At 36.0% G+C, this 144179-nt stretch overlaps 2 protein-coding genes, 2 non-coding genes and 1 pseudogene across 7 annotated transcripts; 3 read left to right on the top strand and 2 right to left on the bottom strand.

Annotated features, from left to right (window-relative positions):
• Positions 1 to 3137: 3137 nt before the first annotated feature.
• LOC148550886 (small nucleolar RNA R71) lies at positions 3138 to 3245 on the top strand. The gene has a single exon (XR_015892704.1). It is a non-coding gene; the product is annotated as a small nucleolar RNA R71 (small nucleolar RNA).
• Positions 3246 to 71708: 68463 nt separating this feature from the next.
• LOC148550885 (zinc finger BED domain-containing protein RICESLEEPER 2-like) lies at positions 71709 to 74090 on the top strand. The gene is made up of 6 exons (XM_088494655.1): positions 71709 to 72161; positions 72246 to 72451; positions 72588 to 72703; positions 72809 to 73122; positions 73207 to 73941; positions 74046 to 74090. The coding sequence occupies exons 1-6, from the start codon at positions 71709 to 71711 to the stop codon at positions 74088 to 74090; spliced, it is 1869 nt and encodes a 622-aa protein (XP_088350781.1).
• Positions 74091 to 92755: 18665 nt separating this feature from the next.
• Positions 92756 to 115025, bottom strand: LOC107608107 (uncharacterized). 4 transcript variants are annotated; one of them, XR_015892396.1, is made up of 16 exons: positions 114768 to 114955; positions 114546 to 114667; positions 114229 to 114288; positions 113912 to 114031; positions 113700 to 113819; positions 113494 to 113635; positions 111625 to 111807; positions 110940 to 111095; positions 108208 to 108314; positions 108027 to 108117; positions 107354 to 107495; positions 106956 to 107112; positions 105259 to 105375; positions 105045 to 105171; positions 94329 to 94447; positions 93126 to 93183 (listed from the first exon to the last, which is right to left on the bottom strand). XR_015892396.1 is itself a non-coding variant. In XM_016309997.3 (15 exons), the coding sequence occupies exons 1-15, from the start codon at positions 114810 to 114812 to the stop codon at positions 92923 to 92925; spliced, it is 1950 nt and encodes a 649-aa protein (XP_016165483.1). In that variant the 5' UTR covers positions 114813 to 115025; the 3' UTR covers positions 92756 to 92922. The 4 variants fall into 4 exon arrangements, 3 of the variants coding, with proteins under 3 accessions (XP_016165483.1, XP_088350441.1, XP_088350442.1); XM_016309997.3 differs by lacking the exon at positions 94329 to 94447 and having other exon boundaries at positions 92756 to 93183; positions 114768 to 115025; XM_088494316.1 differs by lacking the exon at positions 94329 to 94447 and having other exon boundaries at positions 93097 to 93178.
• Positions 115026 to 123295: 8270 nt separating this feature from the next.
• On the bottom strand, positions 123296 to 132890 carry LOC148550884 (uncharacterized; annotated as a pseudogene).
• A 7922-nt stretch (positions 132891 to 140812) lies between these two features.
• On the top strand, positions 140813 to 140920 carry LOC148550883 (small nucleolar RNA R71). Its single transcript, XR_015892937.1, has one exon. It is a non-coding gene; the product is annotated as a small nucleolar RNA R71 (small nucleolar RNA).
• The last annotated feature ends 3259 nt before the right edge of the window (positions 140921 to 144179 follow it).

Raw genomic sequence — 144179 nt, 5'->3', positions numbered from 1 at the left:
TGATAGGTGGAATAAAGCTTGGAAGAAGGTTGAAGAAAAGAGGATAGCAAGGGGCAAGGAAAAAGGACTCACGTTTGAGCTAAAGTTTGCCTCAAACTTGAACTCAAACGTGAGGAAGATTGCATTTTCATCCTGGAGGCACACCAAGTTTGCGCCAACGTTTGCCTCAAACTTGAGGTCAAACGTTGGCGCCACAAGAATAAGGATGAACACCCCTGGAGCTTGGCAACGTTTGCGCCAACATTTGCCTCAAACTTGAGGTCAAACGTTGGCGCCATAAAAGCAAAGAAGAGCACCTCTGTTTGATGCATTGAGTGAGCCACGTTTGCGCCAACGTTTGCCTCAAACGTTAGGCCAAACGTTGGCCAAAGGAGTAGCATGGGAGAAGCCACATTTGAGCTCACGTTTGACCTCAAACGTTGGCTCAAACGTGGATGACAGCAAGTGGCCGATCTGCATAATGGGTTTCATAAAGACGTTTGAGTCAACGTTTGCCTCAAACGTTAACTCAAACGTGAATGGTTCATGGTCCGGTTCACAAGTGGATTTCTTCCCAACACCAAGAGCAATCAACAGAGGCTACTACCAACCCAATTCCATCAAGGCCAAGGCCCAATTCAAGGCTTGAAGATCATTAGAAGAAAGTGTATAAATAGAAGTTAGTTTGATTTAGAAAAGGAAATGAACTTTTACTTTTGAATTTACACCTCTTGGAGGATTTTACTTACTGTAACTTGGATCTGGGAGGAGAATTGAATTCTCTTCCTCTTTGATTTTCTTGTTTTCTTTACCGCAAATCTTACTTGAGTCTTAGGTGTTGAGAATTGAGGAAATTCTGTCTCAATCTCACCTTGAGATCTCTTTTTGTTTCTTTCACTGCACTATTGGAGAATTGAGATTTGAATTTGAGTTTTCTTACTATTTTGATCTTTAATTTGTTGCAATTGATTTCTGAATTGGATCAAGGAAGGTAGTGAGATCTAGACTTGGTTTTCTAGTCTCTTGACCCCTGAGATCTAAAACTTCCTTTTAATTCTTCTGTTGAACATTTCTTCAAGCCAATTTACATTTTCTGTTTGAGATCTACTGCAATTAAATTCATCTTTGACTTCCCTGCTTGTTGCAATTTACTTTTTCTTGTTTAATTTCTGCAAATCCAATTCCCAATTCCCTTTATAATTCAAGCAATCTACATTTCTTGCACTTTAAGTTTCAGTCATTTACATTTCTTGCAATCTAAGTTTCTGCAATTTATATTACTTGCACTTTAAGATTCAGCTCTTTTAATTTTTCTGCACTTTAAATTCTTGTCAATTACCTCTCTCCCTTTAAAATTCATGTAATTTAGCTTCTGTCAATTACAAATCACTCAAATCAACTCTTGTTCACTTGACTAAATCACCCACTAAACTAAAATTGCTCAATCCTTCAATCCCTGTGGGATCAACCTCACTCACATGAGTTATTATTACTTGATGCGACCCGGTACACTTGCCGGTGAGTTTTGTGTTGGATCGTTTTCCACACATCAGCTGAGGCCTCCCAACACCAAACTTAGAGTTTGACTGTGGGGGCTTTAGTTGACTCTGTACTGAGAGAAGCTTACTGTGCCTCATTTCCATGTTTACAGAAGGATTACTTTGAGTTTTAAACACAAGGAAGTCCTTATTCAATTGAAGGACTAGTTCACCTTTGTCTACATCAATCACAGCTCTTGCTGTGGCTAGGAAGGATCTTCCAAGAATGATGGATTCATCCTCATCCTTCCCAGTATCCAGGATTATGAAATCAGCAGGGATGTAAAGGCCTTCAACCTTTACTAACACGTCCTCTACTTGTCCATAAGCCTCTTTTCTTGAGTTGTCTGCCATCTCTAATGAGATTCTGGCAGCTTGCACCTCAAAGATTCCCAGTTTCTCCATTACAGAGAGTCGCATGAGGTTTATTCCTGACCTAAGGTCACATAGAGCCCTCTCAAAGGTTATGGTGCCTATGGTACAAGGTATTAAGAACTTTCCAGGATCCTGTTTCTTCTGAGGCAATCTCAGTTGATCCAATGCATTTAGTTCATTGGTGAACAGGGGAGGTTCATCTCCCCAAGTATCTTTACCAAATAAATTGGCATTCAGCTTCATGATTGCACCAAGGAACTTGGCAACTTGCTCTTCAGTAACATCTTCATTCTCTTCAGAAGAAGAGTACTCTTCAGAGCTCATGAATGGCATAAGGAGGTTCAATGGAATTTCTATGGTCTCTAGATGAGTCTCAGATTCTTTTGGTTCCTCAGAGGGAAACTCTTTATTGATCACTGGACGTCCCAGGAGGTCTTTCTCCTTGGGATTCACGTCCTCCCCTTCCTCCTTGGGTTCGGCTATGATGGTTATATCAATGGCCTTGTACTCTCCTTTTGGATTTTCTTTTGTATTGCTTGGGAGAGCACTAGGAGGAGTTTCAGTGATCTTCTTACTCAGCTGGCCCACTTGTGCCTCCAAATTTTTAATGGAGGACCTTGTTTCATTCATGAAACTCAGAGTGGCCTTAGATAGATCAGAGACTAAGTTTGCTAAATTAGAGGTATTTTGTTCAGAGTTCTCTGTCTGTTGCTGAGTGGATGATGGAAAAGGCTTGCTATTGCTAAACCTATTTCTTCCACCATTATTAAAGCCTTGTTGAGCCTTTTGTTGATCCTTCCATGAGAGATTTGGGTGATTTCTCCATGAGGGATTATAAGTGTTTCCATAGGGTTCACCCATGTAATTCACCTCTGCTATTGCAGGATTCTCAGGATCATAAGCTTCTTCTTCAGAAGATGCCTCTTGAGTACTATTGGATGCAGCTTGCATTCCATTCAGACTCTGAGAAATTATATTGACTTGCTGAGTCAATATTTTATTCTGAGCCAATATGGCATTCAGAGTATCAATTTCAAGAACTCCCTTCTTCTGAGGCGTCCCATCACTCACAGGATTCCTCTCAGAAGTGTACATGAACTGGTTATTAGCAACCATGTCAATGAGTTCTTGAGCTTCTGCAGGCGTTTTCTTTAGGTGAATGGATCCACCTGAAGAAGTATCTAGTGACATCTTAGCTAATTCAGACAGACCATCATAGAATATATCCAGGATGGTCCATTCTGAAAGCATGTCAAAAGGACACTTTTTGGTTAGTTCCTTGTATCTCTCCCAAGCTTCTTAGAGGGATTCACCTTCTTTCTGTCTGAAGGTTTGAACATCCACTCTAAGCTTACTAAGCTTTTGAGGAGGAAAGAACTTGGCTAAGAAAGCCTTGACCAGCTTATCCCAAGAGTTCATGCTATCCTTAGGTTGAGAGTCCAACCATATTCTAGCTCTGTCTCTCACAGCAAAAGGGAAAAGCATGAGCCTGTAGACTTCAGGATCTACTCCATTAGTCTTAACAGTATCACAGATCTGCAAGAATTCAGTTAAGAACTGAAAGGGATCTTCAGATGGAAGTCCATGAAACTTGCAGTTTTGTTGCATCAGAGAAACTAATTGAGATTTAAGCTCAAAATTGTTTGCTCCAATGGTAGGGATGGAGATGCTTCTTCCATGTAAATTGGAATTAGGTGCAGTAAAGTCACCAAGCATCCTCCTTGCATTATTATTATTTTTGGCTGCCATCTCCTCTTCCTGTTCGAAAATTCCTGTAAGGTTGTCTCTGGATTGTTGTATTTTAGCTTCTCTTAGTTTCCTTTTCAGAGTCCTTTCAGGTTCAGGATCTGCTTCAACAAGAATGTTCTTGTCCTTGCTCCTGCTCATATAAAAAAGAAGAAAATAGAAAATAATAATAGGGATCCTTTTTACCACAATATAGAGGTTCCCTTGTTGTTAGTAGAAGAAGAAAGGGAATAAGAGTGAAGAAGAATGGATAATCCAAACATAAGGGTGAGGATAAGAGCAGTGATTTGAGATGAAGAGAAGTGTTAGTAAATGAATAAATAAATAGAAGGAGATGGGAGAGAGAGAATTTTGAAAAATAAATTTTGAAAAAGAGTTAATGATTTTCGAAAATTAAGATAAAATTAAAATTAAAATTAAAAATTGAAACAATTAATTAATTAAAAAGAATTTTTGAAAAAGAGGGAGGTATTTTCGAAAATTAGAGAGGGATAGTTAGTTATGTAGTTTTGAAAGAGATAAGAATTAAACAAAAAGTTAATTAGTTAGTTGAAACAAATTTTGAAAATCAAATTTTAAAAGATAAGAAGATAAGAAGTTAGAAAAGATATTTGAAAAAGATAAGATAAAAAGATATTTTTGAAAAGATATGATTGAAATTAATTTTGAAAAAGATTTGATTTTTTAAAATCACAATTAATGACTTGGTTCACAAGAAATCACAAGATATAATTCTAGAACTTAAAGTTTGAATCTTTCTTAACAAGTAAGTAACAAACTTGAAATTTTTGAATCAAAACATTAATTGTTGATGATATTTTCAAAAATTATGAGATAAAATTAAGAAAAAGATTTTTTTTTTGAAAAATATTTTTAAAATTTTCGAAAAATAAGAAAAATGAAAAAGATTTGATTTTTGAAAATGATTTTGAAAAAGATAAGATTTTCAAATTGAAAATTTAATTTGACTCATAAGAAACAACTAAATTTTAAAAAGTTTTGAAAAAGTCAACTCAAATTTTCGAAAATTTATGAGTGAGAAAGGGAAAGATATTTTTCTGATTTTTGAATTTTTAATGAAGAAAGAGAAAAACACAAAATTGACTCAATGCATGAGAATTTTTAGATCAAAACAATAAATGCATGCAAGAACACTATGAATGTCAAGATGAACACCAAGAACACTTTGAATGTCAAGATGAACATCAAGAACATATTTTTGAAAAATTTTCAAGAAAAGAAAACATGCAAGACACCAAACTTAGATATTTTTCATGTATAGACATTATGAATGCAAGAATGTATATAAAAAACAAGAAAAGACACAAAACAAGAAAATATGAAGATCAAACAAGAAGACCGGCCAAGAACAACTTGAAGATCATGAAGAACACTATGAATGCATAAATTTTCAAAAAATGCATAAATTTTTTAGAAAAAATGCAATTGACACCAAACTTAAAAATTGACTCAAGACTCAAACAAAAAACACAAAATATTTTTTATTTTTATGATTTTATAATTTTTTTATTTTTTCGAAAATTAATGTGAAAAAGAAAAATAAAGATTCCAAAATTTTTAATATGAATTCCAGGAATCTTGCACTCTTAGTCTAAAGCTCCAATCTGAGGGTTAGACATGGCTTAATAGCCAGCTAAGCTTTAGTATGCTATTACATGCATTGAAGTGATTAGTTGAATCCTCAGTCCAAAGGAATTTAGACATGGCTTTACAGCCAGCCAGGATTCAACAAATCATCATAAAACACTAGAATTCATTCTTAAAAATTCTGAAGAAAAATATATTTTATTTTTTGAAAATATTTTATTTTTTTCTTTTTTTTTCGAATATTAAATGGGAAAAACGAAAAAGAAGGAAATATTTTTGAAAAATTTTTTTGAAAACTTTTTGAAAATAAAATAAGAAGAAAATTACCTAATCTGAGCAACAGGATGAACCGTCAGTTGTCCAAACTTGAACAATCCCCGGCAACGGCGCCAAAAACTTGGTGCACGAAATTGTGATCCTTGGTAATGGCTACAAAAACTTGGTGCTCTAATCTTAATTTATAATTTGTCACAACTTCGATACAACTAACCAGCAAGTGCACTGGGTCGTCCAAGTAATAAAACCTTACGTGAGTAAGGGTCGATCCCACGGAGATTGTCGGCTTGAAGCAAGCTATGGTCACTTTGTAAATCTTAGTCAGGCAGATATCAAATGATTATGGAGTTTTCGAATAATAATAATAAATAAACAGAAAATAAAGATAGAAATACTTATGTAAATCATTGGTGAGAATTTCAGATAAGCGTATAGAGATGCTTTTGTTCCTCTGATCCTCTGCTTTCCTGCTGTCTTCATCCAACCAGTCCTACTCCTTTCCATGGCAAGCTTTATATAGGGCATCACCGTTGTCAATGGCTACATCCCATCCTCTCTGTGAAAAAGTTCCAAATGTTCTGTCACGGCACGGCTAATCATCTGGAGGTTCTCGATCATACTGAATAGGCTTCACCCTCCTTTTACGTCTGTCACTACGCCCAGCATTCGCGAGTTTGAAGTTCGTCACAGCCATCCCTTCCCAGATCCTACTCGGAATACCACAGACAAGGTTTAGACTTTCCGGATCTCAGGAATGGCCATCCATGGGTTCTAACTTATACCACGAAGATTCTAATATCTCGGACTCGGTCCCCTGTATTAGATATCTAAGAGATACTCATTCTAGCTTGTTTGCATGTAGAACGGAAGTGTTTGTCAGGCACGCGTTCATAAGTGAGAATGATGATGAGCGTCACATAATCATCACATTCATCATGTTCTTGGGTGCGAATGGATATCTTAGAAGCAAATAAGTTGAATTGAATATAAAACAGTAGTACTTTACATTAAATCATGAGGAACAGCAGAGCTTCACACCTTAATCTATGGAGTGCAAAAACTCTACCGTTGAAAATACATAAGTGATTAAGGTCCAGGCATGGCCGAATGGCCAGCCCCCAAACGTGATCAATAGATGAAACTAAAGATCATCCGATCATCAGATCATAAGATGTAAATACAATAGTAAAAAGTCCTATTTATACTAAACTAGCTATTAGGGTTTACAAAAGTAAGTAATTGATGCATAAATCCACTTCTGGGGCCCACTTGAAGTGTGCTTGGGCTGAGCTTGAAGTTTACACGTGCAGAGGCTTCTTCTGGAGTTGAACGCCAAGTTGTAACGTGTTTTTGGCGTTCAACTCTGGTTCGTGACGTGTTTCTGGCGTTTAACTCCAGACTACAGCGTAAAACTGGCGTTCAACGCCCTTTTGCGTCATCGAAACTCGGTCAAAGTATAGAGTATTATATATTGCTGGAAAGCCCTGGATGTCTACTTTTCAACGTAATTGGAAGCGCGCCATTTTGAGTTTTGTAGCTCCAGAAAATCCACTTTGAGTGCAGGAAGGTCAGAATCCAACAGCATCAGCAGTCCTTCTTCAACCTCTGAATCTGATTTTTGCTCAAGTCCCTCAATTTCAGCCAGAAAATACCTGAAATCACAGAAAAACACACAAACTCATAGTAAAGTCTAGAAATGTGAATTTAACATAAAAACTAATAAAAATATCCCTAAAAGTAACTAGATCCTACTAAAAACATACTAAAAATAATGCCAAAAAGCGTATAAATTATCCGCTCATCACTAAGCTTAGTCAGCTTCTTTGGTGGGAAGAATTTAGTGAGAAACTCTGTAACTACCTTTTCCCACGTATTCAGACTCTCCTTTGGTTGGGAATCTAGCCATAGCTTTGCTTTATCCCTCAGAGCAAATGGGAAAAGCATGAGTTTGTACACCTCTGGGTTCACTCCATTTGTCTTCACAGTATCGTATATCTACAAAAAATCAGATATGAACTGATTTGAATCTTCATGAGGAAGTCCATGATACTGGCAGTTTTGCTGCACCAGGGTGACCAGTTGTGGCTTCAACTCAAAGTTGTTTGCAGTTATAGGAGGCACCACAATACTTTTTCCATAAAGATCCGCAGTAGGGGCAGAATAAGAGCCAAGCACTCTCCTCTGTTGATCATCCCCATTCGGATTTACCACATTGGCATTAGCATTATTATTTGCCATAGTGGATTCTGCAGCCTTGCAAAGTCTTGCTTGTTGTAAACATCGCCTGAAAGTTCTTTCAGGTTCAGGATCAAAGTCTAAGAGATGTTCTTTGTCTCTGTTCCTGCGCATAAACAACCAGAAGACAAGAAAAGATGGGACTCTCTACGTCAGAGTGTAGAGAAGTCTCTGTGAGATAACCTGTGTAAAATAAAAAAATAAAAATACTAAAAAAATTTTCAAAAATAATAACTGAAATAAAAAAATTCAAAAATTAAAAAAAAAATAAACAGAAAAATTAAAATAAAATCAACTGGGTAACACCAAACTTAATTTCAAAAAATAAAAAAAATATTATTGCTATTTGTTTATTAAATATATTTTTTTAATTAAATTAAAGACAAAAATAAAACAAAACTAATAGAATATATTAAAAAAATTTATGGAAGAAAAAAAATGAAAAAAAAATGAAAATAAAATAAAAATGCAATAAAATAAAAATAAAAAATAACAACGGACTAAAAAAACAAACAAAATAGGAGGGGGGAAAACGAAAGAAAACAGGGAAAACTTTTTTTTTTAAATAATAAAAAAAAAGAGAAAGAAAACGAAAACAGGGGAGAAGGAAGCTAACGAAAGAACAAAGAAAGGAAAAAAAATTTTTTTTTACGGGAATTAAACAGAAATAAAAAATAAAAATTAATAATAACAAAATAAAACTAATTAAAATCAAAACGCTTAATCTAAGCAATCAAACAACTAATAGTTGTTAATTACAGTCAATCCCCGGCAACGGCGCCAAAAACTTGGTGCGGAATTTCTAACCACAAATTAACCGGCAAGTGCACAGGGTCGTACCAAGTAATACCTTACGTAAGTAAGGGTCGATCCCACGAGGATTGATGGATTAAGCAACAATAGCGTTTGATAGGATTAGTTAGACGAACAGAAAAGAGTGTTGAATATTTAAAGAGCATTAAATAGAAGACAGGGAAATGATTAATTTGGGAATAAAATATGGAGAAACAGTTAAGGCTTCAGAGTTATCTATTTTCTGGATTGACTTTTCTTATTAACTATTTTAATCATGCAAGATTTAATTCATGGCAAACTATTTGTGACTAGACCCTAATTCCTTAGACCTTCCTAGTCTCCTCTAAAATTCATCAACTGCCAATTCCTTAGTCACTTAATTCCAATTAGAGGATGATGATCAAAATCCAGTTTATATGCCACAAGAATCCTAATTATCCAAAAATAAGGGGATTATATGTCACGTATCCCGTTAAATACAAACAATTAGAAATTCAGGATAATATGTTTTCAAGCTATTGTTCAAGTAAAGAGCTTTTCCAAGTTATACAAGAACTCAATTAGAACATGGGTCATATTTCCGTTCCACCCAAATTCATAAAATAAAGAACGAAAACAATTATTGAAAAATAAATCAAAACATAAATTAAAATAGAAAAATAATAGTATCAATCCATACAATAGACAGAGCTCCTAACCTTAACAGTGGAGGATTAGTTGCTCATGGAATATGGAATGTAAATTGTATGGAATAATGTTGTGGAATGTTGTCTTGGAACCACCCTATTGGGATCCCTTTTATAACTAATCCTAATAAATTTAAAATCTAATTTCTAAATTTAAAATTAAAATAATATCTTTTCCTAGAATTAAAATTTGAATTTAAATTTGAATTAATTAACAAGTCTTTAACTGATGGGTGGGGACCACTTGATTTGTCCATTCTGCAGATCGCTCATGTGACGCGTCCGCGTCGTCAACGCGTTCGCGTCATTTGTGCAGATTCCAGTCCACGCATTCGCGTCAGGCACGCGATCGCATCATTGCGATTCCCTCCATTCCGCGCGGTCGCGTGAGCCATGCGTCCGCGTCGGTATTCGCTGGTCATCTCCATGGTTTCTTCTCTTTCTCTGCAGAAACTTCATCAAATCCATCCGAATGCTACCTAAAATAAATAAAATTGCACAAAAACTCAAAATAGCATCCATAGTGGCTAAAATATAATTAATTCTTAATTAAACTCAACAAATTACATGCAAATTCACTAGGAAAAGATAGAAAAGATGCTCACGCATCACATATCCATCGAAGACAGCCAAACAATAGATAAGACTTATATAATCACTAAAGGTACATTTCTCACATCAATATTCATATATAACAATTCTAAATCATAAAGTTTAGTTTTCTGAAAAGTCCCTACCTCGACAAACTGAAACTCAAAAACCAAATGCATCAAGAAAACCTTTTCTCTCAGGCCAAAGTCAACGGTAGCCGAAATCTCAGCTCCGGTTGCTTTCTCAATAGCAGAAACAGCCTTAATCGCAACATGCAAACTCGGTTTCTGATTCCTAAAGGCATTAATATCGTGTAAATCTTAAAACACATAACGGAAAACTAATGGTGAGGATTCCGAGATAAAGACACTTACTGGAAAAAAAGAATTACGCAGTAGCCACTCCGAACTTATTCGACAGCAGCTCTGACAGTGGCCAGAAGCTCCAGTGGATCAGCAACAACCTCAATTTCGACATGCAAACCCATAAAATTAATCTTACAACACCCATACATCAAATTCTTAATCACATATAACCAGAATGATTACAATAAGAGCTTCAGAGCGCGAGCAACTTACAGTGAAAAAAAGAATGAAGAAAGTGGAGCAGCAGCTCCAACGGCAACCGCCGGTAGCGGCGACGGAGACAACTTTACAGACGGCGACGCGGTTCGGCGATGGGTCAGGCGCGCGTCTCCTCACTTGCGGCTGAGCTCCTATGCGATTCTGTCTCCTCACGTGCGTCCTTCTCTCTTGACAGAACAGTGACAGCGAGGGATTTCACGGCAAGGGCGACGATGGCGACATGAACCTCGCGAAGACGACGATAGAAGCGATGGCAGTGGTGGCTTCGCGGTGAACTAACGCAGTCTCCCTCACTCCTCGCGGTTCTACTTCGACGGTAGCTCCAAGGTGGACCGGCGGCGACAGTGATAAACCACTATTTTATGGTTTATCTTATGCTTAATTGAGTGGATTTTATCAACTCTTTACCCACTTATTCATACTATTTGCATGGTTTTACGTTTTCCTTCCTGATTTTGTGCTATGATTGAAAACATGCTTCTTTGATATTATATTTGCTTATTATTAATCCTCTCTTATTACCATTAGATGCCTTGATATGTGTGTTAAGTGCTTTCAGAGATTATAGGGCAGGAATGGCTTGGAGGATGGAAAAGAAGCATGCAAAAGTGGAAGGAATACAAGAAGTTGGAGAAACTGCTAAGCTGTCCAGCCTGACCTCTTCGCACTCAAATGGCTATAACTTTAGCTATAGAAGTCCAAACGACGCGGTTCTAGTTGCGTTGGAAAGATAACGTCCGGGGCTTCGATTTGATATATAATATGCCATAGTTGCCCTGACGCTAGGTGACGCGACTGCGTGCTCCATGAGGCCGCGTCGCAGTGACGAAAATCAGCGTGTTTGAATTCGCAACCAGCGAATTCTGGGCTGTTTCTGACCTAGTTTGCGGCCCAGAAAACACATATTAGAGGCTATAAAGTGGGGGAATGCATCCATTCAAAAAAAGAAGCTTTCACATTCACAATTTTAGGAGTAGATGTAGTTTTTAGAGAGAGAGGTTCTCTCCTCTCTCTTAGGATTAGGATTATGATTTCTCTTAGTTTTAGGAGTGACTCTCGATCCCAGGTTCAATGTTCTTTTTATTTATTTTCTCAATTTAATTTATGAACATCTATGCCATATTTAATTTCTTTTGTTAATGCAATTCGAGGTATTTTCAGATTTAATTTTGCTTTGCTTTATTTACATGAATGCTTTTAATTTAATCTAGATATTTTTCTCCCTTTTGGCTTTGGTCAAGTGATTGGTAGTACTTGAGTTATAAAACTCAGCAAGTGATTGAAATTGGCAGATTCTGCTTGAGTTAGGATTGCTCTAACACTAGTCTTTCCACAGGAGTTGACTAGGACTTGAGAATCAAGCAAATCAGTCCACTTAACCTTCTTTTGTTTAATAAAGGCTGACCAAGTGAGATTAAAACCCAATTCTCTTCACACCTGATAAGGATAACTAGGATAGAAATTCCAATTCTTATACCTTACCAAGAGATTTTATTATTATTATTTTATTTTACTTGTCATATAACATATTCCCCCCTTACTTCTAAAACTCCTAATATACAAGACTCATAACCAATAATAAGAACATACCTCCCTGCAATTCTTTGAGAAGACGACCCGAGGTTTAAATCGTAGTTGTCAGAACCGAACCGATCAAGTCACTGGGTCACTGGGTCATTGGTTCAACCGGTGGGTCACTGGTTGAACCGGTTGACTCGATACTATGCAAATAAAAAATAAAAATAGTCAAAAACCTAAAATTAAATTTTGAAAAAAATATATTTTTACTAACATTTTAAAAACAATTAAGTCGAATTCTATAAATAACTAATACAAAAATAGATATATAATTAGTTCATACTACTATATAGTATCTTAATTAGACACAATAAGAATAACAATCTATGAATTATATTCGAAGAATAATTTTAAGGTCTAAATATTTTTGTATAATTAAATAATTATATAAATTAATTTTTTTCTCAGAATAAATAATTTTTATTTTATTTTTATATTCATTATTACTTTTTATTTTAAAATTAATTAATTTGTACTTCAATTAAAAAATAATTAATTTAAAAAATATTGAGTTAAGTATTTCCATGTATATGTATATATATGTATTAGTTATAAAGAATTAAAATATATATTATAAAAAGCATTAGTAATACTAAAGAAATGGGATATTGCAGGGGTTGCCAACTTGGTCTGTAATTCAGGAGTTCCAAGTTCGACTCTTACTCCCTGCAATGCATTTTTCCAAATTTCAAACCCGCATGCTGACGTCATCGGTACGCAGGTTGATCGGTTCGGTTCTGGTCCGTGTCGGTTTTGACCGGTTTTAGCCGGTTTGAGCGGTTCGTACCGGTTCATTTCCTTAAGCGGTCAATATACCGAACCGGACCGGTACAAGGTCCGGTTCACCGGTTTTCCAGTCGAATCGGCCGGTCCGGTCTGGTTTTTACAACTATGGTTTAAATACTCGGTTATCAATTTAAAAAGGGGTTTGTTACTTGTGACAACCAAAACGTTTGTACGAAGGGATTTTTTTTGGTTTAGAGACTATATCTACAACGCGACTGTTTTTATAAAATTCTTTACTGGCAAAAATCCTCTCGTCAAAATGGCGCCGTTGCCGGGGAATTACAAACGTGTGTCTTATTATTGGTTATTGTAAATATTTACTTTTTGATCTGTTTTTATTTTTATTTTTATTTTTTTACTTTTTTGTAAATTAAGAGGTTATTGATTTTTATTTTAAAATTTTTATCTTATCTTATCTTATTTCAAAAATTAAATTTCAAAATTCAAATTTAAATTATTTTCAAAATTCAAATTTAAAAATTTTCAAATTTCAAAATTTAAAATTCAAATTTCAAAATTTAATTTTCAAATTCAAAATTTAAATAACCTTTTAATTTCAATTTGTTTTTATTTTTGTTTTTAATTTTTATTTGCTACTATGAACTCTCACCCCTTTGGCTATGAGTCTGGTTACAATAATGTTGCAGAAAGAAGAAATTACAATGAGAACAGGCATCAAGGTTGGAACAATCAAAGATGGGAGGAGCCACAAGGATTTGATCAACCCTCATGGCAACAACCACCTCCAATGGTCTATCAACAACCACCACCATATGCCTATAAACCCTCTCCTTAACACAGCTTTGAACCACCATACTCACAAGCCACCTACAACCATTCACCTCCATATGACCCTAACCCGTATCCACCATACCAACCACCCTATGAACTAAATGAACTCTCCTATCCACCCCAAACCTCCATGGAGAAAGCACTTGCCGATCTAAACTCTACTATACAAGCTCTCTTCGCCCAAATTGGACCACCAAATACCTTCAACAATTAACCCTCAAGCTCTAGTGCACTTCCTTGTCAACCACAGAATGATCTCTCCATCCCATCACCACCATCCATGGAAGAGCACCCACATCCATCAATCCAAGAGCAACATGATCTCAATGATGCTATTGACATGGAACAAGACAGAAGGGATCATCTTCGTGAATCTATACTTCATAAGGAGCTAGAGGAGGCCCTAAAGGTGAAGGTAGTAAAAACCCTTGAAGTCGAAGGAGTGGTTGAAGAATTAGTGAAGGAAGAATCAAGGGATCATCTCAAGGAAGCAGCGGATCGATTTCATGCAACTCTATATCAACTAAATCAAGCGATAAGTCAATTAGGTTCCCGACGCTCGGACACTCAAAATGCTCCCATGGCTTCATGTGGGCAATCTAATGAAGAACGTAGCATGAAGGAGATATTAGAAACTCCAGTGGACAGTACGGAGCATGACTTTGTACTAGAACAAGTGGAGGAAGCTGTAATTATTGAAGAGGAAGAAGTGGTTGAAGACTTAGGAGATGCAGAACCTCCATGGGAAAGTCCATTCATAGAACCCCCTTTCAAGATGTTTGAAATTGATGCTGAGGAGGGTGTACAACCTCCAAGGCATATCACAGTTGAAGACTTGGAAGAGGTTGATCAAGAGATGGAGATTCAAGAAGAAGAAGCACAACCTCCCATGCCTTTGGAAAGCAATGAAGAGGAGATTAAATTGGAAGAAAGCTACCAAGAGGAAGAGGGTGAAATTGAAGAAGCTTGCAAAGAGGTGGTAATTATCAGAGAAGAGCACAAGGGAGTGGAGCTTGCAATTTCATTAAAAATGCCTCCCCCTAAGTTGCCATCATCCTTCACAACATTCAAGTGGGTAAAATTCATATCCCTTAGCTTTCTAATCCCACTTGAATATGGGTTACTGGAGACGGATGGTCAACTTAGAGCTCTTTGTGGTATTAAGAGTAAGAGGAAGATGGTCAGTGGTAAGAACTGTCCTGCAAGGTTCATTATGGTTGGAAGCTTTAAGTTTAAACGCAAAGGTTGGTGTAAAGCTCAACTGAATGGGTCTAGGAAGTTGGTTGGCCGCTTTAGTGAGAATTCTGATTGCTTGCTACCCGGACGGAATCATGATGATCAACAAGAAGACGGGTGTAAAAGCAAGATTTGGGATCCAAGAATCTGCTCTGACAGTTGTCACCCCGGGAGCCTAAGAATCTGTTTGAAGCTTCTTAAGGGCTTTACATGCCTAGTTTGGGACCCCGGAGGTTACTGGAAGTACAAACACTGGTGGAGATTTTTGGATGAATTCAAGCACAAGCCACCATAACAGGAAGATCACCAAATGTCCAACTTAAGGACTTTAACTAAAAGTGCTAGGTGGGAGACAACCCACCATGGTATGATCATTCCTTTTTCATTTTTAGTTAGTTTTATTTGTTTTCGTGTTTTATTTTATTTTATTATATTGAACCTGGAGTTTTGCATCACATTCATATTAACACTGCATTTTTCATGCATAAAAAAAAAAGAGAAGCACGCACGTGACGTGGCAGCGTTGCTGACGCGTCCGCGTCATGTGGGAAAAATGGCTCCCACGCGACCGCGTCACTCACGCGGCCGCGTGACCTGGAAATCGACGTACAAAGGGTGCACGACCGAAAGTTGTGCGAGAGTGGTGCTGGACTAGTGCTGATCGCACATGCCTTACCACGCGGACGCATGGCTCACGCGTCCGCGTCATATCCCCATGATGGCCACTCACGCGATCGCGTCGACCACGCGACCGTGTCACCCTGGATTTTGGCAATACCAAGTTTCGAATAGAGAGTTGTGCGACCGCGAGGCTGCACTCGCGCCACTAGCACAAATCAAGTCACGCGATCGCGTGCCCCACGCGTCCGCGTTGCCTGACCTTATTGCGCACCACGCGACCGCGTCACCCACGCAACCGCGTCGCCAGCGTCACACAACCTATCCAGATTAGTGCCAATTTTCTTATCTTTTCTTCTCTAATCCTAATTTCTTCTATCTTTTCTTCTTTCTTCTTTCTTTCTTACTTTATTTCTTTCCCTTCTCATTCTTCTTATCTTTTATTTTATTTTATTTATTTGCATACTTTCATTCATTACATATTTTTATTTTTCTAAATTTATTATTTACCATTGGTGTTCAAATGTTCTTATTCAACTGTTACATCTTTTCTGGTATTTTCTTGGTGCTTAATGACTTGTTTAATTCTGATTGAGTAATATTATTTAAATCAATGCCAATCTTTTATATCTGTATTACTTTTGCATTGACATGAATTTATATTATCTCTCCTTCCCCACTCTCTTCCCCATTGTTGTACATTTTGTACCACTGGCATGCCATGGCTTCTATTGTTTTCTCACTTGCATGTTGTAGCTACCATGTAATTGAGACCCTTATTATTTGGCATTAATCCACACATACTGTATTTATTTTCCTATCTTTATTTCTGGGTTACTCTTCTTCCCTTTTTCTTTTAGGATGGCCACCCGGAAGAGAACCGGAAGACGTTTACATGGGGAGACAGGCAAGTCAATCTGCACAATCTATAGAAAAAAGCATCAGTTGAAGCCACCCACTTGCACATCTTAGCATGCACCGAGGACGGTGCAATCTTTAAGTGTGGGGAGGTCGATACCGATCTCTATGGGTTAGTACCTTTTTGTTTCAACACCAATGTTTAAATTTTCTTTGTTAAATTAGTTATTGCATTTGCATATTTGTTTAATTTTATGCATTTAGTTACTACTTGGTTAAAGTAATAAAATTCTTTTAAGACCCTATCTTTGAAAATTTTCACTAATTTAAATTGAACAAATTTTTTGTTAAACTTGTTTGAAGTTGTATGTGGAACATGGTTTTTGAGCCAAAGAACACACAACCTGTGAGATTTTGAGCTTATTTATATGGTTACATTATTTAACCATAAATATTTTATTCTTGTGTGTTTTCTTCTCTATAATTGCAATCTTTGCTTTGTTCCATTCTATATGTCCATTATTTAGTATATTTATATGCTTGCACATGATTGAGGCCATTGTTTGATTTTAGCTCACTTATCCCAAATAAGCCTACCCTTTAAATCACCCTTGTCAGCCACTTTGAGCCTTTTTAATCCCCATTTGTTCTATATTTTACCACATCACTAGCCTTAAGCAGAAAACAAATTAATTATCCCAATTGAATCTTTGGTTAGCTTAAGATAGAGATTGTGTATCAAATAAGTGTGGGAAAATTGTGGGAACATGGGTTGATAAGGGAATGTATCATGTTTTTAATTTATTTGAATATGAAAAATTTGGGAACCTACTCATGAAAAACCAAAATAGAAAAATAATGAAAAATCCATGTGCATTGATAAGTTATGTTTGCTTTTATGATTCAAAAAAAAAGAGAAAAGAAAAGAAAACAAGAAAAAGAAAAAAAATATATAATATAAATAAATAAATAAGGGGACAAAATTACCCCAATGTTGAGTTAATGAAAAAATCAATGCACATGTGATAAATTAAAAAGAAAAAGTTGATACATGAGTATGTGATGTAAAAGTGGGAATCTTGGGTAGCTAGGCATGAATTAGAATTATATAGAGTATATGTATGTTAGGTGAAAGTTTAGGTTAATTAAAGATTCATATTATAGCTCACTTGGCCATACATATATCCTTACCTTTACCTTAGCCCCATTACAACCTTGAAAAGACCTCATGATGTTTGCATTGGTACATTAAATAATGTTGATTGGTTAGATGAAGAACAAAGTTTAGAAAGCATAATTAGAGAAGAGTAGAGTGATTGACCCTAGACACTTGAGAGTTAGAGTGATATACACTACTAGTAAGGGTTCAGTGCTAAATTCTATGTTCCCTGCTTTCATGAGCTATCTTCTTACAAGTTTACTTATACCTTATTTTGTATGATTTGAATTAGTGGAATCTGATTTATATTTGTCTTGGAAAATTTATTTATTTTTAACCAAGTAGGTAGAAACATTTTGTATGTAGTTGCATTCATATAGATAGGTTGCATTTCATACATTCTACCATTCCTCTTCATCTTTTTAGCTTCTCTTGAGCTTAGCATGAGGACATGCTAGTGTTTAAGTGTGGGAAGGTTGATAAACCACTATTTTATGGTTTATCTTGTGCTTAATTGAGTGGATTTTATCAACTCTTTACCCACTTATTCATACTATTTGCATGGTTTTACGTTTTCCTTCCTGATTTTATGCTATGATTGAAAACATGCTTCTTTGATCTTATATTTGCTTATTATTAATCCTCTCTTATTACCATTAGATGCCTTGATATGTGTGTTAAGTGTTTTCAGAGATTATAGGGCAGGAATGGCTTGGAGGATGGAAAAGAAGCATGCAAAAGTGGAAGGAATACAAGAAGTTGGAGAAACTGCTAAGCTGTCCAGCCTGACCTCTTCGCACTCAAACGGCTATAACTTTAGCTACAGAGGTCCAAACGATGCGGTTCTAGTTGCATTGGAAAGCTAACGTCCGGGGCTTCAATTTGATATTTAATATGCCATAGTTGCTCTGACGCTAGGTGACGCGACTGCGTGCTTCATTTGGCCGCGTCGCAGTGACAAAAATCAGCGTGTTTGAATTCGCAACCAGCGAATTCTAGGCTGTTTCTGACCCAGTTTGCGGCCCAGAAAACACAGATTAGAGGCTATAAAGTGGGAGAATACATCCATTCAAAAAAAGAAGCTTTCACATTCACAATTTTAGGAGTAGATGTAGTTTTTAGAGAGAGAGGTTCTCTCCTCTCTCTTAGGATTAGGATTAGGATTTCTCTTAGTTTTAGGAGTGACTCTCGATCCCAGGTTCAATGTTCTTTTTATTTATTTTCTCAATTTAATTTATGAACATCTATGCCAGATTTAATTTCTTTTGTTAATGCAATTTGAGGTATTTTCAGATTTAATTTTGCTTTGCTTTATTTACATGAATGCTTTTAATTTAATCTAGATATTTTTCTCCCTTTTGGCTTTGGTCAAGTGATTGGTAGTACTTGAGTTATCAAACTTAGCAAGTGATTGAAATTGACAGATTCTGCTTGATCTAGGATTGCTCTAACACTAGTCTCTCCACAGGAGTTGACTAGGATTTGAGAATCAAGCAAATCAGTCCACTTAACCTTCCTTTGTTTATTAAAGGCTGACCAAGTGAGATTAAAACCCAATTCTCTTCACACCTGATAAGGATAACTAGGATAGGAATTCCAATTCTTATACCTTGCCAAGAGATTTTATTATTATTATTTTATTTTACTTGTCATATAACATATTCCCCCTTACTTCTAAAACCCCTAATTTACAAGACTCATAACCAATAATAAGAACATACCTCCCTGCAATTCCTTGAGAAGACGACCCGAGGTTTAAATACTTGGTTATCAATTTAAAAAGCGATTTGTTACTTGTGACAACCAAAACGTTTGTACGAAGGGATTTTTGTTGGTTTAGAGACTATATCTACAGCGCAACTGTTTTTATAAAATTCTTTACTGGCAAAAATCCTCTCGTCAGACAGCAAACTGGGTGGTGACGTAGTCAGCTCCCTCTCCCCTCCTCTCCTTCTTCTCCGCAGCCCCCTCCCCTTTTCCCTTCCTTCTTTCTTCTTTTTAAGCTGCTGTTGTGTTAGGTTTGTATGTTTAGTGGGTGTGTGCGTGTGTGACCATGAGTGAGGGGGGGTGAGAGAGTGAGTGTAAGTGTGTTAGGGTTTTGGGGTGGTGTGGGTTAGTTTAGGTATTTTTATTAAAAATAGGGGTAGTAGTGTAATTTTATAAAATAATTAAAAAATAGAATAATAATTAAAAACCAAATTAAATATAAAATATCAATCTTTAAAATACTGATGAGCGGATATTTTATACCCTTTTTAGTATCATTTTCTTAGTGTTTTCAGTTACATTTTATTAAGTTTTAGTAGGTTTTAATGCAAAATTTACCTTTTGGATGCTACTTTGAATTTTTGTGTTTTTATTATGATTTTAGGTGATTTTTGGGTGAAAATGGAAAATTTTGGCAAAGCCTTGTTTAGAGACGAAGAAAGCATAGCAGATGCTGCCAAATCCTGACCTCTGTGCATTCCAATGAGCATATCTTGAGTTAAAGAGGTCCAATTGATGCACTCTCAATGACGTTGAAAAGCTAACTTCTAGAGCTTTCCAGCAATATATAATAGTCTATGCTCTATACTTCTCTTCCAGGAACACGGCCCAAAACGGGCATTGAACACCCAACTTACTCCCTCTATGGAGTTCAACGCCCAAGAAGCACTGGCCTACCAAGTTGAATGCCCAAACTGGCGTTCAACGCCAGCCAGGGAGCAGGGACCAAAGTTGAACGCCCAAAACCTGAGTTAAACACCAGACATCAGCCCAAACACTCACCAAGTGGGCCCCAAAGTGAATTTTAGCACTTCTTAGCTTATTTTATTTTCTTTTTGTAATTTTTAATTAAGAACTATAAATAAGGGACTTCCTTTCTCTTGAGGATCATGCCTCCTAGGAGGGGAGAAGCACAGACATATTACTTTGCACCTTCTTTATAAAGCATGAGCAGCTAAACCTCTTGTGTTAAGGATAGGAGCTCTACTCATTCCTATGAATTAATATTATTACTTCTTCTGCTTTAATACATGTTTGATTCCATTCTATGTTGTATTTTCGTTCTTCATCTTTATGAATCTGGGGTGGAACAAGAGTATGACCCCTTATTCTACATGAGCTCTTGCGAAGCCTTAGCCGGATAGTATTGAGCTATAGCTTGAGAGTACATCACAGGTCCAAGAGAGTATCTGGCTAATTGGGATACGTGCCATGAAATCTCGTTAGTCATGGGTAATTGAGATTTCTGTGGCGTTAAGGCTAGAATACAGAGCATCATTCTCCGATCCGGAAGATCTGACCTTGTTTGTGGTGTTTTGAGTAGGATCACCAGAGATTGAATTGCGCAAGCTTCACCCTCGTTCAGATTAGATGACCATTAGTACCGGCGTGTGATCTGGATCAGAGAAGATTAATGACCACTAGCCCTGGCTTTAATCACTTAACTGATTCTCCATCATTGTTTCTACACCAATTCAATATTGTTTTCTTTATTGTTTTATTTTATGTGGCTACAACAACAATTACCTTTTCTATTTGCCTGACTAAGATTTGCAAGATAATCACAGCTTGCTCAATCCAATAATCCTCGTGGGATCGACCCTCACTCACCTGAGGTATTACTTAGACGACCTGGTACACTTGCCAATTCAGTTGTGCGAGTTCTAATTTCGCGCACCAAATACCTTTTAATTACCAATCTGTAAATTATTTTCAGTTAAATACTAATTTGATAAAAATTAGAGATAAATAAATTAATTCTCCTTTATTTATAAAATAAGGTTAAAAATCTAAATAATTATAAGAATTCTAAATAATAAATAAGAATTTACTCAACTTATATATAAAAATCTCTAAAAATATAATCTTAAATAAATATAATAGATTATAAATAATTTATTAATAACTTTTCAAAATTTAGGGTCTTACCTCCTATCCCACTTATAAAAATTTTTCCCTCAATAATTCAAGTAATATATAAGATAATACATAGTCTTAGTACTCTACTTTTAAATACTTTTTAGAAAAGTAAGAAATCTTAGCATATATATACAAATGTTCAAATACTAGATAACCATAAGATTTAAATATAAGGGTAAAGTATGGTGTAAGACAGAAGATACAAGAATGCTTGATGCAAAAAGGTTATATGGTTTCAAGACTTTACAAAAATTGGAAAACACAACAGGGTGCAAGTTTTGCAAGATAGGCGTTCACAAAGCAAAGTGGTAGTTAATGTGGCAAAAAGGCTACAAAGCGGCTGGTATTAAGACAACGGATATAACGTTCGATCACAGATATCGTACCAACTTTAGAACTTCAACTTTCGAACACTATCAATCACTTACAACCCCATAACCGGTCACAAGCCTAACACCCGCAAACTCTTTTGCAAGGAACAAAAATTCCACAACTTCTCCTAAGGTTGCACACTTACCGTTTCACCTTTCATATCCACAAACCACATCTTAAAGAACCCACGCATCGCATTACTATACCTAAAGGTCGCACGTGACACTAAAACATTCTTAAGTTTACTCAGAAGGGTACTAAACCTTTGAAAAGGACAAGCGACAAAGACAATATCCGCAAGAACTGGAAAGAAAATCACTTTGGCAGCCTCAAAAATGACCCCGAATCAAAGAAGTCCGATAGGAACGATAAAAGGAAAAGCAGTGCAGTAGTTTGAACAAAATTAAGCCGAGTCAAAGAAGAGCAAGGTTTACAGAAGAAGAATGTCTAAAACTGAAGACAAAGCTTACAAGACTCAACAACAGGACTAAGAATACATTCGAATACACTGCCCATAAAGAATGAAAAACTTTTTCAAAAAACTATTTCCCATTTTCAAAGAAAAGGTGCGCAATAAAAATTTTGTAAAAGAATAACAAAATTTTAAATGTGGCATTACTTTAATACAATTTCATGTTGAAATAGATTATGTAGAGTTTTAAAACAAAATGAACACTAATTTGGCTAAAAGCAAATTATTTTCTCAAATATTTAGAAAGATAGTTAGGTGCACAACTTAACTAAAAGTAGGCATATAACTCGAAAAGAAATCAAAGGTTTGTTAAAAAATTCTCAAAAGTTCATATTTTAAATAAACATGTATAAAAGTTATAGCAAGGATAGAAGAAGTTAAACTTTATTTAAAAAAGAAAATTCGAGATAAAAATTTTGTAAACACACTTTCAGCAAAATAGGATTCCACGTACGCGAACACCCTTCCGTGTATGCATGGGCGTTAAAATACCCATCTCACGTACGCATGCCACCTACGCGTACACGAGTATACGAATGAGAAAGTCTGGTCCGCATCGAGTGCCAACTACCGCGTACGCGAGTGCCTAAAAAATTTCATCTTCGCATACGCGCGCCAGAGCTGCGTATGCATGATAAGATTTTTAGAGCTTCATATAAAGAAGTGCATGAAAAATTTAAAACAACTTTATTGAAATCTAAGGAATGGTTTCAATTACAATCAAGCAACAGAAAAATTTAATTTGAAATTTCTTCAAAGAGGATTCAAAACTTTTTCAAAGTGGTTCAAAAGAAAACTCCGAAAGTATACTTGGAAGTTACCACCTCACAAGAATATTCAAGGGATTAAGATGCACTTAAAAGGAAATCAACCCATATGAGAAAGGATCTTTAAATCAAGGGAATTCAAACAAAAATTCAATAGGTATGGAATATCAAACAAGTTTTCAATTGACCCAAAGGAATACAAAACGTGCAAGGAAAGACAACTCAATCACTAGAAAAATTCTCAAGAAAGAACCTTTGACTAAAGAAAAAAAATAAGAGGACAAACTGTGCATTACATGGAAGTAAATTCACTCTGACTCGGATGAGTATGAGATTCACAAGAGAAGGAAAACTAAGACTAATAATGACGTTCACAAAAGTAAGAGTAATTAAAAATAGAATCAAATATGACATTCATAGAAATGAAAAATTTAAGAAGGGAATTGTTCCGTTCATAAGAAGAAAGATATGAGTCCAACGTCTTCAAAAGAAAAACAAATGCATAAATAATGTATTATGCTAACCCAAATTCAATAAAAAAAAAAGTTTAGGTGAAGTTTGTCAAACGGAGATCAACAGGAATAAAAGCGAAAATCCTTTCTTTTAATAATTTTTGAAAAATAACTAAGTACATAGTCAAGTAAAGATATGCAAAAGAACTGTAGTAAGATTATTAGAAAATCAAGTTGTATTTTTAAAATAAGTATATTTTCATAAACCAGTAAAAGAACTGGCGAGGTATTGGGAGTAGATAATTTTTAAACTGTATAAGGAATTTTCAAAGTTTTATATAGAAAAGTGTATATCGAATCAAAAGCGATTCTATAAAAAATTGAAAGATGGTTGTAAATGCAGTTACATAAAAGAAGAACTGAATCACAATTTTTTAAAAAGGTACTCGGAAAAAGAACTTCAAAAGACACACTGCATCATAACAAGTTCAAAGTTATATTGAAAAATACGTGAATCAAGAAGAACAGTTTAAACAAAAGAAAACAGATAAACCAAGGATTTTAGGCAGACATATGCAATTAGAATCAAACGAGAATGCATATGTACAGAGGAACAGGGTTGAAACAATCAAACTACTTTTCAAAAGAAAATAGCAATTAAGGACTCCAAAGTAAACTATGAGAGAACAAATCACATGATATCAGCAGAAAATCAAGACACCTAATTGAGTAACTTCGAGAAATAGTTTCTAATGTTCCCAAAACCCGCAATTTATGTTATCTATAACTCGCATATCGTCTATGATAACCCATTAGTACTTCCATATACATAATCCACTAGTTTTAAGTCGGCCAAACTTAATACCAGGATTTATGCAATGCAAGATTAATGGCATTAATCAATAGACCATCATGTTCATAAAGCTCTAATTCTTGTTATCCGAACAAGACCTACTACATGAAAAACGCTCAGAGTATGCAATTGAAGCATAGGCGGTCCATTCCTCAGGCTCTACAAAAAAAACTGCTCTGATACCATAATGTAACACCCTAACTATCAAAATATCACGCTTTCGGCTGCGCCACTCTGATAGCTCGGGTATTACGACGACTCTTAAAATACCTTATACTAAAATATGAGCCTGTTTAAACTCTGAGACCATATTTTTCAAAGACCATTTTCTTGAAAACATAAATCCATTCTTACAATACAAATTACAATACTTACAAAGAATATATATATATATATATATATATATATATATATATATATATATATACTTTACAAGCATTTCGTATCAAAATCATATCCCTCTTATAGAACTTGCAAAGTTAAAGGCGAGAAAAACATAAATAATAAAACAATACAAAAATATTGTGTAAACAGAAAAGTAATAAGCTCTTCCGAACTTTGTCGTCCACATCCTGAAAAAGGAAAGACCTGTAGGGGAGTGAGAACATCGTCCTCGCAGGTTCTCACTATAGGGTTAGAGAATTGCTATAATAAGATACGTAAAAGTAAAACTGTTTTTAAAGTACAGTGATTAATAGCCGTCTTATATATCTTTTCAAAACTAAGGATTTATATTAAAAAATCTGAAATCCATTTTAAAAGAGAAATCCGTTAATTTTTCAAAAATCCAAAACCTTTTCCTTTGTATCAATTATTAAAAGTTTTTTCTAGATAATATGAATGACCAAGCTGTTCCAAGCATAGGTTCATTGTCTATGCTGAACCAATTTGATTTTTCATACTTTACTAAACCAAAAACATAAAACCACTCACGGCCCTCGGCCCATCATATAATCAATCACAGCCCTAGGCCCAAACAAATCAATCAACAGCCAAATCACCACAATCCAACCATTTTCAGTCACAAACACAAGTAAGAAGGTTCAAACACAAACAAGCAGTTACATCAAGTAGAGTAATTAGCAGTTAAACATAATTATTCACATAGACAAACCAATTACAATATGCACACCCAAAAATGTCACATAGATGCATATGATGAATGCTTACCCTATGACTAATGAGTCTCATCTGTCGGTTATCAAGCCAACCTGATAAGTCCGGCTGCTAAACCCTGAACTGTCCCCTGTCACGCATCCCTAAGAGTCTATGCATAGCTTTTTCTTATATATAAAATTTGCTCAATGGGTTTATCCTTTCCGGAAATTTATACGTGCTCGGTCACCCTTACGATGTAGGGTCAACAGAGTATCAAGTCTCAACCTGGAACACGTGGTGACAAGTCCCGGTACTTTACCCAAAACTCGTATCTCAGATAAAAGAAGTGCAAAAGCCTCATTGTCATTCATATTCATTCATAATCATCATTTTCGCACTTCCTTAACAATCCATATCAAGTCAAATCATCATTCATACCATATATCACTTTTTCTCAAATCACTTTACTTTGAAACCAAAATCAAATTCATCTCTGTCTAAATTTTAAAATCTTCATTTCTCAAATTATTTCAAACTCATAAGCCACTTTTCTCAAAAGTAAATTTCCTTTTCAAAACCAAGCCACTTTCCACAACATCCTTTCAAAACTCCCAAACTACTCAGAAACTATTGCAAATTAAAAACCTCTTCTGAAAGATTCAAAAATCATTCATCCTAGAACATGATTTGGTAATAAAATTCCTCAGCAGAGTCTCAAGACTTTAGGGGAGAATAATCTAACTCATTTCCTCAGATTCATTGAAAATCTCTAAAACCTTAACTTCTTGATTTGAATAAATAAAAATAGAATTTAAGTCAAACCAAGTCGTGTAATCAATTACTCCGAACAAATTTTCAAAAACCATCTCTTTTACTTAAACCAAAACTAACTCCAATTACATGATTAAATCTGAAGCGTTTCCAACTGCTCAGAAATTGTTTTAGTTTTGCAAATTCATAATTTAAAGAATACCTTAAACTTTTTCTGAAACGTAAAATGAAACTTGTCAATCAAAGTTCAAGTTCTTTCAAAGTCACTGAAACTCCTTCAATTGAAATTCTTAAGTCAAATTCAAAAACATAAACCCTTTTTCACATTTAAAACATCCTTAAAACATAAGTTTCTTTGAAATGACTTGCTCCCAAAAGAGATATAATATTTTTCTTAAGAAATAGGGCTAAATCATAATTCTCATTTCAATAACTCATTTTAAAACATAGTTCATCACTTTCTTAAATAATTCAAGTAAAATAGTAAAAGTCTTAAACTCATAATTTTCCAAATAACATTTTAATAAAATCTCGAATTTTATAGGAATTTCGGCAGCATCTCCCTTAAAACTTAGACTTTGCCACCCTTCCTGGTCCCAACCAAACCATTCCGCAACCCTCTCCAACGGGTTCAAAACCAAATTAGTTCAAAATCAAGCTGATTTCAAAAGTGCATATTATTTTTGTATTTCAAGAAAACCAATTCAAACTCATTTTCAAAACTTTAAAGAAACACTTCAAGAATCGTCTGTTTAACAAAACCAAACAATAATCCAGTCAAACAAACATTCATATCCATCCAAGACAACCATACAATACATAAGACTTATATAATCACTAAAGGTACATTTCTCACATCAATATCCATATATAACAATTCTAAATTATAAAGTTTAGTTTTCTAAAAAGCCCCTACCTCGATAACGCGAAACCCAAAAACCAAACGAGTCAAGGAAACCTTTTCTCTCAGCCTGAAGTCAACGACAACTGAAACCTCAGCTCCACTTGTTTTCTCAATAGCAGAAACAACCTTAATCGCGACATGCAAACTCGGTTTCTAATTCCTAAAAACATTAATATCACAGAAACATTAAAACACATAACGGAAAACTAATGGCGAGGATTCCGAGTTAGAGACACTTACTGGAATAAAAGAACGACACAGTAGCCACTCCGAACTTATCCGGCAGCAACTCTGACAGTTGTCAGAAGCTCCGGTGGTTTAGCAACAACCTCAATTTTGACATGCAAACCTATAAAATTAATCCTACAACTTCCATATATCAAAATCCTTAATCATAGATAACCAGAACGATTACAGTAAGAGCTTCAGAGCGTAAGCAACTTACTGTGAAAAAAAGAATGACGGAAGTGGAGCAGCAGCTCCGACGGCAACCTCCGGCAGCGGCAACGGAGACAGCTTCACGGATGGCGACGCAGTTCGGCGAAGGATCAGGTGCGCATCTCCTCACTCGCGGCTGAGCTTCTACGCAGTTCTGTCTCCTCTCACGCGCGTCCTTCTCTCTTGACAGAACAGCGGCGGCGACGGCTTCACGGTGAGGGTGACGACGGCGACATAAACCTCGCGAAGACGACGACAGATGCGAGGGCAGTGGCGGCTTCGCGGTGAATTGACGCAGTCTCCCTCTGTAACACCCTAACTACCAAAGCTCACACTTCCGGCTGCGCGACTCTGATAGTTCGGATATTACGACGACTTTTATATTATTTAATACTAAAATATGAGCCTGTTTAAAACTTTAAATCGCAATACCGCTCCCAAAAATACTTTCGTTCGATAACGTACATCCATAAATACCATACAACTTACAACAACTCATAAAGAGTACATCCATATATATACATAAATATATATAATTAACTTTACAAGCATTAACCAATACAATTCTTATCCCTCTTACAGATTATATCAAGATAAAGGCGAGGGTACAATAAACCATAACTAAAACAATACAGAGCATCACAACAACAATTAAATAAGCTCTTCGTAACTTCTGCGCCCATATCCTGAAAGGGGAAAAATGTAGGGGGGGTGAGAACATCATCCTCGAAAGGGTTCTCAGTAGAGGGTTTTTGGGAATTACTGTAATAGGATACATGAAGATAACCGCACCAGTGATTAATAACTGTCTTATGCCTCTTTTCAAAAACAACAGTTTTCAATAAGGTAAAGTCGGAAATCTTTTCTGAAAGAGGAACCGTTCAATTCTCAAAAACACCAAAAGCCTTTCAAAAAGGTTTATCTATGCTAAACCAAAATAGCCTTTCATATTTTTTTCCAAATCAGAAACACAAAACTGAAACCAACCATCGGTCCATCTCAATCCAACCACGGCCCTAGGCCCAAACAATCCAACCATCAACCAAATCACCACAATCCAACAGAGTCCCAATTGCAAACACAGACAGGAAGTTCAAGCACAAACAAACAGTTACAGCAAGTAGAACAATTAGCAGTTAATCACAAAGGCAAACCAAGTACAATATGCACACCCAAACAATGTCACATAGATGCATATGATGCATGCCTGTCCCTAGTGGCTGATGATATCATCTGTCGGTTATATAGCCAACCCGACACGTCCTGGTAGCTAACCATGGACAGAAACACCCCTCGCGGAGCAAGTAGGTTTGAGCTACAACCCCATTGCTACTACCCGCTCAACCCAGAGCCAGTGGAACAACCACTACTGCGGCTACTACCCAGGCGGGTGTTTAACAGCTCAACCTGGAGCGAGTGGAATCACCACTACTACCGCTACTACCCAGGCGTCACAATCTCTGACCTGGAGCAAGTGGGACAAACCACAACCCTTGCTACTGCCCAGGCATTTCAAGCATATATTCATTCAGTCCCAACCATGGATCAACATCCATCTCAGCCATCCGGCTTAAATTCATAATTCATAGTCAGCCATACGGCCCATAACTCATTCGGCAATCAGCCATAAATCAATATCATACACAGCCATTCCGGCTCACGGTTCAATCCAAAACCAGCCAATATTCATAATCATACATAGCCATTCCGGCCCATAACAAAACAGCACTTCCACACTCAACATCATCAAATTCATAAAACAGGCATTTAAGCCATAAATCACTTTTCTCAAGTCATTTCACTTTGAAATCAAATTTCAACTCTTTTCAGCCTTGGCTTTAAAGATCTCATTTCTCAAATCATCTCAGGCTCACAAGCCACTTTTACTCAAAGTGAGTTCCCTCTTTAAAACAAAGCCACTCTCGGCATTCTCTTTCCGAAACTTCCAAAACCATGGCAAGTTAAGGATTTATTTCAAAGTATCCAAAATCACCCACCCAGCGGTGGAATTTCATAACAAAAGTTTTTCGGCAGAGTCCCAAGTCTTTAGGGGAAGGTCAACTTACATCAATTCCTTAAAATTCATTGAAACTCTTAAAATCATAGATTCTCGGTTCAAGTAAATAAAATTGAATTTATTATGAAACCGAACCATACAAAATCACAAGTTCCAACCCGGTCCAAAAATCAACTCATTTGAAATGGAACCGGTTCATTTAAATCAAACCGCTTTCAGATTTCTTTTTGGAACCCATTTTTCCAACTCTTCCAAAATGTCTCAAACTTGATTACTCAATCAAAAGTCTAGGTTCCTTTAAAAATAACTAAAAGCTCCTTTTTATATTGAAATCAATATTAGAGCATCATTATTTTCTTCAGTGATTCAAACGGTAAAAATAGTTCAGTTCTAAATAAGTCGAACTCAACGTATAAGGTTCATCAAATAAATTAAGCTGGAAAGCATAAATATCCTCTTAATAAATCAAATAATACAATTTCTCAAATCCAAACCTTTTAAATAACCTTTCAAACAAGACTAAGATTTTATAAAAATTTCGGCAGCACCTCCCCTAAAACTTGGACTTTTGCCACCCGGTTCGGGTCCCAACTAAACCGTTCCTCATTCCTTTTCAACAACACAAAATCAGAAATCAATTCAAATCAAGCTAAATCCAACAATCGCCTCAGTGGCGTATCTCAAGGATACTATTTCAAAATCAACTCAATATCAATCGATTTAACTCATTTCCAAAGCTTTAAAGAATCGATTCAGCAATAAATCATTTGTCCGAAACCAAGTCAATTAAAGTAAACCAGGCTGAATTCAAAAGTGTTCTATCTTTCACATCATCCAAATAATTGACTCAATTCAAACCAATCCTCAACGGATTAAACTCATTTCAAATCTTTAAAGAATCAACTTCCAAGGATTACATTTCACAAAGCCGCACAACAATTCAGCCAAACAAACATTCATAATCATTCGATATAATCAAATTATACATAAGGCCGATACAATCACCAAATACACATTTTCTCACAACAGTATCCATATGTAATAATTCCAACACATAAAGCATAGTTTTTGGAAAGCGCCCCTACCTCAAAACGCAATTCCATAATCCAAACGCCTCATCAAGTCCATTTCCGCCTCAACCCGAACTGACGGCAACCAAAACCTCAGCTCCCAGCCACTTTCGCAATAACCATCGCAACACTATTCACAACATATAATAATCAGGACTCAACCCCACGTTGTCAAAACTCATATTCCTTAACCGAACACCACAGAATACTAACGCGTGGCTTTCCGAAACATAAATACTTACCGAAACTAAGAAAGGACGGCTGAACCGAAACAGCGGCGTTCCCCGGGCCGGCTCGGCAACAGCCCGGCAGCCACCTCAAGCGGCAGCGGCGACAAATTCTGATCACGACATCTGAAACCAACACGTAGCGACTATAGTATTCCCGGAATTAAAAAAGGACAGAAACCACAATTAAAACCCTTACCGACAACCTTTTCTGGCGACAGCAGCAGGGTCTCAAGCGACAGAGGCTCAGTCCGGAGCTCCGGCAGAGATCCCGGAAGTCACATGACCATCCCCAGCAGTCAGAATCACAGAGATGCAGCTCCCTTATCCGGCAGCGACACCGGCGGCGACCTGAGCCCTTTTCTGATGGCGGCAGCGACAACCGGCGTCCTCAGTGACGATGGAGGCACAGCGGCGGCGCTCCTCCTCCGACACGGCTTGACGGCGACCCTGTGACAGCTGACCGCGGCGGGTCTGGCAGCACAGGCGGAGATTGGGCAGAGCGACTTCCCACCTTCGCAGTCCTCTCTTTCTCACCTCAGTCCTGATTCGCAGCAGAGGTGGCCTCTCGGACAGCGGCGGCGGTCTTCCCAGCGACAGTGGCGGTGCGAAAGTCCCGAGCAACGCGGCGGCAGCAAGCTTTGATCACGGCAAGGGACGACGCCGTTCTCCTTCTCCATTTTCGCCCAGCTCACTTCCTCAAGGCTCGCCTCGATCTCTCTCTCTCCTCCCTCTGTCCTTCGCGCGATTCTGGAGGCAGCGTCACGGGTCGGCGGCGACGAGGACTGGACGCGATCTGAGCACGGCGCCGAGATGACCGACGACCGCGCGGCTCATCCCCTCCCTGGATCGCAACTCTGCTCCATCTCTCCCTTTCTGCTTCTATTGCTTTCCATTCATGGAAAGAGAGATAGAAAACTGTGTTGTGGCTAGGATAGGGCTGCGCAGCTGCTGGGTTGTGGGGGAAGCTGTGTGTGTGTGTGTCTGCTTGGGAAAGAGAGGTTGCAGCTGCTGAGGGGAAAAAGAAAGGTGGCGGCTGCTGGGTATAGGATTAGGGTTTCATTTTTGAAACTTAGGGTTAGGGTTACTTTTGTAATTTCAAATAAAAGTAGGGGTAATATAGTAATTAGGAACAAATTTTAACCCAACAAAATTAGTGTATAAAAATACTATTTGCTCATCAATTTTATAAATTATTTTCCATAAAATGCCCAAATCAAAATAATTAGAAATAATATAATTAAACCCTTTATTTTCCAAAGTAACAGTATTAATATTTAAAATATTAATTATTTAATCCGAATCATATAAAAATCCTTATTATTTCACAACTACCAACTTTATAATATAATTATAGAAAATAATCCAATAATTATCAAATTGGATAATAAATCATAACCTGTCTCAAGTTCAATAAATCAAAACTTGCCTTAATTATCCTTAATAAAATAATCTCTGAAATTAAGGTTATAAATAACTATATGATTTGAGACTTGATCATAATAAGACTTTTCAAAGTTCTGGGTCTTACACCCTCACTCCTTGCGGTTCTGCTTCAACGGTGGCTCCAAGGTGGACCAGCGGCAATAGCAAGCTGGGCGGTGGTGTGGTCAACTCCCCCTCTCCTCCTCTCCTTCTTCTTCGCGGCCCCCTCCCTTTTTCCCATTTCTTCTTACTTTTCTTCCTTCTTTCTTCTTTCTAAGCTACTGTTGTGTTAGGTTTGTGTGTTTAGTGGGTGTGTGCGTGTGTGACCGTGAGTGAGGAGAGTGAGAGAGTGAGTGTAAGTGTGTTAGGATTTTGGAGTGGTGTGGGTTAGTTTATGTATTTTTATTAAAAATAGGAGTATTAGTGTAATTTTATAAAAAATTAAAAAAAGTAGAATAATAATTAAAAATTAAATTAAATATAAAAGATCTATCTTTAAAATATTTTTTAATTTAAATTATTTTCAGTTAAATATCAATTTAATAAAAATTAGATATAAGTAAATTAATTCTCTTTTATTTATAAGATAAAGTTAAAAATTTAAATATTTAAAATTAAGACATATAAAATATTCACTATTTTTTAATGATAAGAATTTTAAATAATAAATAAAAATTTACTCAACTTATATATAAAAATTTCTAAAAATATAATTTTAAATAAATATAATAGATCATAAATAATTTATTATTAATTTTTTAAAATTTAGAGTCTTACACCAAACCTTCAATTTAATTTTTGAAAATTTTTCAATTTAATTTTATTCTATACATATACTCACTTATATTTGTATAAGTCTAACATACTTCAAATACAATCAGCAAAAATCATAACTATCTATAATTCTATCTACAATTATAAGAGTTATACATATATGGAATATGGATTAAATATATTTACAATAATAAATACAATTTCAAACAACTAACATATATTTTATTAATAGAATAAAAAAAATAAAACCACAACAAAAGACCGAATATGAATATTTAACAAACAATCCTTGATTTTCTCCATTTAACTTGACTCCAAGAGTAGTAATCATATAGTTCTATACCTATTGCCAAAGATGTAACTCATACCACTCAGTATCACCGACAACTGTAACACCTGCCTTTGCTACGCCTCTCTCATTGCCAAAGGAAAAAAATTGAAGTGCCCTTGAATGTGAATTATGAGTTTGTGACGGCTATTCAATATTCATCTATGTACAAAGTAAAACTTGAAGTCTCATTTAAAACAAAGACAGAACATCATTGTTATCTAAGATAAAAATTGTCCATTCTTTTATATGCCCTCAAGATCAGAACATCATTACTTGAGCATTTGAAGCATGCACAACTTGATAAAATTACTCTAATACGATAACATAATAAATAAAGTAAAAATTTAATATTCTCGAAAGATATTCAATTATTCAAGATTCAACATTATGCTTATACATAAGAAAAAGAACCACCAATTTTACATTTAAACATGCATTCATAATTTAGAGTTAATAAAATGTAGCAACCGAATTATATATTAAATATATTAAACATTGAAAAACACATGATGCTAAAATTTAACTTAAAAGTAATACAAAATATTAATGTAATACATATAGATCTGACTCCTTTAAAGTTATATTGTCACTTTAAAAAAAAAGTACATCATTAATTACTCTTAAATTAAGATAATAGGACTCACAAATAATAAATCTTACAAATTTAAAGGTGATTAAAACATTACTTTACTACTTTACTAGTATTGTTACTTTAAAAGATATTTTTCCAATACATATTCATGGCTTTCTATGAATCAAGAGAGCAGACTTCCACAAAATTCCAATTTTTTAAGTATATTATCATATTTTTTCGCTAAAAATATTTTTAAATACAATTCCATCAGATAACTAACATGTATTTTAATAATAGACAAAGCATTATTCCATCAAAACTTTGACAACTTGAAATCAACATGCATTTGGATAATATGTATACTTTTGTTATATTACAATTGTTTTACTAGTTTTCTTTATCTTCTTTTCTTTGGCTTTTATGAATGTAAATTTCATCACTTTTTTTTATAATAACTAAAATAAAATTAAATATCACAAATTTTATAAGCACTATTAGATAAAATGTAGACCCTAATTTAACTTAACACTTAGAGGAATTATTCTAATTATTAGGGTTAGGGTTTACCAAATATTAACAATGTCCAAAAAGAAAAATAGAAAAAGAAAGGGAAGAAGACATACCTAAATGAAAGAGGAAGGGTAGCATCGTAGCTAACAGAGACAAGTAGTGACGGCGGTGACAGATGACGAAGGCAGAAACTCATAGAGAAAAAACAAGATCCTCCATGGCAGAAACAAGCTCTAGGTGGACGCTCCTCGATGGCGACGACAGTTGGAGTCATGGGAAGCAGTCAATGGCGAAACGATAGTGAATGGTGGCGATGTGGAGGCTGGGGGGAAAAAAATTGAGAAAGGAGAGAAAAGCAATGTTGTAGAAATTAAGGGGAAGAGTTCGCAAATTCGAATTTAGGATCAATTTTACCGGCGGATTTACCGATAGAAACATTCACCAGTAACGCACATCTTGTGACCAAAATGGCACATTTCATTTAAATACCTTATCGTCGGATTTTTCCTCCTAAATCCAACGGTAATGATCGCACAAATTTTTCTTTTTTCCCTCCAATTATTACCGGCGAATTTACTATTGAAAAACCGAATCCAACGGTAACTTTTTTATCCGACGAATTTATTGCCAAATCCGCTGGTAAAACTGCCGCTAACTTCCGACGCTAAATCCGACGGTATTCAACATTTTTCTTGTAGTGAATGAAGGGATATCATCCCTCTCTTCCCGTAGCAATCACCCTCTCTATTATTTCCATTCACAGAGATAACACCGTGCGAGAAAATGACCCTGTTGCACTCGCACCATCGCCCTCCACCAACGCCTCCCTGGTTCTCTCTTGCTTTAGCGAAAGCTTCTTGTAAAGAGGCTTCATCTTCGTAATTTCGAGTTGAAACTCATTTTGGCCCCTGAAATTTTCGACCGGCCTCAATTTCGACCTCCAAATTTATAGTTACCCAATTAACACCCTCAAATATTGGATTGTGCCCCATGCTTGCCCTTGTAGCTATCTCCGTTAACGGAGATCTGATGTGGCACGTTAAGTTGACAGAGTGTATATCCACATGGCACCCAATTTGCTAGAATGGATGTGTGATGAATGAATCATATGGCAAAAGTTGAATGAACTCAATTTGTAGCCATCTTTTCCCAATATGTTTGAGACTTTGTTGGAGAAATTGAGTTCATTCAACTTTTGCCATGTCATTCACTCATCACACATCCATTTTGATAAGTTGGGTGTCACGTGGATACACACTCTGTCAACTTAATATGCCACATCGAATTTTCGTTAACAGAGATAGCTACAGGGACAAACGTGGGACATAATCTAATATTTGAGGGTGTTAATTGCGTAACTATAAATTTGAGGGTCAAAATTGAGGCCAGTCAAAAATTTCAGGGGTCAAAATAGGTTTCAACTCTCGTAATTTCTTATGGAATCTTTGGCAGTGGTGCTCATTCGTTTCATGGTGGAAGAAGCAGAAGTAGCTGCATGGTGGTGATGTTCAATCTCACACAAGTTATTGTTGATTGTGGGAATGGTATTGAGATAATAGTATATTCAAGATTTAATTTATTATGATTGGTTTTTATACAAATAAAAAATTGTTAAGAGAAAATAATATGATCACAATTTAATACTTGTTAAATAATTTGTTATTGTTATTATATGTAAGTAAATTTTGTGATGATACAGAGTTTAATAGTTAAGAGTGATCAAAATTTGACCCATCAATTTCGTAATGACACATGGCAAGAGAAATTTTTCCATTGAAAAAAAATAATATCGTATAACTAGGTAACTAGGTAACTGTAGTAACTAAGAAATAGATTATCATAAGGATATTTGAGGATTTTTAATTTTTTTTGCCCAAAATTCTTTTTCTGATATATGGGTGTGTTATTAGTCTAGACATAATAGCATATATAAAGGAAATAATTAACTACATTAGTTACTTTTGAAATTAGAGTTAGTAGCTTCTAGAATTTATGTATAAATAAGACTCTTTAATTTACTGTAGAAGAGAGATAGTAATAGTTAACATTCATTTTCTTTTTTTTTTTTTTCATTGTTCTTTATTTTGGATAGACTTTATTTCTCACATGGTATCAGATAGTGCCCAAAATTCATGGAGCCAGAAATTATTAACAATAATCTATTATTTGCTACTGCTGCTGCTACTCAAGCATCACCCTCTACGTTAATTCTAAAGCCCTTTTCTGTTCCTTTATCAAAAAAACTCAACGATGATAATTATTGAAGAGTCTTATTTATACATGAACTCTAGAAGTTACTAACTCTAATTTCAAAAATAACTAATGTGGTTAATTATTTTCCTTTATATATGCTATTAAGACAAATAAAAAACATGAAATAAAAAAATGGTAGGATATTCCAAAAAAATGAATGAATATATTTTTTAAAAATGTAATTTCATTTATTAGATACCGTTGCATAATATGAAATTAATGAAATTTCATTCATTACTTTTAAAAAAGATAAATATTTCCGTTTCGAAAAGAATTATTCGTGAAAAATCTGTAAAAATGCGAATATACCTTTTTAGTAAATCTTCATTTAAGAATAAATTTGTTTAAGTCCTTTATGGTTTATGTTATGTTTTTTTAATGAGTACTTTGCTCATTTGATTTATTATAAGATTGAAAGATCCCTTTAAATACGAAATTTAAAGATATTAAATTATTTCTTTAAGGATTAATTTGAAATAGAATGAATTGACCTTGTAATGTTAATTGGATTCAATTTCAGTAAGACTAAGGATTTGTTTAGTTGAATTTAAAAAAATTAAGTTTTTTTTTTTAGATTTTTAAGAAATGAAAGTATTCTGATATTTAAATATCTCATACAAAAATAATTTTTTATTTATTAATTATGTTTAGGTACAATAATATAAAAATATATTTTTATTTATTTATTATATTAAAAATATAACTTTTAAGTAAAAAAGATTTTTTTTAGTATTTTATTTTTATTATTAAAAATTTATCAAACACAATAAAAATAAAAAAAATTAATAACTCAATAGCACTAAAACAAACTCTATCTTTAGTTATAATAATATGAAAATATTATTTATTTATTTATTATATTAAAATAATTTTTAAGCAAGTTTTTAAAAAATATAAATTATAGTTTCTAAAAAATATAAAATTATAATAAAAATAAAAATAACTTAAATACATTCATAACGATGATTAATTAATTATATATTTATTTAATAAAAAAAATATCCATTAACTTGTAAGCTATATAATTGCCATTACAAATACGATTTAATACTAAAAGCAATGACATACACTTCTAATTAATTTTTAAAATAAATATTTTTTTCATAATATCCTGTTTATTTTAATTTGGAAGAATGGACAAAAGTACACATGAATTTTTACACGGTAGATAGATGTATATTCTAATTTTTAAATGAGTTATCTGTATACACCAATATCAAGCACCATTGTCATTTCTACCTTTTTGTCATCTGAGTAACTTTTGCAGCGATAGTGCCAAGTGACTCTGTGTATTATGTGATGTGACCCTTTTAACAATGACACATTAAAACTAAATGATAAATTACTGAATTTGTTAAATTTGAATAAAATTTTTTTTCTAGTGATTTAGAATTAAGAATCTTCATTCTTTTTCTTCCTTCTCTAAAAAGTAGATGTGGATCAAGGGATATAACTCAGAAGTAACTGATAGGACTATGTTCGAAGTAAATTTTGGAAAAAGAAGAAAGAGAATAAATATTCTAAATCACTTGTAAATTTTTTTTATTATTATTAAAATTTAATAAATTTAATAATTTATCATTTAGTTTTTACTGTGTCATCAAAAAGGTCATGTCACATCATGTACAAGAGCCACTTGGCAGTTACTATTGCCAAAAAAGTTATTTAGGCGGCAAAAGAATAAAAATAACAACAAAACTTGATATTAGTATGTACAGATAACTCATTAAAAAATTAAAATATATATCTATCCACTGTATGAAAATTTATATATACTTTTGTCTATTATTCATTTTAGTTTACATTGCATTTCCAAAAATCATATTCATTTGTTTTACATTGTTTTTGAACACCCAACCATTTTTTTTCATTTCATATTTTTGGCCCGCTTAGAATAAGGCTTATGTAACAGAAATAAAATTTTGGCCAAAAAATCGCCAAATATCCTCACAATAATTTACTACTCAGTTATTGCTAAACTAATTATGCAACATTAATCCACTTAATGGAAAAATTTTCCTTATCACATGTCATCATGAGATTGGTCGAGTTAAACTTTCGCCATTCTTAGTCATTGACTCCCGTGCAGTATTAATATAATAATTTTTTTACTATGTATGTATTATTCAATAAAGTATTAATATAATAATTTTTTAATTAAATTTAAAAATTTATTATTATGATAATAATTATAATATTAAAAAATAAATTATTTGTAATTTAATCTAAACTGTTCTTGGCAATAAAATTGTTAATAAGGACATTAATAATTCGCGTGTATATATATATATATATATATATAGTTTTTATGATGAATAAAGATTAATAGATGTTATTTATTAAATTTTACATATATTAATAGAGATATGATTATTAAACTGACTCACTCTAAAAATTTCTACTTGTTATAATTATTGCATATTTTTTAATAGAATATTCTCAAGATGAATATGGTAATAGAATTTTCTTTGACCTGTGACTATATAATAATTAACAATGTATTATTATACTTTGATTACAGACACCTATAATTTCCAATGGTGCTAGCTGATTAGATATTGGATATGATTTAAATACTTGTAGAATTAATGATTAGTCAATAAAGAATCTGTCAACTCTCGGTAAAAAATTTTAGCTCTATGATTATAATAATTGGAATAAATAAAATCTTGTCCAAAGAAATTGAATGAACGAAGAAATAAGTATTTTAGATCATTCACAGTTCATTATAACGATGATAACAAATTAGAGTTTGACAATTAAACCCTTGAAATTACAGACTAACGAGTGTTTTAATCTTTGCTAAAGAATTATTTAAGTATTATTTTGATTTGATCAAATAGATAATTATATTAATTCAAAGATAATATTATTAATTATATTCTTTATTAGTACTAAGAATATAATATAATAATATGATAATTGAGAAAACTATATGAGAATTGAGAATAATTAGTTATTCTATTTCTAAATTTGAATTCTAAGTTTGGATGAGATCCTAACTAATTTTGTTTCAAATTGAATTGTGATATGATTTGTGAAATTTGAAAAATTCAAGTTTGAAATCACAAGATACAATTTAAATTTGAAATAACAAATCTCATATTATATATATGTACGACAAGAGTAAAAGAAAAATAGGAATTTTATTCCTTTACCTCTATATACACAAATATATGTGAGTTTAATTTTTAGAGAAGAATTTTATCGTGTGCAAAGGGTTGCAAAGAGGTTTCTCATTTAGATTAGAAGTCCATTGGTCAAGGAATTGACATCAAAGATTGATCTCAATATTGATACACATAATGCCTTCGTATCATCGAAGGAAAAAATTATTTTTACTAGCATACTCAAGTATTTGTATCTGATATATGTTATTTGAATAAAATCTTAAATACAAAATAAATCAATATGATTACTTTATTACTTTCACTGTATGTTATGAACACTTAATAATCCAACAGGTGGCGGTGTTGTCTTTGTGTAAAACAGAGGAGAATCTTGAGAAGGTAAAGCGTCTCTTCTTGATTTGGAAGTGAGGCTACTCTTTCGAAGGGTTATAAAGCCGTTTGAACTCGTTGTCATCGAGCAAGGTGAGAGGAGTCGCAGTCAGGGAAGAGGGCGAGGTCGTTGGAGGAGCAGGTGTTGGTCATGCTACTAGTGCAGTTGTGGGCAACAACAGAGGAGGAGGATGAGCAAGAAGAAAGGAGGAGAGTACGGACCACAAAGATGCGAAGGGAGAGGTGGAAAGAGAGGAGCTAGCCCTTGTAAAAGGTCTCAATGGCGGGGTGGAGTGTGGAGAAAGATTTGGAGGATTCAATAGATTTAAGGTTGAAAATGGGTTAGAGAACACATTGGATCACTAACATTCATTTGCTATGTTGGCTGGCTGTTATAATTATCAATGTGACAATGGTAATGCCAAATTGTCACTCAAATTACGGACAATGTCGAAAAGGGATGTTGAGTCAAGATTTGATTTGCTACCTTGTAATGATAAACATAATTGGTTATTTCTTATTATAACTAACCATTATATTGAGTAATGTAGGAATCAATCAAGGATAACCAATCAAGTTAGTTAGAATTGTGCAAAGCAGTAATATTAATGAGAATATCATTAAGATGATATCAAGCTTATTTTAGAAAGATGCTGCAACTATCATGACAAACAAGTGATACGCTCCAAAAATCAAATTCACGAGTGAATGGATAGCTATTGCATATTATAATCAAGCTAAACAAGGAAAGGATTCTCATTCAGAGCTAATGGCCAAGAGCATTGATGTGTGCAACGACTAGTTGATGAAAAAAAATTATTCTAACATTGAAGAAGGGATATTAAGCTTTATATATTGCTGAATCATCTAGGAAAGAAGGCAACCAATTCGTTCATATTGCTGATCATACAAATAGTCGTTGACTCCTTGTTTTTGAGTGTGTTCTTACTTCTCTTTTCTCTAGATTCAAGCTTACTTAGGGAGATACAAAATGCAAAGAGAGTAGTGCATGCAAAAACTATTTAATCTTTGTTTGAGTGTTTTGATTTTTGAAAGTATGCTGGGTTAGAGTGCACTTGGTTTTTCTTAACTAGGTTGGATTAGCACTTAGGTGATTTACTAAGATCGAGATAGCTTAGGTGGTTTACAACAGTGTGAGTCTCTTGGAATTAATATTTGTAATCCTTAATGATTATAGTGGAATGTCTACCATTGTTGTGGTGGAGACTGGACGTAGGTCACATTTCACTTCGTGGCCGAACCAGGATATATCGTGGTGTTAATCTTCTTTTTTCCTAAATTCTGCAACTTCCATTTTCATTTTGTTCTAGTTTTGCTGGATAAGACAAAAACAAAAATAATCTCCTAATTTCAGTGTACTATACAATTTGTTTTATTAAGTATTATTGCATTAAAAATAGTTCATTGATTCACCCCCCTTCTCAACTCACTTGGAAACCTTGAATTATTATTAGAGTTTAGGCTCAATAGGCAAGCTTCACAGCTTGGAGTTAAAGATCCATAGAAAACAATATGGTTGCATACATTCTAATGGAAGGACAATCCAATAATAGACTACCATACTTCAATTGTAGCAACTATGTCTATTGAAAAGAAAGGATGAAGATATTTGTGCAATCTATTGATTACAACATTTGAAAAATTATTTTCATTGGACCAGACATTCCTAACAAAGTTAATGAGCAAGGAAATATTATTTCAAAAGAGGATATTGAATGAAATGATAAAGATAAGAAGAAAATAGAGCTAAATACTAAAGCTATCAATCTGATTAGCTTTAAAGAATTCAGAAGGTCTGAAGGTACAAAACTGTAAAAGAGATATGGGACAAGCTGTTGCTCACTCATGAAGGAACTGAACAAGTTCTAAAAACTCGAGTTGACATGCTTATGAAGGGGTATGAGATGTTTCTCATGAAAGAAGATGCGGGCAAAGACGAGATATTTGAAATATTTTCTCTTATCATTAATAACATTGATGCTATGGGAAGAAACACATTAAAAGAGAAATTGTGAGAAAGATTCTTAGAAGTCTCACCAAAGGATGGGAAACCAAGAGCATAGTAATTGCTAAAGAGAACAATCTGAAAAAAAAATCTCCTACGAGAAGAAAAAAAAACTATTAGCATATGAAACAACTCACAAGGAGACAAAGAAAAGGGAGTAGAGATCAAAGATATCCTCTAAGAATGACAAATCAGAAGATGATCTCTCTAATGATGAGCTCGTATTCTTTGCTAGAAAAATTAGGAGAATGACGAGACAAAGTGAAAAGGGAAAATGATCTTTTTCAAGGGTCTCCAAAAGGGATCAAAGCAAGGTTATCTATCATCATTGCAGAAAATCAGGCCATTACAGATAAGACTATCCGCAAAAGAAGAAGAATGACAGCAACAAAAGAGAGAAGAAGAAGGTTCTTATGATATCATAGGAGGATCTTGAAAATGACATCGATGATGAAGATTCTGACCATGAAACTTAGATTTGTCTCATGGCTAATCAAATTGAATATAATGAGGTAAATTTTATTATACTTTCTGTTGAACAATTATATATTATTATTGATGATTTAACTGAAAATTATGCAAAGCTTCTTGATAAATACAACAAATGTAAAAAATAAAATGAAGCTTTGAAATTGGAAAATGTCAAGCTCAAAAAGCAATTAAACATGGTCGAATCCTCTTGTGTTTTAAAACAAGAAAATGAGCTTTCAAAACTGAAATAGAGGATTTAAAATTGAGGCATTCGGCTACTACATCAAGTAATGTTCTTGCTAAAAATGAAAAACTTTAAAAGAGGATCAAGAATTTAAACATTAATTTAGCAAAATTTACTTAAGGTTTTAAAATTCTGGACAAAGTTCTTATTAATCAAAGATCTCTTTCTATAAATTCTGGTCTTGGTTTTGTGCATTAGAGAAAATCAATTTGAAGAATCATTTGAAACCTTCTCTTTCAAAACCAAAAGGGCCAAACCTATTTTTAATAAAAATCACATGGCCACTCCTTTTAAAAACAACAATCCTCCTTACTATTCAAAATTTTCAACAAGAAACAACATTTGCTCCAATTGCAATAGAATTGGACATTTTTTACCTGAATGCTTTATTCACAAAATTTTAGTAGGTACTCATGTTTATAATATTGTTTGTAATTATAATGCTCGTGGACAACTAAAAAGAATTAATATAAAATAATTCAAGTTAGTTTGAATACCTAAAACTCCTTGAAAGCTTTGTAAGTTTGCTTTGCATCCAAAAAGAGCAAAGACATGTGATATTTTAATAGCGGATGCTCAAGTAGAGGTGGCAAAAGGGCCAAAACCTGCCGAGCCAGCTCTAAAAAAGCGGGTCGGGCTAAAAATTTGAGACCGTTATAATACAAAAGTCTGTCTAATGCACACCGTCTAATCTACGGATTTTGGTAGGTTTTAGCAGGGTGGGCGGGCTTGCTCGGTGGGATTTTGCCTTTAAGATGATAATTAAATTTAGAATGTTACTTTTTGTGCTTGTATTTGAAATGTTTGTTCATTTTACTTTAAGTTATAATTTATACTATGTTTGATTGATTAGAGACTTTGAAAATATTTAATTATATATTTTGGACAATGGTTATTTTGCTTTGAACAATGTTAGTTTCATTATTTTGTTTCAAAACACTTAGTTGATTATGTTATTTGATATTTAAATTATAAAGACTTTAATATTTGTGAATTTAGAAATTATAATTTTTTTTGTCTTTATAAGTTATAAGTTTATTGAAATATTTGTAAAATTATATATTCTTTAATATTTAATGGTTTAATAATTTTTTTTAAAAAAAAAGAGATTTATTCCACTGTTAGGTGGGACGGGGTAAAAATTTGGGACCAACTCAATAGGCGAGACAGAGCGGACTAGCCCTTCAGATGGCAGGCTTTTGGCAGGGTGGGGTGGGGCGGGACGGGCTATCCTGCTTACCACCCCTATGCTCAGGGCACATGACTAGAAAGTCTACATTCTTCATCAAGATAAGTGAATATGATGATGAATTTGTGACTTTTAGTGATAACAGTAAAGAAAATATCATAGCCAATGGAAAAATGGGTAAGGATTTTTCAAATTGCATTGACAAGGTATTCCTTATTGAAGGATTAACACATAACTCTATTATCATAAGTCAATTATGTGATAATGGTTATATGGTAACCTTTAGAAAAATTGAATGCAAGGTGATTGATGAAATTTATAATTCTATTTTATTCATAGCCAAAAGGTATGATAATGTTTATGGTTTAACTCTAGATGAACTAAATAGTCAAAATGTAAAATACTTTTCTTCTAAGCTAGTTAAACGGAATTTAGTGAGGGGTCTTTTCAATATCAAGTTTGACAAAGACATCACTTGTGATACATGTCAAATGGGTAAGCAAACTAAAACCTCTTTTAACCCTAAGGAAGATGTCCTTTAAAGCTTTTGCATATTAATCTCTTTAGTCCTACTGGAACTCAAAGTTTTGGAGGTAAAAGTTATGACATGATTATAGTGGATGACTATTCTAGATATGGTTGGGTAATTTTCCTTACTCATAAATGTAACTACCTAACTCCTAGCATGTCATGACGAATGCTAGTAGCTAGGCATTATTATTTGGCTTACCTTAGAGACTCTAGACTAGATATATTAAGCATATTATTATGAACCTGTATCACTTATCGATATTGCGAGTTAGCCGGTATATAAGGTATAGACTTAGGCAATTCGAAACATGCAACATATAAATATAAATAGAAAGCATGTGAGTGTCATCTAAACGCTTGTAGACTCAGTTTAATACACTAAATAGTTTAAAGAATACATCGATAACTTATATATAGAGAGTATATATATACACACAAAAGATACTAGTCCTCTAAAAGTTGATACAAGGCGAAGGTAAAAGACCACTATACTACTAAGCTACTGATAGATGTTAACTAGAAGAACTCATCCATTGATATAGAAAGTCACTAAGATATGCCTGTGAGGTCACTGTTACTGGTCTCCTTTGCTGTTTTCTGTCAGTGAATTCACATATTGTCCCAATTACTGGGTACTAAGCAGAAAAAATAAGGGTTTCATAGCCTAAGTCTAGAAATTCGTGCAGTTATGTAGGTAAGTCACACAAACAACAAGTATGATTCTATAGCAGAAAAATAATTAGAAGTATGCAGTCACAAGCACAGAGAAATACAACAGCCAAGTATGATGCATGCCTGGTCCTATGCAAGCCATGAGCTCATGCATCGGTTGACTACCCGCAATCCAACATTACCCGGGACTAATCCTGAATATGATTTTTCCAATTACGTATGTTTAGCATACGTGACTAATGGACAAAGCCACATACATTTTGACAACCGACAATTCTCACAAAGCTTATCGCTATAGTATGCTAATAGTTGGAGAAACAGTATGCATTCTGATGGGTGTCCCCACCATTAATTTCAATCAAGCAGTAGGTAAGTGAGATGCAACTGCTACACTTACCAGGCATACAGTCTAAAATGGCGTATATTCTGAAATATTAAAGTCTTTAACACTTTTTTCTTATAATACCTTGTTTTTTCTCAGTGTGAGACCCTTTTTTCCTCAATATTTTAACATAATTATTATGGTGCCCTTGTTTTCACTAAGGGACTATTTTGTCTTTAGTCTTTTTATAAAATTTTATTTTGTCCTTTTTCCATTAAATCTCTCCTTAGTTATCTTTTTTACGTTTTATAGAGACACTTTTACCCCTAGGGTTGCTACTTTACCACTTTACTCTTATATTTTATCAAAAGGATAATTTTATGCTTGATGAGCGGATATTTTATACCCTTTTTGGCATTATTTTATATAGCTTTTAGTATGTTTTAGTTACTTTTTAGTATATTTTTATTAGTTTTTATGCAAAAATCACATTTCTGAACTTTACTATGAGTTTGTGAGTTTTTCTGTAATTTTAGGTATTTTCTGGCTGAAATTGAGGGACCTGAGCAAAAAAACTAATTCAGAGGCTGAGAAAGGACTGCAGATGCTGTTGGATTCTGACCTCCCTACACTCAAACGCGTTTTTCTGGAGCTACAGAAGTCCAATTGGTGCGCTCTCAATTGGGCTGGAAAGCTAACATCTTGGAATTTCCAGAAATGTATAATAGTCCATACTTTGCCCCAGATTTGATGGCCTAAACTGGCGTTAAATGCCAGCCAGAGACCCTTTTCTGGCGTAAAACGACGAAACTAGCACCAAAACTGGAGTTGAACGCCCAACTGGCACCCAAGCTGGCGTTTAACTCCAAAAATGGCCTATGCACGTGAAAGCTTCAAAGCTCAGCCCAAACACCCACCAAGTGGGCCCCGAAAATGGATTTCTGCACTATCTGCACTTAGTTACTCATTTTCTGTAAACCTAAATTACTAGTTTAGTATAAAAATTACTTTTAGAGATTCATTTTGAGATTATGACATTTTACATCTCGTATTGTATCTTCTACAGCATGAGTCTCTAAACCCCATAGGTGGGGGTGAGGAGCTCTGCTGTGTCTCAATGGATTAATGCAATTACTATTGTTTTTTATTCAATCACGCTTGATTCTGTTCTAAGATACTCATTCATACTTCAATATAAAGAATATGATAATCCATGACACTCATCATCATTCTCAAATTTATGAACGTGTGCTTGACAACCACTCCCGTTCTATCTGAGCTCAACGTAGTCATTGGGCAACAGCTTGAGTGCGTATCTCTTGGGTTTCTAATTCACGAGTTTGACTTGCATCTCCTGACAACAGAGCATTCAAACCCATGAGATCAGGAGCTTCGTGGTGAAGGCTAGAATAAACGAGCTTCAAACTCACAAATGTTGGGCACAGTGACAGTGTGCAAAAGGACAAAGAGGTCTTATTCCGACACGAGTGAGAACCGACAGATGATTAGCCGTGCGATAGCTATGCCTGATATTTTTCATCCGAGACGAGAGATCCGACAGATGATTAGCCGTACAGAAGTCGTGCCTGGACCATTTTCACTGAGAGGAAGGATGGTAGCCATTGACAACAGTGATCCACCAACATACAGCCGACCATAGAAGAAGCCATGCGTATTTGGAGAAGAAGACTGTAGGAAAGCAGAGATTCAGACGACAGAGCATCTCCGGAACCTCAACTTGTTCCTCATTATTGAATCACAAGTATTATTCATTTCATGTTATTTACTTCTCATAAACAAAATCATTCATATCATTTGAATTTCCTGACTAAGATTTACAGGATAACCATAGCTTGCTTCAAGCTGGCAATCTCCGTGGGATCGACCCTTACTCACGTAAGGTATTACTTGGATGACCCAGTGCACTTGCTGGTTAGTTGTACCGGAGTTGTGAAAAGTGTGATCACAATTCCGTGCACCAAGTTTTTGGCACCGTTGCCGGGGATTGTTCAAGTTTGGACAACTGAAGGTTCATCTTGTTGCTTAGATTAGGAAAAATTTATCTTTTTTGATTTAGAGTCACTAAATTTGAGTCTTTTATTATTGTTTTTGTTAAAATTTTAAAATTCTTGTTTTCTTTTTCTAGATTTTTTTCGAAAATTTTTAATAAATAGATAAAAAACTAATAAACTAATAATTGAGTCTTCTATTTGAGTTTAGTGTCATGTTTTAAGTTTGGTATCAATTGCATGTTTTTATTTTTCTTCAATTTTTCGAATTGCATGTTTTTATTTTTCTTCATATTTTTAATTACATGTTCTTAGTTCTTTCTTGATCTTCAAATTGTTCTTGATAATTTTCCTTATTTGATCTTTAAATTTTCTTGTTTGGTGTCTTTTGTTGTTTATCTTATACATTTTCGAATTATTAGTGTCCAAAGTATAAAAATTTTTAAGTTTGGTATTTTTTTGTATCCTTATTTCCTTAAAAATTTTCAAAATTTGTTCTTGGTGTTCATCTTGATCTTCAAAGTATTCTTGGTGTTCATCTTGACATTCAAAGTTTTCTTGTTTGTTTTCTTTGTTTTGATCTACAAATTCTAAGTTTGGTGTCATTTTATTGTTTTTCTCTTTCCTCATTAAATTCAAAAAATATCTTTTCCTTTATTTACTCATCATTTTTGAATTCCTTAGATTGACTTAGTCAAAATTTTTAAAATTTGGTAGTTTCTTGTTAGTCAAGTCAAAATTTCAATTTAAAAAATTTAACTTTTTAAATCTTTTTCAAAACTTCCTAACCACTTTCTCTCTCCTCATTTTTTTCGAAAATCCACACAAAAAATTTTCAAATCTTTTTAATTAACTAATTAATTTAGTTTTCTAATTTCTTTTATTTCTTTTTCTTATCTTAATTTTCGAAACTTGCATCAATTTTTTTTTACTTTATTTTAATTTTTTTAATTTCAAAAAAAAAAAGGGAATAAAATTTTTATTTACAATCCACATCATCTCCCTTTCTCTATCATGGACCTAAGTGGAAATGAACAGTCCAGAAGGACTCTGGGATCATATGCTAACCCCATTACTACTTCATATGGGAGTAGTATCTGTATACCCCCTATCAGAGCCAGCAACTTTGAGCTGAACCCTCAGCTCATTATCACAGTGCAGCAAAATTGTCAGTATTTTGGTCTTCCACAGGAAGAACCTACTGAGTTTTTGGCACAATTCTTACAAATTGCTGACACAGTACGTGATAAAGAAGTAGATCAGGATGTCTACAGATTATTACTGTTTCCATTTGCTGTAAAAGATCAAGCTAAGAGGTGGTTAAATAACCAACCCATAGCAAGCATAAGAACATGGAAACAGTTATCAAACAAATTTCTGAATCAATATTTCCCTCCAAAAAGGATGACACAGCTAAGGCTGGACATCCAAGGCTTTAAACAAGGGGATAATGAATCTCTTTATAATGCCTAGGAGAGGTATAAAGAGATGCTAAGAAAATGCCCATCTGAAATATTTTCAGAATGGGTGCAGTTAGACATCATTTACTATGAGCTTACAGAAAAGGCCCAGATGTCTCTAGACCACTCAGCTGGTGGATCTATACATATGAGAAAGACAATTAAAGAGGCTCAAGAGCTCATTGATACAGTTGCCAGAAATCAGCACCTGTACTCAAGTGGTGAGACCTCCATGAAAGAAGAGGCTGAGGCAGCATCCACTGAACTTAGTCCTCCAGAACAAATTGCTGAACTCAATCAGCAACTATTTTCTATAAAAAAACAGTTCGCAGAATTTAAAGAGATGCTACAAGAAACCAAAGATGCTAACCAGAATATGGAAAAATAATTGAATCAGACAAGACATCAGTTATCTAAACAGATAATAGAAGAATGCCAAGCTATTCATTTAAGGAGTGGAAAGACATTAAATGTCTCAATTCAAAGCAGCAGGAAGCCAAGAAAGGAACATCTGACAGAGGATGACCAAACCACTGCCCAAAATCCCTCTGAGGACAGTAAGAGCCCAGAGAGGAATGATTCTGGCATTCAAACGCCAGAAAAGGGTCAGAAGTTGGCGTTGAACGCCCAGTGGATGGCCAATTCTGGCATTCAAATGCCAGAAAAGGGTGACAATTTGGCGTTGAACGCCCAAAAAGCACCCAATTCTGGCGTTCAAACGCCAATAAGGGATCAGACACCTGCAAGTGCTGATAACAGCCCCTTTAAGCAAGCATCTCCAACCACTTCTGTAGGGAATAAACCTGCAGCAACTAAGGTTGAAGAATATAAAGCCAAGATGCCTTATCCTCAAAAACTCCGCCAAGCGAAACAGGATAAACAATTTGCCCACTTTGCAGACTATCTCAGGACTCTTGAAATAAAGATTCCGTTTGCAGAAGAACTTGAGCAAATACTCTCTTATGCTAAGTTCATAAAAGAGATCTTAAGTCATAAGAAGGATTGGAGGGAGACTAAAAAAGTTTTTCTCACTGAAGAATGCAGTGCAATCATTTTAAAAAGCTTACCAGAAAAGCTTAAAGATCCCGAAAGCTTTATGATACCATGCACATTAGAGGATGCTTGTACTAAGACAACTTTATGTGATCTTGGGGTAAGTATCAACCTGATACCTGCATCCACTGTCAGAAAGCTTGGTTTGACTGAAGAAGTCAATCCAACCTGAATATGTCTCCAACTTGCTGATGGCTCCATTAAAATTCCATCAGGCACAATTAAGGACATGATTGTCAAGGTTGGGCCATTTGCCTTTTCTACTGACTTTGTAGTGCTAGAAATGGAGGAGCACAAGAGTGCAACTCTCATTCTAGGAAGACCTTTCCTAGCAACTGGACAAACCCTCATTAACGTCCAAAAAGGGGAGGTAACTCTGAGAGTCAATGAGGATGAGTTTAAGTTGAATGCTGTCAAAGCTATGCAGCATGCAGACACATCAAAAGACTGCATGAGCGTTGATATTATTGACTCCCTGGTAGAAGAGGTCAATATGACTGAGAGTTTCGAATCAGAGCTAGAGGACATTTTTAAAGATATTCAGCCTGATATGGAGGAACCAGAGAAAACAAAAGAACCTCTGAAAACTCCTCCGGAAAAGGAGAAGCCTCCTAAACCCGAGCTCAAACCACTACCACCATCCCTGAAATATGCATTTCTGGGAGAAGATGACACTTTTCCGGTAATCATAAGCTCTGCTTTAGAGCCACAGGGAGAGAAAACACTAATTCAGGTGCTAAGGACACACAAGACAGCTCTTGGGTGGTCCATAAGTGATCTTAAGGGCATTAGCACAGCCAGATGCATGCACAATATTCTATTGGAGGATGATGCTAAGCCAGTGGTTCAACCACAGAGGCGGCTGAATCCAGCCATGAAGGAGGTGGTGCAGAAAGAGGTTATTACTAGAGGCTGTGATTATTTATCCTATTTCTGATAGTCCCTAGGTGAGCCCTGTCCAAGTTGTCCCCAAGAAGGGAGGCATGACAGTGGTTCATAATGAAAAGAATGAACTGGTTCCTACAAGAACAGTTACAGGGTGGCGTATGTGTATTGACTACAGAAGGCTCAATACAGCCACCAGAAAGGATAATTTTCCTTTACCATTCATAGACCAGATGCTAGAGAGACTAACAGGTCATGAATACTACTGCTTTTTGGATGGCTATTCAGTTTACAACCAAATTGCAGTAGATCTTCAGGACCAAGAGAAAACAGCATTCACATGTCCATCTGGAGTATTTGCCTACAGAAGGATACCATTTGGTCTGTGCAATGCACCTACAACCTTTCAGAGGTGCATGCTTTCTATCTTCTTTGATATGGTAGAGAAATTTCTGGAAGTCTTCATGGATGACTTCTCAGTATTGGAGACTCATTCAGCTCCTGTCTTGACCATCTAGCACTTGTTCTGAAAAGATGCCAAGAGACTAACCTGGTTTTAAACTGGGAGAAATGTCACTTTATGGTGACTGAAGGAATTGTCCTTGGGCACAAAATTTTAAACAAGGGAATAGAGGTGGATGACGAGCTGATTTCTGCTAGTAAAGAATTTCATAAAAATAATCACGTTGTAAGTATAGTTTCTGAACCAACAGAAAATCCTTTCGTACAAAAACTTGGTTGTCACTAAAGCAAACCCAATCAAATTTATAACCGAAGTATTTAAACCTTGGGTCATCTCTCAAGGAATTACAGAAAAGTATGATTTATTATTGGTTATGGAAAAAGTGTCTTTGTTTTGGGTTTTTTCTTGAAATAAGGAACAAGTAATTTAATGACAAGAAAAATAAATTAATAATTAGAAAAACTCTTGGCAAGGTATGAGAATTGGAAATCCCATCCCAGTTATCCTTATCAATTATGATGAGAATTGTTTATTGCTCCCACTTAGTTAACCCTTACTAAATAAAGAAAAGTCAAGTGGACTAATCAATTTGATTCCTCAAGTCCTAGTCAACTCCTGTGGAAAGACTAGCTTTAGAGGGATCCAAATCAATCAGCAAGTTCCAATTTTCAATCAACAAGGAGTTTGATAACTCAAGTGTAACCAATTACTCAAACAAAGCCAAAAGGGGAAAAATCTAAATTATTTATATCATAAATAGAAGAAAGTAATCATAAATCTGAAATACCTCAAATTGCATTAAATAAAGAAAATCAAGTCTGACATTGGAATTCATAAATCCATTTGGGAAAATAAACAAACTAAAGTAATAGAATAAATAAAAGTACAAGAGAAATTAAATTAAAGGAACATTGAACCTGGAATGGAGAAGAAGTAAACCTAATCTAAGAGAAATCCTAAATCCTAAAACCTAAAAGAGAGGAGAGAGCCTCTCTCTCTAAAAACTACATCTAAATCTAAAATTGTGTGAATGAATGTTCTGTTATATTAATGAATGAATGGATTCCCCCACTTTATAGCCTTTAATCTATATTTTCTGGGCCAAAAACTGGGTTAGAAACAGCCCAGAAATCGCCCCCAGCAATTTTTGATACGTCCAGCATGCGGCAAAGTTACGCATACACGTCGTCCACGCGTACGCGTGGATTGAACTTTTGCCAGGTCATGCGTGCGCGTGATCCACGCGTGCGTGTCACCTAACTTCAGGGAAACTATAAAAAATTATATATGGTTGCGAAGCTTCGGATGTTAGCTTTCTAACGCAACTAGAACCACTTCATTTGGATCTTTGTAACTCAAGTTATGGTCGATTTAGTACCAAGAGGTCAGGCTGGACAGCTTTAGCAGTTCCTTCAGTTTCTTGTATTCCTTCCACTTTTGCATGCTTCCTTTCCATCCTCCAAGCCATTCCTGCCCTGTAATCCCTGAAATCACTCAACGCATATATCACGGTATCGAATGGTAATAAGAGAGGATTAATATTAGCAAATATATGGCCAAAGAAGCATGTTTTCAATCATAGCAGAAAATCAAGAAGAAAAACTTACAACATGCGAATTGTATGAATAAGTGTGAGAATAATGGATAAAATCCACTAGATTAAGCATAGGATAAACCCTAAAAATGGGATTTATCAACCTTCCCACACTTAAACATTAGCATGTCCTCATGCTAAGCTCAAGAGAACTAAAAGAGTGAAAAGGAATGGTAAGAATGTATGAAATGCAACCTATCTGTATGAATGCAGCTAAATGCAAAATACTTTTACCTACATGGTGAAAAGTAAATAAATCTTTCAAGAACAAAGATGAACTGAAATTTACTAATTCAAATCATAAAAATGAAGTACAAATAGACTTGCAAGAAGAAGATAGCTCATGAAAGCCAGGAACAAGGAATCGAACATCGAACCCTCACTGGAAGTGTATACACTCTAATCGCTCAGGTGTTTGAGATTCGATTCTCTCAATTCTCTACTAATATTGCTTTCTAAGGCTTGCTCTTCTTCTACCAATCAACAGAAATTTGATGCACAAATACACAAATCAAGAGGTCTTTTAAGGGTTGTAATGGGGTTAGGGTCAAGGTAGGATTGTATTTGGTTAAGTGGACTAAAATCTGAATCCTTAATTAACCTAAACTTCTCACCTAACTTAAGACAATCCATGTAATCATAATATAAAGCCTAACTACCCATTAACTGTGTTTGCTACATATTTATGCATTCCAAGTTTTGAGTACAGTTCATATGCATTGCTATCGCCATTTACTTTGGGGCATTTTGTCCCCTTTTTATTTTTTTTTTTTTGCTCTTTTTTCTTTTCTTTTTCTCTTTTGTTTTTTTTTCTTTTTCTCTTTTGTTTTGTTTTTTTTTCTTTTTATTTTTTTCTTCTTTTATTTTTCTCAATGCATATGATTAAGATATTAAATGCATAAACATGTCCTCAACATTTTTCACATTTTCACACAAAGTCTAACATACTCAATTCACAAACCAAACGTTTTTAAACCCACTTTTTCCACACTTAATTCATGAGCACTTTTACTAGTCTAAGCTAATCAAGGATTCAAATTAAGGACATTATTGTTTTCCGCTTAGAGTTAGTGATGAGCTAAAGTAAAGAACAAAGGGGTAAAATAGGCTTAACATTGGTTTGCAAAGGATAATGAAAGGGTAAGGCCATATGGTTATGTAAGCTTAGTGAAACAAAGGCCTCAATCATATAAGTGCATGCATACATTAAATAATGGAAATATAGAATCAAGCAAGACAAAGATCACAATTTTAGAGAGAACAACACATACGAAAAATAAAATATATTGGTTGATAAAATGTAACCAATCAAATAGGATCAAAATCTCACTGATTTTGTGTGTTTGAGCTCTAAACCATGTTCCAAAATAAGATTTCTTCAAACAAGTTCAACAAAAAAATTTATTCAAATTAGTGTAATACTCTAAAAAGTTTCTTGAAAAAGTAAATATTACTTCAACCAAGTAGTTGGTAAAATATGCACAAAATGTAACAAACATGCAATCAAACATGAAAATGCAACAACTAACTACAAAGAAAATTTAAACATTGGTGTTGAGACAGGAAGGTACTAACCCACGGAGATCGGTATCGACCTCCCCACACTTAAAGATTGCACCGTCCTCGGTGCATGCTGAGATGCGCAAGTGGGTGGATTGCTCCAACTGATGCTCTTTCTTTAGTGGATTATGCAGATGGACTTGTTGTTCGCCCCATTTAGAAACTTCTCCTTTCCCTTTTCGGTGGCCACCCTGAAAGAAGAGGAATAGGAAAAAAAACCCAGGAGCAAAGATAGAAAACAAATAAAATATGGGTGGGTTTATGCTGAATAATGAGGGTCTCAATTACATGGTAGCTACAACATGCAAGTGAGAAAACAATAGAAGCAAATGGCATATCAATAGTGCAAAAAGTGCAATAATAGGGGAGAGAGTGTGGGTAATGAAAGACAATATAGGTGCATGTCAATGCAAATAGAATACAAGTATCATAAAAAATTAGTATTGACCTATAAATAATATTACCCAACAATGGAAACAAGTCACGAAGCACCAAAAGAAAGCAAGAGAAATGCAACAGTGGAATAAGGACATTTCACACCAATAGAAAAATAATAAACATAGAAAAGAAAATAAAAATATGCACAAAGGTAAAATGCAGTGCATGAGAGTATGCAAATAAATTAGGTACAATAGAATGAAAGAGAATAAGGATGAGAAGTTAAAGGGATGAAGAAGAAGAAAGTGAGAAAGGAGGAGGAAAGAAAGAGAAAAGAGAGAAGAAAAAGGGCAGGAATGAAAAATGGGATGTGACGCGCGTGCAGGGCACGCGTGGGCATGAAAACTGCATTAACCATGTGACGCGTAAGCGTCGCTCACGTGTACGCGTGGGTGGTCTAGAAGCGAAAGGACGCGCACGCGTCAGGGACGCGTACGCGTGGGTGATTTTGTGCCTCTAGCACAGTGCCAGTCCCAGACCATCACAACTCTCTGTTCAGCACGCCATTGACGCCGATTTTCATACCCACGCGTATGCGTGCGGTACGCGTACGCGTGGGTGGCTTGTGCGCCACGCACCCCTCCCGCGCGTCTCTCGCATAACTCTCTGTTTAATTGCGCACACACAAACGACGCGTGCGCGTCGATTCTCTTTGTTTTTTCTCTTCTTTTTTTTTTAATAAATGCAGAATGCAAAATGCAGCATGCAGATGAATATGCAGAAATTAGGAATGAAAAACTTGTGAAAAATAAAATAAAACTAGGAATAAAAAGAAACAATCATACCATAGTGGGTTGTCTCCCACCTAGCACTTTTAGTTAAAGTCCTTAAGTTGGACATTTGGTGAGCTCCTTGTCATGGTGGCTTGTGCTTGTATTGATCCTTGAATCCCACCAATGTTTGTAATTCCAATGGCCTTCGGGATCCTAAACTAGGCGCATACAGCCGTCAAGCAATCTAAAGTAAGTGACAAGGCCCCAAAAGTGTTGATTGTTGGAATGAATTCTGGGGTCCCAAACCTTGCTTTTGCACCCGTCTTCTTGTTGATCATTAGTGTTCCAACTGGGTGGCAGGCAATCTGAATTCTCACTAAGGTACCCAAACGACTTCCTAGACCCATTCAATCGAGCTCTACACCAATCATTGCACTTCAACTTGGAGCGTGCAATCATATTGAATCTCGCATGATAACTCTTACCACTAACCATCTTCCTCTTACTCTTAATGCCACAAAGAGCTCTAAGTTGACCATCTGTCTCAAGTAAACCATATTCAAGTGGAATGAAAAAGCTAAGAGATATAAATTTTACCCACTTGAATATTGTGAAGGATGATGGTGACTTAGGTGGAGAGGTCTCCAGCAACTTTGGCAAAGTGATATCAAGCTCTAGTCCCTTGTGTTCTTTCTTGACAACTTCCACCTCCTTGCAAGCTTCTTCAAGTTCAACCGCTTCCTCTTGGTAGCTTTCTTCCAATTCAATCTTCTCTTCATTGCTCACCAAAGGCATGGGAGGTTGTGCTTCTTCTTCTTTAATCTCCATGTCAAGTCCAATGGGAGAGGATTCAAATGTAGATAAGAATTCATCAAAGATTGAATCCATATCTTGATCATCCCCTTCAAAGTCTTCAACCATGATATGCCTTGGGGGTTGTACACCCTCATCAACACCAAATTCAAACTCCTTAGAAGGGGGCTCTATGACTTGAGGTTCCCATGGACGTTCCGCATCTCCCAAGTCTTCGACCACTTCTTCCTCTTTAACGATTACGGCTTCCTCCAATTGTTCCAATACAAGGTCATGCTGCTCACTGTCCACCGGAGTTTCTAGCTTCTCCTTCATGATGCGTTCTTCAGTAGATTCTCCACATGAATCCATGAGAGTTCCTTGAGTGTTCAAACGTTGGGAAGCTAATTGGTTTATCACTCGCTCCAGTTGATGAAGAGTAGCATGAAGTCGATCCGTTGTTTCTTTGAGACGATCCTTTGATTCTTGTTTTGCTTGGGTATCATAAGTAGGACCATAAGGCTCTTGGATTGATGGATATGGATATGGTGCATATGAAGGTGGTGGTTCTTGGGAGTAATTGGGTTGAAATTTGGGTGGTTCTATATGGTTCATAAGGCTCATAAGGTGGTCGGTATGGTGGATGAGGGTTAGGGTCATATGGAGGTGAATGGTGGAAGGGGGCTTGTGAGTGTGGTGGTCCAAAGTTATGTTGGGGAGGTGGTTCATAAGCGTATGGTGGGGCTTGTTGGTAACCACAAGGGGGTCCACCATATTCATCATCTTGGTACGCTTCCTGGAATGGCTCTTGACCATAGTAATTTGGTAGAGGTTGGTTGTCACGGAAGGGTCCACCATAACTATTGTCTTGGCAAGCATCACAGAATGGTTGTTTGTTATAGCGCATTGGAGGGGGTTGTTGCCAAGAGGGTTGATCAAATCCTTGTGGCTCCTCCCATCTTTGATTCTTCCAACCTTGATGCCTGTTCTCATTATAGCTTCCATTCCTTACAACAACATTGGAACCAAACTTGAAACCAGAGGGGTGAGAATTCATAGTAGCAAAAGAAATAAAAACTAGAAATTAATGAAAATAAACTCCTAAAACTAGAAACACTAACAAAGAAATGAAAAAGAAAATATTTACAATAACCAATAATAAGGCACACGTTTGCAACTCTCCGGCAACGGCACCATTTTGACGAGCTGATTTCTGCTAGTAAAGAATTTCATAAAAATAATCACTTTGTAAGTATAGTTTCTGAACCAACAGAAAATCCTTTCGTACAAAAACTTGGTTGTCACCAAAGAAAACCCAATAAAATTTATAACCAAAGTATTTAAACCTCGGTTCGTCTCTCAAAAAATTGCAGGGAAGTATGATTTATTATTGGTTATGGAAAAAGTGTCTTTGTTTTGGGTTTTTTCTTGAAATAAGGAACAAGTAATTTAATGACAAGAAAAATAAATTTATAATTAGAAAAACTCTTGGCAAGGTATGAGAACTGGAAATCCCATCCCAGTTATCCTTATCAATTGTGATGAGAATTGTTTATTGCTCCTACTTAGTTAACCCTTACTAAATAAAGGAAAGTCAAGTGGACTAATCAATTTGATTCCTCAAGTCCTAGTCAACTCCTGTGGAAAGACTAGCTTTAGAGGGATCTAAATCAATCAGCAAATTCCAATTTTCAATCAACAAGGAGTTTGATAAATCAAGTGTCACCAATTACTCAACCAAAGCCAAAAGGGAAAAAATCTAAATTATTTATATCATAAATAGAAGAAAGCAATCATAAATCTGAAATACCTCAAATTGCATTAAATAAAGAAAATCAAGTCTAACATTGGTGTGAAAAACTTTTAAGTTTGGTGTGAAAAAGTTCTGCTTTTTGCTTTCCATTACCACTTATGGCACCCAAAGTCGGAGAATCCTCTAGAAAGAGGAAAGGGAAGGCAATTGCTTCTGCCTCCGAACCTTGGGAGATGGAGAAATTCATCACCAAATCCCATCACTAAGAAAGAGGATGGAGCAAACTAGAGGAGCTCAAGCACTCCATTGGACCATCAAGAGGAAGAAGTAGCCGCCGTCACTAAGGTGGACCCGCTCCTTAATTTCCTTGCTTTTATTGTTATTTGTCTGTTTTTATGTTTATTTTCTGTCTAAGTCTTGTTTTTAATACATGATCATTAGTGTTTAGAGTCTATATCTTAAAGCTATGAATGATTCCATGAATCTCTCACCTTTCTTAAATGAAAAATACTTTTATTTGCAAAAGAAAATAGAAGTACATGACTTTTGAATTTTATCTTGAAAATAGTTTAATTATTTTGATGTGGTGGCAATACTTTTTGTTTTCTGAATGTATGCTTAAACAGTGCATATTTGAAATTGGAATTAAGAAAATTTGGCTCTTGAAAGAATAATGAAAAAGGAGACATGTTATTGGTGATCTGAAAAATCATAAAATTGATTCTTGAAGTAAGAAAAAGCAGTGAAAAAGCAAAAGCTTGCGAAAAAAAAGAAAGAAAAAGAAAAAGCAAGCAGAAAAAGCCAATAGCTCTTTAAACCAAAAGGCAAGAGCAAAAAGCCAATAACCCTTTAAACCAAAAGGCAAGGGTAAAAGGATCCAAGGCTTTGAGCATTAATGGATAGAAGGGCCCAAAGGAATAAAATCCTGGCCTAAGCGGCTAAATCAAGCTGTCCCTAACCATGTGCTTTTGTCATGAAGGTCCAAGTGAAAAGCTTGAGACTGAGTGGTAAAAGTCGTGATCCAAAGCAAAAGAGTATGCTTAAGAACTCTAGGCACCTCTAACTGGGTACTCTAGCAAAGCTGAGTCACAATCTGAAAAGGTTCACCCAGTTATGTATCCGTGGCATTTATGTATCCAGTGGTAATACTGGAAAACAAAATGCTAAGGGTCACGGCCAAGACTCATAAAGTAGCTGTGTTCAAGAATAAAAAAGAACTTAACTAGAAAAATCAATAACATTGTCTGAATTTTTGAGTTCCTAAAGAGGCCAACAATTCTGAACTCCAATGGAGAGTGAGATGCCAAACCTATTCAGAAGCAAAAAGCTACTAGTCCAGCTCATCTAATTGAGACTAAGCTTCACTGATAATTTTGAAATTTATTGTATATTATCTTCTTTTTATCCTATTTTGTTTTTGGTTGCTTGAGGACAAGCAACAATTTAAGTTTGGTGTTGTGATGAGCGGATATTTTATACCCTTTTTGGCATTGTTTTTATATAGCTTTTAGTATGTTTTAGTTACTTTTTAGTATATTTTTATTAGTTTTTATGCAAAAATCACATTTCTGAACTTTACTATGAGTTTGTGGGTTTTTCTGTAATTTCAGGTATTTTCTGGCTGAAATTGAGGAACCTGAGCAAAAAATCTGATCCAGAGGCTGAGAAAGGACTGCAGATGCTGTTGGATTCTGACCTCCCTACACTCAAATACGTTTTTTTGGAGCTACAGAAGTCTAATTAGCGTGTTCTCAATTGGCTGGAAAGCTAACATCTTGGGATTTCCAGCAATGTATAATAGTCTATACTTTGCCCGAGATTTGATGGCCCAAACTGGCGTTAAACGCCAGCTAAAGACCTTTTTCTGGCGTAAAACGCCGGAACTGGCACCAAAACTGGAGTTGAACGCCCAAACTGGCACCCAAGCTGGCGTTTAACTCCAAAAATGGCCTATGCACATGAAAGCTTCAAAGCTCAGCCCAAACACTCACCAAGTGGGTCCCGGAAGTGGATTTTTGTACTATCTGCACTTAGTTACTCATTTTCTGTAAACCTAAGTTACTAGTTTAGTATAAAAACTACTTTTAGAGATTTATTTTGAGATTATGACATTTTACATCTCATATTGTATCTTCTACGGCATGAGTCTCTAAACTCCATAGGTGGGGGTGAGGAGCTCTGCTGTGTCTCAATGGATTAATGCAATTACTATTGTTTTCTATTCGATCACGCTTGATTCTGTTCTAAGATACTCACTTGTACTTCAACATAAAGAATATGACGATCCGTGACACTCATCATCATTCTTAAATTTATGAACGCATGCTTGACAACCACTCTCGCTCTATCTGAGCTCAACGTAGTCATTGGGCGACAGCTTGAGTGCGTATCTCTTGGGTTTCTAGTCCACGAGTTTGACTTGCATCTCCTGACAACAGAGCATTCAAACCGATGAGATCAGAACCTTCGTGGTGAAGGCTAGAACAAACGAGCTTCAAACTCACAAATGTTGGGCGCAGTGACAGTGTGCAAAAGGACAGAGAGGTCTTATTCTGACATGAGTGAGAACCGACAGATGATTAGCCGTGCGGTAGCTGTGCCTGGTATTTTTCATCCGAGACGAGAGATCCAACAGATGATTAGCCATATAGAAGCCGTGCCTGGACCATTTTCACTAAGAGGAAGGATGGTAGCCATTGACAACGGTGATCCACCAACATACAGCCGGCCATAGAAGAAGCCATGCGTGTTTGGAGAAGAAGACAGTAGGAAAGCAGAGATTCAGACGACAGAGCATCTCCAGAACCTCAACCTGTTCCTCATTACTGAATCACAAGTATTATTCATTTCATGTTATTTACTTATCATAAACAAAATCATTCATATCATTTGAATCTCCTGACTAAGATTTACAGGATAACCATAGCTTACTTCAAGCCGGCAATCTCTGTGCGATCGACCCTTACTCACGTAAGGTATTACTTGGACGACCCAGTGCACTTGCTGGTTAGTTGTACCGGAGTTGTGAAAAGTGTGATCACAATTCCGTGCACCAACGCTCTAATAAGTTAATTAACCATTTTTATGTCTTACTTTATTCCAAGATTACTATTATATTCCTAAGTATTTTAAGTAATATTTTTTAGTCTTATTTAGTGTCAAAATTATTCAGTTGACTTTAGAAATTCTCATTTACCAATTTATCCCTAACACTTTTAACTAATATCAATTTTACCCTTAATGACACAAAAGACTATTTTACCCCTAATTTCTTGTGCCTATCTTAGTAGTTGTTATATTTTCACTTTTGACCCTAAACTTTACTAAAGTTTTTATTTAGGCCTAAAACTTTATCTTAACTACAATTTGAGCCCGACTCTTTTATATAATTACAATTTTATCCTTAAGACTACTGAAATTACAAGTTTAAGTCTAATTTATTTTAATTATATTTTTAGCCCTTTGTTTTTTTTTAATGACCGAATTATCCTTTGTGTTGCATCATACTAATTCCATAGAAGTAAAACCTGATTTCTAGCCTCTTTTTTACGTTCTTATTCAATACTTTTTACACTATTTAATGGCTCAATTTTCAGGGGCATTTTTCCATGTTGTTCTTTATATTTTAGTGATTTTTAAGGCTCGAAACTTAAATCTCAAGTGCGCAAATTTTTTACCCATAAATACAAGAAACATAGGCATCAAAAATTCATATTTCATATTTCATATTTCATATATATATATATATAGAGTTTAATATCCATATAGATATAGAATAGAATAAAACTGAAATTATTGATCATTACATAGAATTCAATTAAGATATTGTATGAAAGTCTCATTTCCTCTTTTTTTTTTCAGACTGGAAGGATTTTGAACTAGATAAGTTCAAATAAAATAAGGATTTTGGAAGTTGTATTTGATTTTTTTTATTTTTCCTAATTTTAATTATTATTATATATATTATCTATTTAATATATTTATTTCATTTAATTTTTTTAAATATATTCATAATTTAATATATAAAATATTATATATATTCATAAAAAGCAATATTTTCTATTTTAATAATTCTAATATTATATTTTATTAATATATTATTTATTAATATATTAGAATATATATATTTTATATGTACAAAAATATACAATAAAGATTTTGACAATATATATATATATATATATATATATATATATATATATATATATATATATATATATATATATATCAAGCCAAAAAATAGTTGTGCATCATACATTTTCCAGAATAATTTTTTATGCACAAAAACCATCATAAAATTGCTCATGAATATAAAATCAAGCATGAAGATAATCTAACTAATTCTAACCATCACCTCTTGCTCAAATTAGTTCTTAAATACTTTAAACATCAAGATTTACCTAAACAAAAGCAAGCAGATAATTAATGAAAATTAAGTCTTCTTGGCCGAATCATGATGTTGGAAAAGTGAGAAATTTCGCCTATTTTGAGTTTAAATTTTGAGTACTTTTTGGTGTACACCCTTAATGCCTTCAAGAGTAATTTTTTAGACATGAAAGAGAAAAACATAATCCATTAGTTTCAGGTTCAAAACAAAAAAAAAGGGTAAAAAATGATGGTTATCTTTGCTGGAATTTGTATGGTGAAACAAGAAAAACAAGGAAGAATAAGAATTTTGGCTTGGAATGCTTGACTTATTGAAGAACTAGCCAAGAGCAATAGATGAACACTCTGAATATATGCTGGAAAAATGATGAACTTAATTGAATATATACTCTTTCTCTCTCTAAAACTCGGCTCTTTCTCTCTGAATTTTCACTAACTTTGTCAAATTTTGACTTAATGTGTTTGCTTAAATAAAGGCTAGAGTAAAACATGAAATTATGGTAGTGAAAGGGTGATGAAATTTCGTGGTCCAGGGCTGAAGAGTAAGGGAAGAAGGGGAATGAAAACAAAGAAGATTGGTTAACGCTTGTGAATCGAGTTTATCAGCAGTTAATCGCAGTTAGTTACTCGGGGTTAAAAACTCTACGGAGAGGCTTAAAGTGTAAAAGTTTGGTTTTTTGAAAATTAAATAATAAGTTATTTATGATTTATTTTATTTACTCAAGATTATATTTTCAGAGATTTTGATATTATTTGGGCAATTTTCGTATTCAAAATTTAAAGTTTTATTGAGATAAAAATAATGAGAATTTTAGATATCATCATTTGAATATTTAGATTTTTAACTCTATTTTATGAAATGAAGAAAAATCTATTTGATTACCTCTCATTTTAAATTAGATTGTTTATTTGAAAATAATTTATAAGTTGATGAATAAATAATATTTTTATAGATAGTTATTGTTGGAATTGCTTTTCAATTATTACATTACCCCTATTTTTATTAAAAATACCTACACTAGCCCTCGCCCCCTTTTTCCCAAAACAAAACCCTAATTGTACCATCTCCTAACCTTAATTTCATTACACACCCACATCCTTCCTTTCCTCTTTATCAGCTGCCGAAACCCCCTCCCCTCACAACACGCTCATGCACAAACACATACACCCCCATGAACGAAGAGAGGAGAGAGCTCGGGGAGGAAGATGAGAAGAGAGGAGGGAGCTGTCCCACGTCGCCAGCACACCATGTCGTCGTCATACTGCCACTACAGAGTCGCCGTCGTCATCGCTTAGCTGAGAAGGAGATGGGATAAGAGACAAGACTTCACGGAGGAGTGAGAATGAGCTAGAGAGAGAGAGAGAGAGAGAGGCATTGATGCATCAAGTTGACTCCACAATATTCACACAGATAGACTGGCAAGTCCACCGAGTCGTCCAAGTAATACCTCAGGTGAGTGACAGTCGATCCCACGGAGATTGTTGGTTTGAACAAGCAATGGTTACCTTGTAAATCTTACTCAGGCGATTAGAAAAGATGATAGTTATTGTGAAAAACGCATAAAACAGATAAATAAATAAAAGGTTACTAGATAGATGTGAAATCAATGATGATAAAACGGTTGAGGCTTTAGAGATGCTTCTTCCTTCTGGATCAAATTTTCTCACCATCTACTCCAACTTCTGATGATTCATTCCATGGCAGGCTGTAAATGATTAACGTTGGGTCAGCGGTCATCCAATCTGAACAGGGTTGAAGCTCCAGCAGTCCATTCCCTTGGTGATCCTACTCAAAGCGCCACAGACAAGGTCAGATCTTCCGAATCAGAGAATGTTGCGTCCTGGTTCTAACCTATACTACAAAGGCCTTAATTGCCCCGTACCTCGGCTGCACTAATGTCTCCAAGTACCCAACGAGGTCGTGAATTAGCCGTCTAAGAGATGTATAATCAAGCTTGTGGTTCAGTACTATCCCATCAAGGACTAGCACGAACCCATGTGAAATAGGGATGACGGTCAAGTTACACTCCCAATTCATTAAGATGAAGAACGAAGATACATCTTAGAATGGAATCAAGCATAGATTGAAATAGAATAGTGATATTATTAATCCATAAGAATCAGCAGAGCTCCTAACCTTAACCTAGGAGGTTAGTGACTCATAGTTTACAGAAAAGTAATGTTCGAAAATAAAGTGGGGGAAAAAGATCCTAAACAAGGGTGATCTCCTCCTATATATACTAATTTGATAACTAAGGATTACAGAAAAAAAAGATAAACTAGTCTTGTAGTGCGAAAATTCACATTTTGGGCCCACTTCGTGAGTGTTTGGGCTAAGCCTGAGTAAAGCCAGGAGTTGGTACTCTCTCTCGGGTGTTGGACGCCAGCTTTGGACTCCTGAATGGGAGTTGGACGCCAGCTGCTCCCTTTTGGGCGTTGGACGCCAGGAATGGGGTTGGTGGCTGGCGTTGAAAGCCAGTTTTGGGACTTCATTTCCAAAACATAGTATAGACTATTATATATTTCTGAAAAGCCCTAGATGTTAGCTTTCCATAGCCGTTAAGAGCACGCTATTTAGACTTCTTTAGCTCTAGAAATTCTCTTTTAAGTGCATGGAGGTCAGAATCTGATAGCATCTACAGTCCTTTCTATGTCTCTGAATCAGACTTTTCCAAAACTCCTCAATTTCAGCCAAAAAATACCTGAACTCATCATAAAATACAAACTCAAAGTAGAATCCAAAAATATGAATTTTGCACTAAAACCTATGAAAATATAATAAAACTTAAACAAAACATAACAAAAATAATATGAAAATGATGCCAAAAAGTGTATAAAATATCCGCTCATCAGAACATCAAAATTAATTTTTTTCTTGTCCCGAAGCAACCAAAAAAAAAATAGGATTAAAAAGAAGAGAAGGATAAATATCAGAGTTTTCAATGAAGCTCAGTTACAATTAGGTGAGTGGGACTAGTAGCTGTTCACTTCTTAATAGTTTTGGCATCTCACTTTCCCTTGAAGCTCAGAATAATTGGCATCTTTAGAAACTTAGAATCCAAATAATACTATTGATCTCCTAGTTCGGTTCTCTTTTATTCTTGAACACATCTTTTTTTGAGTCTTGGCTGTGACCCTAAGCGCTTTTTTTTCAGTATTACCACTGGATACATAAACGTCACAGACACTTAACTGGGTGAACCCTTTAGGTTTGTGATTCAGCTTTGCTAGAATCCCCAGCCAGTGGTGTCCATAGTTCTTAAGCACAATCTTTGCTTTGGATCACGACTTTAACTGCTCAATCTCAAGCTTTTCACTTGACACTTTCACACGACAAGCATAGAGTTAGGGAAGCAGCTCATTTGAACTGTTTAGGCTAAGCTTTTGTTTTTTTAGGCCCTCCTAACCATTGATGCTCAAAGCCTTGGATCCTTGCTCTTGCCTTTTGGTTTAAGGAGCTGTTGGCTTCTTGCTCTTGCCTTTTGGTTTAAAGAGCTATTGTTTTTTTTCTTTTTCTGCTTGCTTCTCTTTTTTTTTTGTATGTACATATATTTTTTCTTTTATTGCTTTTTGCTGATTTTTCTTCCTTCAAGAATAATTTTTTTTGAATTTTTCAGATTACACAATAATACTTCTCCTTTTTTATCATTCTTTCAAGAGCCAACATACTTAATTCCAACATTAAACATGCACTATTCATTCATGCATTCAGAAAGTAAAAGCAATGCCACCACATCAACATAATTGAACTATTCTTGTTATATAACTCAAAATTTAAGTATCTTTACTGCTTCAAAAAAAAATCAAAATTTGATTCAAGTTCAATGAGATGATAAGAGGAACATTTTATACCTTATTGGAAAAAGGAAAATAGAAACTTAAATCCTAATAATGCTCATGCAATTCTTAAATTAAAAGATATAAACTTAAATAAAGACTTAAATGCTACTAGTGATCATGTAAATCTAACATAAGAAACATCAATTAGAATAGGCACAAAAATAGGGGGGGTGGAACTCAACCACCTTAGTCATGGTTGGCATTAGGCTCCTCAGGGGACAATTTCTGACGCTTCAGCTCTTCTAGATCATGCCCCTGCTTCTCTTGTTCCTTGACCAGTTTGCAAAGCATGCTAGTTTGGTCTTTTTGCTCCTTTCTTTATTAAGCCAGGGTGGTTTACAATTGTGCAACAGATACTTCCAGCTGGGTCTAATATTCAATTGGAGGGATCTCTGGTGCTTAAAGAGGCTCAGGTGTCTTCCTTTTGGGATGATCATCTGGTAGTCTGGCGCTTTCCATCACTTATTTGGTGATTGGGCCTTCTGCTGGGATCCATGAGTCTCTGTTAATCAAGACTCCAGCCTCTTTGCACAAGCGAAATATAAGGTTTGGATAGGCCAACTTGGCTTGAGTTGACATCCTATTTGCAATTTTGTACAACTCAAAGGGGATTAATTGGAGGACTTCTACCTTATTCTCCATCATAATGCAGTGAATCATTACCACTCTTCTAATTGTGACTTCAGAACGGTTGCTAGTAGGGAGTATGGAACGCCCAATGAAATCCAACCAACTCCTAGCAACTGGTTTGAGATCCAATTTTCTCAGTTGGTTTGGTTTACCTTTTGTGTTATTGATCCACTAAGTTTCAGGTAGACATATGTCTTCTAGAATCTGATCTAGCTTGGGATCAGCTACTACCCTCCTATTAAAGGATTCTGGATCATCCCTTTGTGGAGGTAATTTAAAGATCTCTCTCACCTTGTCAAGATGAAAATAGAGAGTCATTCCTCGGACCATGGTGGAAAAAGTATGGAACCCTTGTCCATCTTTCTTTTGCTTATCCGTCATCCACAGATTTGCATAGAATTCGTGAACCATTGTTATTCCAACATTGGTCATAGGGCTTTCCAGCCTCTCTTTTGAATCTGCTCTTGGATCTCTGGATACTCATCTTCTTTTAATTCGAATCTGGCCTCCGGGATCACTATCTTCTTGCACATTATTTTGTAATAATGTTCTTCATGCTGCTTGGTATAGAATCTGAAAGGTTTGAAAATAGCTATTGGGTTGTCTTCTTTCTTGCTTTTTGAAGTGGGTTTTCCACTTTTTAGATCCATGGAGTTCGAATGGAGTGAGAAAGCAAGGCTCTTTCCACACCAAACTTAAAAGGTTTGCTCGTCCCTAAGCAAAAAAAAGAAAAGAGAGAAGACGAAGAAGAGGAGAGGGATTCGAATGGGATATGGATGAGGGAGTGTGTCGGGCAAATGATATATATAGGGGGACTTTTCGAAATTAATTAGATAAAAGATAAAGAAGATATGATTCACACTTTGGTAAAAGATAGAAAAAGATAACTTTTAAAATTGTTGGAGTATTAAGGATATGAAAAAGATAAAGAAACGATAAGATATAAGTTAAAGATATGGAAAATATTTGAAAGTTTATTGAAGGATTTGAAAAAGAATTGCAAAAGATGTGAAAAGATTTTAAATTTGAAAAAGATTTGAAAAATAATTGATAAAGATTTGAAAAGATTTTAAATTTGAAAGGAATTTGAAATTAAAAGATGATGGTTGAAAGAATTTTGTTTAAAAGATGTGGTTAAAAAGATAAGATTTGAAAAAGATATGTTTTGAAGAAGTCAAAAATCTCTCCAACCTTTGTTGGGCGTTGAACGCCCAGAATGCCCCTATTCTAGCGTTCAATGCCAGCTATATGCTCCTCCTGGGCGTTGAACTCCTAGACAGTGCCTCCTGGCTGGCGTTCAACGCCGACTTGCTACTCCTTTCAGGGCGTTGAACGCCCAACTAGTGCTTCCTGGCTGGCATTCAATGCCAGCTTTTTCTTCCCCCTTTAGGGCGTTGAAAGCCCAGCCAGCGCTCCCTGGATGGCATTCAACACCAGACTTGTTGCTCCTTGGGGGCATTGAACGCCCAACCAGTGTCCCTAAGTTGGCGTTCAACGCCAGTCTTGCTGCTTCTTGAGGGAATTCAACGCCCATCCTTCCCTCATGTTTGGCGTTCAACGCCAGCAAGGGACTTTCCCCAGGGTGCTCTGATTTTCACTCTGACTGTCTCTATTTCTATTTTAACTACTGCATATGATCACAAACCTAAAGAAACAATTATGAAAATTAAATTGATAAAATTGAAATAGACTTAATGATAAACAGAAATAATTTTAATTATAGTTGGATTGCCTCCCAACAAGCGCTTATTTACTGTCGTTTAGCTGGTCTTTACTGTGCTTATGTCAGCAATAGGGTGATTTCTCTTGTTCAACTTCACCACCCAAATAATGTTTCACTCTCTGGCCATTAACAATAAATCTTTTACCAAAGTAATTACTCTGGAGTTCTATATGACCATAGAGTGATACATTAGTGATAAGGAAAGGTCCTATCCAACATAACTTAAGCTTTCCTGGGAAGAGCTTTAGTCTAGAATTGAAGAGTAGAACTTTCTGTCCATGTTCAAAGACTCTGGAAGATATCTTTCTGTCATGCCACTTCTTGGCTCTTTCTTTATAAATTTTTGCATTTTCAAATACAGCTAGTCGGAATTCATCCAACTCATTTAGCTGGAGCAATCTTTTCTCTCCTATTGCTTTTGCATCAAGGTTTAGGAGTTTGATTGCCCAGTAAGCCTTTTGTTCCAGCTCCACTGGCAGGTGGCACGCCTTCCCATACACCAATTGATATGGTGACGTTCCTATAGGGGTCTTGAAAGCTGTTCTGTATGCCTAGAGAGCATCATCAAGCTTTCTTTCCCAATCCTTTCTAGAGGCATTCACTTTCCTTTTCAGGATTCTCTTTAGTTCTCTATTTGAGACCTCAGCTTGCCCATTTCTCTGTGGATGATATGGGGTAGCCACTTTATGGCAAACTCCATATTGGTTCAGAAACGAGTCAAGCTGTTTGTTGCATAAATGAGTTCCTCCATCACTGATCAGTGTCCAAGGGACACGAAACCTACTGAAGATGTTCTTCTGGAGGAACTTCATCACTACTCTAGTGTCATTTGTGGGTGATGCAACTGCCTCAACCTATTTAGACACATAATCCACTCCACGAGGATATAGGTGTTGAGTATGAAAGTGGGAAAGGACCCATGAAGTCTATACCCCATACATCAAACAGATCAACCTCTAGAATTCCTTGCTGAGGTATGTCATGACCATGAGGGAGATTGCTAGCCCTTTGGCAACTATCACTGTGGCGGACAAACTCTCGGAAATCCTTAAAGAGTGTGCGCTAGTAGAAACCACTTTGGAGAACCTTTGTGGCTGTTCGATCACCTCCAAAGTGTCTTCCATAATCGGAGCCATGGATAGGCATGGCAAAAATCCCCGGCAGGGCAGGTACCGCGGGAATTTACCCGTCGGGGAGCAGGTATGGGGATAATTTCTACCCGCGGGGACGGGGCCCCGTATAATAAACGGGGCGGGGTGGGGGCGGGGATAGAGGTCCTCGCCCCGTGAGGACCCGTTAAATCCCCGTTTGTGTGAAAAGACAAAAATGCCCTGATATATATATATATATATATATATATATATATAAAATATGTGAACATAACCTAACATCCCAACCCTAGCCATCACATTCCCCTGCTTCAGAGAGACAGAGAGCGAGAACTGAACTGAGACTCTCCACTCCTCCTCAAAACCTCAGCCCCTCCTGACTTCTTCCCGTTGACCACCGACCGCCGACCGTCACCCGCTGCCTTCCACCCCCTGGTCCCTCAGCGCCACCTCCCACCCCAGACTCCTTGAGTGGCTTGGTCGCTCACTGAAGGTGTCAAGGCAGTCGAGCTCATCATCGCGGGCTGCGGCAACGTCGTCTTCTTCTTCTAGTCGCAGCAGACTCGGCAACGTCATCGTCTTCTCCTGGTCGCGGCAGACTTGTCGCGGGTCGTCATCTTCTCCTCTTCGCATCGTCGGTCTTCGCGGATCTTCCTTCTCCTTTTCTCCGTCAGGTTCAGGTAAGTCAACCCTGGTCTTCGCTGGTCTTCTATCCCCTTTTCTGAATTTAGATTTTTGAATTAGGGTAAGGAATTTCTGTGTTCTGAATTAATGAGATTCTAATTAATCTGAATTTCTGTGTTTTTGAATTTCTGGATTTCTGAGTTTTGAATTTCTGATTAGGGTAATGAATTTTCGACTATGAATTTCCAGTTGTGTAATTTATATTTCTGAGTTAGGTTGATATGAATTTGATTTCTAATTCTGATTAATATTTCTGAGTTAATATTCAAGATCTGAGCAAATTAAACCCTGGAGGTGAAAGAAGCATAATAGTGTGTATAAATTTGATTATTTTGACATTGGAATTGTATGTTTATTATGTCTGTGAAGTTATTGCAAAATTGCTAGGTGTAGTTTGCAAACTTATCCCTCTATGTTTTTTCATTGTTTCCTAGTTTGATTAATTTATCTGATCTCATGCATAACACTATGATCATCACACTAATATTGTAATCAAATCTCATTTTCCTGTGTGTTCTATTTACCTCTGTTCATAATCACCCCCTAAACCACATCAATTCATATGTCAATGTTGTACTAACTAGGTTCCTTGCCAATGTGTGGTTGCTAAAATATGTTTATCATGACAGTTTAATTGTTATGTACTGATAATGTATTGGTATTTAATTGTGTATATAAAACTCTTAAGTTAGTGAGTAATTGAGTCAAACAATTCTGCTGATATAAAAATATCTAAGTTTTTTTTATATCCTAATATTGTATTCAAAAGAAATCCTTATCATAAACTTTAGCTGCAAATACATGGTAATATGATATGCTACAAGTTTCATTTCAAGTAGAGGAATTTTTTCTTCAGTTGGCCCATACTATAGTGGAAGTAGGATTTACCTCAAACTTTTGATGATGAAAATGGCATGACTCCATGATTGTGATTTATGAGGTGATTTATATTTCTGAGTTGGATTAACGTGATTTTGATTCATGATTTATATTTCATGATTTATAGAATGTCTTCTTCGGATACATTGAGTAATACTCTTGAGAAGAGTACTCCATCGGAAGAACCTATAGTCACTAATATTCAAATTACACAAGAGGCTCCTCAATCTCAACCTCAAGAACCCCCAACGGATACCGCAACTACTAATGAAGGAACGACAAACTCTACAAGTGGTGTTCGAAAGAGAAAGTTAACCTCCGAAGTGTGGAATCACTTCAAGATTATGGAAATCAAGGGAAAATTAAAGGCTGAATGCAATTATGGCAAATCGAAGCTACTTGGTGACCCAAAACAAGGCACTTCGCACTTACATGATCGTTTCAAAAGCTGCAAGCTCCGCACCACTAGAGATATAAGACAATGTATGATGAAGACAACTCCAACAACTAGTGGGGAAACAGTTGTGGTTGGTGCATATACCTTCGACCAAGAAAATGCAAGGAAAGAGTTATCAGTTATGGTTTGTCTTCATGAGTATCCACTATCTATTGTGGACCACATTAGGTTTCGATGATTTTGCAATGCTTTGCAACCTCTCTTCAAGATGATTACTCGCAACACTTTAAAGAGTGACATCTTAAAGCTCTACAATGATGAGAGATCGAAGATAATGAATGTCCTTGAGCGTAATAAAAGTCGAGTTGTAATGACAACTGATATGTGGACAGCAAGCAACCAAAACAAAGGTTATATGGCTATCGCGGCTCATTACATTGATGATTCTTGGAAATTGCAAAGCCATCTTGTGAGGTAATAATATTATCATTATAGGTTCTTCCGAATGTTTATATAATTACAAAGCTGTCTTGTTTATATAATTGCGATATGTTCTTGTGTACAATTGTAAACCTTTCTTGTTTATAATTGTACTAAATTATCATTACAGGTTTATATATGTGTCGACTCCCCACACGGCTGAGGTACTTTCAGAGGTTCTTGTGGATTGTTTGATGGATTGGAATCTTGATAGAAAGGTATCCACTTTGACTGTTGATAATTGCAGTACTAATGACGTTATGATTGAGAATATTTTGACTAAAATGTCACATAGAAACTTTATCTTGGGTAGTAAATTATTTCACATGCGATGGTGTGCCCATATATTAGATTTGATTATCAAGGATGGGTTACAACTTATTTCACATGCTATTGAAAGGGTGAGGGATAATGTTCATTATTGGACTGCAACACCTAAAAGAGAAGAAAAATTTAAGGAAACATGTTCGCAACTTAAAATACCCTACACAAAAAATCTTTGTCTTGATTGTAAAACTAGGTGGAATTCAACATTTTTGATGCTTGAAGTTGCAATTATGTATAGAGATGTATTTAAAAGATTGTCATTGCGTGAGAGTCAATATAAATCTTTGCCTAGTGAGAAGGATTGGGATATGGCGGATGAGATTTTTCAAAGATTAAGGGTATTTTTTTATGTGACTGAATTGTTTTATGGAACAACTTATCCTACATAAAATCTTTATTTTTCTAAGGTTTGTGTGATTAAGTTGGCTTTGATGGAGTGGAAAAATTGTGGAAATGAGATAATTGAAATGATAGCTACTAGTATGATAACTAAGTTTGAAAAGTATTGGGGTGTGACTAATACAGTTATGGCTATTGAGATTCTTTTGGATCCTAGGTACAAGATGCATTTATTGAATTTCTTTTTTCGTAAAATATATGGTGAGACGGAGGCATGTGTTGTAATTGGTCAAGTGAAAAGGGTAGTGCAAGATTTAGTTTTAGAATATGAAACAAAGGGAAGAGAGAGAGACCAAGCTGCTCAATTAGATATGCTGCCACCACCATCAATTTCTTCAAGTTCAAAGGGGAGGAAGTTCAGTCATGAAGATTGGCAAGCTGATTTTGCTGCACATGTAAGTGAGGAATCCGCATTTAATGATACAAAGAGTGAATTGGATTATTATCTTGAAGAGAGACCGGTACCACAAACTGAACATGATTTTGATATCTTAAATTGGTGGAAGTCAAATGGAGCGAAGTTTTCTACTTTGCAAGCTATTGCTAGGGATTTTTTGGCGATTCCTATCTCTACTGTTGCCTCTGAATCTTTATTTAGTACAGGTGGTCGATTTGTTATGCCACATCGTAGTAGGTTGCGTCCGGACACATTAGAGGCTCTAATGTGTAATCAAGATTGGCTTTGGAATGAACTTGGCACCACAACTAACATAGGATTTGAGTGCTGCACAATTCATAACATTGAAGGAGATGTTGACGTAAGTAAACAATTAAATTACATATAACACACTATGTTTTTATATTATTGACTTATTAAGTTATTATATGATTTTAACTTTAAATTGTTTTCTTGTTGCTGTAGGATTCAAGTAAGTCGGAATCTACCATCACTACCATTACAGGATGAAAGGAAGATTGAGATGGTGAAATTATGTTTTTATGATGTCATGAATTTTATTTGGTTGTTTATGAATATGGTTCGTTGTTTATGTAATATTTGGTTGTTTATGGATATGGTTGGTTGTTATTGCTATTTAAGTCTTTAAAGACTATGGATATTATGTTTGTAATGAAAATTTAGGATTATCTTTGATTTTTTCTAATTTTTTTCATTTTTTTCAATTTTTATTCATTTTTACAAAAATCCGCATATATCCGCAGAGACCCAGGTCCCCGGCGGATACGGGATCCCCGTTACCCGTCATGGGGACAGGGCGAGGATGAGGACAGATATTGGGGGCGGGGGGTGGGGGGCATGTCCCCACCCCATGGAGACCCGTTGCCATCCCTAGCCATGGCAGTGCCATAGGATTTTCTGTGTCTCTTCCTCTGACACACAGCGGCAAATGATACCATCCGAGCATTTCTTAAAGAGATATGGTTCATCCCACAAGTAGTATCTTGCATCATGAATAAGTTTTCGAGCTTTCTACCTACTGTATTCCTTGGGGATTAACCTTATAGCCTTGTAATTCGCAATATTTGCAAACCAAGGTGTTGTCCGAATGGCAAAGAGTTGCTCATCCAGGAAGGTTTCAGACACCTCAGTAGAGGGAGGAGATGTCCCTTCTACTGGTTCAATCCGAGACAAGTGGTTAGCCACTTGATTTTCTAACCTTTTTCTATCTCTGGTTTCTATATCAAACTCTTGTCGGAGTAGTACCCATCTTATTAGCCTGGGTTTAGAATCCTGCTTGGTGAGTAGATATTTGAGAGCAGCATGGTCAGTGTACATAATGACCTTAGATCCTATTAAATAGGATCTGAACTTGTCAATGGCATAAACCACTGCAAGTAATTCCTTTTCTGTGGTAGTGTAGTTCTTCTGTACGTCATTTAGAACACGATTGGCTTAATAAATGACATGAAGAAGCTTGTCCTGTTTCTGCCCCAGAACTGCGCCAATGGCATGGCCACTGGCATCACACATTAGTTCGAATGGTAAGTCCTAGTTGGGTGTAGAAATGACAGGCACAGTGATAAGCTTAGCTTTCAGAGTTTCAAAGGCTTGCAGACACTCTTGGTCAAAGACAAATGGAGTGTCAGTAGCTAGTAAGTTGCACAGGGGTTTTGCAATTTTAGAAAAATCTTTTTAAAACCTCCTGTAGAATCTTGCATAGCCCAGAAAATTTCTGATTGCCTTAACATTAGCTGGTGGTGGTAATCACTCAATTACCTCCACCTTAGCTTGATCCACTTCTATTCCCTTGTTTGAAATCCGATATCCAAGAACAATTCCTTCAGTCACCATGAAGTCACATTTTTCCCAGTTTAAAACTAGGTTTATCTCTTGGCATCGTTTGAGAACTAGGGCCAGATGGTCAAGGCAGGAGTCAAATGAGTCTCCAAAGACGGAGAAGTCATCCATGAACACTTCAAGAAATTTTTCCACCATATCAGAGAAAATGAAAAGCATACACCTCTGAAAGGCGGCAGGTGCATTGCACAGGCCGAATGGCATCCGCCTATAAGCAAACACGGGATATGGGCATGTAAATGCTGTCTTTTCTTGGTCCTGGGGATCTACTGCAATTTGATTATAGCCTAAATAGCCATCCAAAAAGCAGTAGAATGCATGACCTACTAGTCTCTCCAGCATTTGGTCTATAAATGGCAAAGGAAAATGATCCTTTCTAGTGGCGTTATTGAGCCTCCTATAGTCAATACATATACGCTACCCTGTAATTATTCTTGTGGGAATCAGTACGTTCTTTTCATTATGAACCACTGTCATGCCTCCCTTTTTGGGAACAACTTGGATAGGGCTCACCCAGGGGCTCTCAGAGATGGGATAAATGATCCCAACCTCTCATAATTTTGTGACTTCCTTCTGCACTACTTTCTTTATGGCTGGATTCAGTTGCCTTTGTGGTTGCACCACTGGTTTAGATTAGTGCTTTTTCTTCCTGTGGTTCTAAGGTAGAGGCTATAATCACAGGATAAGTATCCCTATCTCCAAGAAATGCATATTTCAAGGATGATGGTAATGGCTTGAGCTCGAGTTTAAGAGGATTATCCTCTTCCTTAGGAGTTTTCACAGGCTCCTTTATTTCCTCTGGCTCCTCTAATTCAGGCTGAGCATCATAAAGGATGTCGTTCAGCTCTTCTTCGAGTCTCTCAACCATGTTCACCTCTTCCAGCAGGGAATCAATGATATCAGTACTCATGCTGTTCTCTGGAGTGTCCTCATTGACTCTCAGGGTTACTTCCCCTTTTTGAATGTCAATGAGGGTCCGTCCTACAGTTAGAAAGGGCCTTCCTAGAATGAGGGATGCACTCATGTGCTCGTCCATTTCCAGCACCACAAAATTTGTGGAGAAAGCAAAATGTCCAACCCTAACAATCATGTCCTCAATCACGCCTAATGGAAGTTTAACAGAACCATCAGCAAGTTGAAGACATATGCGGGTTGGTTGTCTCTTATTAATGATGCAGGTATTAAGTTAATACTTGCTCCAAGATTACATAGGGATGTCTTTGTGCAGGCATCTCCTAAGGTGCAAAGTATCATAAAGCTCCCAGGGTCCTTAAGTTTCTCTGGTAAGCTTTTTTGGATTACTGCACTGCATTCTTCAGTGAGAAGGACTGTTTCTGCCTCTCTCCAATCCTTCTTATGACTTAAGATGTCTTTCATGAACTTGGCATAAGAAGGTATCTGCTCAAGAGCCTCTACAAAAGGTATCTTGATCTCAAGTGTCTTGAGATAGTCTGCAAAGCGGGCAAACTATTTATCTTTTTCTGCCTGGCGCAGCTTCTGAGGGTATGGCATCTTAGCCCTGTACTCATCAACTTTAGTTGATGTAGGTTGAACGCCTACAGAATTGGAAGGGGGTTTATTGGCCTACTTAGGAGGGGTCTTATCAGCGCTTGCATGTGTCTGACCATCCCTGTTTGGGCGTTCAACGCCCTTGTCACCCCTTTCCTAGCGTTCAACGCCAGGAATGCTGTCTTCTTTTGGGAGTTCAACGCCAAGGGCGATGCCCCCTTCCTGGCATTCAACGTCAAGAATATTGTCCCCTCTTGGGCATTCAACGCTAAGGGTGCTGCCCCTTTCTTGGCTTTGAACGCCAATGACATTCCTCTCTGGGCGTTCAACGCCCTCAGAGGTGTCTTGGATTGTAGTCTGGTCACCTTCTGTCAAATTTTCTTCCCCTGGTCCCCTATTGTTCTGAAGTTAGGTGTTTAACATTTTCCCACTTCTTAGTTAAATAGCCTGACACTCTTCTTTTATCTGCTTAGATAATTGCTGTCTAGTTTGACTCAGCTGTGCTTCTACATTCCTGTTGGAGCTTTGAGTTTCTCGTAATTCTAGCAACTGCTGTGTAAGGGAGTGTAGCTGCTGAGTCAATGGGCCATTTTGTTCTGGAGGGTCAGATTCAGTAGATATTGCCTTAACCTCTCCTTTTATGAAAGTCTCATCATCCGAGTACAGATGCTAGTTCGTGGCAACTGTCTCAATAAGTTCATGAGCCTCTTCAATTGTTTTCCTTATATGTATAGAACCACCAGCAGAGTGGTCTAGAGACATCCTAGCCATGTCTGTTAGGCCGTAATAGAAGATGTCTAATTGCACCCATTCTGAAAATATTTCAGTGGGGTATTTCCGTAGCATTCTTCTATACCTCCCCCAAGCATCATGAAGAGATTCATTATTCTCTTGCTTGAAGCCTTGAATGTCCAGCCTTAACCGGGTTAACTTCCTTGGGAGAAAGTATTGATTCAGAAACTTGTCTACTAGCTGCTTCCATGTTTTCAAGCTAGATTTGGGTTGGTTATCTAACCACCTCTTTGCTTGATCTCTTACAGCAAAAGGAAAGAGTAGCAGTCTATAGACATCCTAATCCACTCCCTCAATTGTATTGTGTCAGCAATTTGTAAAAAATTTTCCAGGAACTCAGTAGGTTCTTCCTATGGAAGTCCAGAGTACTGACAGTTTTGCTGCACCAGAGTAATGAGCTTAGGATTTAGCTCAAAATTACTTGCTCTAATAGGGGGTATACTGATACTTCTCCCATAGAAGTCAGGAGTGGAGGCCGTATAGGACCCCAAAGTTTTTTTTGAACTGTTCATTCCCATTTGGGTTCATGGTGAAGAAAGGTAGGAGAATTCGAATACTAAGAAGTAAAAAGGGAGACTAGACTTAAAATATTTTTTTGTTTTTATTTTTATTTATTAATTAAATTTGAAAAAAAAAGAAAATTAAAGACTAAGATAACAAATTAATTAAAAAGATTTGAAAATTAAATAGGTGGTTTTCGAAATAGAAGAGAGAGAAAGAGGTAAGAAGTTTTTGAAAATAGAAGTAAGAGAAATTAGTTAGGAAGTTTTGAAAAAGAGGAAAGAGAAAACAAGTAACTAATTAAGAAAAATTTGAAAAAGATTTAATTTTAAAATTTTGAATTGAAACAAGATAAGATAAAGATTTGAAAATAAGTTGGAAAGATAGAGTATGGTGAAGATTTGAAAAAAGATTTGAATTTGAAATTTAAAATTAAGATAAGATAATGCTTCGAAATTTAAAGAAAGATAAACCAAAGATAAGATAAAGATTTGAAAAGTTTTGAATTTTAAAATTTTAAAATAAAGATAAGATAGGAAAGAATCAAATTAAAAGAAAAGATTTGAAAAGATTTAAAAAGATAAGATTTGAAATTTAAAATTTGATATTTATTTACAAGAAAACACCAAACTTAAAATTTTAAATCAAGATAAGAAGAAAAGCAAGATTTTCGAAAATTTGAATAAAGATAAAAGAAATTTTTTGATTTTTTTCGAATTAATTAAGAAAGAGAAAAACAACTAAAAGATACCAAACTTAAAATTTTTAGATCAAAGACACTAGTTTTTCGAAAATTAAAAAGAAAAACACTAAAAGGCACCAAACTTAAAAATTTTTAAGATCAAAATAAGAAAAGAAACAAGAACAACTTGAATACTAAGAAGAACACCAAAGACAATTTCGAAAATTTAAAGGAAAATAAACAACACACAAGGGACACCAAACTTAAGAACTGACACTAGACTCAAAACAAAAGACAAAGAAAAAATGGATTTTCGAAAAAGTTTTTGAAAAAGAAAACAAAAGACACAATTAAAAGCAAAAAAGTACTTAATCTAAGCAACAAGATAATCCGATAGTTTGTCAAACTCAAACAATCCCCAGCAACGGCGCCAAAAACTTAGTGCACGAAATTGACTCTGCAATATTCGCACAGATAGACCGGCAAGTGCACCGGGTCGTCCAAGTAATACCTCAGGTGAGTGAGGATTGATCCCACGGAGATTATTGGTTTGAACAAGCAATGGTTACCTTGTAGATCTTAGTCAGACGATTAAAAAAGATGATAGTTGTTGTGAAAAACGTATAAAATAGATAAATAAATAAAACGTTACTAGATAGATGTGAAATCAATGATAATAGAACGGTTGAGACTTCGGAGATGCTTCTTCCTTCTGGATCAACTTTTCTCACCATTTACTCCAACTTCTGATGATTCATTCCATGGCATGCTGTAAATGATTAACGTCGGGTCAGCGGTCATTAATCTCCTCAGCTTCAGATCAAACGTCGGGTCAGCGGTCATCCAATCTGAATGGGGGTGAAGCTCCAGCAGTCCATTCCCTTGGTGATCCTACTCAAAGCGCCACAGACAAGGTCGGATCTTCCGGATCAGAGAATGCTACGTCTTGGTTCTAGCCTATACCACAAAGGCCCTAATCGCCTCGTACCTCGGCTGCACTGATGTCTCCAAGTACACAATGAGGTCGTGGATTAGCCGTCTAAGAGATGTATAATCAAGCTTGTGGTTCAGTACTATCCCGTCAAGGACTCGCATGAATACATATGAAATAGGGATGACGTTCAAGTTACACTCCCAATTCATTAGGATGAAGAACGAAGATGCATCTTAGAATGGAATCAAGCATATATTGAAATAGAATAGTGATATTATTAATCCATAAGAATTAGCAGAGCTCCTAACCTTAACCTAGGAGGTTAGTGACTCATAGCTTACAAAAAAGTAATGTTCGAAAATAAAGTGGGGGAAGAAGATCCTAAACAAGTGTGATCTCCTCCTATATATACTAATCTAATAAGTAAGGATTACAGAAAATAAGATAAACTAGTCTTGTAGTGCAAAAATCCTCTTTTCGGGCCCACTTGGCGAGTATTTGGGCTGAGCTTGAGTGAAGCCACGAGTTGGTACTCCCTCTGGAGCGTTAGACGCCAGCTTTGGACTCCTGAATGGGCGTTGGACGCTAGGAATAGGGTTGGTGGCTGGCGTTAAACGCCAGTTTTGGGCCTTCATTTCCAAAGCAAAGCATAAACTATTATATATTTCTGGAAAACCCTGGATGTTCTTTCTATAGTCGTTGAAAGCACGCCACTTGGACTTCTGTAGCTCCAGAAAAGCTCTTTCAAATGCATGGAGGTCAGAATCTGACAACATCTGCAGTCCTTTCTCTGTCTCTGAATCAGACTTTGCCAAAACTCTTCAATTTCAGCCAGAAAATACCTAAAATCATCATAAAACACACAAACTCAAAGTAGAATCCAAAAATATGAATTTTGCACTAAAACCTATGAAAATATAATAAAACTTAAACAAAACATAACAAAAACTATATGAAAATGATGCCAAAAAGTGTATAAAATATTTGCTCATCAGGCATCGCATTGCTTCCGTGAGCTCGCCATCAAAGGAGTTGCTGTCATTCCTGGAGCCAACTGGAGCCACCATAGTGGATGAAGAAATAGGACGCGAGTAGAGGAAGAGAGCACGCACTGTGGTGCTCCTTACTACCGCGCCTAGCCACCGAAGCTCCCGTCACCGTCGATTGGAGGCCGTTGGGAACAGTGCTGTGGTCACCGGAATCACCACAGAGTTACTGCTGCTCTGTTTCCACATTTTCCCTTCGTTATAGTAAGTATATTTTGTTCCGAAACCTTATGATCATTGTTCTGTTATAAAATACTGAGGATTTTGCGAAGTTAATGTTTTAGGGTTAAGCTATGGTACTTGCATGCCGTGTTTAATGGCTGTTGCCGTTGCGGGAAACAGTTGGAACTGACGCCACTGCTATGAAATAGGAATAAAAGGGGTTTGTTGCGTGTAATATTATGGCTTCCGACTATTCGTGGTAGGGACTTTTCTAAAAAAAATTTTATTTTCAAGAATTGTTACAAGTCGATATTGACATGAAAAATATATTTGGATGATTACGTGAGTCTTATGGATTGAACTGAAATATTTTGGATGAATGTAATTGTTTGTTTTATGGATTTATTGATCGCTTGAGAAAGCTGAATATTCTGGTTAGTTGATTGATATTATTGAATTGGTTTTCTTGATTTATTGATTCATATCATGGGGGTTCGACTATATTTTTATGTTGGTTGTCGAAGACCTAACACAATCCTCCTCCTTTATCCAGGCTTGGTACGGAGTGTTGGGCGGCTAAAGGGGAGCACGAACATAAGTTGAGTGTGGCAGAGATGAAGATGTTGAGATGAATGAGTGGTCATACGCGATTGGATAAAATAAGGAATGAAGATATAAGGGAGAGAGTTGGAGTAGCACCCATTGTGGAAAAGATGGTTGAATCGCGTCTCAGGTGGTTTGGACATGTGAGAAGAAGACCAATAGAACATCCAGTCAGAAGGGTGGATGAGATGGAAGATGGACAAAGGGCGAAAGGCAGAGGAAGACCTAAGAAGACCATCCATGAAGTGGTCAAATGAGATCTACATGTAAATGGTCTCTCTGTAGACCTTATACATGACAGAGCACAATGGCGTCGTTTGATTCATGTAGCCGATCCCACTTAGTGGGACAAGGCTTTGTTGTTGTTGTTGTTGTTGTTGTTGTTGTTGTTGTTGGTTTTCTTGATTTATTGAAAGTGATTGGTTGTTGTAATTTTTGGGTTACATTGAATTCCTAGATTTGGGCGTTGATTGAAATGGTTTGATATCGAAAATAATTTGATATGTGGAAATAGTTTGATATCAAAAATAATTTATAATTTGGAAATCTGAATAGTATTTTATTGGGGAAACGATTTGGTTTTGAACCATCCTTTCTTACAAACATTTTGATTGTCACAAGTAACAAACCCAATAAAATTTATAAACCGAAGTATTCAAACCTCGGGTTGTCTTCTCAAGGAATTGCAGGGAGGTGTTCTTATTATTAGTTATGAAAAACAATATTTTTGGGTTTTGAAAGGTTTGAACAAGGAAAATGAATTGCAGGAATTAATAAATTAATATCTAATAAAAATCTCGGCAAGGTATGAAAATTCGGAAGTCCTATCCTAGATATCCTTATGAGAATTGAGTTTAATCCCACTTAGTTAACCTTTATGAAAGCAAGGGAAAGTCAAGTGGACTAATTAGTTAGATCTCCAAGTCCTAGCCAACTCCTAAGGAAAGACTAGAGTTAGTGGAATTCAATTCAATTAGCAAAAATAACAATTAACAATCACGATAAGCTTGATAACTCAAGAGCCTCCAGTTAATCAATTAAAGCCAAGAATATAAAAAGCTAAATAAGAATCATAAATCTGAAATACCTCAATTTATATCAAATAAAGAAAATCCTAACATGAATGGTTCATAAGTCAATTTGGCAACATAAGTAATTAAATAAAAGCATTAAAGTATCTGAAAGTAAAAGAGAAATATAAAGTAAAAGGAATATTGAACCTGAGACTGAAGATGAATTAAACTAACTAATAGAAATCCTAAAATCCTAAATCCTAAGAGAGAGGAGAGAACCTCTCTCTCTAAAACTACATCTAAATCATGAAAAGTGAATAATAGAAGACATGTTCATGAATGGATGTATTCTCCCACTTTATAGCCTTTAATATGTATTTTCTGGGCCAAAAACTGGGTCAAAAACAGCTCAGAAATCGCTTCCAGCATATTCTGGTATGTACAGGTCGCGGGAAAGTGACGCGGAAGCGTCGTCTACGCGTTTGCGTGGATTGCGTTTCTGCCAGGTCACGCGTCCGCGTGATCCACGCGTTCTCGTCGCATGGCTTTGTGGCAGCTATGGAAAATTATATATCGTTGCGAAGCCCTGGATGTTAGCTTTCCAACGCAACTGGAACCATCTCATTTGGACCTGTGTAGCTCAAGTTATGACTGTTTTAATGCGAAGAGGTCAGGCTGGACAGCTTAGCAATTTCTTCAACTTCTTGTATTCCTTCCACTTTTGCATGCTTCCTTTCTGCCCTCTAAGCTATTTTTGTCCTGTAATCTCTAAAAAGACTTAAAGACACATATCACGGCATCGAATGGTAATAAGAGAAGATTAAAATTAGCTAAATTAAGACCAAAGAAGCATATTTTCAGTCATAACACAAAATCAGGAATGAGAATGTAAACCCATGCATTTTGTATGAACAAGTGTATGAAAGATTGATAAAATCTACTCAATTAAGCACAAGATAAACCATAAAATAGTGGTTTATCAAACCCATTGAAAAGAGTTTGAGAAAATGTGGTTTTGATAGAACCCGTAAGGGTGGTAAAGTCCGAGTTTTAGGGGAGGTGCTACTTTCATAAAAGTTAGGGGCTTTGTTTTGAAACTTTATTTGGTTGATTTTGATTGAGGAATTATGCCTCTAGAACTTTTTAGTAAATTTAAAGTATTTATACTTGATTGGTTAAATGAAAAATGAAATTTTTTTATTAATTTAAAATAAAAAATATGTTTTTTTGAAGTGTTGGTGAAAACTTAATTAGTACTTTATTTGATTTTGATTTACTAAAGAAAAGAGTATGTTTTCGGCCATTTTAGTGAATTTAAAAGTAATTGAATTTAAGTGAAGGATTCCGTTTTGCGACGTTTTAGAAAAGTTAAAGTATTCGAATTTGATTTAGCAAAACATAACGATTTTCGAGTCTTTTGGGAATGTTTTAAATTTAAGAATGAAACGGAAATCTATTTTGGGAACTTGATTAATTAAAAAATTAGTTTATTTGAGTGATTTAAATTAAAGAGTTATGATTTTAGGATTTTAATGAATTTAAAGTAATGAGGTTGATTATTCAAGGTTAATAAAAAATGAGATAGGTTGTCACTCTCCTAAAGTCTTGAGACTTTGTCGTGGTGTTTAATTAATAAATCCTGATTTAAAGTAATTAAGAAATTGATTTCAGAATAAATAAATTTTGAGTCCTTCGAAAGGGAAGCTTGAAATATTTTGAAGTTAGTTTGGAGTACTTTGATTTTAAAGAAAAATTATTTGAGAAAAAGGTGTTAAATGAAGGTGATTCTTGGCGTAAATATATATTGCTATTAAAAGTAAACTGGCCAAGAATGATTTTGATTATGATTATGAATTGAGTTTAATTATGATTTGAGCCTGATTGATTGTGTCTATTGCTGAGATTTGTTCCGAACAAGGACGGTTGGTTAATCCGACTTGTTCGAGGTACCCGATTTTGCTTAATCCCGCTTATTGTGGACTAATGTGATCCAGACAAGGATGGTTGGTTAATCCCGCTTGTCCGAGGAACTCAGTAAAGACGGTTGGTTAATACTGCTTACTGTGGACTAGTGTGATTGGCAAGGACGGTGGTTAATCCCGCTTGCATGTTTCGGGCAAGGACGGTTGGTGAATCCCGCTTACTTGTGGAATCTACGGGTAACGACGGTTGGTGAATCCCGCTTACTCGTGTTGGGTTCTGGAAATAAAACCGACGTGTGAGCTCATGGACAATAGGACAAGCATGCATTATACTGCATTTGTTTGCTATTGTTTGGGTGTGCTTAAGTATTTTGGTTTGCCTATTGATGAATCCTGTCTAATTATTAATTGTGGTACTTGCTGTAACTGCTCTCTAATTGTGTTTGCCTTGCATTGTTTGTGTCTGTGATTGATTCTGTTTTGAGATCGAGTGTTGGATGGATATGTTGGGCGGAGGACGAGATTTGATTATATGTTGGGTCAAAGGCCGTGATTAGGTATGCTTGGGCCGGAGGCCGCAATTGGTAAGTTTGGATTGATTGATCCTGTGGTATGTATTGAAATGGTATGTGATTTATTGAGATTGGAACTTTTTATAAATAAAGATACGCTTTTGGATTTTTGAATTATTTATACATCGATGTTTGAATAGATTCATAAGACGAACGATAATCACTGTGGTTGAAATCCATACTCTTTATATACGTATCCTCTTATAACAATTTCAAACTTCTCTGGTGAGACTGTGTGGTTAGGTTCTCATCCCCCTACAGACTTCTCTTTTCAGGATGTGGACGAAGAAGCTTGTGAAGGGATTCTGGTGCTTTTGATTATGTGATATCGTTGTATTAGCTTAGTGATTATTTTCTCTCGCCATTATCATTATATTTTTATAAAGAGGGATAGAAGTCGTGATTGTAATGTTTATGAGTTAATGTATAAAGAACTCTGGTTATTATTTGTGTGTGTGTGTGGTGTGTGTGTATATATATGTATATGACCCCAAAGAATACCCTAAACCCAAGCTACAACCTATTTCTCCAAGTCAACCTCTAGGAGGGACAAAACATAATATATACAAGGTGGAGAATCTATATACATGTGTAAACATAAATAAAATACAACCCTGAGTCCCAAGAGTTCTTCGCTTTCACAGAGTCTCCAGAATGCTCAGTGCGGTGCCACCTTACATGCATCTGAAAAACAACATGTATGGATTGAGAACTGGAGGTCCTCAGCATGGTGAAATACCTGCATGGTTAATATAAAGGGTCCCGGAAAAGTCAGAGGCAATCCTAGAACTCCGATACTCAGATATAAAGCTTAGAGTTAAAGTTTAAAACCATAATACAAGGTGGACTATCTAGAGTTCTTAAGTCTAACTCAATTTTACTTATTTCCTTAGCTTCTCTCGTATTCCTCCAATCCTCCAAAACTCCGATGCACAGACAAGCAATACAGACATAGCAAATACAAGAAGGATACAGATACAACAAGTAGCAAATATAGCAGGTAAGCACAATAATCACATAGTCAAACCCAATTAATGCACAATCAAAGAAAACACACATATGTATATAATGTATGCCTATCCTATGGCTGATGAGTCTTATCTATCGGTTATAAAGCCAAACACGACATGTCTGGTAGCTAATCCTGAACAGAACACCAAATACGGAGCAAGTGGGATAACGCTTTAACTTTTGCATCTTACCCGCGTACCTGGAGCAGGGGACAACTTCGCCCTTGCCTCTTATCCAGGTGGTGTTACAGTTCTCAATCCAAAGTAAGCGGCGACAGAACTCAACCCTTGCATCTTACCCAGAGTCTCGAACTCTTATCCAGAGCAAGTGGATAACACCACCGCATCTTATCCGACTTTTTCACTCTTACCCGAAACAAGTAGATAACACCACTACATCTTACCCGAAGTCAGGGACGGACATAAGGGAGGGGGGCGAGTGGAGGCCTCGGCCTCCCCTCCCCCAACTTTAAAAAAAAAAATTAATAGTAGTAAGTTATTAATATGATTTAATTTTTTAAAAATTTATTTAGTATTTAGTCTAGTATAAATAAAAGTCTATTTCAACCTAAATATTAATTATTTCTAATATCTTAAAAGTAAGTAACAATAATAAAAAAATCTAAAAAAAAATATTATTAATAATATTGTTTAATTAAATAAAATTGTTCAAATCGCATAAAATGAATTTTTCTTCTTGTGACCATTGTTCTTGATTCATTTGGTATTAATTCTCTCTGTTTCAATTGCTACAACTGAGGGATATTTTTCAGCTATAAATATTGTGAGGAATAACTCAGAAACAAAATGAAAGATGAATTTTTTGCTAATTGTCTTTTAATTATGTTGAAAAGAAAATTGCTGAAAATTTTGACTTAGATTCTATTATCGATGAATTTTATGATACGAAGAATCGACCACTTCGTTAGTAAAAAGTATACACGTATTTTTTGTACTTTAAAATATATTTTCTATCGGTATATTTTTGTAATGCATCTTACATTATATAATTTTTTGTATAATTTTTTAATATTATATATGTTATTGGCCCCCATGATAATATTTCTGGATCCATCCCTGCTCAGAGTCACATTCAGAAATTCATTCTCGTTATCATTACAATTCATTCATATTCATTCAACAATTAGACTTAAAAATCAATTCTCATCATCCTTCATTCCTTATTATCACACTTCCTATTTTGTTCATTAAAAATTCATTATTTTCTAAATAAAGCAAATTCAAAACGTAATCCTTTTCTTAATAACTCAAAATCAAATTATAAAATCCTTAAAAATCTAAATCTTTCTGAATAACCACTTCAAACGAAACCTCCTATTTTCATAAAAATTTCGGCAGCATCTCCTCTAAAACTTAGACTTTTGTCATCCTTCAAGGGTCCCAACCACCAAACCAAACACCTCTCGATCATTCAAATCATTTCCAGTATCAAATTATTTCAAAGTCAAACCAATTCCAATATTAAATCTTTTCCAAAAACCAACCAACTCCAATAGCAAACTGTTTACGAAATTGAATCACACGTCACATACCATATACACAATCCATCAATAATTCATTCAGTTCATTCCTATTTTAAGGCCTTTTAGCCTAAGTTTTCACGTGACATTAAACATTAACTACGAGAAACCAAAGCCATACCTTGACCAATTCCTCTCTAAGCCCGAAACACCTCAATTATCCACCGTTCCTCAAGCTCCAAAGCTCCAACCCCTCACCAATTAAATTTTCAACTCGCAGGATTCAATTCCAAGCTTCCTATATCCACCAATTTAACTTAAATTCAACAAGATACACGATCTAATTCATACAATATCACGATAATCAACATTGAGCTCACTAAATCACCAATTCTCAAGGGTTAGGGTTTAATTACTTTACCCATGAGTCAAATGGACAAAATCCAGTGATTATCCACTGCTAGAGTACTCCTAAACCATCAAAATCACAAAATCTCTCAATTACCAAAACCCAAATCACAAAATTAAAAAGGGATAACTGGGTGAGAAAAAGTTATTTTCTTACCAAATTGTTCAGTGGATTTTGTAGAGAATTCTGAGGCAAATGCGTGGTCGCTGACGGCTCATCAATCGGAGCTCCGGATTAAAAGTTATGGACGATTGAATTTCGAAGGTGAGGGTTACGGGTTTTAACGCAATTTTTTCTCTTCTTCAGCGTATTCTCCAAAAGTGAAGTGGGAGAAGGCTTTATTTAGTGTTTTATAGGGTGGGCTTGGGCCCAGTTTAGGCTTGGTCTAACCGGTTCGGCCCGTTGACCTATTTTTAGGCCAAAATTTTTAAAATTAGTGTCAAAATTCATATTTTAATTATTTCTACTTCTTTAAACTATAAAATTTAAGTTTATAATTTCTTTAAATAATAATTAATTTATTGGTTAATTGTTTACTAATTACCTGGAGTTAACAAGTAGCCGTAGATTTACTGTCAGATTTACCGGTGATAACAGCGTCGAATTTGTAAGGTTACGTAATTACTGGCAGATTTACGTTTTCGATGGTAAATTCACCAGTAATATTTGGAGGAAAACAAAAAATAATTTGGTACATCATTTAGGGTCGTATTTACCATCGAAAAAATCCGACAGTAAACTAACTTAGTGAAACGATGCGTTTAGGTGACTCGCAATAGTTTACCGTCGGATTTTTTCTAACGGTAACGGGGCTGTAAATTCCAAGCGCGAATCCCCTTCCCCCTCGTTCAAATTTCTCTCTCTCTCTCTCTCTCTCTCTCTCTCTCTCTCTCACTCATCTGTTTCTTCCACTTTCCCCATCACTAGCATCTTTCACTGCCAAAAACACCACCATCATAGCCCCCTCTCCGTCGCCGTCAACCTACCGCTAAGACCCCTTCTTCCCTTTGGTCTCACACATCGCCAACAGCCACCTATCATCACCACCAGCAACTCTGTTCCTTCTTCTCTATCATCGTCAGCAACCACAGAACCCCTGCGATGTTGCTCCCTTTCCTTCTTCTTCCCCTTTCTCTTATTTTTCTTCTAGCCAAACCACCCTCGTTGTCCTAAAGACCATCGTAGCTCCAGCTTTTGCCTCCCCTCGAGTTCACTGCCGCCACCTTCTACCAAGTGTTGCCGCAACTAGCTCCCTCTTTCTTCTCTTTTTCTCACTTTCGGCCACTCTAGCTTGACCCCTGTCTCTCTCGTTTTGCTCATCACTCCAGGTTTTTGCCCAAATTGCTAATTCATATTTTGTTTTAGTTTGAATTATTATTGGTTTAAGTTTTAGTTGTTAATTAGTATTATGCTTTAGTTAGATTTGATTTTTTGTTAGTAGATTTTAGGTGGTTAGGATATGTTAGATTAGGTTAATTGGGTTTTAAATTGTTGAAAAGTGTTTGGATTATTGAAATGAATCGCTGAATATTGTTGCTAGAGTTGTTTGAAATTGTCTAAATTATGTTGATCCCTTGTGTTACGGCTAGTTTTACTGAGATTTGATTGCCGGATTATTTAGATTATACATGGTTGTTGCTGGTTTTGAATTATTTGTTTCTAGTGTTGATTATAGATTTAAAATTGGGACTGTCAATTGATATTTGATATTGATTTTACATGATTAAGGCATTTATTTAATAGTACAAGATTAATTAGGTTAGTCCTTTTTAACCAAATTATATCAACTTTGTATGTTCAATTGGTTTTGGGTTATATTAGATATGAATTTCAAATGTTAAACTTAATTTTGTGGTATTAGTTATAAGAATTACATTAGTATTATTATCATGTATTGTTGATTTGTTGTTCTGAATTTCTGTTAACTGGTATGATCTTTGCAGACATGACGACAGGTAGAGGTATTGCGGACCAGCGTACTGGTCGTGGTCATGGTCGTGGTAGAGGGAGGGTTTCTGGTGGTACCCCTGGGAATTCTAGATCTTCTCCCTCTACTCCGAATACCCCGGTAACGTCACAGGTTGCGATTTTATCAGATCAGCCGTTCATCATGGTCCCTAACCCCAACTACGTCCCTACGTCTACGGTGATGACGCCACCTCCATCTGCTCAGTAGCACGATGTCTCAGCAATGCCGCCTCTAGCGACAGACACCGCGGTCCCGGAATCCTCTCACAGAAGTGAGCCAGTTGATGCCACTCCACCACCTCCCATCGTACGGTTGATGATTTGGCGTTATGGGAGAATGTGGTAAGTATCACTTTAAATCTTCTATATGTTGAAAGTGTCTGACTATTGATTCTAGTTTCGTGGGTTTAAGGTTGTAGGTTTGAACTGCTAAAAGTGTTTGATATATTGTGATTAGTGATTCTTGATAGTTGATTCTAGTTTTAGTGGATTTAGAGTTGTAGGTTTGAATTGTTGAAAGTGTTTCATATTTTCTGATTATTGAATTGCTGATTGTCTGATTATGAATTCTAGTTTAGTGGATTTATGGATGTTGCTTCTTGATTATTGCCTGTTATTCATTGATTGTTGACATTTGGTGCTATTTAAGTTAATTATTGATGGATAGAGTTTGTGGCGTATTCCAGTTATAGATGAACAATTTTGAAAAAATTTCTATAAATTATGGTTATTTGCTTCTGAAGTTTTAATTTGTATGATTATTGACAGGTTTGCGCTAAACAACAATACATGTACTCAGGAGATGACCAACGTCATCAAGCTGATGTACGACCATCTACGGCTGAGCTACAAGAAGATTCCCTTTGAGACCAGAGAGTGATGGTTTCAGAAGTGGGTAGTAATTAATTTTTTTTTAGTTTCAAACATTTTTAGCTAGTTTATATCTTCTATTTTGATTAACTAATTTTAAAGTTTCTTTATGCAGCTAAATTTTATATGGGATGCTGAGCACGATGCCCTCATCAGGAAGATATACAACCATCAAATAGGTCAGCGAATGCAACAGATGCTGTAAGATGTTCGTGAGCGGCACGAACACCTCAGACCTGGCTCTACCCGAAAATCAAGAAGGCTCTATTAGTTAACTGGGAGACCGATGAGGGGTTTAGGCATCGACATCTCACAAATAGAGCTAACTGGGCATCTGCCAGGTAATCCAAGTATACCTGCGGCTCAGCGACTTTCATGAAGACTAAGGCCATGTTGGTATGTAGCTTCTTTAATGTTGTTATTAACTTAGTTATATTCTTTGACATATCATTACTAGGCATCATAATCATATTGTTTCAATGCAACATGTGTAGTCGAAGTCGTTAGATCGCGATGCGGCTTTGGCAGAAACATTCAAGTACACCCACACTTTGAAGGAGAACCAAGAGAGATTTGCTAATCAGCGGTCTCATGATCATTATGTGAGTAAATATCTGATCTTGTCATATAAAATTAGAGATTAAATTTATAACTGTTGTACTAATCATAATAACATGTGTTACACAGAAGTCCTACATGTAGAGACTAGAGGCTGCGACTCAACAATCTCAACAAAGTGGAGAGAACACCGATGGCTCTGCTGCTTCAGTCATAAATCCCGCCTCAGTGCCATACAAGAACCGTGTATACGGGTCAGGGTCGTTCTTTGCCAACAGCTTCCACACCTCCACATTGAGGCCATTGTCTGCCTCTGCCACCAGTTGAGCTGTCGACCCCGAAGAAGGCATTGATTTGAGGCTGCAAGTGTTGGAGCTCACCCACAGTGTTCACGGGCAGGCTCAGGAGATGAACGATTATCAGGAGAGGTATCAGGAGATCCTCACATGTGTGACGGATACGGATGACCTCAGGCTGGAGTGGAGGGAGTAGCTGGAGTGGTTTCAACGGATGGAGGCTGTGATGGAGGTGTACCAAGCTCAGATGCGCGCCGCTGGCATCGTCTTTGCTGGTGGCGCACAGACATCACTGCCTTCTGCACCGTCTCAATAGGACCATGAAAATGATGACGACGACTATGTGGATCTTTAGTGATTAGGACTTTCGTTTTATTATTTCGTTGTATTTATTTGATTTATTTGACTTTCAATTTATTTGAACATTTGATATTTAATATTACATAATTGGTTTCTATTATTTATAAATTGATCATTAATTGTGTGAAAAATAAATTTAATAAAAAAATTAAATTAAAAAAATTGCGTCACAATTTTGTTTTAAAAAAATTGACATTACTGTCGGATATACCGAGAAAATTATCCGACGGTAAAAGTGCAGGAAACAACATATTGTGGCGCCAAGCCGCTAACATTACTGTCGAAAAAAGCTGACAGTAACCAAATGGTTTTTCGGGTAGGTAATTTGTCACAGAATCCGATGGTAACTATTTATCGGCGAGATTTATACCGTTCGATTTCTTTCAATGATAACTTAATTACCGTCAGATTTTATTTATTTTTTCGACGATAAATCCGACGGTACTCAACGTTTTTCTTGTAGTGTAAATTGAGAGGGAGACCATACATGATAAAAAGAGGAAATGTGTTATTTTTTATTTATATTTCTATATTATACATTTAATTGGTGAATGTATTTTTAATATTATTGAATATAGAGTATGGAAAAATTAATTTTTAGAGAAATACATTAAAAAAATACTCTTGTAAGTCTTAACCCATTCTCGATGTGTTCATCTGTGATGACTTGTATGTTAACTTAAAATACAGTAAGTCATTGAGGGTGTGAAATTGTGAATAGTAATTATTGTCACTAATGTATACATATTAGAAATGTCAACATATAGATTAAATCATTTGAACCTGAACGGCAACTAAACCTGAATTTCTTTTACAGAAGAAGAATTGGGACACTCAAAACGAATATAGTCATACATTATTCCCTGAAAGGGGCCTGTAGCGATGGCCTGAGTTAGATAAACGGTATTGTTTCCTTCCAATAATTGATGGGCAAGCACATCAATGGTGAATAGCCAGTATAGTCCATGAATTCCATGTCTAGCTATTGCATTGTCCTTTCCAATAACCCCGGTTGTAAATAGTGGAGGATCTTGCTTTTCATCATTCACTCTAACCTTTAAATGCCAAAAGAATAATACATTAATACTTATAATAAGGGATGAGACAAACATATAGAATGGAAGTCGAAAGCATTCACTATTTTATAATTTTTTTTCTCTAATAATATAAACCTAGCAGCATTCAATCTTCGCTCTCTAAGAGTTAAATTTGTAGGTTGTACCACTAATAACTTTCACTCTTCACTCTAAAAAAAGTGAAGATTAGCATTCTCCTTTTTCCCCATACAATAAACTTTAAGGATCATTTTTAATTAAAGTATATATAAAGAAAAAAATTCATTGTCTAGAATTTAAAGTTATAAATCTATCCCTCATATTTTGTACAAAATGGTACATATATAAGAAGGGTAAATTATATAAATAAATAAAGTACAGGTTAAAATTATTCAATTTCATTCAATATTTTTTAAATAATTTTCATTTCGATCCTTTACTTACTCTATATAAATCTCTACAAAGTGTAGATGTTTCAAAATTTATACATAAACTACTATAAAGTATAGAGATTTATGTGAAAATTAGCTAAGATTATATAAACTGCTAGAGACGGTAACAATTTATGAAGAAATAACTTCAACACGTAAATCGCAACAGACTGCAACGTTTACTAAAATCTTTAGTTTTATATCCATATGTATTAAATGTATATGGAAATTAGATAAATAATTTTACATATTAAAATCTAAATATTAGAAAAATCTATTTAAATTTTAAAAATATAATGTATAAAATTAAAGTATAAATAATACCAATTTTTTTATCACACAATTGATTGATATTGGCTTAAAAAGTTATATATGTGATTTATGTACAAAAATTTAAGAAATAAATATTATTATGTGCTTTAAAAAAATAAATATATATGTGTGCAATTTTTTGAAGTTTAAATTTAATATTAAAATTTATTTTTATCTAAAATTATATTAATTTTACATTATATTTTGTACAAATTGGCATGCATGATGAGCTAACTAGGAGAATAAATTTTTGTATATATAATAGTTGGTACATATGATGTATTTCTAGTGTTTATTGTCTATTGATGAACATTAATTATAAATTTTTTTTTGAAGTTCAAATTTAATAACAATATAATTCCTTATAACATTTTTATTATAGTTCATGCTTGATTAATTTACCTAAGTAGTTACTGCATAAATTTTGTCTCCATTGGTGTGCAGTTCAACATTTAGGTAGTCCGCATTTTGATATGTAACCAATATTCTTGATCATGTTGTCTTGAAGAGTATGTCCTATTCTATTTGTGTTGTATGTCACGAAATTACTAATCAGCCTGTTGGTTCTAATTATATTTTGCCAACAATTAACTATTAATTTGGAAAAAAGTGAACAATGAAATGATATGTTGTCTTAATGTAAATTTTGAATTTGTTATTCAGATCTATTCCATGAGGTGAAGAAAAGACGAAACCGAAAGAAACAGGAAAAAAGGATGGAAGACCTAAATGAGAAAAATAAATAATTATAAAAATGACTAAAATTTTATAAAAAATAAAAATCATTGCTATAAAAATTATGAAAAATAAATAAATATAATAATTAAGGATATATCTTTATAAGAAAATTTAGTTGTTATTTTTAAATAACATTAATCTTTCTTAGCAATTTAAGTAATAAAAATCATTTTGAATAATTAAATCTTTGTAACAGTTCTTGTTTTAACTTGGCGTCTGCGGCCCAAACGGTCTAACGATAACCCAACTTTTGAGTTCAAACCGTTTTTACGGTCCAAATAGGTTAAAGGACCGGAAATCACTAATTAATATTTAAATTCAAATATCTTTCTTATCATAGCTAACAGATAAGATAAGATAACAAAACAAATTATATATAGGGAGTTAAAAGCTCCCTCAGGTACGTTACACACCCCTACGCTATACCTCTTAGATCAATTCTGACTTGAGCGTCAAAGTGTCTTTGCAGGTACTACCCACCGCCGCTCCAAAGGTCCAATCATGTCATCACCAAGATCAGTGGATCCCCGATCCTTCCATCAACCCGTCCAAGGCAATTCTTGTACACTGGCGCCGTCTGTGGGGACTTGCGAAACCTTGGTAGCATGACGGATAACACGTTGAGCAGTTTTCAAACCACCACCACAAACCAAACCCACAAACATCCCCTCAGCGCATGAACCACAGAACGATGACTACCCCCGACCCACGGGAGGGTAACTAGTGTCGTCATGCCCAGCCAACCCGTAGCAAGCAATAGCCACAAGAAGACAATCGCCGATCTGGCGAGGCCAAATCAATCAACAGTCTGGGTGAACATGCAAACTAAATAATTCAAGAGCTACACCAATGGGTATAGACCTAGAAGGCCGGGTCGCCTCTAAAGAATGATACCAGCCAGAATGCACGAGTGAAGCGATCTCTCGAACCATGTTGCGACGAGAGAAAAGGAACGAGATATCGCCAAACCGACATCACGGCAGGCGCTAGAACCGCAGCAGATCTCGGGAAACCAAATTCCACCATGAAGATGATGAAAGGAGACACCGGAGAGATTCCAAGAGAAGAAAGAGCGAACACGTAATAATGGGAGCTACCCCATTCATCAAGAAAGTCCTGAAGGCCAAGCTACCAAAAGGTTTTGACAAACCAACAGACATGAAGTATGATAACACCATGGACCCTTAGGAGCACCTAATGACCTTTAAGGCCAGGATGAACCTAGAGAGAGTAGTCAATGTAGTTCGATGTAAGCCCTTCTCGGTGATAGTATCTGGCCCAGTAATCAAGTGGTTCAACACCCTCCCGAACGGATCAATATCCTGCTTCGACAACATCTCCAAGAAATTTATGGCACAATTTACTACACAGATTGCAAAGGCGACATCATCCTACTCAGAGTCACTCAACGACTGGACAAACCCACAAGGAAATACCTAGACAAGTTCAACGATGAGTGTTTGGAGGTCGACGGGCAGACTCGGTAGCCAAATTGTGCTTGACCAACGGGCTGATGAACGAAAATTTTTGAAAGCACCTCACAACCAAACCGGTCTGGACCATGCACGAAATCCAGAACGTAGCAACGGAATATATAAACAACAAAGAAGTGTGCCAAGTTGTGGCAGCCAATAAACGAAACCATGGGCACACGGCCTCACTAAATAACGCGTCATCCAAAGAAGCCCCAAAAGAACATCTCAAAACCACTGTCCTCAATCGGCCGCCTAGAGTGGGAAAGTTCACGAACTATATCCCTATGTTAGCCCCAATCACCAAAATCTACCACCAGATAGCAGAGGGAGACTTCCTCCTAAAGGCTAGACAACTGAATGAGCGCACAAGAGGCAATAAAAGCCTATACTGCGACTATCATAGAGGATACGAACACAAAATCCAAGATTGCTTCAACCTCAAAGATGCTCTCATACATGCCATTTGAGACCAAAAAAACTCCCTGAGTTCGCCAAAATTATTCGAGAGGCCAGGAGGGTCGAAAATGAGAAGTCACCAGGGCGAGAAGGACGAAATCCTAGAACGGTGTGACCGGCACATCATGAAAGCTCGAAGACTAACCCAACCATAATAGTAAATATCATCACCGGGAAATATGCATCTAAAAAATCCAAATCCGCATTAAAAAATGATCTCTAAGTGCTAGCTGTAAAAGACGGAAAAAGGCCTCCTCCCTCCAACTGACAATAACATTCTCCTCCAAGGATTGCTAGAATGGCACCTAAGTAGAAGATGCTCCCTTCGTTATTTCTGCTAGAGTCGAAACTGAGTTAGTAAAGCGCATATTGGTGGACATGGGAGCCGATTCTAACATTCTCTTCAGGGCAGCCTTTGATAAGTTAGGATTTTAAAACGAAAACCTACAAAGTCACCCCAATGGAGTAACCGGACTCTGAGATAATTTTCTCAAACCAGACGGTTCTAGTGTAACCAATCACCAATGGAACTGGCAGCCAGAAGAAAACCATACTTTCCGAGTTCGTGGTTCTGAAGGACTCCACGACTTACAACATCATCCTAGGTTGGAAGACAATCAATGACCTCTCTGTCACCATATTCACCGAATTGCTTATCATGAGGTTCCAGGTAGATGACGGAACCATAGGAACCATACATGGCGACAGGGAAGTCGGGGTGGAATGCGACAACAAAAGCCTAGCCCCCCGAAAATGGTCTCGCAATGTGCAGAAATTTTCCTAGCCGACCTGGATGCCTGACAAGACGACTAGCCTCGACCAAAACTGGAGGGAGACATGGAGAAACTACAAATAGGGAAGATCAAGGGCGAGTTCACCTTCATCAACATGAATCTTCCCTTCAACCTTAAAGGGGAACTCCTTAAACTGCTAAAGGAAAACAGAGACTTGTTCACCTTCACTCCTGCCGACATGCCGGGAATAGACCCAAACTTGATGTCTCACCAACTAGCCGTAGATAGGGATGTTCGCAGTGCGGTTTAAATCAGTTTTGAGTAAAAAGCTCATCCGATCCAAACACTAATTTTACTTGTGGTGCGGCTTTGATTAGATGATTTTTTAAAAAGAATCTAATTCAATTTGATCCAATTTTAAGAGGTTTGAAAAGGATTGGATTTGTGATTTTGTAAATTAAAAAAATTAAGTATACATAACAATTCTAAACATCAAATTTTAAATAAACAACGATGACACAACAAGTCTCAACAATATCATGAAAAACCAACAATAGAATAACAATAGAAATAAAATTATAGGAAAGCTAAAATAAATAAATAAATCTCATTTTGAACATAAAATATTTATAAATAATAATAATATATGAATAATATAAAAGTGAATAATAAATTGAAAATATTATAGCACATTGTGCGGTTTGGATTGGATTGGATTGGTTTTGAAGAGTATATCCGAAATCCGATTTGATCCATGCAGTTTGCAAAATTAGAATCCAATCAAATCCAAATTATAGTGATTTTAATCGGTTTTCAGTTTGGATTAGATTGGATGAGAAATTTAATTTGTATCGATTTGGATTTGAACACCCCTAGCCGTAGACCCCAAAGCCAAGCCGGTAGCCCAGAGAAGAAGGAAGTTGTCCTCTGACCGGGCAAACGAAGTTAAAAAGCTAGTTAAGAGCTTACTCGAAGCTAGCTTCATCCGGGAACTACCATATGTGACCTGGCTGGCAAACGTCGTGTTGGTAAGGAAAGTAAACGGCAAGTAGCGAATGTGTGTTGACTACACGAACTTGAACAAAGCTTGTCCAAAAGACACCTTTCCCTTTCCAAATATCGACGACCTGGTGGACGCCACTTCCAGACAACAGTACCTCAGTTTCATGGATGCGTGCTTAGGTTACAACCATATACCCATGCACAAGCCGGGTGAGGAAAAAATGGCATTTGTAACCCCCCAAAGGTACATACTGTTACATAGTCATGCCCTTCGTACTAAAAAATGCGGGTACCACATACCAAAAACTCGTCATGAAGATCTTCAAAGACCTCCCAGAAACAAAATTGGAGGTTAACATTGATGACATGCTATAAAATGGAAACAAGCGAATAGCTTATTGGCGATCTCAAACTCATATTGGGAATTCTGAGAAAACACCGGATACATCTCAACCCGGCAAAGTGTGCAGTCAAAATAAAAGCAGAGAAATTTATGGGCTTCATGATCACACAACGGGGAGTGGAGGCCAACCCGGAAAAGTGTCGGGCCGTCTTCGAGATGATCAGTTCTGCAAATCTCAAGGACATCCAAAGGCTGACCGGACAACTAGACACCCTCTCCTGTTTTCTCAGAGCCTCGTCTTAGAAGGCTCTCCCCTTCTTTAGACTTATTGACAAAGGGTAAAAGTTTTAAGTGGGAACCCGAATGTGTAGAGGCCTTCCAAAATTTCAAAAAAAATGTTAGCGGAAGCTCTCGTACTCTCAAAGCCCAAAGCGGGAGAAACACTATACATTTACCTTTCCATAACAGAAGAAGCTTTAGCATCGGCACTGATCCGAGAAGACGAACAAGAAACACAAGGGTCAATATACTTCATAAGTAAAGTATTCCAGAACGCTAAGATACGTTATTCCCAGCTTGAGAAGCTTGCCTATGCTCTACTCATGGTGTCCTGATGGCTTCGACAATACTTCCAAAGCCACCCTATTGTGGCTCGAATAGACCAGGTCATTAAGAAAGTACTTCAGAAGCCAGACATGGTAGGGTGAATGCTTTCTTAGTCGACTAAACTATCCTAGTATGAAATCTTGTTTGAAACCATAAATGTGATCAAGGCTCAGGCCATGGCGAATTTCATCGCCGAGATGATCCCGAGAAGCGAAGCTCCCAAACTGTGGAAACTCCACGTCGATGGCTCGTCGAACAATAGCTCCGACGGAGCAAAAATAATATTAGAAAACGAGAATAGGATTACTATCGAACAGTCAATTTGGTAAGAATTCCCAATATCCAACAATCAAGCAGAGTACAAAACTATCTTAGCTGGATTAACGATGGCTAACGATGTCAGTACAAAGACACTAGAGGTTTGCAGTCACTCCCAGATAGTTAGTTCCCAAATAAACGGGGACTACCAAACACGTGATCCTCTGCTACAATAGTACCTATCCAAGGTTAAGGAGCCGATTGCCAAATTCGGTGGAGTGTCTATCCGGCACATTCCCAGAGAAAGGAATGTGAAAGCCAACCTGCTCTCAAAGCTGGCGAGCACCAAGTTAGTCTTAGGAAACTGAACAATAATCCAGAAAGTCGTAAAAACATCTACCGGCGCGTCCACCTACTCAACAAACCTACCCTTGTCCACCTAGCACTCATGGACTCTATCAACCCTTAAGTACCTCACCACCAGAGACCTACCCGAAGACCCAAAATAGAAAAAATGTTTGAAATGGGAGGTTGCAAAATACACCACAATAGTAGAGTTGTTATATAAGAAGGGACTGTCTCAACTCCTCCTCAAGTGCATAGATCCCGGACAAACAGACTATATACTTCATGAAATTCATGAAAGATGTTACGACCACCGTATCGGAGGCAATACCCTGGCCTAGAAAGTTATCCGATCTGGTTACTTCTGGTCTATCATCATCAAAGATGCCCTTCAACTAGTCAAAAACTGCAGACAATGCCAAGTGCACACCGACCTCCACCAAGAGGCCCCACACCAACTTACCACGATAATGATAGAATGCCCTTTTGTAACATGGGGAATCGACCTCGTGGACCTTTACTCGATGGCTCCCGGGTAACTCAAATTTCTCATGGTGGCTATTGATTACTACACCAACTGGATCGAGGTTGAAGCACTAGCCACAATCACGGCCATTCTATGCTGAAAGTTCTGTTGGAGACAAGTCATAACCTGATTTAGGATCCCAGAGATTGTGATCTCAGATAATGAGACCCAATTTGCGGATAAAGGCTTCAGAGAGTTCTTGGAAAGACTCGGCATCTCAAAAAAAAATTTAGCTCGGTGGAGCACCCGCAAACCAAGTGGCCAAGTAGAGGCGGCCAACAAGATTATCCTAAAAGGGCTCAAGAAAAAGCTAGACGAAGCCAAGGGACTTTGCGCTGATGAACTCGGTTCTGTACTCTGGTCGTACCGAACATCACGCTAGAGCTCGACCGAGGAAACCTCCTTCAAGCTAACATACGGCCTAGAAGCCATTATTCCTGTTGAGGTCGGAGAACCCAGCCCTTGAAGGACCTTCAGAGGACACGACGAAGTCACAAAACGGGATCTCGTGGATGAGGATAGAAGCATAGTTCACCTACGAAAACTCACTTTGAAACAAAGGGTGAGCCTAAGATATATCTGAGACGTGTTAAAGCATGATTTCAACCCAGAAAACCTAGTCTTATGGCGCAACGATATCGGTCCTCCCACCCCGGGAGAAGAAAAGCTAACTCCCAACTGGGAAGGACCCTACCGAGTTAAGGCTGTAATCGGGAAGGGAGCATACAAACTGGAATGACTCAACGGCACCGAAATGCCAAGGTCATGGAACGCCACAAACATATGGTGCTACTATTCATAGGCAAACTCTACCGAGTTAATAACTTTAGCAAAGTTTAAAAGGTTTATTTACAGATTTTGTATTTCTTTTGTTTTTGTTATTTCCATTATCATGTTTATTTATTTTCTCGAGCACTCTTTTCTACCCAAACAAACAACGGGAGGTTTTTACGAGACCCAACCTTTAATAAAAAAGTTATTCATTTAAGACTATCTTGATCTTTCACATTTTTACCAAAGCAAAATGGTACAAACAAAACGGCCACTCCGGGAACCGATCACCCCCGAGACCAACAAAACGGATATCCAAAAAAGTGTAAATTCAGCCCACTAAGAGGCCCAAAACATAGTTCATAAACGAACAACCTAGGAAAGGCCCATCGAAAGCAATGTATATGCCGAACAAATAGTTTACAAACTTCGAAAATTTTTTACAAAAAGCACAAAATAAAAACTACTCTAAGTCAACAATCTTCCCCTCTTTCATGGTTCGGAAGGCCTCCATGACGGACATATCCACATCGGGAGCCAATACCTGGACCTAAGCTTTCATAGCCTCCTCGGTTGCTGAGATAGCATCCTTAGCATTAGCAAGTAGGCCCTCTTTGTCCTTCTTCAGCTGAACGACCTCGGCCTTCAAAGACTCTATCTCGGCATGAATTGAAGCGGCTCCCGACTCAGCTTTGGTAGCCTTCTTTTGTTCCTGACCAAGCTGAGAAACAAGCGAGGTCTCTGGCTCTGAGAGACGCATAATCTCCGAGTTGGCCTCCTCATCCTTCGAAGTCTTCAGCCGGGCGGTTTGAACATCCTCTAATTGCTTCTTCAGCTTGGCGACCTCCATCTGAGAATGACAGAACTTGCCATCCAGAAGAAGCACCTGGGATAGCATTGGCTCCGCCTTCCAAACAATGGTTGCTGAATGGAGGAGAAGGTGCTAGTCAATGAAGGCCGGAGCATCAAAACCCTTATCCATCACGGAAGTAAATCCCACTTCCTCTTCGAAAGTTTCCCCACTACTCCCCTCGACCGGCCTCTTCCACTTCTTACCGAATTGAGGGATCGAGATCTCCACGACTTCGACGTCGGCACTTGTGGCCCCAGCAGCAACCACCTCCTGAGACACCATTTGCAAACTCGACTGAGAAGCAGGTTGAGGAGTTGACGACGAAGCCCCATCACCCCCACTCTCGGAATTGCGAATAAAAGTAGCCTTCAAACCTCACCAAAGTTGTCTGCCTACCAGCCATCTCAACTAGAAAACAAAGCAAAAAAACACAAGTTATAAACATGGAAATAAAACGACGTCACAAACTCGAAAACTCATAGCAAGGGGAAAACTTACCCACATAAGATCTACCCACCTCGGGATCCCCTACAACTTTGCAAGGATTCAATGGTTTATCCCCAAAAATCTCCAACAAAGCGTCGGCAATATCTTTGTTCTCGAGAGACAGCCCTTTATAAGTTATTCGGGTAAGATACGAAGCCCTCGCATGGAAATTCCAATAAGTGCCAATTTGGCGCTCGCCCTCCAGGGCCAACCAAAACGGATGGTGACCCTGGGCCGGGCGGACCTTGAAATACTCCGCCTTAAACCCATGGAACAAATCCTCAAACAAATCGAGGAATCAACGATTTGGCTGAGCCCAAAGAGAGATATAGCCCTTTCGATGTTTTCCTTCCTTATGCGGAATCATACAAAGAAAGAAGAATAAGAACACCTTAACCTGAGCCAGAATTTCTAAGAACTCACAAACCAGCTCGAACGTTCGAATGGCCACCTAACTATTTGGATGCAACTGGGAAGGTGCCGCAGAAACCTTATTCAGAAGGGACATTTGGAGAAAGGTAGCCGAATTCCCAATTTAGTGAACAGAGGTTCATGAACCCACATCCAATCAGGAACTTGGTGAGAATCCAGATTAAGGTAGCATACCCTCTTGTTCTCATCGGCGAGCACGAGCTCATACTGACGCTTCGCCTCGCCTCCACCACACACGACCCCCTCATTCAGCCTAGAAAGCGTACCCAAAACATCAGAAGTCACCTAATGGCAACGATCCGGTATGCCCTCGGCCGTAAAAATCAGACTCGGGTTTTTCTAAACTGTCCTCCATCGAACCGTACTTATAACTAAAGGGGGCACCACTGTCAGCTAACTCGCCAGAAACAGAGAACACAAGTCCTATGCCAAAGTCTACCAAAATTATAAAGCTATACAAAAATAGCAAAATAATGGCACCCCCCTTTTCTCACTACTACAGCACAAAAAAAACCTTACAAAAAGGAAGAGACAAAGGCAAAACAGTGCACGTAATCGCAAAAGCAAGAAAAAGGGCGCCAACCTGTTTTCAGAAATTGAAGGAAACGGCAAAGTGGCATGGGCGCAAGGAAATGCAGCACCGCAGAGCCTCAGCAACCAACCCAAGGAACAACGAGCAAAGAGTGTGCGGATTGGAAAACGAAATTCAGTAGGAAAATGTAGGAAAAGAAGGAAGCAGTTACAAGAAGAAAATCAAACCTCCCAACGTTTCAAATAAAAATACAGAGGGACGAGGGAAAAAATTGAAAAAGAAACAAAAACCTCTCTCATTCCCACTAAGCATTATAATGACGCCTCGAAAAACATAATGGACAAAATCTTACCACTGGGAAACGCAACGAACAGATGTAGGGATGGCCCCGCACTCTAACAACGAACTCCCGGACTCCCGAAGCTACGGATCCGGAGAACCGAGCTCACCAACATCAGCAACGAGACTATACCAGCATACTCTCATGCTCTGGGGGAAACTGTTCCGAACCTGACATCTAGGGTCCCAAACGGCCCAACGATGACTCGACTCATGAGCCCAAACTGTCCTTACGGTCCAACAGGTCAGAGGATCGAGAATTACTAACTAACATTCAAATTCAAATATCTCACTTATCTTAGCTAACAGATAAGATAAGATGATAAGACAAACTATATAAAGGGAGCCAAAAACTCTATCAGGTACGTTACACACTCTAAACCTGTACCTTTTAAACCCATTATGATTTGAGCGTTGGAGTGTCATTGTAGGTACTACCGCCGCCGCTTCAAAGGTCCGATCACATCATCACTAAGATCGGCGAATCTCCGATCCTTCCATCAACTAGGGGTGGCAACATGTACTCTACCCGTAGGTGCCCAATCCGACCCCACCTAGTTGGTTAGGGTTGCCAACCCGATCCGCATCAGATAGGGTAGGGTGCGGGTAGGGTTCTCATGCAGGTCGGGTAAGGTGCAGGTTGAGCCTCAAACCTACCCGACCAACCCATATGTATATGTTATATACTTATATAAAAATATATTTTAAGTGGATGTTGAACCAAAAATCTCTCACTAAATGCAAAAAATCCTTAGCCACTAAAAGAAGATCATTAATTGATAATTTAATACTTTTTTTTATGTAAAAATCAGTTCTATTTTAAATTATCATTAAATTATATAATAATGTTGCATCTTTTTTGTAACTCGCGGATAGAATCGGGTACCCGCGGGTTAAAAACGAGTAAGTTAGAGTTGAGACATTCTCAACCCATGGATAGGATAGAGTTGAATTTATATAAAAATTTCAACCCGCGAGTAAGATTAGAGTTGGCTCCAAATCTTACCCTACTCTACCCATTACCACCTCTACCATCAACCCATGCAAGACAATCCTTAAACAATTTTTGAGAGTAATTTTTTCTATAAATAATCTAATTAAAATATTTTATCTAATATAAAATTTAATTATAAACTCAAATTACGAAGATCTAATTGAAAATGTGATGAATCTATAAAAGTTGATAAAGTAATTTAAGTTTTTTTAAAAAAATATTCCAAACCTGTAATTCAGAGACATTTGCACTTGCAAGAGCCAATCGCAGCTTATAGGTTCCACCTGCCTCCACATGACCAAGATCGAACTTAATTTGCCATGTAGTGCCTTGGTAAGTGCCATCATCTTTCTTCCTACATGCATTCGAAATGTACTGATTTCTTCTTTCATCATGAAACACCATAGGTTAATTTATTCATAGAAATCACTTCTATATGTACCTGGTGACATGTGCAAAGAACCAATCTTTGCTGTAATCACTAACACCAACAGTATAAATTAAATCTTCCCTTGGGTATAACTCTGAATATCTTTCCCACAGGCCATATTGCCTAAACCTGTTCAATAGTCACTCAAAATTTAAAATATCTTTACCACTAATAAAGTGGTTGAGAAGGGGAAAAAAAATAAAAAAGAGAAAAAAGAAACTTCTCTTTGGTCACAATATATGGTGTTTGTTTGCATCTTTTTAGTGAATTTTTTGTAAATAGAATACTTTTATTAGATTTTAGATATGTTTGGCTGCATGTTAAAAATGTTACTTTTACTTAAAAAAAAGTAAATTGTTGCTTTTTCTAAAAAGAAACAATAATACATTTCTTTTAAAGAAATAGAAACAAAGGAAAATTTTGATTATTTTCATTATCAAAAATATCATTTACAATTATCAATAATTATATTTATATTCTTATTTTTTTCCCTTCTCAAATTTAATTTTTCCTTCAATCCTAATTTTCCCTATAAATATATACTTGTATATTCCCTTCAAATCGAAGTAATCGATCATCATCATCATTTAATCATACTAATTTTTTCTCCACGTATATATATATATATATATATATATATATATTTATTGTCAATATATATATATATATATATATATATAAAAGATTTTATACAATTATATAATTATATTTATTTTTTTGAATGATCATTTATGCGATTAATATAAAATATAATTATTTTTATTAATGTGATATTATCGTATCACGTAATTAAATACACGTATAAAATTACTTTTACATTAATAGTACACCAAAATTAAATTCTATAATTAAATGCTAATCTTTTATCACCATCATGTAACCCAAGTGCACACTTCCGAAATCTAGCTACGTACAGTTTTTTCTTGTTTTCAATCTCGCTATGTAATCTAAGTTTTGAATAATTCTTTTTAATATGTTTAGATTTTTTTTGTGTTTTAAAAAATAACATCTAAAATTTAATAAAAAATATCTAAAATTATAAAAACAAATCTAAAATCTAACAAAAGAAAATTCAAATTTATTAAAAAAACATAAACATCTAAAATCATTTTTATATTTTTAAAAATTATTTTTTCTTATTTAAAAACTCATTATTTTTGTGTTATTAATATGTTTTTTGTTCATCACATTTCTCATAACAAAAAATATGAGTGATATTTACGAGTTCGTAAAAACAAAAAACAAAAAAAGTAAAGTATTTCCTTTTATATAGTTTGCTTAAAAACAAGTTCTTTCTTTCTTTTGCATATAAATAAAACTAAAATTACTTTTAATAATTGAAAGTAAAAGTCTATTACAATAAAAATTAGTTTTTCTAATAATAAAATAATTATTAAAATAGAAAATAAGTATTGTTTTCAAAAATCATTCCAAACGTACGGTTATTATGTCTTAACAATTTTGTATTGAATAAGTATAGAGAATCTATTTTGAATTAGCTAGTCAATGTTATTTAATTTTTTAATTGTAAAAATTTATATTATGTTTAATATACTTTTTAAAATTTTTCCCCTTAAACATATATTGTTAGATCCTTGTATTGTTCGCTTTAAATTGATTTAAGCTCTGGTGGAACTCCACTACAACATTGATTAAAGAATTAAAGAGAATGAGAGAAAAAAGAAACAAATTATTGAAGAGAGACTAACTTATCTGGATGATCGATATAGAGCTTGTTTATGTAATTTGGATTGGGATCAGGAACATAGAACTCGGCAGCAGAACGATCTGGAATTCCTATTTCCCATAAAGTTGGACCATCTCTTGGAGGCTCAAAAATAATGTCACTAATGTTTTTGTCACAGCCTGCATGTTTCATGCTTATAATCAATTTTGTTAATCTTACAAGAATAATTGGACATATATAAGATCAGAATTAGAGCTCATGTATCTAGATTTATAACTAACTACTCTCGGGTTAGATTAGTTAGTTTTTGATATAAAAATGCAATTTGTACAACTTTTTCACGATTTCTAGGAACAAGTTTGCACAAACGGTATAGTGTAGTTATAATAAGATTTAGAAAAGAGAAATTAAAGAAGAGACCTGGAGTTATGGTGAGGACATAATTGCTCCGATAGTCTCCAATGAAACCTGGAACCCATGCATAGATATTGTAATCGCCACTACGTATATTATCAATTGAGAAGTACCCATCATCATCTGCTATACTCCAGAATTGGTATCCCTGACCAAACACCTCATGTAAGCTAAACTTTTGCCTTTTCAATAAATACAAATTATAAAAATTATGTTTGATAAAATTACTTTATCATTTAAAATGACTAAAATAAATATAATATATAAACTTTGAAATTTTCAAAATAATTTTAAAAAGATTTTTATAGATTTTTTCATTTTTAATTTTTCAAAACTAAAAATACAAGAGCATAATTTTTTATTTATAAAATACAAAGTAAACCATTTTGTATTTTCTACATATACAAATACTGCTTCAAAAATCTTTACAAGACCGAAACTTAGTATATCTAATAATACATTAATATATGGATAATAAATGCACGGACGTACCCAAGTGTTATGTGGATTTATATAGAAGTATATATTTGATTTACATATATTAATTTGTTTCTATTATTTTATTATGACATGCATTTTTTCAACTAATAATCAATTAATAGTCGATGAATAACCTATATCTAAAGTTGATGCATTAAATTTTTGTTTATAATTGCAAGTATATATATGAAGATAAAACCTTGCATTCTCTTTGCCATGATCCAGCTTCACCAGGTGGTGCTAGTCCTACGTATGCACCTCTTGCTCCAATGGAATCGTCACTTAACATCCTGAAATATTTCAATTTTACTTTTGAGATACCTTCGAATTAAAAGCTTCAGTTGCTATTCACAGTGGAAATTATTGACACATATATATACCTGTCTCTAACTAGTAACGTGCCACTTACACTGCCCCTTTCGCTAGAAATTTGAAAATCCTCTGAAGCTGGAAAATCATAGGGCCAGTTTTCAACTTCCTCATTCATCTGCAGACCAGTTTTTTAATCTCAGTTAGTACTTTAATTTAGTCCCTAATTGATGTATTATTATTCTTTCTTCAGTATAAATGTAACTTCGACTTTTCTATAAAGCTTGATACGACGAGAAATTATTAATTAAATGCTTCTTGTAGTGACAAAAGTGACTATGCATTGTGTAGCTACCATTCATAAGTCAATTAATATATGGATAAAATATATTTTTTATTCTTAAGGTTTGTATTTTTTTAAAAAATATCTTTTAACGTTTAATTTTATTTAATTTTATCCTTAATATTTTTTATTCATTCAATTTTGTTTATAACGTTTTTAATTTATTTCAAAAATATCCCTAAATATTTTTAATTTTGTCTCAAATATTTCAGATGGAATAAACAATCAAAAATAATTTTGATATAAATAAAAAATGTTAAGAACAAAATTAATACAATTAAACGTTTTAAAAGTACTTTTAAAATAAATTACAAACATTAAAGATAAAAAAACATATTTTATTCTTAATATAAAAATCAGAAATTAAAAAAACACAAATAACTCATAATTTTCGTTCCGGTACAATTTAATATAGATCTTAAATTTTAAAATGTATAATTTCATATATACCATGAATTAAAGAAGTTTGAAATGGTCTACAAAATAAATCTAATGTTGGTATACTAATAATGTTAAAATGTTTACTGCTACAGTAAATTGCATATTGACATGCAAACAAAAGTAACTATAAAATTTTTACATCTATTGAGTGTATATATATATGATCTTCTAAAAAAGAATGCGACTAAATAATAGTATAAAATTAATACAATCAACGTATCAAAAAATTATTAAACTCCAAAACAAATATAGATCAGACATATAAAAGAATAACTATATTACTCAAGAGAAATTTCACTTATTTTTTCAAGTAAAGAAAAATAACTCATTAACTGGTTTTATTTACAAATCATCGTGTCTTGATAAAAATAAAAGAATAATTAACTTTTTGTGATTGAGGTATTTTCGGATATAGGGAAGCATCATAATTGTATAATGATGAGCTGATGTGTACATAAAGTCAAAGATATGAAAGTTTGTTAGGATATTCCTTTTGTAGTAGGTTCAATAAACGTGAATTCACTCCTCATTTCTTCTCCCATTTCTAACATTCACTCTCTCATACTCCGAAGCGTACAGTCTAAATTGCAATGACCGAAATTCATAGAATTATATTTACTATTTTTCCTTCTCAAAATTATATTGACTATCGAAAAATAATGACTACTATAGGTTGAGCTATGTGAATAATATAGCAACACATTCGACCATACAAGAATATATATATACATCTTAACATGGTGTCATTCTAGTATTATATGATAGAGAGTTTTATAATCGCATTAATTTTGGTAATTAAGAGTGCCATAAATTTAATTTATGGGTAAAATATTGATGCATCATAAAAAAAATTAAATCTAAGATTAAAATATTTTTTTTCTTTTATAATTTTTTATAATTACTTTTATTAAAATAAATTTTTATAATTATTTTTATAATTATAAAAAATAATTTCAAAGAAATAACATCAAAATATTTTTTTAATTATATTTATATTTATTATTTTATTATTATTATTTAAAAAATAAATTTTTATAATTATCTTTATTAAAATTATTTTTTATAATTATTTTTATTTTTTAATTATTTTTATTTTTATTATTATTTTAGAAAATAATTTTTTATAATTATTTTTATTATTATTTTTACCAAAATATTTTTTTATAATTATTTTTTTGTAATTTCAAAAAACTAACACCAAAATGATATTCTCTCTTGATGTTAGTTTAAAAAAATCATAAAAAATTATAATAGAGAATATCATTTTGGTGTTAGTTTTCTAAAGTTACAAAAAGAAAAAATAATTATAAAAAATTATTTTTGGTAAAAATAATAATAAAAATTATTATAAAAAATTATTTTTTAAAAGTAAAAATAATTGAAAAAAAATTTTGGTGTTATTTTTAGAAATTAGTAAAAAAATAATAAAAAATTAAAAAATAAAAATAATTATAAAAAATTATTTTAGTAAAAATAATTATAAAAATAATTAAGTAATTTTTTTTTAAAATAAAAATAATAATAAAATATAAATATAAATATAAATATAAATATAAATATAATTAAAAAATTATTTTATTGTTATTTTTTAAAATTATTTTTTATGATTATAAAAATAATTATAAAAAAATATTTTAATAAAAATAATCATAAAAAATTATAAGAGAGAGAATTATTTTAGTCTTAGATTTAATTTTTTTGTCATATATCAATATTTTATTTATAGGTCAAATTTATGTCATTCTTAATCACCAAAATTGATATTACTGTAGAACTTTTCTTATATGTTACAAGCAATATTACTAAAATTAAAGTAATACCTTTTTATTATTATATTTAACAACGTTTTTAAAAAATATTTCCCAAAAAAATATCACTAAAATATAAAAAAAATCTAACTTCAAAACAATAATATACTTACATAACATTTATAAATACTAGAATAGTAGAATTCAATTTCATAAATATGTTAAAAAATAAATTTTTTTTCTGCCCTTGTGATAATAATTAAATTTAAACCTGATCTTTGGCATCCTCCCAAAGCTCAAGTGGGTCTTCACCATCCAACAAGGCATTAAGATATATAAAAGTGGGGCCAAAAACTTTCTTCCAAGGTTCGTTTGGACTGAGTTTCAGGACCAGATCCTCTCCTGCGTAATGAGCGCTAAGAAACATCTGATACACAAAACAATGTTTAAAGAGCTTTTAATTTTACCTTATTAAAATCAAGCACAAGGATATAATAAAGCACCAAGATAAACTAGGTCCTCAACTATTTTTCTCTCTAACAATCTTGTCTTCATCATTTTTTAGTATATTATATTCGAGTATCCCAAATAAACGAATAATATGGAGGTAATTTTTCACTTTTTCTTCTCTGTTTTCCTCTGCATTGTTTTAAAAATATTATTTACATATTAAAATTAATTATTATGTATTTATATATAAATATATGTATAATTTATTTTTTTAATATATATTTTATATTTTAATATATATTTTATCTTATATTTTAATTATTAATTTTGATAGTTGATTTTAATATATATGTAATATGATTGATATTGTTTTATGTATTCATGCAGATTCCATTGATATTTGCTTTCCTAAAAAATAAAGGAACAATTATTGCGAGGAGGGTGAAACATCAGCAAGTAATCATGATTCATGAGTAACCAATATTAATTAATGGATGAACACTTACGGCGAGGCTAATAGGACCCACATGGGAGGTAAGATTCTGTTTAGCGAGGCCACCCGAACGAAACTCATTGCTAGGTATGATTACCCAAAATCCTGTGCCTGTATCACTTTCCGATTTAGAACTTATCCACCCATGAACCTTTAGATCTTTGTTTTCACATGAGTATTGGTACTTGTCATCCACCTAAATCACACCTAAATCAATCAAACATGCTAATAATATGTTTTATTATTCTTTTATTTGATTGTTTGTAATAAACTCCACCAGATGACTACTAATTTGATATAAAAAAAAATTTAGACGCAGATAAAAAGATTTTTAATAATGTTATTGATAAAATAATTTTTGAATAATTTAAAAATATAAAAAAGTAATTAATAAATATTAGATTTTTATAAATGATAAAAAAATTTGGACAAATTATATAAGTAAATTAATTGAAAATCAAAATTATTCATATGTCTTAAACTGAATTTAGTTATATATACATTTTGCTTGATCTTTTATGTAAAACGAATTAATTAAATTCGATTTACATTTTTTTAATATAAATTAAATTAATTGGATTCGATTTAATATATATATGTTGTGTCCGTCATAAATCGAATTAACTTGATTCGATTTACTATTAATGTAGCATATTAATTTATTATTGTACAACATATATATATAGTAAATCGAATCAACTTGATTTAATTTAGTACTGATACAAATTATTGACATTTTTTAAGTTAATCGCTTATAAATGTCAATAAAAAAATACTTTTTATTTGGATTCAAATAAAATATCAAAAAATATAGTTGATTTTTTATATTGTATAATTATTTGTTATTTGTGACTATGAAAAAATCCAAATTTTAACTCTTATGCTATCTTAGAAGACTATACTTTATATTAACTTTTTTTTAACATTAAAAGTTTCGATAATGTTTCTTTAGATATTAATGTGTCAAATGATGATTTTTTAACGAATTTTTAAAAATCGTTTATTGTTCCGTAATGATTTTATAAGTTTGTAAAAATATAGATTTTCTTGAATTTGAACTAAAATAAAAAATTTTTATTTTTATTCGTTTTGATTTTTTTGATATTTTATTTGAATTTAAATATTTTTTTTTTTCATATTGACATTTATGTTTTAAAGTTAGATAAGAAGTATCAATAATCTGTATTAGTAGTAGATCGAATCAAACTTATTCGATTTAATTAGCATGTATGTATTTTACAGTAGTAAATTAAATAAAGTTAATTTGATTTACTACTAGTACAATATATACATATTAAATCGAATTCAACTGAATCGATTTATATTGAACAAATGTAAATTGAATTTAATTGATTTGATTTACATAGAGAGTCAAACGTAACGAGACATGCATGTAATCAAATTCAGTTTAGGATATTTTTGTAATTTTGATTCTTAATCAATTTATATGTAATTTACCCAAAAAATCGTATTTAACAAATAACTTATTTATTTAATCTGAATTATTTTGTAATATTTGAATAAATAATTAAAAAATATATATAAAAAATTAAACGCAAAATTTGATCTTTATATTTTTTTTATTTATTTTTAAAAAAATTGGTCATTCAAAATAAAAAATTAAAAAAAATCACTACACAAAAAATTATTAAATTTTAAAAATAAAAATATTTTTTTTAGTATTACTTGAAAAAATATTGTATCAAAATTTGATTTTTAAATTTTTTTAAAATATATATTTTAAATCTAATTTATTTTATCCTATTTTTAACTCTTTCCAACATTTATTTATGGTCTTTTAAACTTTCAAATATTATTTTAGTAGTTTCTTCTGGATTCTACTCTTGTTGTATTTGAGCACTTCCTTTGAAAATATAAGTACCTCCCCCTGGAACTCTGGCTCCACAGGGTCAGCAAGCAAAACTGCTTCCGGGGGAACGAGTACTTTTCCCCTTCCGGGTGATCGGTCCTCTGGAAGAGGCATGAATCTTTGTCTATTATCTGCCACTGCCATATAATGAAACCTACACATACAGCAATTAGCCAAATTGGCTACCATAATTATAAAATGCAATTTTACATCCATACTTGTCTTCTCGAAGCTTGAAAACGATCCTGATTTGGGGGATGTTGAAAGCAGGCCACTCCTTTTGGTGTTCAAATATTGCGTAGCAATAGAATCCTGAGGAATCACGTAGCATCACATACCTGCACAAACATTATTCGGAAAATAATAATCATTTTTATTTTTCCAAACTGTTTGTTTTGTGCACAAATTAAATTAACAATTAATTAAGCACCTTTTGTCAATGTTGAGAGGGGAAAGCTTTCCTTCCATAGACGGATCCCACATTCTCGTGAACGATATTTCAATTTGTTCTTCATTTTCCACTATAACATTAAAACTCGTTCCTACAATCCTGCATGTATGAATGTGCACCCAACTCAAATCTCTCGGAACTAAATCATAACTAGATCAACCATGTTAGATGTACACTAAAAATTAACCAACAAATTTAGCAATGAGATAAACAATATATATATATATATAGTGACCGATTTATTTTGTGCATGTAACATTTTTTATAATAGGATTAGCAACTATCAATTATTTTACCGCTCAAATGTTCCGGTAGTTCCTGCACTTCCTTCTTTACTCCAAACAACGTCCCAATACCTTCAAATTTCATTCGTTGAAGTAACCATAAATTATGTCCATGAAATATCGAAAAAATATAATGAAAAACTTTCTGAATATTCGTTCTGTTTCATCTATATATATCGAGTCGACACATACTTTTACCATTGGATTAGGAGGAGGATCGGTAAAAGAGAGTGGTTGAGAGTAGGTGTCGCGACAAAAATGAGTACAGATAACACCTAAACCAAATCAAAGTAAAAGATCTTAATCTTAGTGATTCATTGTGCACTAACCCTCTGTTGAATTTTTCATTTCCAGCTTCCAGCAGATTATCAATGCCATTATATTGTATTCTGGTGACAAATCCACTCGGTTTCGACAAATAAACTTGTAGTATGCCATTGTCCATAACCACCTGCAGTTCAAAAAAATTGTTGATTGATTAAAACGTATCAAGCAGTTTACTTTGAAACAAATCCGCATAAATTAAAATGAAGAAACAAAAGATGGCCTACATGATTGTCTTCGATGCGCAACTGCATTGGTTCTTCTGATGACATTTTTGCTAAATCTAATCTTACAATATGCTTTGCTATAATAGTTTCCTTTTTTCTTTTGTGATATAACAAAACAGCATAAATTCTAGTGCTGCATGTATTCTATTTAATTTGTATTTGGTTTCCGTAGTGAATTCTTTACTCATTCGCCACTGTAGCCGTGCACGTTTTTTCAATAGTGGGAACAAAACTACAATCTAAAGCATAAGAATATATGACGGCCACATGAATTTTGCCTCCCCATATAGTTGCGTTCTGTCAATGTGTCATGTCTCAACAAACATCACCAAACACATTTTTTAAGTTAAGATTAAACGTGTGTTTGGATTAGAATTGGTCAAACTGGAGTTTGAATAAAAGTCATCTTATAAAATTGATTTTGGATAGAAATGAGTTTGTGCTAACATGATTTATGTTTGGTAATTTTATACTAAAATTGATTTTGATAAAATAAAATTGTTTGGATAATATTAAGTAAAATCACTTTTAGATAGATAATTAGTTAATTGCGAAAAAAATATAATATTAAATTATAATATTATTTTTTAGTATATTTAATCTTTTTTTATACTTCATTTAGTATATTTTTTATATAATATTTTTCATAAAATTCTATTTTAGTTTGTTATAATTTTTTTAATAAAAATTAATATTTATTTATTAAATTAAAAATGACATATAAAATAATATATTGTATTACTTTTTATGAGTACTCTCGTTAATCTTATTTTGTTTACCGTTTTGGATTCTAACTTTTTACTAATTATGTTTTTATTATTATTTATGATTCATTTTTTATTTAATCTATCATTTTCAATAGGAACAATGATACATATTATAACAAATTAGAATAATAAACAATGAACAAGAATTATAATAATAAATTTTATAATGTCAAACAAATAAATATTCTATAATTTTTTTAGTACTCTCAGTATTCTTTTATTTAGTATTTTTTTGACAGTAAAATTTTATTACTTATTATTCCATTGTTATATATGATTAGTTTTTATTTACTTTATCATTTTTAATAAGATCAATAATTCATATTATAATAGAATTACAATAACAAATTTAATAAAAGAATCAAAATATAAAAAAAAGTATTAAAAATTGTAAAAAATTTAAAATATTTGAAATGACTTGAAACAAATATGAAAATTCTTTTGAAAAAAAACCAACAATGATCATCAAAGGTGAACTCACGTTGAAATGAAGGCAGAAGTAACAATTTTTTGCTTCCAGTAAACGCGCTTTTAAACTGCAAAATCACTTATGTGTTTAGAAGAAAAAGATTGCCAAACATAAAAAAACAGCGTTCAAAAGAACTTCAACACACTTTTATCCTCTCAAACGAGTTTGCCAAATACACCCTAAGTCTAAAGAATAAACATTCATATTGATTTTCAAGGAATTTTAAATGAGATATTTTGGGGATTTTTTTTAAAATAAATAATTTAAATACTTTATTTATGGATATAGATAATTTATAGTCTATTTATGAATTTGCGTTCCTTTATTTATCTCGTTTACAATATAAACGAGATAAAACATAATTCGCATTGCATGTATCAGGTATACAAATGTGATACATGAAATAGAGTGATCAACACGTATCTCGTTTACAGTATGATCGAAATATAAAAAAAGGTAACATGTTTGTACTGTAAACGTGATAAAGTACGGCAAATTTCGAGCAGTTATAAAATGATTTGCAACCATTTGTGTTCTCCACAAATATTTCAGTTCTTCTTCGATCTCCTCTTTTTCTTCAAAAAGTTTAGTAAAAATGTCTAGTGGTAGTGAATATATTGTTGTAAGTGTGTATCCCAAATTTTCAATTGTCATACGAGAAACAGTGACACTGGGATTATATTTGAGTGTGATAATCCTATTTTGTTACGCATCCGGAGAGTAAATTCTTTGTCTGAGATAAAGAGTCTAATATTGATAAACTTCAGTTCGAACGGGACAAAAGAGGCTAAAAGAGTTGGATATAGGTTGCTAACACCGATAGACAATGGGTTTTTTCGTCTATTTTTGGCTCGATAACAATGAGCATGTGCGCCTCATGTTTGATATCCATGGGAGAATCATGACGGAAAAAGTGATGGAGCTTTATGCGGAGGTTGGTGATATTAGTGGTGGTGGTTTTGGTCACTCGAATTTTGTCTAGGATGACCCATCTCTTGCACCACCACCGCTGCATTGTGCTATTCCAATGATAGACATGGACGTGGACGGTGAGGAGTCTGATGAGGAGTATGTTGCTGATAGCAATGACGTGGCGAAAATTGGCGAGTTAAGAAATTATTATAAGAGATACGTTGCAAGTATAGTTCTTAACCAACCAAAAATCCACTTATCAATTTAGAAGGGTTGTCACAAAATTAGAATTTAAAATACTGGAAGTATAAATCCCAGGTCGTCTCCCAACGAGTTGCAGAAAGATGTGCTATTTTATTAATCAGATATTTTCTAAAATGGGTTGAGTTGATAAACAGGAAATTAAATCAGAGAATTTAAGTAATTTAAATAAAAACCTTGACCGGGAGTAGATTAGTCGGAAGGCCTATCCTTGTTGGAGTTCTCCCAAGATTAATTGATAATTGAAGGTTGTTCTGCTCAGTTATCCCTTATTAGATAAAGGAAAGTCAAGCAAGTTGGAAGTCAGTTTCTATTCACAAGTTCTAATCATCTCCCTTGGGAAGGACTAGTGTCAGTGATTAGAGGGCGACCCAACGATAAACCCAATTATAATTCTACTCTTGAGCATCCCAACTCAAGGTTCTCCTTTCAACCAACTCCCAATCAAGTTATGGAACTACTCGCTCATTATGAATGTAAAATTCACGAAATAAGAAAGGGAAGTAAAGAAAGACATGATAAATAATAATAATCAAAGAGACCAATTAAAAATAAAAATAGTTCTTATATTCATAAATTCTAAAAATAATCCAATAGTAATTCTGAACAAATTAATGATATGAAAGAGTAAGTGACAAGTAAGGAAACAAACTAGAATGATGAAGTCTTGGCAGAGGTAATAACTCTTCTCAATATCCCAATCCAAAAAGCAATGAAAACAAAATCCTAAGAACTATCAATGTGTAGAGAGAAAACCTAGAGGAGGAGTAAAATCAGATCTAAAACTAAAATTGTGTGGAATGAACGTCTCCCCTGGTCTCTGCATGTTCCCTGGCTCTAATCTGCTTTTCTGGGCCAAAAACTGGGTCAAAACATGGCCCAAAATCGCCCCCAGTGAATTCTGCAGGTTCTGCAGATCGCGCACGTCACGCGATCGCGTCATCCACGCGTTCGCGTTGTAACACCCTAATATTCAAATCCTTATGCTCGAGTCATAAGTCAATGATATTACGGTGGTACGACTCTCAGGTGGATTTTAATAAATAAATATAGGTAATTTCGAAAGGAGTATTAATCGAGAAGCCTGAAAAGAGTAGAAATAAAATCGCGAAGACATATCTCTCACGTTTCGACAACAAAAGATAAACCGTGAAGCCAAAAACGATATGTGGACAAGGCGTAGAGGAGATTAAGAGATAGATAACAGATAGATATATATAACATAAGTAAATAGCCACTAGTCGCGACCCGCGAAGTTTAGGTCGGCTAGGGTACAGTATGAAAGTAGTTGACAACAGTATGTCCTAATCTCTCCCGAAGGAAACATGAGAGCCTCTATAGGCAAATTCAAAGAGTTCAATACATAATATAAACTTTCCAAAACAAAGGTGGAGAGATTCTAATCAAAACACGAAGTAGAGGAAATAAAGATCTTCGCCGTCTTTCAGACGACCCACAACTCACTTCTGAGCACCTGGACCTGTATCTGAAAAACAAAAGATATATACGGAATGAGAACCCCGGGCCCATGGGTTCCTAGTACGGTAAAAGTGCCAAATAAATACAATGCACTGCAATAAAACTCACTAAGCATCCTAAGCTTCTTCACCAATTATTCATCTTAGGTTCTCGCTAATCCATGAATAAGCAACTGTCATAAGGGAGTGCTAAATCTAATTCATGTTTCACATGTTTCCCAACTCGCTGACTCTTCCATGAATCAGACTCAGAATTATAAGCAAAACCATCACCAGTTGTTCTGCCTCAGCAATTCTATATCAATACATCATACACTCACCTGGAGCTAGTGAAACCACATCACTGCGTCTACCCAGGGAGCTACAATTATCTCATTCAATAATCATCATCATCATGCAATCGCATCATTAATTCATCCCATCAAGAACAACCCTCAACACCCACTGACACCAGCATGAGGGGCCTCTCAGTTGTACAAACACAAGCAATACAGGCAAGTAATACACAAATATGGTACAAGTAGAACAAGTAACATATAGTCAGGTAACATGGAATATATGATGTAGAAATCCAAAACAAATGGCAAACCCAAACAATTCAAACATATGCAAATGATGAATGCCTGCCCTATGGCTGATGATATCATCTGTTGGTTATATAGCCAACCCGACATGTCCTGGTAGCTAACCATTGGACAGAAACACGCATTGCGGAGCAAGTAGGTTTGAGCTACAACCCCCATGCTACTACCCGCTCAACCCAGAGCCAGTGGAATAACCACTACTGCGGCTACTACCCAGGCGGGTGTTTAAAAGCTCAACCTGGAGCGAGTGGATTCACCACTACTGCCGCTACTACCCAGGCGTCACAATCTCTGACCTGGAGCAAGTGGGACGAACCACAACCCTTGCTACTACCCAGGTATCTCAAGCATTGGACCGGAGCAAGTGGGACGAACCACAACCCTTGCTACTGCCCAGGTATCTTAAACATATATTCATTCAATCTCAATTCATATTATCAACATTCATTGTTACCAAATCTCAAACATTAACTTGGAGCAAGTGGGACGAACCACGACCCTTGCTACTACCCAAGTATCACAAATAAACATTTATTTATAATCACCCTTCATTATTATCAATTCTCAGACAATGACCCGGAGCAAGCGGGACGAACCACGACCCTTGCTACTACCCAGGTATCACAAATAAACATTTATTTAAAACTCCATGATTAAACTCGTTTATCATAATCCTCCTTTCCCGTCTCATACCCGGAGCAAGTGGACAACGCCACTGCCTACTACCCGGGGTCGCACATCACATTTCAATATCTTTTCATTATTATCCATTTAACATATTCATTCATTAATCATATATGCATTTATACACAGCCATAAACAATAATGGCTTTGCCGTAACCCGGCAATAACTCAGCCATCCGGCTCATGGTCTAATCAAGAACGGGCCATTTATCAATAAATATATCCCTCCGGCTCATGGCATACATGGTACTTCCACCGTCATCCTCCATATCTCATATAATCATCTTTGATCATCATTGATCATAACTTTTCCCCTTGCTTCACTCGCAAGTTACCACATCCCCTAACTCCTTTCTCATTGCTAGGCATATCATAATGATTTAATACATAAGAGGTGAGATCGGAGGCTTAGAAGTATGAGATTTGGCTTTTAAAACTCAAAAATCAACTTTGGCATAAAAACAGGGCCACGCGTACGCGCACTCCACGCGCACGCGTGGATGGCCAAAAACTCATCGACGCGCAAGCGTCAGCCACGCGTACGCGTGGGTGCTCTTGCGCCCAGGCACAAAACTGGCACAACCCTAGCACAACTCTCTGGAAAATGGCTGGGCAATTGGTGCAGCGCATCGACGCGCCCGCGCACACCACGCGCACGCGTGGATGGTGCTTTCTGGAAGAACGGCGCGCACGCGCCAAGTGCGCCTACGCGCGTAGGGTCGCTCTGCTAAAAATTTTTATAAGTTAAAAGCTGCAGAATTTACAGATTCAACCCCCAATCTTCCGACGGTCATAACTTTCTCATTTTAAATCATTTTTCACCCGTTCTTCGAACGGCATGGACATCCCGGATCCAATTTCATTTCTAAACAGATTTGGCAGAAAACAGAGATCCGTAGTCCAGGTTATGTCCCGTCAAAGTATGCCCAAAAAAAAAATATTTTCATACAAAACCACAAAGTGCCATTTTCAAAACAAGCCATTTTCAACTCTTTCCAAAGTCAATCAAAACATGCCAATTTCAACCCTTTTTGAAATCAATCAAAATGTACCAAAATCAACATCAAGCCATCCTCAACTCACACATTGACACTTTCTCAAACTCAAGCACATTTACATATCATATACTCTTCCTCATGCCAAATTTCAACAACACTATTTCCAATCAACTATCATTATACATAATCAATATCATACTCACTATCACGTGGTTTCACCCACAAATCAACCTTAATCACTCCTCAAGTATATATCACAACATACATATCTCTAATGCATCATAATACCATCAAGGCATCAATAATCATAATCACATATATGACCACATAATATATCTCAACCAAAACCAAACATGCCTCGTCTATATAATTTCACCCAAATTTACCAAATTCCACACTTCAACTCCTCAAACCTTATTGTTCAATAACCAACCCAATCATTCATATATTTATTATCTGAAATTCATCCAATCACTTGTGTCATCATACAATGCACACATCAACTTACCTTTCTTACCTTTCCCCGGCCTCTGGCCCAAAATTCACGGCCTCCGGCCCAATTTCACAATTTAAATGGATGAACCACAATTCAATACTCATTACCCAGTACATCAAATTCTCAATACACCAAGCATACAAGGCTACATAATCCTCAACCCAATCATTATTTCACATTATATACCAACTATGCATATTAGTACCAACCATTTACGCAATCCAAACTTAATCCTAGGGGCATCTAGCCTAGAAATTCTCATCACAACACACGGTACTTAAATGAAACTTAAACCGTACCTCTTGTAGCCAAACCAATTGAGCCTCTTCTTTGGAAGTCTTCACCAACCTTAGCTCCAAGCCTTACCAAAGCTCCTCAAGCAATACCAATCTCCCAATTGTGCACCAACATCATCAAATACACTAATATAACCAATATCACATACATACATCAACCTAGGGCTCATAAAAATGACAAATCACAAGGGTTTGAGCACTTCTTATCTCAGCCCATATGAAGTAGGGATAGAACTCACTTAGAATCCATGTTGGAGTATCCCTAAACACCCAAAATCACAAGATTTCAACACTAACTACCCAAAAACGAGTAACAGTGGGAAATTTCGAAAACTGGGCAGAAATGAATGAAATACTCACCACCAAACTTAGATAGAATTTTAGAGGATGAGAAGAGCGACGCGTGGTCGCAAACGGCTCGTCAATCGGAGCTCCGTAACTCAAGTTATGGTGGTTTGAAGATCAAAGAGAGCTAGGTTTTCTCTCTTCTCTTCTCTCTTCTCAAATCAGCGCTCCAACCCCTCTTTTTAGGGTAAAATGAGCTGAAATGCTCACAACTAATGTTTATATATGTTGGGTCTTGGGCCGACTTAGGCCCGGTTCTCTTATTTTTGCCTATTGGCCCAATTTTGGGACAAAACCTTTAAGATTAGCGCTCTAAATCGCACTTTAAATATTTCTACCTTCCCTAATTATAATTCCTCATTTCTTAATCTTATTTACCCATAATCAATTTTCTCAGCTGTAGTACCAGACAGATCTCAGCCGGTACTGCCGGTCAGAATTCCACTGCGCGCTTTTACGCAGAAAACTATATTTTCCGACTCAGAAAAATTCACTGAATCTAAATATCATATTTAAATTATCAAATTCCAATTGCCAAATCTTCCAACCATATTCGCTCCTATTTAACTTATTATTTAATTAATTTCGGTTAGACCGGGTATTACATTCTACCCCCCTAACAGAAATTTTCGCCCTCGAAAATTCCATCCATCACTATCCTCTCCCTCTGCCAAGCCAATTACCACTAATCACAGCTCAACTCCAAGCATAACCTCCAAACTTACTTTCTTATTCTCAAACTCTCGAATTTCTACATGACTTGCTGTTATAAAGTCTCTGACTCATCAATCAAAAACCCTTTCATTTCTAGAATGCAAATGAGTTTGAAATAACAATTTAACAAAAATCATAAGAATCCGCTTTCCTTTAATAATCTATAAAAGCATTCGAGACACATCTCTTTTGTTAAAGTTACTTATATCAAAAATCATCTTCAAAACCATAACCAACGATCTTTCAAATTCTTGGAGAAAAATTTTCAATAGTACCTCCCCAAAATTGGAGTTTACCACCCGTCACGGGTTCCCTCAAACCAATCTCCGTACCGCATCAGCATTTCAATTTAGTGGTTTTCACATTCGTCTTTCAAGACCAATCATTATAAATCTCAATCTAATTCCAAGGTCACTATGACCAAACATCATGGTACTCATCTCTCAAACACGACAACTTGCACTCTCTCATCATCTAAATCCAATTCTGCATCAATGATAATTTCCTCATCCACTTTAGAACCATCAAAGCTCGCAGCCGCAATCAATTCCAACTGTTTGGGGATCATTACTTGCAGTAACCCACTTAACCCTTCTAGTATTCAAACTTAAGATATTATAGTAAACTTTTACAGCTCCTATTTGTAGCTATCCTGTGTCACTGCTTCCGTAAGTTTCTGCTGCTTTATTCTGATCTCTCGTCTAGTACGAGCTCTATTACTTACTTCCTCAAGTACTCAACCACAACTTAGCATAACTGGCATTTCAAATCAACGTTTTCAAATCCCTCATTTAGGACCATTCCTTATCTATTTAAATCAAAGGAACTAAAAGTCACGGGTTCAATCCGTTCCACCAAAAATCCAGAAATCAACCAACTACATAACAAACACAACACATCATTCTCAACAAAAAATCATTTACATCACAGGAATTTATCCATTTGTATTAAGGCAAATCCTTACTCGGATCATCCGATTTGCTCCTCAGTCTAATATTAAACTCGACATTCCCAGTTTTACTGTACAGGCGGTATTATAAAATCACGCACTGTCCTTTAAGCCTGATTATTGCAATTACCTCAATCTTACTGTCGCAATCGGCCTGCATCCTGACTCTCTCCTTGTTGGCAATTTCTTGATACATGCCCTGGTAACCCGCACTTGTAACATACGCCTAACCCCAATCGGCACGGCCTATTTGAGTGATGACTACCACATCTCTGACAGCTCGAAACATCAGAAGCAGCCGCTGCCCGTTTGCCCTTACCATTCCTTTGGGACTCCTCACTCGTCGCAAAGTTATTCTGTCCTTGGGGAAAGTGTTGTACGTATCCTCTCTCCTTAAACTCTCGACCCCTTGGTGCGAATCCTTGGTTGTGCTCTCTATGACTTCCTTTCTCTGCAACCCTCCTTTTTACACACTCTTCAGCAATTCTGCTCTTATTCACTAACTCTGAAAAAGTTCAGATTTCCATTGGTCCCACTGAACTTAAGATGTCGCTCCGGAGCCCTCCTTCATACTTAATGCATTTCCATTCCTCGAAGTCTCCCGGAGCTCCTTGACACATGCGGGAAAACCTGAATAGCTCCTCAAATTTGTCTGTATACTCAGATACGGACATAGCACCTTGCTTCAGCTGCAGTAACTCCAATTCCTTGGCTGTCCTGGCAGAATTCGGAAAGTACTTCTTGTAGAATTCCACTTGGAAGGCATCCCAAGTGATAGGATCATTCCCCTGTTGCAGGAGACGTTGAGCCCCTTGCCACCAATGCGATGCTTCCCCCGTGAGTAGATAGGTAGCGAATTCAACACGCTGCTCTTCAGGCACCAACTGCGCTTGCAGTGCTCGCTCCATGGCCTGAAACCAAGTATCAGCTTCAGTCGGATTGGTGGTTCCCTTGAACTTAGGTGGATTAACCTTTAAGAAGGTTGCCAGTGTCATCGGGCCCTGAGCTTCCCTTCCGCCATAGCCATTATTGTTCATCTGTTGCCCAAGAGCCTCCGCAGTGGCCTGCATAGCAGCAGCCATATTCTCCAACGCCGCCATAAGGTTTACCGGGTTATTCGGGTTGATTTCCGGTTCCTGCGTATTAGTACGACCTCTTTCACGTCCCCGACCAGGTCCACGAGGTGCCATCTGGTTCCTATACACACCAAACAATCGATATCAAGTTGATCAGTCTCAATATCGGAAGTATAGTGCTTCAAAGTACCAAAGGTACACTCATGGACTTCATGCTAGATGTATCGGTTAGATACCCTAACTAGCACAGGCACAGACTCAGAGTATGCATTGAAGCATAAGCAGTTCCATCCCTCAGGCTCACGAGGACGAACTGCTCTGATACCATAATGTAACACCCTAATATTCAAATCCTTATGCTCGAGTCATAAGTCAATGATATTACGGTGGTACGACTCTCAGGTGGATTTTAATAAATAAATATAGGTAATTTCAAAAGGAGTATTAATCGAGAAGCCTGAAAAGAGTAGAAATAAAATCGCGAAGACGTATCTCTCACGTTTCGACAACAAAAGATAAACCGTGAAGCCAAAAACGATATGTGGACAAGGCGTAGAGGAGATTAAGAGATAGATAACAGATAGATATATATAACATAAGTAAATAGCCACTAGTCGCGACCCGCGAAGTTTAGGTCGGCTAGGGTACAGTATGAAAGTAGTTGACAACAGTATGTCCTAATCTCTCCCGAAGGAAACATGAGAGCCTCTATAGGCAAATTCAAAGAGTTCAATACATAATATAAACTTTCCAAAACAAAGGTGGAGAGATTCTAATCAAAACACAAAGTAGAGGAAATAAAGATCTTCGCCGTCTCTCAGACGACCCACAACTCACTTCTGAGCACCTGGACCTGTATCTGAAAAACAAAAGATATATACGGAATGAGAACCCCGGGCCCATGGGTTCCCAGTACGGTAAAAGTGCCAAATAAATACAATGCACTGCAATAAAACTCACTAAGCATCCTAAGCTTCTTCACCAATTATTCATCTTAGGTTCTCGCTAATCCATGAATAAGCAACTGTCATAAGGGAGTGCTAAATCTAATTCATGTTTCACATGTTTCCCAACTCGCTGACTCTTCCATGAATCAGACTCAGAATTATAAGCAAAACCATCACCAGTTGTTCTGCCTCAGCAATTCTATATCAATACATCATACACTCACCTGGAGCTAGTGAAACCACATCACTGCGTCTACCCAGGGAGCTACAATTATCTCATTCAATAATCATCATCATCATGCAATCGCATCATTAATTCATCCCATCAAGAACAACCCTCAACACCCACTGACACCAGCATGAGGGGCCTCTCAGTTGTACAAACACAAGCAATACATGCAAGTAATACACAAATATGGTACAAGTAGAACAAGTAACATATAGTCAGGTAACATGGAATATATGATGTAGAAATCCAAAACAAATGGCAAACCCAAACAATTCAAACATATGCAAATGATGAATGCCTGCCCTATGGCTGATGATATCATCTGTCGGTTATATAGCGAACCCGACATGTCCTGGTAGCTAACCATTGGACAGAAACACCCATTGCGGAGCAAGTAGGTTTGAGCTACAACCCCCATGCTACTACCCGCTCAACCCAGAGCCAGTGGAATAACCACTACTGCGGCTACTATCCAGGCGGGTGTTTAAAAGCTCAACCTGGAGCGAGTGGATTCACCACTATTGCCGCTACTACCCAGGCGTCACAATCTCTGACCTGGAGCAAGTGGGACGAACCACAACCCTTGCTACTACCCAGGTATCTCAAGCATTGGCCCGGAGCAAGTGGGACGAACCACAACCCTTGCTACTGCCCAGGTATCTTAAACATATATTCATTCAATCTAAATTCATATTATCAACATTCATTGTTACCAAATCTCAAACATTAACTTGGAGCAAGTGGGACGAACCACGACCCTTGCTACTACCCAAGTATCACAAATAAACATTTATTTATAATCACCCTTCATTATTATCAATTCTCAGACAATGACACGGAGCAAGCGGGACGAACCACGACCCTTGCTACTACCCAGGTATCACAAATAAACATTTATTTAAAACTCCATGATTAAACTCGTTTATCATAATCCTCCTTTCCCGTCTCATACCCGGAGCAAGTGGACAACGCCACTGCCTACTACCCGGGGTCACACATCACATTTCAATATCTTTTCATTATTATCCATTTAACATATTCATTCATTAATCATATATGCATTTATACTCAGCCATAAACAATAATGGCTTTGCCGTAACCCGGCAATAACTCAGCCATCCAGCTCATGGTCCAATCAAGAACGGGCCATTTATCAATAAATGTATACCTCCGGCTCATGGCATACACGGTACTTCCACCGTCATTCTCCATATCTCATATAATCATCTTTGATCATCATTGATCATAACTTTTCCCCTTGCTTCACTCGCAAGTTACCACATCCCCTAACCCCTTTCTCATTGCTAGGCATATCATAATGATTTAATAGATAAGAGGTGAGATCGGAGGCTTAGAAGTATGAGATTTGGCTTTTAAAACTCAAAAAATCAACTTTGGCATAAAAACAGGGCCACGCGTACGCGCACTCCACGCGCACGCGTGGATGGCCAAAAACTCATCGACGCGCAAGCGCCATATGCGCGAACGCGCGGGTTGAAAAATATCCAAACGGCGCGCAAGCGTCAGCCACGCGTACGCGTGGGTGCTCTTGCACCCAGGCACAAAACTGGCACAACCCTGGCACAACTCTCTGGAAAATGGCTGGGCAATTGGTGCAGCGCATCGACGCGCCCGCGCACACCACGCGCACGCGTGGATGGTGCTTTCTGGAAGAATGGCGCGCACGCGCCAAGTGCGCCTACGCGCGTAGGGTCGCTCTGCTAAAAATTTTTATAAGTTAAAAGCTGCAGAATTTACAGATTCAACCCCCAATCTTCCGACGGTCATAACTTTCTCATTTTAAATCATTTTTCACCCGTTCTTCGAACGGCATGGACATCCCGGATCCAATTTCATTTCTAAACAGATTTGGCAGAAAACAAAGATCCGTAGTCCAGGTTATGTCCCGTCAAAGTATGCCAAAAAAAAACATATTTTCATACAAAACCACCAAGTGCCATTTTCAAAACAAGCCATTTTCAACTCTTTCCAAAGTCAATCAAAACATGCCAATTTCAACCCTTTTTGAAATCAATCAAAATGTACCAAAATCAACATCAAGCCATCCTCAACTCACACATTGACACTTTCTCAAACTCAAGCACATTTACATATCATATACTCTTCCTCATGCCAAATTTCAACAACACTATTTCCAATCAACTATCATTATACATAATCAATATCATACTCACTCTCACGTGGTTTCACCCACAAATCAACCTTAATCACTCCCCAAGTATATATCACAACATACATATCTCTAATGCATCATAATACCATCAAGGCATCAATAATCATAATCACATATATGACCACATAATATATCTCAACCAAAACCAAACATGCCTCGTCTATATAATTTCACCCAAATTTACCAAATTCCACACTTCAACTCCTCAAACCTTATTGTTCAATAACCAACCCAATCATTCATATATTCATTATCTGAAATTCATCCAATCACTTGTGTCATCATACAATGCACACATCAACTTACCTTTCTTACCTTTCCCCGGCCTCTGGCCCAAAATTCACGGCCTCCGGCCCAATTTCACAATTTAAATGGATGAACCACAATTCAATACTCATTACCCAGTACATCAAATTCTCAATACACCAAGCATACAAGGCTACATAATCCTCAACACAATCATTAATTCACATTATATACCAACTATGCATATTAGTACCAACCATTTACCCAATCCAAACTTAATCCTAGGGGCATCTAGCCTAGGAATTCTCATCACAACACACGGTACTTAAATGAAACTTAAACCGTACCTCTTGTAGCCAAACCAATTGAGCCTCTTCTTTGGAAGTCTTCACCAACCTTAGCTCCAAGCCTTACCAAAGCTCCTCAAGCAATACCAATCTCCCAATTGTGCACCAACATCATCAAATACACTAATATAACCAATATCACATACATACATCAACCTAGGGCTCATAAAAATAATAAATCACAAGGGTTTGAGCACTTCTTACCTCAGCCCATATGAAGTAGGGATAGAACTCACTTAGAATCCATGTTGGAGTATCCCTAAACACCCAAAATCACAAGATTTCAACACTAACTACCCAAAAACGTGTAACAGTGGGAAATTTCGAAAACTGGGCAGAGATGAATGAAATAATCACCACCAAACTTAGATAGAATTGTAGAGGATGAGAAGAGCGACGCGTGGTCGCAAACGGCTCGTCAATCGGAGCTCCGTAACTCAAGTTATGGTGGTTTGAAGATCAAAGAGAGCTAGGTTTTCTCTCTTCTCTTCTCTCTTCTCAAATCAGCGCTCCAACCCCTCTTTTTAGGGTAAAATGAGCTGAAATGCTCACAACTAATGTTTATATATGTTGGGTCTTGGGCCGACTTAGGCCCGGTTCTCTTATTTTTGCCCATTGGCCCAATTTTGGGACAAAACCTTTAAGATTAGCGCTCTAAATCGCACTTTAAATATTTCTACCTTCCCTAATTATAATTCCTCATTTCTTAATCTTATTTACCCATAATCAATTTTCTCAGCTGTAGTACCAGACAGATCTCAGCCGGTACTGCCGGTCAGAATTCCACTGCGCGCTTTTACGCAGAAAACTATATTTTCCGACTCAGAAAAATTCACTGAATCCAAATATCATATTTAAATTATCAAATTCCAATTGCCAAATCTTCCAACCATATTCGCTCCTATTTAACTTATTATTTAATTAATTTCGGTTAGACCGGGTATTACACGCGTCATCCAGCGTTTTGCCTTGTCACGCGTGCGCGTCGTCCACGCATTCGCATCACTTGTGCAGTTTCCAATCCATGCGTTCGTGTCAGGCATGCAAACGCCTCACTGCAATTTCCTCTATTTCGCGTGGTCGCGTGAGCCACGCGTCCGTGTCGCTTCTCGCTGATCATCTCCTTAATTTCTTGTGTTCCTTCCATTTTTGCAAGCATCCTTTCCAATCTCCAAGTCATTCATGCCCTATAAAGCCTGAAACATTTAACACACGGATCAAGGCATCGAATGAAATAAAGGAGAATTAAAATACACAATTAAAAGTCTCTAGGAAGCAAGTTTTCAACCATGGAGTAATTTTGGGAAGGAGTTGTAAATACATGCTAATCATATGAATAAGTGGGTAAAGATTTGATAAAACCACACAATTAAGCACAATATAAACCACAAAATAATGGTTTATCAACCTCCCCACACTTAGACATTAGCATGTCCTCATGCTTAGTTAAAGGAGATAAAATAAATGAGTAAGAACATGTAAAACTCATGCAATGCAATGCAACCTATACATATGAATGCAACTATATGATTCTTGTCCACTTGGTCAAAAGTAAATAAGCTCGTCAAGACAATCACGAATCAAATTCCACTAATTCAATTCTCATACAGTAACAATAGATAAAAAATGCAAGAAGGTAGCTCATGAAAGCAGGGAACATAGAGTTTAAGCATTGAACCCTCACTGATGATGTATATACACTCTAATCTCTCTAGTGTATAGGGTAATCACTCTATCCTTCTCTAATCATGCTCTCTATTTTTTTTTGTTCTTCACCTAACCAATCAACAACAATTAATGTACTAATACAAACATCATGAGGTCTTTTCAAGGTTGTAATGGGGCCAAGGTAAGGGTAAGGGTACATATATGGCTAAGTAAGCTTATAAATTGAATCTTTAATTAACCTAAGCTTTCACCTAACATATATATATATATATATATATATATATATAACTTAAATTTCACACCTAGCTACCCAAAATTTTCCTTTCACATTCGATACTCATGTATCAACTTTTATTTTAATTTTATCACATGTGCCTTGATCCTTGAATTTTAACTTAGCATTGGGGTAATTTTGTCCCCTTATTATTTATTGAATATTTTTGGATTTTTTTTAAATAAAAATAAACATAGCTTATCAATGCACATAGATTTTTAATTTTCTTTTATAGTTTCACATGAGTAGGTACCCAAATTCTCATTATATTATCATGACACATTTCCTTATTATCTTTTGTTCCCACAATCTTCCCATACTCAATTAACACACAATTCTATCTTAAGCTAACCAAAGATTCAATTTGGATATATAATTGTCTTTTCGGTTAAGGCTAGTGATGTGGTAAAATACAGAACAAATGGGATTTAAAGGCTCAAAGTGGCTAACAAAGGTAATTGAAAGGTTAGGCTTATTTGGGATAAGTGAGCTAAACAAATAATGGCCTCAATCATATGCAAGCATATAAATATATTAAACATTGGACATATAGGATGAAACAAAATATAGATTACAATCATAGAGAAGTAAACACACAAGAATAAAATAATTATGGTTAACTAATGTAACCATGTATTAAGGCTCAAAGTCTCACAGATTGTATGTTCTTTAGCTCAAACACCATGTTCCAAATATAACTTCAAGCAAATTTAACATAAAAGTTTTGATTAAAATTAGTAAAATTTTGTTCTAAAAATAGGGTCTTAGAAGAAACTTATTATCTTTTCAATCAAGTAGAACATGCATGCAACTAATCTATTACTATGCAATTTATCCTATTCTACAAAAATTAAACTAACTAAATATCCTATTTTATTGGTGTTAGGGAAGAGAAATTACCTCCGAAAGTCAGGTACTGACCGACCTCCCCACACTTAAGGCTTTGCACCGTCTTCGGTGCCATCTGTCAGGAACAAAGGTGGGTTGGTAGCAGTATCTCCTCAGTCGGGACCGTCATGGCTCCCTGTGCTGGTAAATGAAGTGGAGTCCGGGGTGTCTGGGTCTTTGTATTTTCCCAAAAGCAGCTCCTTGAGGTATGTGAATCGGCGCTTGTTACGGCGCTCTCTTAGCTTTGCTTTGTGTTCCTGCCGATCCAACCTTTCAAGTATCTGATGTTGCAGTTGAGTGGTTGTAGGTGCTTGTGGTGTTGAAGGAGGAATGTCTTCAGCCGGTTCAGTAGGCTGGCTTGTAGTGGCTGCTGGAGGTCTGATATATTTCCCGTTACGGACGTACTGGTCATCCCGCGGGAGCATGGATTTGGTGTCACCAGCTCTGTGGGAGACTCCAGCTACTGAGACGAGATCTGAAACCAAGGCGGGAAAAGGTAAGCTGCCCGCAATTTGTACGTGTCCCATGGCATTCCGGATGTGTCTTGGTAGGTTTAGAGGCTGGTCTGTAAGGATGCACCATAGTAGAACGGCCATGTCTGCAGTGAAGGAGGACTCGTGAGTGCTCGAAAAGACGTAATGGGACATAATTTGTGCCCATACGCGAGCCTCCAAGGTAAGTGCGGAAGCCGATATTCCCTTAGGACGGGAATGATGGTATCCATAAATCCATTTGTTGCCAGGTAGTGCAATAACTCTGAGAACAGCGTCCCAGTCAAATTGGTACATCTGGTGCTTGAGTGCGGCCTCTTGAAATGCGTCCAGTCTTTCTGGAGTAGGGGGAAGATCTAAAGCTCGCTGAATGGCTTCTTCTGTAATGGGGACTTGCTTCTGACGGACATAGACAGACTGCAGGGTTGGCATGTGGAAATTAGAGTAGAACTCGATCATCCAGGAAAGATTAACCTACCGTGGCTGTCTCTGTAGGAATCCCCATTATCTTCGTTCAATTTTTGGCTTAACAAATTCAACAATACGGGTCGGGAGGATAAGAAGGTATTCGTTGTTGTAACTCCTTTCTGCTAGGATGGGAAACATCTGCTCACAGTAGCGATTGGGAAATCGCGCAGTGTCCTTTGTTGGGAAGGCTTTCTCTTTTTCATCAACCTTTATAATCCTCTTAATTCTTTTTGTTGAGGGCTTAACTGCAGTTGAAGATGGCTCTGCCACCAATGCTCTTTTTGTTCCTCTTCTTGCTGTTGGTTTGGGAGTAGCTTTCTCTTTGCCTTTCTTGGTGGCCATCCTGAAAAGGGAAAAAAAAGAAAGTAGCTTGAATTCTAATGGATAGAGCAAGGAAGAGAACGGGAAAGGTGGTAATTATTGCACATTAAAAGATGAATGATGTAAACACATGGTCATGACTACATGTGAAAAATCATCAATGGAAATATAGCAAGTGCACATGAGGACAATTAAATGCAAGGTGTTTATTGGCATGCAAGCAAAGGCATGAGTAGCATAGATCAAGTATTCAATGTCCAAGTTAGATTACCAAGCCTTTCAAACTAATAACCTATTTGTAATAACAATTATATTTAAATAATATAATATAAAAAGGGTTTTGTGAAAAGCAAGCATTTAGAGTAGTAGAATAAAAGATAACGAAAAACAGTGCATAATGCCATATGGGCGTTTTCACAAACACATAGCATGCATGGTAAATAAGCTAATGAAAATAATAAATTGAACATGCAAGCAACCCTTTAAAAATTGATATATAATTGCCAAAAAATTTCTTAACAATCCACAAGCAAATCATAAGGAATAATAATGACCCTAATAAATTTTCAACATCAATCAAAAGAAAAAGAAGGAAAAAGAAAACATGAATGACTTAAAAATAAAAAGAAAAGAAGAAGAAAACATAAAAAGAAGAAGAAGAATAGAAAAGTAAGGAGGGAAGAAAAAAAGAAAAAAACTTGATAATGGTGGTGAGAGAGAGAAGAAAGTAGAAAGTGAGAAAGAAGGGAGAGGGAAGAAAGGGGAAGAAAGAAATAAGAAGGGAAAAGAAAAAGTAGGATTTGGGGAAGAAAAAGATAAGATATTTTGGCAGATTTGGATAAGCTGTGCGGCGCAAGTGACGCGGACGCGTGGGGTACGCGTTCGCGCGGATGGCGCTTATATGAGTCCACGCGGACGCGTCGGTCACGCGGACGCGTGACTCGTTCTGTGCTACTGGCGCGAGGGCAGCCTCGCGCTCGCACAACTCTCTGTTCGAAACTCATTGTTGCCAAATTCCAGGGTGACACGTTCGCGTGATGGACGCGATCCCGTGAATGACCAATATTGGAAGATGATGCGGACGCGTGGGGCACGCCTTCGCGTGGTAGGACCTGTGCGTCTAGCGCCAGTCCAGTCCCACTCCAGCACAACTTTCGGCCATGCACCCTTTCTTACGTCGATTTTCAGGTCACGCGTCCGCGTGAGTGATGCGAACGCGTGGGGGGCAATTCTCCCACATGACGCGGATGCGTTAGCGACGCGGTCGCGTGGATCAATTTATGCCTAAGGCACGCCTCCAGCCACGCTCTCGCGTGTCTCTCTGTTCGATTTCTTTTTCTTCCTTACTCACATGCGACGCGGACGCGTCAGCGATGCTGTCACGTCGTGTACCATTTTTTTTGTATGCAATATGCAAATGCAGATGCAAACTAAATGTGCTAATAATGAGAAGAGTTATTGAAAAAGAAAACTAAGAAGAAAGAAAGAAACGATCATACCATGGTGGGTTGTCTCCCACCCAGCACTTTGCTTTAACGTCCTTAAGTTGGACGCTCCACTAGCTCAGTCTTCTGCTGTGGGTGGATCCTCCAAAAGGAAGATCTCTAGCTCCTTTGTTTTTGTCACCTTCTCACCATGATATAGCTTTAAGCGATGTCTATTAACTTTGATGAATTCAGAGCTTGAAGGATGACTCAGGTGGAAAACTCCGTATGGCTCAACCTTCTCTACTCTATATGGACCTTCCCATCTTGATCTCAACTTGCCTAGCATGAGCCTTAGTCTAGAGTTGTAAAGGAGGATAAAGTCCCCAGGTTGGAACTCTCTCCTCTTGATGTGCTTATCATGCACAGCCTTCATCTTTTCCTTGTACAGCCTTGAGTTCTCATAAGCTTCTAGACGAAGGCTTTCTAATTCTTGTAGTTGCAACTTCCTTTCAGCTCCGGCTTTCTCAAATTCCATATTGCACTCCTTTACTGCCCAAAAGGCTTTGTGCTCTACCTCAACTGGGAGGTGACAGGCTTTTCCATAAACTAAGCGGAAAGGACTCATCCCAATGGGAGTCTTGTATGATGTTCTGCATGCCCAGAGTGCATCTTGTAGCCTGGTGCTCCAGTCTCTTCTATGAGGTTTGACTATCTTCTGCAATATACTCTTTATCTCTCTGTTAGACACCTCTGCTTGCCCATTAGTCTGGGGATGGTAGGCTATTGCCACTTTATGAATTATCCCATGCTTCTTCAGTAATCCTGTTAGACTCCTGTTACAAAAATGGGTGCCTTGATCCCTCACGATTGCTCGTGGTGATTGGTACGCGGAATCGTGATTACACTTTAATTATGTAAAATTCATTGCTCTTTCTTTCCCTGGAAATGGCGCCAAAAACATGATGCCAAGACCATGGTTCACAACTCCGTGTAACTAACCAGCAAGTGCACTGGGTCGTCCAAGTAATACCTTACGTGAGTAAGGGTCGAATCCCACGGAGATTGTTGGTATGAAGCAAGCTATGGTCACCTTGCAAATCTCAGTTAGGCAGATATAAATTGATAATGGTGTTTTCGAATAATAATTAATAGAATAGGGATAGAAATACTTATGTAAATCATTGGTGAGAATTTCAGATAAGCGAATGGAGATGCTTTCGTTCCTCTGAACCTCTACTTTCCTACTATCTTCATCCAATCAGTCTTACTCCTTTCCATGGCTGGCTTTATGTGATACATCACCACTGTCAATGGCTACTTTCGGTCATCTCTCGGGAAAATGATCCAATGCCCTGTCACGGCATGGCTAATCGTCTAGAGGCATCACCCTTGTCAATGGCTTCATCTTATCCTCTAAGTGAAAATGGTCAACGCACCCTGTCACGGCACGGCTATTCATCTGTCGGTTCTCGATCATGCTGGAATAGGATTTACTATCCTTTTGCGTCTGTCACTAACGCCCCGCAATCGCGATTTTGGAGCTCGTCACAGTTATTCATTCATTGAATCCTACTCGGAATACCACAGACAAGGTTTAGACCTTCCGGATTCTCTTGAATGCCGCCATCATTCTAGCTTACACCATGAAGATTCTGGTTAGGAGATCTAAGAGATACTCATTCAGTCTAAGGTAGAACGGAAGTGGTTGTCAGGCACGCGTTCGTAGGGAATGATGATGATTGCCACGTTCATCACATTTAGATTGAAGTACGAATGAATATCTTAGAAGCAAAACAAGATGAATTGAATAGAAAACAGTAGTACTTTGCATTAATCTTTGAGGAACAGCAGAGCTCCACACCTTAATCTATGGAGTGCAGAAACTCTACCGTTGAAAATACATAAGTGAAAGGTCCAGGCATGGCCGAGATGGCCAGCCCCCTAAAACATGATCAATAGTCTCCTAAGATGAACAATGGATTAAAACTGAGACCAAAGATGCCTAATACAATAGTAAAAGGTCCTATTTATAATAAACTAGCTACTAGGGTTTATAGAAGTAAGTAATTGATGCATAAATCCACTTCCGGGGCCCACTTGGTGTGTGCTTGGGCTGAGCTTTGAGTGTTGCACGTGTAGAGGTCCTCCTTGGAGTTGAACGCCAGCTTTTGTGCCAGTTTGGGCGTTCAACTCTGGTTTTGGCTCCTTTTCTGGCGCTGGACGCCAGATTTGGGCAGAAAGCTGGCGTTGAACGCCAGCTTGCGTCGTCTATTCTTGGCCAAAGTATGGACTATTATACATTTCTGGAAAGCCCTGGATGTCTACTTTCCAACGCAACTGGAAGAGCGCCATTTCAAGTTCTGTAGCTCCAGAAAATCCATTTTGAGTGCAGGGAGGTCAGAATCCAACAGCATCAGCAGTCCTTCTTCAACCTCTGAATCTGATTTCTGCTCAAGTCCCTCAATTTCAGCCAGAAAAGACCTGAAATCACAGAAAAATACACAAACTCATAGTAAAGTCCAGAAATGTGAATTTAACATAAAAACTAATGAAAACATCCCTAAAAGTAACCAGATCCTACTAAAAACATACTAAAAACAATGTCAAAAAGCGTATAAATTATCCGCTCATCACAACACCAAACTTAAATTGTTGCTTGTCCCCAAGCAACTGAAAATCAAATAGGATAAAAAGAAGAGAATATACTATAAATTCCAAACTATCAATGAAACATAGCTGCAATCATATGAGCGGGACTTATAGCTTTTTGCCTCTTGAATAGTTTTGGCATCTCACTTTATCCATTGAGGTTCAGAATGATTGGCATCTATAGGAACTCGGAGTTCAGATAGTGTTATTGATTCTCCTAGTTCAGTATGATGATTCTTGAACATAGCTTCTTTATGAGTCTTGGCCGTGGCCCTACGCACTTTGTTTTCTAGTATTACCACCGGATACATAAATGCCACAGACACATAATTGGATGAACCTTTTCAGATTGTGACTCAGCTTTGCTAAAGTCCCCAATTAGAGGTGTCCAGGGTTCTTAAGCACACTCTTCTTTTGCTTTGGACCTTGACTTTAACCGCTCAGTCTCAAGTTTTCACTTGACACCTACACGCCACAAGCACATGGTTAGGGACAGCTTGGTTTAGCCACTTAGACCAGGATTTTATTCCTTTAGGCCCTCCTATCCACTGATGCTCAAAGCCTTGGGATCCTTTTTATTTGCCCTTGCCTTTTGGTTTTAAGGGTTATTGGCTTTTTCTGCTTGCTTTTTCTCTTTCTTTCTATTTTTTTTCGCCTATATATATATATATTTTTTTTCTTTCTGCAAGCTTTGTTCTTTGTTGCTTTTTCTTGCTTCAAGAATCATTTTTATGATTTTTCAGATTATCAAATAACATGTCTCCTAGTCATCATTCTTTCAAGAGCCAACATACTTAACATTCTTAAACAACAACTTCAAAAGACATATGCACTGTTCAAGCATTCATTCAGAAAACAAGAAGCATTGTCACCACATTAATATAATTAAACTAATTTCAAGGATAAATTCGAAACTCATGTACTTCTTGTTCTTTTGAATTAAAACAGTTTTTATTTTAAGAGAGGTGATGGATTCATAGGACATTCATAACTTTAAGACAAAGTTACTAACTACTAATGATCATGTAATGAAGACACAAACACAATTAGGCACATAACATAGAAAACGAAAAACAGAAGAAATAAGAACAAGGAATGAATCCACCTTAGTGATGGTGGCGTTTCCTTCTTGAGGAACCAATGATGTCCTTGAGCTCTTCTATGTCTCTTCCTTGTCTTTGTTGCTCCTCCCTCATTGCTTTTTGATCTTCTCTGATTTCATGAAGGATGATGGAGTGCTCTTGATGTTCCACCCTTAGTTGCTTCCAATAATTGTGTGGAAGAAAATGTATCCCCTGAGGTATCTCAGGGATCTCTTGATTTGCAGTCAAATATTCTACCATTGAGCTATAGACCCTTGATGGAAGCTTTTGTCTTCCCTTTCCTCTTTCTAGAGGTTTCTCTGGCCTTAGGTGCCATCAATGGTTATGGAAAAAACAAAAAAGCTATGCTTTTACCACACCAAACTTAGAATGTTGCTCGCCCTCGAGCAAAAGAAGAAAGCATAGAAGAAGAAGAAGAAGATATGGAGGAGATGGATGGATGTGTGTATTCGGCCATATGGGTGGGATTGGGTGGGAGAGAGATGTTGAATTTTGAAGGTAGTGGGTGTATGGATGTGAGTGGTAAATGGAAAATAGAAGGGATGATCATGAATGGAAAGAGAGATGATGAGGTAGGTGGGGATCCTGTGGGGTCCACAGATCCTGAGATGATCCTGTGGGGTCCACAGATCCTGAGGTGTCAAGGCATTTACATCCCTGTACCAATTTAGGCATGTAAAATGCCCTTGCACACAACTCTGGGCGTTCAGCGCCAGGTTGGTGGCCATTTTGGGCGTTCAACGTCCATTTGTGTGCCATTTCTGGCGTTGAACACCAGAACCATGCCTGTTCTGGCGTTCAGCGCCCAGAAGCTGCCCATTTTGGGCGTTCAGCGCCAGAACCATGCTCTGTTCTGGCGATGAATGCCAGACAGATGCTCCTCAAGGGTGTGATTTTTCTTCTGCTGTTTTTGATTCTGTTTTCAATTTTTCTATTTATTTTGTGACTCCACATGATCATGAACCTATAAAGACATGAAAAACAATGAAAATAAAAATTAGATAAATAAACATTGGGTTGCCTCCCAACAAGCGCTTCTTTAATGTCAATAGCTTGACAGTGGGCTCTTCATGGAGCCTCACAGGTGTGCAGAGCTTTGTTGAGACTCCCCAACACCAAACTTAGAGCTTGGATATGGGAGTTCAACACCAAACTTAGAATTTGGTTGTGGCCTCCCAACACCAAACTTAGAGTTTAACTGTGGGGGCTTTGGTTGACTCTGCTTTGAGAGAAGCTTTTTCTGCTTCCTCTCCATGGATGCAGAGAGGGATCCTTGAGTTGTAAACACAAGGTTGTCCTTATTCAATTGAAGGACTAATTCTCCTCTGTCCACATCAATCACAGCTCTTGCTGTGGCTAGGAAAGGTCTTCCTAGGATGATGGATTCATCCTCTTCCTTTCCAGTATCCAGGACTATGAAATCAGCAGGGATGCAAAGGCCTTCAACCTTTACTAACACGTCCTCTACTTGTCCATAAGCTTGTTTTCTTGAACTGTCTGCCATCTCTAATGAGATTTTTGCAGCTTGCACCCCATAGATTCCCAGTTTCTCTATTACAGAGAGGGGCATGAGGTTTATTCCTGAACCAAGGTCACACAGAGCCTTAAAGATCATGGTGCTTATGGTACAGGGTATTATGAACTTTCCAGGATCCTGTCTCTTCTGAGGCAATATCAGTTGATCCAGATCACTTAGTTCATTGATGAACAAGGGAGGTTCAACTTCCGAAGTATCAATGCCAAATAATTTGGCATTCAGCTTCATGATTGCACCAAGAAACTTGGCAGTTTGCTCTTCAGTAACATCCTCATTCTCTTCAGAAGAGGAATACTCATCAGAGCTCATGAAGGGCATAAAGAGGTTCAATGGAATCTCTATGGTCTCTAGATGAGCCTCAGAGTCCTTTGGTTCCTCAGAGGGAAGCTCCTTATTGATCACTGGACGTCCCAGGAGGTCTTCCTCCTTGGGATTCACGTCCTCCTCTCCCTCATTGGGTTCGGCCATTTTGCTTATGTCAATGGCCTTGCACTCTCCTTTTGGATTCACTTCTGTATTGCTTGGGAGAGTACTGGGAGGAATTTCAGTGATCCTTTTACTCAGCTGGCCCACTTGTGCTTCCAAATTTCTAATGGAAGACCTTGTTTCATTCATGAAACTCACAGTGGCCTTGGACAGATCAAAGACTAAGTTTGCCAGATTAGAAGTATTTTGTTCAGAGTTCTCTGTCTGTTGCTGAGTGGATGATGGAAAAGGTTTATTATTGTTAAACCTGTTTCTTCCACCATTATTAAAGCCTTGTTGAGGCTTTTGATCCTTCCATGAGAAATTTGGATGATTTCTCCATGATGAGTTATAGGTGTTACCATAAGGTTCACCTAAGTAATTCACCTCTGCTGTTGCAGGGTTCTCAGGATCATAAGCTTCTTCTTCATAAGAAGCCTCTTGAGTACTGTTGGATGCAGCTTGCATTCCATTCAGACTTTGAGAAATCATATTGACTTGCTGAGTCAATATTTTATTCTGAGCCAATATGGCATTCAGAGTATCAACTTCAAGAACTCCCTTCTTCATAGGCGTCCCATTACTCACAGGATTCCTTTCAGAAGTGTACATGAACTGGTTATTAGCAACCATGTCAATGAGTTCTTGAGCTTCTGCAGGCGTTTTCTTTAGGTGAATGGATCCACCTGCAAAAGTGTCCAGTGACATCTTTGATAGCTCAGATAAACCATCATAGAATATATCCAGGATGGTCCATTCTGAAAGCATGTCAGAAGGACACTTTTTGGTCAACTGTTTGTATCTTTCCCAAGCTTCATAGAGGGATTCACCTTCTTTCTGTTTGAAAGTTTGAACATCCACTCTAAGCTTGCTCAGCTTTTGAGGAGGAAAGAACTTGGCTAAGAAAGTCGTGACCAGCTTATCCCAAGAGTTCAGGCTATCTTTAGGTTGAGAGTCCAACCATATTCTAGCTCTGTCTCTTACAGCAAAAGGGAAAAGCATGAGCCTGTAGACTTCAGGATCTACTCCATTAGTCTTAATAGTATCACATATCTGTAAGAATTCAGTTAAGAACTGAAAAGGATCTTTAGATGGAAGTCCATGAAACTTGCAGTTCTGCTGCATCAGAGAAACTAATTGAGGTTTCAGCTCAAAGTTGTTTGCTCCAATGGCAGGAATGGAGATGCTTCTTCCATGTAAATTGGAATTAGGTGCAGTAAAGTCACCAAGCATCCTCCTTGCATTATTATTATTTTCGGCTGCCATCTCCTCTTCCTGTTCGAAAATTTCTGAAAGGTTATCTCTGGATTGTTGTAATTTAGCTTCTCTTAATTTTCTCTTCAGAGTCCTTTCAGGTTCTGGATCTGCTTCAACAAGAATGTTCTTGTCCTTGCTCCTGCTCATATGACAAAGAAGAGGGCACAGAAATAATAATAATAATAATATGGATCCTTTATACCACAGTATAGGGATCCCTTTGTGAGTGGAAGAAAAGAGGGAGACAAAGAATGTAATGTAATGGAAGAAACACAACTGTGAGGAGGGTTTAGATGTGAGATGAGATGTTAGTAAATGAATAAATAAATAGAATAAGATGGGAGAGGGAGAATTTTCGAAAATAATTTTTGAAAAAGAGTTAGTGATTTTCGAAAATAGTTTTTGAAAAAGGTTAGTATTTTTTCGAATTTTTTTTTAAAATCAAAAATAAAAATAATTAGTTAATAAAAAAGAAATTTTTGAAAAAGAGGGAAGATATTTTCGAAAATTAGAGAGAGAGAGAGTTAGTTAGATAGTTTTGAAAAAGTTAAGAAACAAACAAAAAGTTAGTTAGTTAGTTGAAACAAATTTTGAAAAGATAAGAAGTTATTTTTGAAAAGATATGATTGAAATTGTTTTTGAAAAAGATTTGACTTTTAAAATCACAATTAATGACTTGATTCACAAGAAATCACAAGATATGATTCTAGAACTTAAAGTTTGAATCTTTCTTTACAAGCAAGTAACAAACTTGAAATTTTTTGAATCAAAACATTAATTGATAATGTTATTTTCGAAAATTATGATGTAAAATTAAGAAAAAGATTTTTGAAAAATATTTTTGGAATTTTCGAAAATAACTAAGAAAAATGAAAAAGATTTGATTTTTGAAAAAGATTTTGAAAAAGATAAGATTTTCAAATTGAAAATTTGATTTGACTCATAAGAAACAACTTGATTTTAAAATTTTTTGAAAAAGTCAACTCAAATTTTCGAATTTGATGAGAGAAAAAGGGAAAGATATTTTTTTTTATTTTTGAAATTTTTATGAAAAACATGAAAATTATGCAATGCATGAAATTTTTAGATCAAAACAATGAATGCATGCAAGAATGCTATGAATGTCAAGATGAACACCAAGAACACTATGAAGATCATGATGAACATCAAGAACACATTTTTGAAAAATTTTTAATGCAAAGAAAACATGCAAGACACCAAACTTAGAATTCTTTAATGCTTAGGCACTAAGAATTCAAGAATGCATATGAAAAACAAGAAAAGACACAAAACATGCAAATGAAAAGATCAAACAAGAAGACTTACCAAGAACAACTTGAAGATCATGAAGAACACTATGAATGCATAAATTTTCGAAAAAAATGCAAAATGCATAGGCAAGTGACACCAAACTTATGATATGACTCAAGACTCAAACAAGAAACACAAAAAATATTTTTGATTTTTATGATTTTCTAATTTTTTTTGGATTTTTCGAAAAATTAATTGAAAAAGAAAAATAAGGATTCCAAAATTTTTAATATGAATTCCAGGAATCTTGCATTCTTAGTCTAAAGCTTCAGTCCAGGAATTAGACATGGCTCACTAGCCAGCCAAGCTTTCAATGAAAGCTCCGGTCCAAAACACTAGACATGGCCAATGGCCAGCCAAGCTTCAGCATGTAATTCAGACATGACATGCCTGACATACCCTTCAGTCGTGTAACAGCTGATGGTTGGAAGCCTCAGTCCAAAAGAATTTAGACATGGCTTTACAGCCAGCCAGGCTTCACATGCTTCATGAAACACTAGAATTCATTCTTAAAAATTTTGAATAAAAATTTTTTTCGAAAACAGGTGAAAATTTTTTTGAAAGATTTTGAAAAGTTTTTGAAAAGAAAACAAAAAGAAAATTACCTAATCTGAGCAACAGGATGAACCGTTAGTTGTCCATACTCGAACAATCCCCGGTAACGGCGCCAAAAACTTGATGCCAAGACCATGGTTCACAACTCCGTGTAACTAACCAGCAAGTGCACTGGGTCGTCCAAGTAATACCTTACGTGAGTAAGGGTCGAATCCCACGGAGATTGTTGGTATGAAGCAAGCTATGGTCACCTTGCAAATCTCAGTTAGGCAGATATAAATTGATAATGGTGTTTTCGAATAATAATTAATAGAATAGGGATAGAAATACTTATGTAAATCATTGGTGAGAATTTCAGATAAGCGAATGGAGATGCTTTCGTTCCTCTGAACCTCTGCTTTCCTGCTATCTTCATCCAATCAGTCTTACTCCTTTCCATGGCTGGCTTTATGTGATACATCACCACTGTCAATGGCTACTTTCGGTCATCTCTCGGGAAAATGATCCAATGCCCTGTCACGGCACGACTAATCGTCTGGAGGCATCACCCTTGTCAATGGCTTCATCTTATCCTCTCAGTGAAAATGGTCAACGCACCCTGTCACGGCACGGCTATTCATCTGTCGGTTCTCGATCATGCTGGAATAGGATTTACTATCCTTTTACGTCTGTCACTAACGCCCCGCAATCGCGAGTTTGGAGCTCGTCACAGTCATTCATTCATTGAATCCTACTCGGAATACCACAGACAAGGTTTAGACCTTCCGGATTCTCTTGAATGCCGCCATCATTCTAGCTTACACCACGAAGATTCTGGTTAGGAGATCTAAGAGATACTCATTCAGTCTAAGGTAGAACGGAAGAGGTTGTCAGGCACGCGTTCGTAGGGAATGATGATGATTGTCACGTTCATCACATTCAGATTGAAGTACGAATGAATATCTTAGAAGCGAAACAAGATGAATTGAATAGAAAACAGTAGTACTTTGCATTAATCTTTGAGGAA

Source organism: Arachis ipaensis, chromosome B7 (genome assembly GCF_059453495.1).
Source record: "Arachis ipaensis isolate K30076 ecotype BB chromosome B7, ASM5945349v1, whole genome shotgun sequence".
Classification (NCBI taxonomy): Eukaryota; Viridiplantae; Streptophyta; class Magnoliopsida; order Fabales; family Fabaceae; genus Arachis; species Arachis ipaensis.
The sequence above is the reverse complement of the archived record's forward strand: the minus strand, read 5'-3'. Positions and strand labels throughout refer to the sequence as shown.

Bases quoted from the DNA above. Each gene is read 5' to 3' on its own strand.
- LOC107608107 (XM_016309997.3), bottom strand. From the start codon at position 114,812: ATGTCATCAGAAGAACCAATGCAGTTGCGCATCGAAGACAATCAT. The intron at 108,118-108,207 runs GTATATATATGT...GAAATATTTCAG, and splicing joins ACGTTACTAGTTAGAGACAG to GATGTTAAGTGACGATTCCA. The intron at 107,496-108,026 runs GTTTTATCTTCA...GTGTTTGGTCAG, and splicing joins CATGGCAAAGAGAATGCAAG to GGATACCAATTCTGGAGTAT.
- LOC148550885 (XM_088494655.1), top strand. From the start codon at position 71,709: ATGTCTTCTTCGGATACATTGAGTAATACTCTTGAGAAGAGTACTCCA. The intron at 72,452-72,587 runs GTAATAATATTA...TTATCATTACAG, and splicing joins TTGCAAAGCCATCTTGTGAG to GTTTATATATGTGTCGACTC. The intron at 73,942-74,045 runs GTAAGTAAACAA...TTGTTGCTGTAG, and splicing joins ACATTGAAGGAGATGTTGAC to GATTCAAGTAAGTCGGAATC.